We start from the raw sequence: 144,179 nt of genomic DNA, 5'->3' as shown, positions 1-144,179 counted from the left end.
CAGACGATGAGTAATATATGCGTTCTGCCCTTTCCCATTGGTTTATCGCGATTCCGCAGGGCTTCAGCGCCATTTTAAAAAGAAACAGTTCATGGTTTTCTTTTTCACGAGAAACGATTGCCTAATACTGATTGTTTCAAAACAAGGAGAGCTTATAATTAGTTTTTCATTTCTTTGCAGCTAATTTGATTGCAATTGTGATTCTTTCCCGCGGACGTTGCAAGCTCTCCAAGTGCATCACCCGATACCTGTTGGCCATGACAGCGGCCGATCTATCCGTGCTAATATTTGAAGCGGTGTTCTATGAGATTAAAGATGCGTGTTTCCAGTATTCATTTCTAAATTACACTCCAATATGCTGTCTTAACCTCGCCCTACTTTTTGCTTCCACCGACTGTTCTGTCTGGCTAACTGTTGCCTTCACCTTCGATCGATTTGTAGCCATTTGTTGCCAGACGCTATGGAAAGTATATTGCACCCCTAAAACTGCAAGCATTGTGATAGCGCTTGTGTGTGCTTTAAGCGTGTCAGAAAGTGTTCCAATCTACATTGTATATGAGCCGAGGGAAATAATTGACAGTTTGCCATGGTCCTGCTATGTAAAATCGAGCTTCTACACCTCACCTGCATGGATAACATTTTTGTGGTTGGAAAACTATTTTAACCCCATTTATTCCATTTATTTTAATTGTACTGTTTGATTTGTTGACGATTAACCACATTGTGCTGGCCAATAGAGTGAGGAAACAGCTGAGAGGAGGTAACAGTGCTGAGAACAACAATGATCCAGAGATGGAGAACAGAAGAAAATCCATGATTTTGTTGCTTGCCATATCTGGCAGTTTTATTCTTTTATGGATGGTGGCATTCATAACTAATGTGTATGTGCAATTTTCAGATACACAACTTTTAGCAGCAAATTATAACGACGCATTTGCCATTTTGGAACAATCTGGATACATACTTCTGACATTGAGTTGCTGCACAAATACGTTTATTTATGCAGTTTCACAGAGTAAGTTCAGAGAAGAATTGAAGAGTATGATTAAAAATGCCCTGACCAAAATAGCGCATGTATATAAAAAATGTAACAAACTTCGGACTATTAAATAATACTGATAACCCCAATTTTTGGAATCAATGCAAAGGGGCTGATGTTCAAATTAAACTCCATTATGCAGCCCAAAGGCCTGCCTCTTTCAATTATTCAAGTGGAACGGGAGATCAGAATGATATATGTAGCCTGGTTATTTAGAAATCATCAACTGAAATCCATCCAGGACCTTTGAATTTAGTCCAAATTACATGACTGTAAATTCAAGAGAAAGGAAACTGCATTTGACCCGTAAACAGTGAAATCTCCTGTGCAATTGCGAGGCAAGGTAGCAATATGGCCCACAGTTCTCTCTTTGTAGTATGGTTATTTTCTTCGTCAATTTCAGTGATGCACTGCGATCAAAGATCACGAACATTCAAAGTGCAAACACCAGCTATCTTACTTAATGTGTCAAGTAGGGGAGAGTGTGATCAAATCCTAAGGCAATACTGTCCATACTAGTTATTTTAAGATGGGATTAGGGTGTATTTGTACATTTAATTATGTGAGTTTTCTGTGACTTAACTATGGAGCCGAGCGACATAGAAGATCAGGGAAAGAATACTGCATTATCCGCGTCAATCTTTTCTACCAATTATTGAGATCATCGCTGACCTGCAACATGTCTTCGTATATAAGTCATCTGCATTCATGATTAGAGACATTGAAACATCGGAAATTGGAGCAGGAGGAGGCCATCCGACCGTTCGCGCCTGTTCCGCCATTCATTATGGTCATGGCTGATCGTCTCACTCAATGGCCAAATCCCCCATCTCCCTCCCCCCTCATATCCTTTGAGCCCTACATCGATTTGTAGCCATTTGTTGCCAGAAGCTACGGAAAGTATATTGCACTCCTAAAACTGCAAGTATTGTGATAGCACTTGTGTGTACTTTAAGCATGTAAGAAAGTGTTCCAATCTACTTTGTATAGGAGCCGAGGGAAATAATTGACAGTTTTCCATGGTCCTGTGATGTAAAATCGAGCTTCTACACCTCACTTGCATGGATAGCATTTTTGTGGTTGGAAACTATTTAACGCCATGTATTCCATTTCTTTTAATTGTACTGTTTAATTTGTTGACGATTAACTACATTCTGCTGGCCAATAGAGTGAGGAACGAACTGAGAGGAGATAACAGTGCTGAGAACAACAATGATCCAGAGATGGAGAAGAAAAGAAAATCCGTGATCTTGTCAGGAAATCCTTCTTGCATCTACCCTGCCTAGTCCTGTTTGAATTTTTTACGTTTCTATGAGATCCCCCTCATTCTTCTGGACTCTAGTGAATCAAACCCTAACCCACTCAAAATCTCCTCATGTGTCAGACCCGCTATCGCAGGAATATACCTTTGCTACACTCCTTCCATAGCAAGAATATCCTTCCTCACATAAGGAGACCAAAACTGCACACAGGATTCCAATTGTGACGTTACCAAGGCCCTGTATAACAAGACATGACTGTTCCTCTACTCGAGACCTCTAGCAATGAAGGCCAGCATATCGTATGCCTTCTTTTCTGCGTGGTGTACCTGCATGCTTGTCTTCAGTGACTGGTGTAGGATGACATTCAGGTCTTGTTGCGCATTACCTAACTTATGGCCATTCAGATAATAGTCTGCCTTCTCGTTTTTGCTACCAAAGTGGATAACCTCGCATTTGCCCGAATTAAGACGCATGGGCCATTCATTTTCCCACATTCAACTTGTCCAAATCACACCCAAGGATCTCTGCATCCTCGTTATAGCTCACCCTCCCAACCAACTTGATGCCATCTGCAAATTTAGAGATAATATTTATTCCCTCATTTAAATCATCGACATATATTGAGAATAGCTTTGATCTTAGCACCTAATGCTGTGGTACCCCACTAGTCACTGCCTGCCAATTTTAAAAAGACCAGATAATTCCTACTCTTTGTTTCCTATCTGCGAACGTGTTTTCTACCCATCGCTATGCCACACCTGGAGTATTGTGCACAGTAACGTTTTCCTTTCTTGTGAAAGGATGTATTGGCACTGGAGGGACTGTAGGGGAGATTCACTAAATTGATTCCGCAGTTGAGAGGATTGGCTTATGAGCAGACTGAGTAGACTGGGACTATACTCTTTGGAATTTAGAAGAATGAGGGCGATCTAAAATAAATATATACAATTATGAAGGAAATACATAAGATCGAAGTGGAGAGATTGGTTCCACTGGCGGGAGATCTAAAACTAAAGAGCATAGCCTCAAAATAAGGGGGTGCAGGTTCAGGACTGAGTTGAGGACGAAGTTCTTCACCAAAGGGGTTGTGAATCTGTGGAATTCCCATCCCAGTGAAATAGTTGAAGCGACATTGCTGAATGTTTTATGGTAAAGGTAGATAGATTTTTGAACAGTAAAGGAAGCCAGGGTTATGATGAGTGGGCGGGTAATTCAGGCTGAGTCCACAAAAAATATCAGCCACGATCTTATTGAATAGTGGAGCAGGTTTGAGGCGCCAGATGGGCTATTCCCGCTGACATGGGAGTGTCCGTTTAAGAAATATTTTGTCTTATTACATAGCTTCAGTGATGTCATTGTGTGGTGGAGCTGGGCTCTGGCTCTGTGAGTTTTTACATTCGGTTTGTGTTTTGGAGCTTGTTTATGGCTCTGTGAGTATTTAATTTAGTTTTTCACATTTGGCTGCTGCAGACTTAGACTGAAAAGTACTTTGGCCTGTCTCTCTAATTTCAATTTGAAAGAGTTATTCCAAGGAAGAAACCCAATGATTATACTTGCCTGCTGTTTTGGTAAAAAGGATTTTTTTGTTCATGGGATCTTTATATTGTCTGCAATTACGGCTCCACCTCCGACTCGATGATCCGTGACCAGATCATTTTCGGTGTGCAATCGGACCCCCTGCGGCAGGAGCTCCTCAAGGTTAAACAGCTCACCCTTGTGATAGCCATCGAGACCTACGTTCGGCATGAACACGCCACTAACCGATACTCGCACATTCAAGCGGCTGAAATGGCGCGACAAGGTCCCCACGAGGCAGAACGGGTGTAAGCCATTAAACTACTCCAGGGCCTAAACCTGGATGAGAGTGGCCATTTTGCGCACTTTTCACGGGCTCCAGCGCATGCGCGCACCGACCGAGGGGACGGAGAGGCCGAAGACCACACTGCGCAGGCGGGCACCACGTACGACCGCACCGTGCATGCGTGGTGGCGTACCAAACATTCTAACGTCACGACGTGCGGCAACTGTGGTTCCGCCCACTTAAAGCGGCAATGTCCTGCAAAATCCCTTCGCTGTCTCCAATGTGGCAAGCTTGGCCACTATGCAGCCCTAGGCAGGTCTGCTCAACCTACTACCTCTCGTCGCTCCAACCGGCCACGCAGGGATGTCCGAACCATCCAGCCACCGGTCACCGATTCCGACTCCGACTTGATTCTGGATCTTGACACCGAGGACCCGAAAGCACCATTTCGGGTAGGCATCATCACCAAACACAAGATGCTTCAGAAGACAAAAGCCAAGTCTCTCCCAATATTCAGCATTGATCCGGACAACGAGTGGTGTGCCACCCTCACGGTCAACCGATCCCGCATCCAATGCTGCCTGGACACCGGCACTTCAGCCAACCTCATTGCGCGGTCTGACCTCAAAAACCTCCATGTCAAGCCTACCATCCTGCCATCCGCCTGCCAACTTCTGGACTATAATGGTAATGCCATTGCTGCTAGTGGCTCTTCCCAGCTGGAAGTGTCACACCAGTCATTAAAGGCTAATATGCCATTCGAAATAGTGGGATCCACTAAAGCCACCCTGCTTGGTTCTCAGGCGTGCAAACTTCTAAAAGTTGTCCAAAGGGTTCACTCCCTGTCACCCGCTGACGCTTCCGCATCTCAGGACGCTGACTTTCGGACACAGCGGAACGCCATCATCACCCAATACCACGGTGTATTCGAGGGCATGGGCACACCCCCATACACTTAAAAAATCTTGTGAAAGCCAAATGCGATGCCTGTGGTGCACGCACCTCACAGGGTACCAGCACCCCTCAAGGACCGCCTCAAGCAGCAGCTGCAGGACTTCCAGGACCAGGGCGTAATTTCAAAAGTTACAGAACCGACTGACTGGGTCAACTTTATGGTGTGCGTGAAAAAACCATCCAGCGAATTACGCCTATGTATTGATCCCAAGGGCCTCAACCGCAATATTATGAGAGAACACTATCCCATTCCAAAGCGTCAAGAACTCACCTGCGAGATGGCTCGCTCCAAACTTTTCACCAAGCTAGACGCATCCAAGGGGTTCTGGCAGATCCAACTCGACGCATCCAGTTGGAAGCTCTGCACCTTTAACACCCCATTTGGCCGGTGTTGCTACAACCGGATGCCGTTTCACATCATCTCTGCATCGGAAGTATTCCACAGAATAATGAAGCAGATGATGGATGGTATCGAAGGGATTCGCATATATGTGGACGACATCATCGTCTGGCCTACCACCCCGCAGGAGCACATTGATCACCTCCGACGCATCTTCCGACGAATCTATGAGCATGTCCTCCGCCTCAACAGGGCCAAATGCTCCTTTGCTCAAACAGAACTTAAATTCCTGGGAGACCACATTTCACAGTTTGGCGTGCAGCCGGATGCTGACAAGGCCATGAAGACACCGGAGGACAAGAAGGCGGTCCTCCGCTTCCTGGGCATGGTCAATTTCCTGGGGAAATTTATCCCTAACCTCGCCTCCCACACCACAGCTCTCAGGAACCTGGTTAAGAAGACGACCGAGTTCCAATGGCTCCCCGCCAATGAACAAGAATGGCGGGAACTCAGGGCGAAGCTGACCAAGGCCCTGGTGTTGGCATTTTTCGATCCGGCCAAAGAAACCAAGATCTCCATGGATGCCAGTCAGTCCTCCTTCAATGTGACGACACCTCCTCATGGGCTCCTGTTGCATACGCGTCACATGCAATGACGCCCACCGAGCAACGCTATGCTCAAATTGAAAAAGGGTGCCTGGGCCTTCTTACCGGAGTCGTCAAATTCCATGACTATGCCTAAGGACTCTCAAAGTTCACAGTCGAGGCAGACCACAGGCTACTGGTCAATATCATTGAAAAAGACCTGAACAACATGACGCCACGCCTGCAGCGCATTCTCCTTAAACTCAGGCGGTACAACTTCGAACTCGCCTACACCCCGGGTAAGGAGCTCATCGTCGTCGATGCACTCTCCCAATCTGTCACCACATCCTGCGACCCAGCGTGCTTCGTGTGCCAAATTGATGCTCAGATGGCATTCGCCGCATCCAATCTGCCCGCCACGGATGAACGACTCATCCGGAATAGTCGTGAGATGGTCAACGATCCCCTGCTCCAATGATCCCATACGCCACCTGACAGACGGGTGGCTCAAGGGCCAATGACCTCAATTCTATAACATTAAAGATGACCTGCCAGTGGTAGATGGAGTTCTGCTAAAGCTTGACAGGATCGTCATTCCGCACAGCATGTGGAACCTCGTCCTTGTGCAGCTCCATGAGGGCCACCTGGGAGTGGAGAAATGCCGCTGATGGGCCCGTGAGGCAGTGTACTGGCCTGGAATCAACGAGGACATTGCCAACGCCGTTCTTAACTGCCCAACATGCCAGTATTTCCAGCCTGCTCAGCCAAGGGAAACCTTGCAACCCCATGAGTTGTTCACGTCCCCCTGGACCAAAGTGGGCATCGACCTGTTCCATGCTCTTGGCCGGGACTACGTCCTCATAGTGGAATATTTCTCAAACTACCCAGAGGTAGTTAGACTACACGACCTCAGGTCATCTGCTGTCACCCGTGCGTACAAGGAAACCTTCGCTTGCCATGGCATCCCGCTCATGGCCATGTCCGACAATGGTCCGTGTTTTGCCAGTCAGGACTGGTCCAATTTTGCCAAATTATACAAATTCACACATGTCACGTCCAGTTCCCATTACCCCCAATCCAATGGCAAGGCTGAGAAGGGGGTGCACTTTGTCAAATGACTCCTGTGCAAGACGGCCGATGCAGGTTCCGATTTTTACCTCGCTCGCCACCAAATCATCATGTCCTGCCTTGCCATCACGACGAACCCTTCATGGACTTTGCAGATCTCCCTTTCGCTCTGCCACCCTCTGATTGTGACACAGTCCCGCCCATTCCAGAACAGGCGGCCCCTGACCCACCCTTGAGGCGGTCAACCAGGATTCGTCGCCCACCTCAGAGACTGAATTTATGAACTGCCTGAAGAGTCATGGATTCTTTGAACTCATGAACTGATTGTTTCGTTACCCTGTTTGATTAACTCATTGGTTTGTACATTTTGTTATATTTTGTGTTACATCTGCACTAGACACCTTCCAAAGTAAATATCTTAGAGTTTCTGTACATGGTCCTGTAAATATGCTCGCATGTGCCACACATAGTTAGGAACATTCGCATACTACATTATTTATTGCCACGAACACATTTTTTTTAGAAAAGGGGGGATGTCATAATATGCACATCAGTATGTGATGGTGTAGAGACACTGACTGACACGCTGCAAGACCAATCAACACACACAACACAGCAGCCAATCACCAGTTAGGGCACGGTCACTATAAAGACAGAGGGCACTAGTTTTCCCGTTCATTTGGGATGCAGCCTCTGAGACAGACAGAGCCCGCAGTCAGTAGCACAAACATCCACCATGTGCTAGCAGTATAGGCTGGTCAGGTTAGGCATATGTCTTCAGTCAATCTAACATAGTGTCGACCCACAGTGCAAGTATGTTTAACAGCTCTTAGTTAAAGGGTTGTACTATTACAAGTGTTGGTAGCCTGTCTATCTTACTGCTAAGGTAAACGGAGTCTCCACAGATCCAGAGTACCCAACACATCAACTACCTGTAATCCCTTTTCTTTAATTTGACACGCTAATCTCTTATGCAAGGCTTTGTCAACGACCTTCTGAATGTCCAAAACCCCACACCTTCCCTCATCAAATCTACCAGTTACATCCTCGTAGAATTGCAATAGATGTGTCGAGCATGATTTACCTTAATAAATCCTTGCTGAGGCTTCCGATCCTGCCATTGTTTTCGAAATGTTTAGCTATGAAATCTTTGATAATGGATGATAGAATTTGCCCCACTACCGACGTCAGACTTACTGATCTATAATTTCCTGTTTTTCTCCCAACCTTCCGTCTTAAATCGTTGAGTTAATTAACTACCCTCTCCTCTGCAAGAAATGTTGCATATAGAATCCTGGAAGTTAACCGCCAATACATTCACAATTTCTAGACTCACTTCCTTAAGTATTCTAAGCCATGGGGATTATCAGTCTTCAATCCCAGCAATTACCCCAATTTCAGTACTAATATTGATTTCTTCAGTTCAACCCTCTCACTGAACATTGCGTTGCCCAACATTTCTGGATTCCAATTTGTGGCCTAATTTGTGGTGACGGAATCAAGTTATGAATTTAGTTGCTCAGTCATTTATTTGCCCCTTGTTATCCATTCCCCTGTTTCTGATTATGAGGGACATATATTTGTTTTCACCACTCTTTTTTCTCTTCACGTACCTATAGAAACTTTTACAGTCAGTTTTTATGTTCCCTGTAAAATTACTCTCGTACTCTATTTTCCAGTTCTTAAAAAAATCCTCTGTCCTTCTTTACTAAATCGTAAGCTGCTCCCAATTCTCAGACCTGTTGTATTTCTTGAATACCTTCTGAAATTTTCGTTGTAAGGAACATTTCCTGTTTTACTTCTGTGCCAGGCCTGAACAAACCATTTTTGCTACTTCCCCATGCGCTCCTTGAATGTTTACTATTGCCTACCCACTTTCATCCCGTTAGGTAACGTTCCTCAATCGATCAAAATCAACTCACGCTTCATAGGTTCCTTTATTCTAATTCAGGACCATAGTCTCAGAATCGATTACTTCTCTCTCCTCCTTGATGAAAAATTATATCATATTATTGTCGCTAGGGGTCCAGCACAACTAGATTGCCAAAGATTTGTTTTCATTACACATGACCCATTCTAAGATGGCCTGTTCTCTCGTTTGTACCTCCACATCTTGGTCCAGAAAACCTTCCCGTAAACACTCCAGGTATTCTTCCTCTACGGTCCTTTGGCTAATTTGATTTACCCAATCTATATGCACATTACATAATTACAGATGATCCTTTATTGCATGCGTCTCTAATTTACTGTTTAATACCATTCCCAGATTCATCAATGAAGCTTGGGGGTCTTATTCGATGCCTACAGACGAGTTTTGCCCCTTGGTGTTTCTCAGCTCTACCCATCTCGTTTCCACATTGTGGGAGCTAATGTCCTTCCTCACTATCATGTTAATTTCCTCTTCAACCAGCACTGAATCTCCAACACCTTTTTTTTTTTGGCTGTCCTTCCTAAATACTGAGTCCCCCTGGACATTCAGTTTCCAGTCCTGGTCACCCTGCAGCAGTGTCTCTGTAATCCCGATTATGTCCAAGCCGTTTACATCTATTGCATGAATAGTTCATCTGCTTTATTGAGAACGATCCATACGTTAAGGAAGACAGGCATTAATCTTGCCTTTTTAACATGACTTGTTCCACTCCCAATATTTTTCACCGTGGACCTGTTTGAATCTGGCCCTTGGTTTCTCAGCCAATCAGTATTCTTATTCCGCTTTCTGTCTTTTTTCCCTTGTTTCCTCTAATTGTTTCTGACTCCTTGTTTCAGTACATTTCCTCCTGCTTTTTCGTTTAAACCCACCCAATTAATCTCCGATTTAACAGTAATTACTGACCTAAGATTAATTGAAAATTCTGGACATGAGTTCTAAGCTTTTAGGAACCTTTGCTTGATTTCCAGAAACACTCCTGCAGAGATTGTGCCGATTTGAGGCTATTTTACTTAATCTACTACTGCCGAAGCAGCTCAAGGACTTTACCAGTTTCCTTTTACATTTTAAAATGTGTGATCAATTCAATTTGCATTAAAGGGAATGCAACCTTTGTTTAACTAATCTCCAATTGCAATGTAACGTTAGAAGCCGAGGTATCAATTCACTAAATCTGCACTGCTCACCTCATAAGGCCAATAGCCTTTTTGGAAGGTGCGATATCAATGATTCGTCATAAACCTTCAGCCAGTGTTTGTATCATCATATCCCAATATCTAACTACTTGGATGCTCTTCATCTAGATATAAATCCCAATCAACAATCCAATGATTGTGCGGTGTCCCGGTGCAAATTGAATTCGGGACTATAAGGATAAAATACATAGGCGATAAAGAAGACGACAAGACCTTCAACACTGCTCTTCTTCAATATGCTCTTGGCTGACACATAATGGAGTAATGCCAAAATCACAAAATGCGACTGGGTGGAGAATAGGTTCCGATGCCAATATTCCAGTGGGAGATTTGACGCCAAATTGCAATTATTGATCACTTTGACAGTTGCGCCAATGCGTTGCGGAATGCATGTACAGTAAACACTGTTTCATGTAATTAGTGGGTCAGACGCGGTATTCTGCAGGACGGCCGCGATGCTCTGCCTCCAATGGGCCGTATTCCTGATCAGGCGGTTCATTTGTGTTTCAAAAATCATGTAGCTGGCGTGAAGGGAGAGGGCGGAGATAGGACATGGACAGGAGCGACTGCAGGCTGCCATGCCGGACACCGGCCGGGCTGCTTTGGAATGGGGGAAATCTGCCAGGTCAGAGGGGAGGACGGAGGGAACTGGCCCAATGGCCAGGGTGTTCCCCTCACCGGACTGAAGCACTGTGCAGGCATGGACTGCGATTGCCATGGCCATCTTGTTGCACACCCACTGACCACCCACCGTGGCCCATAGCTCTGCAGAGTGACAGCAGCAATCTGGATGCGCCCATCTCCACACAGCACCCTCTGCCAACCCCCGACTCACCTCCTCCCCATTCGGATGCCACCCACCAGCAGCATACCCAGGGCAACACCCACAGTTGCCCTTATGGGGGGCACAGTGCATAATCCTGGCGAGGGCAGTGTCAGCCAATAGTATGCCTGGAATTGGGGACACGTGGCAGGGCCCAATGCCCTCATGGTGCAGGCCACCGAGGGGGCCAGGGGTGCGGGGTTGGGGGGTAGGGACATGCAGGGTCAGAGCTCACAGTGCTCACCATGTAGCCTGGTGGTCCTGGCTGGGCACAGGGAGTGTGCAGCATTCGAACATTTCGACCATTCACCCCTTGCTAATGATGGATATTGGAATTCATACAACAATGGTGGCCTTCCTCTTAGCCCTGGGGGATGCCTTGCAGCTGTATGAACTGGAGCTGCTTGAGGAGGGAGAAGTTGCAGCAGCAGAGCGTATAGCAGCGGAGCGGCCTGCAAAGGAGTGTGCCATAGAGGAACAGGTGGCAGCCACCTAGATTGGAGAGCTGGCTGCCCAACAGGGTGAGGAGGTGCCAAGGAGGTGCTACATGAGGCCTGGTATGTAGCGGCACCGCCTATTATTCGAGGACCTGCCAGACTAGGCATGCTGTTGAAGATTCTGGCTGAGCAGAGAGACAGTGCAACATATCTGCCAGCTGATGTCTCACCTGCCAGCGTAAGAGTATGGGGGAGGACACCCGCTCCCAGTGGCCGTCAAGGTGACAGTCGCTCTAAATCTTTATGTGACCATACCCTTCTGAGTGCTGAGTGGGGACTTGTCTCACAGACCTCGGTACACATGCACATTCTCGCCATCATAGAGGCCCAACTGCTCAGGTGGGTCAATAAATCCATTTCAATTTGGACTGAGCCCACCAAGATGCTCGGGCAGTGGGATTCGCTGCCATCGCCGGGAACCCCCGGGTGAGGGTGAAGTTGACTGGATACATAACCCCAACCAGCACCTGCAGATGACAGGCCGCTCTAAACCAATCAATATGGGTTCCACACGATGAAGGCGCGGCTGAAATGTAACCATCAGCTGGGCATAAATCAGGGCTTTTCTCGATACCCGGGCAGTGTGCATGATGCCTTCATCCTAGCGCACTCGATATTTCCCGACATGTTTGAGGCACCCCCGCCCCCAGCTGGGGGGTTGGCTCCTGGGTGACACGGTTTATCCACTGCGGTCTTGACTGATGACACCTATCTGGAGGCTACAGCCCAATGTGGAGTCCCACTACGATGATGCACATACAGCAACCAGGAGCGTCAATGATCGGTGCTCCGGTCTCCTGAAGGTATGAAGGAGGGGCACACAAGTATGATGGTGAGAGGGTCGCCCGCATCGTGGTGGCCTGCTGTGCACTCAACAAGGATCACACAGCAGAGTTTCGATGTGTTGCAGGGGGCGGAGGAATGCCGAGCCTTGTACAACGAGGAGGATGTGGGAGAGGATCAGGGTGGGCTGGATATAGGGCTTAGGAAGGCATGGAAGGCCGCACCATGTGCCAACGCATACGGGATGCTCCAATCGCCTCCAGGTTCACCAATAGGTGAGGAAGAGGATAGGGGTACCTGCCAGGGGATGGACAATGCACCCCAACGCCAACCCCACACTGCCCCCTCTGGCCATCACACCCTGTCTGCAACTCCCTCTGTGATACATTGCTGCTGCACTGTGGCATGGGAACCCCGGGTTGGCAGTAACTGCACATCTGGTCCATGGGATGGAGGGTGATGACAATCTGCTCTGCAATGAGTCCTCGTGCCCAACATCGTATGACAATGTCTGATTCCTGCGCATGGTAGCACATTCCACTGTCCACCTGGGTGATCCATGCATTCAAGCTGGCCATGTCATCACATGGTCCCATCAGATCTCTGGGGTGGCGGTGGTGGGGACAGTTGGAAGCCACCCACAGCGTCCACCATTTCCCCCATCCCCAACATCCGCCTATTTCCCCCCACCGACCAGCCCACCTTTCATAGCCATCAGACAGAACACTGAGACATGTTATAATGGTGTCAACGGGTGAGTAATGCGAAACAATACGTACATATTTGTGCCCTAGCCCCTATAACTAAACTGTGCCCTGCACCCATGCTAACTTATCTGTTGTCTAACGTCCTTGTCTTACGGGGCCTAACACAGCATCTAAGTGGTGCACCAGGCATAATAGCAGGAATTGAGGCAGCCATCTGTGATTCCTGCCATGTTACCTAGGTTCCCGTTGGCGCTCGTTTTCTGGGGCAACCGGGCCTGTAGGGGCCCGGCTGCTGCTCGAGTATCCTGGGTGTGTGGTGCCAGCCTTTTCGACAAGTTACCCACCAGAAGCATCCAGGACAGGAGGGGCGAGTCCAAAGCGCTGCAGTGTTCCAGAACCTCCCTGCGTGACTCACCGGCATGGGCCCCATCACGTCCTTCCCCCTCGGATGCCTGATGGCGCCCTGGCTACTCCATGGGATGGGGTGCGAGGAGAGCTATCACCTGAGTCTCCCCATCTATCTGGCGCTTTCAGTCCTGGAGGTCCACTCTGTTTTAGACCAGGGTGTGCATACTTGTCAACATGGAGTACAAGGAGTGGGGAGGGGGGACAGGTCAAGCAGCAGTGTTGCTCCCCCCACAGGACTGGGGCGGTGCCAAGGCAATGACCGTCATCCTGCTGCGCACTCACCAAGCAGCCACCTGGGCTCTGGCTCTACACGGATACACCGGCCATATGGGTGTGCCTACCCCGTCACGACATGCACCCTCCCAGGTCCCAAAACCTCACCCAACCGGCCGCCACTCACCGGCAAACCACCCAGGTACACGCATACGACAGAGCCCAGGAAAGACAATGCCAGCCAACAGTTCCCATGGCAGCAAGGGCGAGCGACAGGACCAGGGCGCCGATGCTGCCGGATACCGACAGGGGAGGGTTGCGGTGTGGGTGAGGGACCTGAGTGGGCAGAGCCCGCAGTGCCAACCGGGGCCACCATGCAGCGCAAGGAATCTGGCTGGGCACGGGTGTATGCTCCAAGCTAATATGTTGGCTTTCCAACCGCCTGCAGACAATAACGTTTGGCGTTAAATCAGCAATACTGGCCAACGTGGCGATAGGCACAGCTGAGATGCCCTGCAGCCGTGTTAGCGGTGGTCGCTCGGAGAGGTCTGGGAAGCTGCATCTGCAGAACAGGCAGCAGCAGAGTGGCCAGGAGCTGAATAGACAGCAGAGAAACGGGCTGCAAGGTAACGTGCTGCAGAGGGGTAGGTGGCAGCCACACAGGCTGGAGAGTGGGCCGCGTTACAGACTGAGGAGGAGGAGGTGCCAAGGAGACCTCGTGTGTACCGGCACAGCATGTGATTTGAGGACCTGCTGGATGGTGCATGCCATCAGAGACTTCGGCTGAGGAGAGAGACAGTGCGACATATCTGTCAGATTATGGCATACCTGGCACCACAGGGGTATGGGGGAGGACACCTGCTGCCGGTGACCATCAAGATGACGGTCGACTTGAACTCCTATCTGACGGGGTCCTTCCAGTTGCTGAGCGGGGACCTGTCCAGGATCTCACAGACCTCGGCGCACAGGTGCATCCACGCTTTCATGTTGGCCCATATGCCCAGGCGGATCAGTGCATCCATTTCCGTTTGGACCCAGTCCACCAGGATGCCTGGGCAGCAGGGTTCATCACCATCACCAGGATGCTCCAGGTCCAGTGGCGATAGATGGGATCCATGTCGCCCTATGGACAGCTGCGGATTACAGGCCACTCTACACTAATCGAAGTGGGGACCACTCGATGAACATCCAACTAGTCTGTGACCATCAGTTAACATCGTGCACCACTGCGCCTTGTACCGGATATCCTGGCACACTCGGTGATTCCTGACATGTTTGATGGACGTCCCACCCCTACTGAGGGGTTGGCTCCTAACGGCAGATGTAAGGGCTGTGACCATGGCTATCATCACCTATCAAGAGGCCACAGACTGATGTGCAGACCGGCTACAATGACACCCATACAATGACCAGGAGTGTGATCGAGCTGTGCTGTGGCATCCTGAAGATGGGCTTCAGATGCCTGCATCCCTCTGGAGGAGCCCTCCAGTATGATGCTGACAGGGTCACCTGCATCATGGTGGCCTCCTGCATCCTCCACAACATCGCGCAGCAAAGGGGCGATGTGCTGTGGAGGATGAGGAGGAAGGGCAGGCCTCGTCCGATGAGGAGGATGCGAGGGAGGGAAATGATGAGCAGGACATTGCACTCGGGCAGGCAGGGGAGGCTGTACAACACCATCACCCAGGCCAATGCGCATTGGACACTCTGATCGCCTCCAGGTTCACCGACTAGAGGGGGGTATGGAGGGGTTAGTGGGGTGAGGGGAGGCCTTGCTGGCAAGGGGCATGGACACAACATCCCGGACCCACGCCCCTTCCTTCCCCACACCGCCAGACTGCTAACTTGCACACCCCTTAGTTATACATACCTGTGATGCAACGAGCTGGGGGCTATGGGTTGGCAGTGGCAGCGGGTTTGGCCCATGGGATGGAGGATAATGACAACCCGTTCTATGATGAGCTCTGGTACTCCACATCGTATGACAACATTTGACTCATGCCCACATTAGCTCCTTCCACCTGGGAGATCCCTGCATGAGAGCTGGCCAGTCCATCAGACAGTCCCTTTGAATCCCTGGGGTGGGAATGCTAGGGACAGTCAGGGCACCGGAGGAGGGAGGGGGGGGGGCACGGTACCTCCACAGGGCCTGCACTTGTCCGCAGCAACCCCCCCCCTCAGAATCCAGCACACACCAGCGCACGACACCCATCAGACAAAGCGCCGAGGCAGGTTTTAACACTGTTAACAGGTGTTTATTGTGCACCTGTGTCAACTGAATTCTTGTCTTCTCACCTTATGGATCCTAACACTACACATAGGCGGTTCCCAGACGATACAGCAGGAGTGGAGACAGCCTGCTTGTGACTCGTGACCTGTGAGAACGGTCCCCATTGGCACGCCCCTCCTGGGGCGACCCAGTCCGGATGGGCACAGCCGCTGCGCGGATGACCCAGATGGCGTGGTGCTGCCCTGGTCTGCCCGCTGCCAACCGGATGCGCCAGGGACAGCAGGGGTGGAGTCCGAGGTGCTGCGTTGTTCGGCACAGGCCCCAGCACCTTCTCCTCCCTCGAGTGCCCAATGACCTCCATAGTACCCGTTGGGTTGGGGCTGCGAGCGGAGCCATCACCTGAGGGTCCCCCACCACCTGGTACTGCCATTCCAGGAGCCCCACTCTGGTCTCGACCAGGGTCTGCAGGCTCGTGGACATGCAGCACAGGGATTGGACCACCTCCGTCTGGGACTGCACCACATCAGCCAGTGACTGGGCCACCTCCCTCTGTGTCTGGGCCACCTCCTTTTGGGGCTGGGCCAACACTAGCCAGCACTATCTGGGAAATGCAGTCGCTGGTCCCAGCCATGGCCTGCTCCAACAGGGCCATGCTGAAGAGCGCCACTGAAATACCCAGGTGGCCCGGGCACATGGCCTGTGAGAGGACAGATCTTTCCTGGGCCACGGCCACCACATGCACAGTGCCCCAGGCCTTGACATCTTGACCATTGACTGAAACCATCACCACCAAGACTTCAACCGTGGACGTTACCCGTCTTCAGCACACGGTTGGATGGTTCCATCTGCACCTGCAGGTGGTGCATGCTCGTCAACAACCCTTCAGGTAGTCTCTGTTTCTGTGATTGCATCTCCACAATCGATGGGACCATCCGTTTCAGAAGCCCGAAACATATCTGGACAGTAGCTCATTCCTGAGGTTGCCCCGCCCTCCGGTCATCCAGCCTCTCTGGAGTTCCTACCTCCAACTGCTGTGCTGGAGAATGAGGGTGGTGCGCACCAGACAGTGTCTCAGAAGCCTCTACACGAAAGCGTCGAACAGAGGTGAGTGGCACTGGGAAGGTTGGATACAATGATGACCGGAAGTCAGTGTCATCCCCAGACTCGAGCACCGCGGTGGCACATGATGCCAGTCAATGGTTCCAGTCCATGTCGGTCTCGTACTCCTCGCTATTTGACACATTGTTCTGGCTGTGGCTGGGGGCGGAGGACACAGAAGGTCCCGCCCAATTACCAGCTGCTCTTACAAGACATAGGTGGGGGTGGTGTGGCAGTGGTGTTGGTGTGAGTGCGATGTGGATATGGGGAGGTGGTGGAATGTGGGGGGGGGGGCATACCATGGGGATGCACAACTCAGTAGTGTCTCACTTTCTCGCCCAATGCCAAACTCCGCCCCAGCGTCTGCCTTTCCTCAGGCCGTCCAACCATGTCCTGTGCCCTCTGCTCTGCTGTGGTGAGGGGCAGCAGATCCCCCCCCCCCCACCCCCAGTCTTCTATCCTGAATGCTTGTGTGTGGCATTCACCTGGGGGAGGGGAAGCTGAAAATGCACGGTGTTAGATATTCTGACACATGCACCCCGGGGGTGGGCAGCTGGTGACTTCGGTGGCCATGTTACCTGGCCATGATGGCCGGTATGGGTCCCAGCATGTGGTGCAGGATGAGTGTTCCGCCGTCCTGTAGATGGGAGGGTGTGAGCGTAAGTGGATATAAGATGGGTGTTGGTGTCAGGCGCACAGTGCTTCCGAATTATCCTAGTTGCCCGACGAGATCATGCAGTTCCTCCTGGCACAGATGGCATGTCCGGACGGGTGTTTCCCGTGGCACTGATGGCCTCTACCATCTCCTCCATGGTGTCCCGCACAATCTGCAGTTCAGTGGCAGCAAATCGTGATGCTGTGTTCCTTTCTTGTTGGCTGGGACGGTGTGTGTGGGGAGTGAAGTGTGTATACCCAGCTGCGATTGGAAGCGATTGTGTTCCACATGGCTCCAGTGCCAAGCTCCTTAACGGTCATTGATTGGACCAGCTGTGGCACCAGATTTACTGTTGTGGAAGTCTGCTAATCCCTTCCTGGCGTTAACACTAAAGGTGGAATTGTCCGTTAGCTGACCCCAAAATTGGGAAAGGCAATTGGGGAGATACTCGCTTCCCAAGCCGAAATTGCGACAGGTGCCGATTTGATGCCAAATTGCAATGCTCCAGCACCTCGACAGCGGTGTCAATACGTTCCAGAATGCAGATATCGTAAACTCCATTTGCATATCATTAGCGGGATCGACCAGGTCTTCTCGGTGGCCTCCGTGATTCTCTGCCTCCGATGGGCCGAGTTCCCAACGGCACAGTTCACTTCTACTTTTAAGAATCATGAAACCTGTGTGACAGCTCCTGAGGGAGGTAGAAGGGGTATGGAAGGTTTCCAACATCGCCATAGTTTGCTGACAGTTGTGCTGCTGGCTGGTGGGCTTCTGCCAGGAGCGGGGGGAATAGTGGGGGTTTCCAAAATGTGTGCTGTGGGGTCGATATGTACGAGCATGGAACACCATTGCTGCAGCCAGCAAGGCCGCGATGCAGCTGCATACACTGCTAACAGCCCACTTTAAATTTAGTGCCTCAGGCTGTTTAGCTGTCCCCCAGGGCACTGGGTGGCCTCTAGCCCCAGCTGACCAAGTGCAACCCATGCCATCTTATTGGCTGAGATGAGTGTTTGTGGGGTTTGTAATGTGTATATGCAGCTTCAGATTGTCTCCATCCCAAGTGTCGATCATGGACCCGGTGAATCCTGCATAATTTTTCATTGGAATCGATTGTTTGTCATGCGGCTCTGGTGCTAGCCCTCAATGGTCATAGAATCGGTCCAGCTGCAACGTCAGTTTTTCTGTCATAATTGTCCACAGATTCTGCATTGCCGTCAACACTTAGGGCTGGATTCATCAATTTTGAGATTAATTGCCGACCGTGGGAACCATTGCATTTTACAACAGAGAAAATGGCGCCAAAGCTGCAATGCCTTTCAATGGGCTAGCACCATTGTCACATGGAACACAATCAATTCCATGGAAAATAGTGCTGGATTCGTCAGATCCGTCATACCAGCTGCATGCTCATCGAGTGGAACAACTTTCAGTTTGTGAAGAATGGCCTGTCACCTGAAGGTGCTTGTAGTGTGACATGCATCCTCTTGATCACCCCCAGGACTGTGAGGCCGGGCATCTTGGCGATGGCAGCATCTCTGCTGCCTGGACATCTTGGTGGGCGCTGTCCACATCGAAATGGATGTATTGCGCTGACTGGGCATATAGAGCCTCTGTGATGGCACGGATGGCCTTGCGCACCAATCTGAATTGATAATGAAAATAGCTTATTGTCACAAGTAGGTGTCGAATGAAGTTACTGTGAAAAGCCCCTAGTCGCCACATTCTGGCGCCTGTTTGGGGAGGCTGATACGGGAATTGAACCATGCTGCTGGCCTGCCTTGGTCTGCTTTAAAAGTTAACTATTTAGCCCAGTGTGCTAAATCAGCCCCTAAACCGATATCTGTGAGATTCCGGTCAGGTCCCCACTCGGCACTTGAAAGGACCCTACTACTGAGACATCCAGGGCGACCATCACCTTGACGGCCACCGAGAACAGGTGTCCTTCCCTATTCATGGTGCAGTGTCAGGTGCACCATGATCCGGCAGATATGTCACTGTTCCCCTGCTCAGCCGGATTCTATGACAGTATGCCCAGTCTTGCAGGTCCTCTATTGACAGGCACTGTCTTACACATGAGGCCTCATGCGGCACGCTCTTTGTACCTCCTTCTCAGCTTGATAGGCAGCTGGATCTCCACCCTCACTGGCTGCCTCTTGTTCCTCTGAGGCATGCTCCTCGGCTGCCTGGTCCTCCTACTCGAGCATCTCCAGCTCGTCCATCCATAGGGTATCTCCAAGGCTGCGGCATCAAGCAGGAAGGTCCCATTGCTGGTTGTATTGCGATATCTATTGTCTGCCGGGAACGAAGGGCAAAAATGTTGCATAATGCATACTTTCATACCCATCCAGGTTACACAGTGAGCCCAGCTGACACTGCAGACGCTGCCCCTGCATGTCCCCCTCCCCCACCTCCATGCACCCTGGCACCTTCGGTGTCATGGCACCCGTCCCTGCTGCCAGGGGTACCATCAGCTAGCGCAGCGGTTGCCAGCGGTATGCTCCACTGCCCCCAAACAAAGACATTATAGGGTCTACTGTGGGCATTGCCCTGGGGCCACGTGATGCCCTGCCTGCAGGTGGCGGCCAGTTGGGGAGGTGGTTTGGCAGACTCTGTGGTGCTGGTTGGTGGTGGGGAGTGAGAGTGGCGGGTGGCAGCTGGTGTGTAGGCTGGTGGGGTGAAAGAGTAGGGTTTGGGGTCGCATGGGTGGATAAATCGGGCCACCCATATAGCCGGTGGCAATATGCAGAGCCTCAGGCCATGGTGGGTGGTCAGTGGGGTACGCAGCAAGATGGCTGACTTGCAGGCAGCGGCATGCCTGGACACCACCCCAGTCCCATGCGGGTAACCCCAGCCACAAGCCCCATCCCCTTATCACCCCCACTGCCTAAGCCCTGCCAGGGAGCAACCCCCCCACCCAGCCCAGCTAGTGTCAGGAACGGTAGCCCATGGACGAGCGTCTGCGTGTCCTCATTCCTCTCTTTCCCTCATCAGCCATGGCATCTGTTTCCCGATTTTTAAGAGCATAAGTGAACATTGAAAGCAGGAATTCCCCCAACTGATGGCGGAGGATTGTGGACTTTCTGGAGAATACCGGGTCAGGCCCTCTAAAAAACATGCAAACAATCTTTGCTTGAAATGCGGAGGGGAATGCATTGACTCCACTGTCGGGGCACCGGAGAATTGCGATTTAGTGTGAATCTGACGTCCACCATGAATTTGACGTCGAGAGCCATTCTCCACCCAATCGCCTTTCTCAATTTCGGCATCGCTCAACAGAGAATCCCGCCCTGCATGTTTTCAAGAAGCAGTTAGATAAAACACTTCAGGGAAAGGGGATCAAAGGATACGGGGGGGAAACTGGGTTTAGGCCCTTGAATTTGATGTTCACACATGATCAGAACGAATGATGAAGCAGTTTCAAATGGCTGAATTGTCTCTGCCTTCTCCTTTCTTCTATGTCTCTCTTTTTTTATAAGCCCAGGGTACTGCGACACTACTTGGCAGTTTCCTTGGACTGCCTGGTTGTCACCCTCTATACCTCCAAGCCCTAAAGCTGCAGTGTGACCACCTTACTTAATATGTTCTCCATGTAGCTCTCAACCTCACGGATGCACCAGAGTAACTCTAGTGGCTGCTCTGAACCCTGAATCTCAGGTTTCTACGCCTGGTGACAATTCCTATGCATGTGGTCATCTGTGACACTGGTAGCTTGGATCAATTCATACACGTTACGGGACACACACTCCACTGTTTCCATGCACTGCAGCTCCGTACGAAGACAACTTTTTACACAATTGCAGGTGATATCAGCCTACTGTGACGCTCATTTTTAAAAAATTGTTTTTTATTCAAATGTTCACAAAATATCAACAACAAAATACAGAAAGAAAAGAACACCTGCCCCCTATACATAAATAATAAATTAATGGCCATCATCAACACAAAAGCAAATATACACACCCACTCAAGAAAAACGAACCAAGCCCCCCCCTCCCCCCCCCCCCCCCCGGGTTGTTGCTGCTGCTGACCATCTTCTAACACTCTGCCAGGAAGTCTAGGAACGGTTGCCACTGCCTGAAGAACCCTTGCACCGATCCCCTTCAGGCAAATTTCACCCTCTCCAATTTAATAAACCCCGCCATATCATTGCTCCAGGATTCCATGCTTGGGGGCCTCGCATCCTTCCACTGAAGAAGAATCCTTCGCCGGGCTACCAGGGACTCAAAGGCCAGAATACCGGCCTCTTTCATGTCCTGCACTCCCGGCTCCTCTGCCACCCCCAATATTGTGAGCCCCCAGCCTGGTCTGACCCTGGAAACTACCACCATCGACACCATCCTCGCTACACCCTTCCAAAAGTCCTCCAGCGCTGGGCAACCCAGAACATGTGGGTGTGGTTTGCTGGGCTCCCCGAGCACCTAACACAACTGTCCTCGCACCCAAAGAACCGGCTTATCCTTGCCCCGGTCATGTGAGCCCTATGCAGCACCTTAAATTTTATGAGGCTGAGCCTCATGCAAGAGGAGGAAGGGTTCTTCCTCCCCAGGGCATCCGCTCACGACCCCTCGTCAATCTCCTCACCCAACCCCTCCTCCCACTTCCCCTTTAGCTCCTCAACTGAGGCCTCCTCCTCCTCCTGCATCACCTGATACATTGCCGAGATCCTCCCCAACCCACACCCCCGACAGCAGCCTGACCTGGCCCTTGCATGGCGGCGACAGTGGGAACTCCACCACCTGCCGCCGAACAAACGCCCTTACCTGCATATATCTGAAGGTATTCCCTGGGGGGAGCCTGAACTTCAGCTCCAGCTCACCCAGGCACGCGAACTTCCCGTCCACAAACAGGCCCCCCATCCTTCTAATACCTGCCCTCCGTCCATCCTCTACGGGACAAACCAGTGGTTCCCCCGTATCGGGGACCACACCGAGGCCCCCACTGCCCCCCTGTGACTTTTCCATTGCCCCCAAATTTTGAGTGTAGCCGCCACAACCGGGCTTGTGGTATACCTCATTGGAGGAAGCTGCAGCGGTGTCGTCACTAGCGCCTCCAGGCTCATGCCCACACAGGAAAGCTATCTCCAGCCTCTTCCATGCTGTCCCCTCCCCCTCCATCACCCACTTACGCACCATTGCCACGTTGGCGGCCCAATAATACCCACAGAGGTTAGGCAGTGCCAACCCCCTCCCTATCCCTGCACCGCTCCAGGAACACCCTTTTCACCCTCGGAGTCTTCTGCGCCCACACAAACCCCATAATGCTCCTATTAACCCGCCTGAAGAAGGCCTTAGGCATCAGGATGGGGAGGCACTGGAACAGGAACAACATTCTCGGGAGCACTGTCATTTTAATTGACTGCACCCTACCTGCCAGGGAGAGTGGTAGCACGTCCCACCTCTTAAACTCCTCCTCTATTTGCTCCACCAGTCTCATGAAGTTAAACTTATGCAGGCCCCCCCCCCAACTCCTAGCCACCTGGACACCCAGGTACCTGAAACCCCTCTCCGCCCTTTTTAGTGGGAGCTCACCAATCCACCTCTCTTGGTCCCCTGGGTGACCAACGAACAACTCGCTCTTCCCCATATCATGCTTATACACAGAAAAACCCCCAAACTCTCAGAATCCTCATCACCTCCGGCATTCCCCCCATCGGATCCGGCACATATAACAGCAAATCGTCTGCATAGAGTGACACCCGATGTTCCTCCCCACCCCGCACCAACCCCCTCCAATTCCTCGACTCCCTCAATGCCACGGCCAGGGGCTCAATCGCCAGCGCAAAGAGCTGGGGGGACGGGGGACACCCCTGCCTCATCCCCCGGTGTAACCAAAAATACTCAAATCGCCTTCTGTTCGTGGTCAAACCCACCACCGGGGCCTCATACAGCAACTTAACCCACCTGACAAACCCCTCCCCAAACCCAAACCTTTTCAGCACCTCCCACAGGTACCCCCACTCTACCCTATCAAAGGCCTTCTCCACATCCATCACCACCACTATCTCCGCCTCCCCTTTCCACCGCCGGCATCATTATAACATTCAAGAGCCTCCGTAAATTCGTATTGAGCTGTCTCCCTTTCACGAATCCCGTCTGATCCTCGTGAATGACCTGCGGCACACAGTCCTCTATCCTTGTGCCTCAAATCTTTGCCAACATCTTTGCATCTACATTTAGTAGCGAGATCGGCCTGTATGTCCCACATTGTAGGGGATCGTTGTCCCGCTTCAGGATCAAGGAGATCAGCGCCCGAGACATCGTCGGGGGCAAAGTCCCTCCTTCCCTTGCCTCGTTAAAGGTCCTTACCAACAGAGGGTCCAGCAGGTCTGCATACTTCTTATAAAATTCGACCGGGAACCCATCTGGCCCCAGTGCCTTCCCCGCCTGTATGCTTCCTATCCCTTTGACCAACTCCTCCAACCCAACCAATGACCCCAGCCCCGCCACCTGCCCCTCCTCCACCTTCAGGAATCTCAACCGGCCCAGAAAGCGACCCATCCCTCCCTCCTCCAGTGGGGGCTCGGACCGATACAGTTCCTCATAGAAGTCCCTGAAGACCCGATTGATATCCACATAACTTCGCACCATGCTCCCTCCCCCATCCTTAACTTCCCCGATCTCCCTAGATGCCTCTCGCTTCCAAAGCTGGTGCGCCAACATCCGGCTCGCCTTTTCTCCATATTCATATACCCCCCCCCCTGCGCCTTCCTCCACTGCGCCTCTGCCTTCCTGGTGGTCAACAGATTGAATTTGGCCTGGAAGCTGCACCGCTCCCTAAGCAATCCATCCTCTGGGACCTCCGCGTACCTCCTGTCCACCCTCACCATCTCCCTCACCAGCCTCTCTCTCTCTTTCTTCTCCCTCCTCTCCTTCTGGACCCTAATGGAGATCAGCTCTCCCCTGACCACCACCTTCAGCACCTCCCAGACCACCCCCACTTGGACCTCCCCATTGTCATTAGCATCCGGGTACCTCTCTATGCACCCTCGGACCCGCCCGCTCACCTCCGCCAGCAACCCCACCTCTAAGCCCCACAGCGGGCGCTGGTCCCTCTCCTCCCCCAGTTCGAGGGCTACCCAATGCAGAGCATGATCAGAAATGGCTGTCACCGAGTATTCAGTATCTTCCACTCTCGGAATCAGCGCCCTAATCATAACAATCCGGGAATAGACCTTGTGGACATGGGAGAAGAATAAGAATTCCCTGGCCCCTGGCCTCGCAAACCTCCATGGGTCCACCCCTCCCATCCAGTCCATGAACCCCCTCAGCATCTTGGCCACCGGCAGCCTCCAACCCATCCTAGACCTGGAGCGATCACGTGCCGGGTCCAGCACCGTATTGATATCCCCCCCCCCCCCCCCCATTATCAGGCCTCCAGGTCCGGAATCTGGCCCAACATACACCGCATGAAGCCTGCATCATCCCAATTCGGGGCATATACATTGACCAACACCACCAGCTCCCCCTGTAGCTTGCCACTTACCATCACATACCTACCGCCATTATCTGCCACGATGCTCGATGCCTCGAACAACACTCTCTTCCCCACCAAGATCGCCACCCCCCAATTTTTGCATCCAACCCCGAATGAAACACCTGGCCTACCCACCCATTTCTCAACATTACCTGATCCGTCACCCTCAGGTGCGCCTCCTGAAGCATGGCCACATCTACCTTCAGCCCCTTCAGGTGTGCGAACACCCCGGCCCGTTCTGTCCCCTTACGTTCCAGATTATCTGCAAGATCAGGGGGCTACCTGCCCCCCCCCCCCCCCGGCCAACGAGCCATATCCCCTCCTAGGCCAGCCATGTGCCCAAGCCCCCCGCACGGCCCGTTCCCCACAGCGGCAGACCACCGCCCCGACCTCCTCTACTGACTCCAGCCCCCCCCTCGCCATTCCAGCAGCAACCCGGTGCCCCCCCCCCCCAACTCTCCTCCCCAGCTAGGTCCCCCCTCGCTGCCTTGCTCTCCCACAAGTCAGCCAACTCCTGCTGACCCCGGCCACTCCCTCGACCCCTCCCAGTGTGGAACGTCCCCTCCCCTCACATTGCCCACCAGCAGGCTCTCCCCCTCCCCTTCCACTCCCAGCACGGGAAAAAGCCCGTGCTTCCCAGCTCCGGCCCCGCCTCCTTCTGCCCATAGCGTGGGAAAAAGGCCTCGCTTTCCACATGCCCGGCCCCGCCTCCTCTGGCGCAGCTCCCTTTTCAGGCCCGGTCCCCTTGCCCTCAACTCAGGCCTCAGCCCCCCCCGCCCCCACGGGGCCCATCCCCCCTGCCGGCCATCAACCCCCCAAGCTGTTTACATGCCCCCCTCCACAAGCCCACCCGGCGGACCCAACCGAAACAGTGCCCCAAAACTGTGACGCTCTTTCATATACACCCCCATTTCATAACAGTAAGTTATATGCCAACAAATGTCCTGTTGTTTTCCATCGCAGACAAAATACAGAGCAACATAATAATGCACTGGTACCGAGAGTCTTATCAACCTGCCTAGTTCTGCTGAAAGGTATTTCCTGAGTAGATTTAAATTCCAACCAATTTGTTGGCGTGATTATCAGGTTTGTTTTCCAGTTTAGTGATCCTGGACGACGTGTTACCAACACCTTCCCTCCATGCAAAAAAAACGAAGAGGCGCTCTGGAAGATATGGGAGCTGGGATGTTTCAATGGAAGTAACCGAAAGCATGAGATCTGAAACCAGCTAAAGTTAGAAAGGAGAAAATATTCAAATTGTGGCAGCCACTAACAAGACATCAGTGAAAAGCAGAATACTACGAATGCTGAACATCTGAAAGAAAAGCAAAACATTCTGGAAATGGACGGTTTGAGCAGCATATGTGAAGAAGAAACAGATTTAACGTTTCAAGGGACTTTGATCAGAATTAGTCATCTGCAACATCCAGTCCAGTGCCACCACCAAAAACATCTTTCCCTCTCCTCCGCTTTCAGCACATTGAGCAGAATTGAGTTGTGAGGAGGATGCATGGAAGCGTCAAGGTGACTTGGACAAGTTGAGTGAGTGGGAAAACATATGGCAGATACAGTACAACGTGCCAAAATGTTAACTTATGCACTCAGGTGTGAAAAACAGAAAGGAAAAATATTAATTAAATGGTGAAATATTGGGAATTGTGGATCTACAAATTAAAATCTGGGTGTCATGTACACCAGTCAATGAAAGTGGAGAGGTAGATGCAGCAAGCAATTAATTTTAATTTAAAAATCTTTATTGTCTCAAGTAGGCTTACATTAACACTGCAATGAAGTTACTATGAAAAGCCCCCAGTCACCACATTCCACCGCCTGTTCAGGTACACAGAGGGAGAATTCAGAATGTTAAAATTACCTAACAGCATGTCTTTCGGGACTTGTCAGAGGAAACCGGAGCATCCGGAAGAAACCTACGCAAACACAGGAAGAAGGTGCAAACTCCACAGACAGTGATCCAAGCCAGGAATCGAACCTGGGATCCTGGACCTGGGAAACAACAGTGCTACCCACTGTGCTACCCTGCTGCTCTTGGAAGTCAAATTGTCTATTGGCCTTCATTGGTCGAGGATTTGAGTTCGGAAGTAGAGATGTCTTACTGTAGTGATGCAGGGCCTTGGAGAGTCTAGCCGTGGAGTATTGAGTGCAGTTTTGATCTCACTACCTCACAAAGAATATACCTGCCATAGAGGGCGTGTAGCAAAAGTTCACTCAGCTGAAAGCAGGGTTGGCAGGACTGTTCTATGAAGAGAGATTGATTTGATTTGCCTGTATTCACTAAGGTTTAGATGGATGCAAGGAGATCTGATTCAAACGTATAAAATTCCAACTAGGCTGGACATGGGAATATAGAATCAGGGGTTACAGACACAGGATCCAGGGTAGACCATTTAGAACTGAGATGAGCACTACTTCTTTTTACTTAAAGGTCGTAAACCTATGGAATTCCCTGCCACAGAAAGTTGTGGAGGCCAAGTCACTGAATGTATTCAAGAAAGGGAAATACCATCTTTTAGATGTTAATTGCATCAAAGGGTATAGGGAGAAGGTGGGACTGCAGCAGTGAGATCGAGGATCAGGTGTGATCATACTGAATGTTGGAGCAGGCCCAAACAGTTGAATGGCCTATTCCAGCTCATATGTAGGTTTCTATTCCAATGGGCCAACATCTTAGACAGTTCTTCAAATGAAGCCTTATGGGTAAAACGTTATAACTAAAAAGGATCATCACATTGCTGGGAGTGTCCTATAGGCCCACTAACAGTCTGAGAGAAATAGAAGAGCAGATATTTCGGCAAATTTCAGAGAAGTGTAAAAATAATAAGGTAGTGATAGTGGGGATTTTAACTTCCCCAACATTAACTGGCATAGTTATAGTGTAAAAGGTATAGAGGGAGCAGAATCAAAGGAAATTTTGCAAATTGGCTCCAGAGTTGTCTGAGTGGCAAGAAGTAGAGGGTGATTGTCAAGGAGTGCTTTTCTGACTTCAAGCTTGTGGTCAATTGGGTCCCGCATGGAAGGTGTTGGGACTCTTGCTGTTTGTGCTTTATGTAAATGATTTTGACTTGAACGTAGGCGAGTTGGTCAGTAAGTTTGCAGATATACGAAAATTTGTGGAGTGGAAAATACCAAGGAGTACAGCTTGAGATTAAGGTAGAATATGGACGGGCTGGTCAGATGGGTTGGTCAGTATCAAATGTAATCAATTAGGATAAGTGTGAGGTGATGCACTTGGGCAGGACCAGCAAGGTAAGGGAATACATGATAAACAGCAGGGAAGCACCAAGGATCAGAGAGACCTTGGTGTACTTGTACACTGATCCCTTAAGATAGCAGGGCAGGCCAATGCAGTGATAAAGAAGACTGTGGTATATTTGCCTTTATGCGCGGAGGCACATGGACGCGATTTAACTAAATAGGAACAAAATTCCATAGCGAGAGCATTTACAGAATCACAGAATACCACAGCGCAGAAGAGGCCCTTCAGCCTATCGAGTTGGCACCAACGCATGAAAGGCCCTGACCTGCCCACCGAATCCTACTTGCCAGCACTTGGCCCATAGTCTTAAATGTTATGGCATGCCACGTACTATTTTTAAACAATGTGAGGCATCCCGCCTCTACCACCTTCCCAGGCAGTGCATTCCAGACCGTAACCACTCTCTGTGTAATAAAGCTTTTCCTCAAATCCCCTCTAAACCTCTCATCCCTTACTTTGAACTTGTGTCTCCTCATACCTGACCCTTCAACTATGGGGAACAGCTGCTCCCTATCCACCCAGTCCATGCCCCTAATAATCTTGTACATTTCAATCAGGTCACCCCTCAATCTTCTCTGCTCCAGGGAAAACAAACCAAGCCTATCCAAACTCTCTTTATAACTTAAATGCTCCATCCCAGGCAACATTCTGGTGAATCTTCTCTGCACCTGCTCCAGATCCTTCCTACATGGGGACCATAATTACACACTACTCCAGCTGTGACCTCACCAAAGTTCTATATAGCCCCATTATGACCCTCCTGCTTTGTAATCTATGCCCCGATTGATAAAAGCGAGTATCCTATATGCCTTTTCACCACCCTATTAACCTGCCGTTCTACCTTCAGAGATCTATGGAAAAACAGGCCAAGCTCCCCCTGTTCTTCGGGACTTCCCAGTGTCAGACCTTTCATTGTATACTTCCTTGTCAAATTACTTCTTTCAAAGTGTATCACCTCACACCTTTTCAAGGTTAAATTCCATCTGCCACATCCGCCCATTTGACCATCCCACCTTTTTCTTCCTGTCACCCAAGCCATCAAACTCACTGTTAACCACCCGGCCAATCTATGTGTCATCCAGAAACCTACTGATCCTACCCACATAATCAACTATTTAGCCGAGAAACACAATATTAGATAGGGGGCCACAGTGGGGAACACGCGGCCAAGCTTTTTTTTGTACTGAGGCTGTTCGCCAGAAATCCTGGGAGATCAGGATTCCATCTGTAGAGCCCCTGAAGCTAACACCAATACCACCCCCCCCCCCCCCCCCCAAGACCCAATGCACTATTGGAGTGGTGCTAGACACCCCCCATCTCCCCCAACGTCCACTCAATGCACCAGTGGCCCGATCACCAGCTTGGCACCACCAGCCTGGAAACCTGACAATCCCTATGCCAGTGCCACCTGGGTATCTTGGCAGTGCAGGATTCAAGTGGCACTGCCAAAGTGCCAGGTTGTACAAAGTGCATGTACCTGGGAGCTTCCGGTCCACTTGGGGATCGCCCTGCTTGTGGAGACCAGTACTGAATGGAACTCACCCAAGGTCTCCGAAGCAAAAGGTATAGATCCCACACCTCTGGTACCTTGCGAATCTGCACATTAAAGCGAGACTAGCTGTTGCACTCTTATTTGCAGATTTGCCAAAGTGGTCCTGCCCAAAATGAGCAGGATTAACATTGCAATATCTCGCGAGATCCCGTTAGACCTCGTGAGGCACGAGAAGCCGGGTAGATTCCAGGAGTGGGGCCTCCCGGCTGTTATTGGTCACAGTGCGTCGCAGCGAGTTGCTTTTTGAGTGTAACGTGGCTATTAAATCACGGCCATAGAGTTTAAGAGCAGGGGGATTATGCTGGAACAGGAAGCAACATTGGTTAGGCCACAGCTAGAGTATTGCGTGCAGTTCTGCAAACCCTATTATAGGAGGGATATGATATCACTGGAAATGGTGCAGTGAAGGTTTAACAGGGCTGGAGAGTTTTAGCTGTGAAGAGATTGGATAGACTAAGGTTGCATTCCTTTGCGCAGAGGAGACTGAGCGTGGGCATTATTTAGATGTATAATATGAGGGACATAGACAGGAAGAAACTTTTCCCCTTGGTGGAAGGATCAATGACTAGGGAGCATAGATTTATGCTAAGGCGCGGGAGGCTTAGAGGGAATGTGGGGAAAATGTTTTCAACTAGAGGGTCGTTAAAGAGTCTGGAACTCACTGCCTGAAAGGCTGGTGGAGTCCAAAACCCTCATAGCATTTTAGAAGTATTTAGGTGTGAACTTGCGATATGAATGCATAAAATGCATATGGGCCAAGTGGTGGAAAATTGAATTAGAATACTTAGGTGGTTGTTTTGACAGGCACAGATGTGATGGGCTGAAGGGTCTTTTCTGTGCTCTATGACAATTTACTCTACGTTCCATTTGATTCACCCCCGGCCGCCCCTTCCCTTTCCATGCCAGTTTCACATGCATATGTAGGCTATGTAAACTCTTACCTCTTTTCTCCTTACTGTCCAAGGACCTAAATACTTGTTCCAGGTGAAGCACATGTACTTCTTTGAAACTACTTTGCTATATTTACTGCGCACAACATGTTCTCCTTTGCACTGGGGGAGAGCGAGTATCGATTGGGTGACCACTTTGTCAAACATATCTGGTCAGTCCACAAACAAGATCTTGAGCTTCCTGTGGCATGTCATTTTAATTGCCCACTTTGCTTTCATGCAGATATTTGCTATTGGTCTCCTACACTTTTCCAGTGAATCTCAATGAACCATGCGGAACAGAACCTCCTTTTTCAATTAGGTACTTTACAGCCTCCCCGAATCAATAATTTAATCCAATAATTTTGATGTATATTTTGTTTTCTTTACTTGGTTTTTTTTGGGTTACTATCACACATGTAGGCATAAATTGTGTTTCTTTTGTTTCTTTTCTTGTCCCATCACCATTCCCGTGGCCCCAGAAGATTTCTCCTATCTGTCAATCTCTCCTATCTTTCACTCTGTCACAAACTTTCTTCTCAGCATTGCTAAAGATATCCCTTACTCAAAACTAATACACTTCTCATTTTTCTGAGTTCACATGAAAGGTCACAGACCTGAAATGTTTGCTCTGTTCCTATCTCCAAAGATGTGAAGAGCCGACTTAGCATTTTAAGTTTGAATTATTGATCAGCATCTGCTTACCTTGGAGAAATAAATAATGCAATATGTGCTGTTATTCCAGCAAAACAGATTTATTTTACAGATAACTCGAACATAAAACTCCAGCACAGTTATAGTGGGTGAAACAAACAAATAATGTTGCGAAGGGCACAATCCAAAACACTGAATCACGTGTGAATTTGCTGGTGTCTTAGCAGATGTTGTGATTGTGCAAATCCTTTTCCACATATGGAACATGTGAATGGTTTCTCCCCAGTGTGAGTACGCTGATGTATCAACAGGTTGGATGAACGTGTGAATCCCTTTCCACACACAGAACAGGTGAATGGCCTCTCCCCAGTGTGAACTAGCTGGTGTTTCAATAGAGTTGATGAATGACTGAACCCATTGCCACATACAGAGCAGGTGAATGGTCTCTCCCCAGTGTGGACGCGCTGGTGTCTCATGAGGGAGCACGACTGAGTGAATCCCTTCCCACACACTGAACACATGAATGGTCTCTCCCCAGAGTGAGTGCGCTGGTGTGTCAGCACTTCACTTGTGCTTTTGAAGCTCTTCTCACATTCACAGCATTTAAACGGCCGTTTATCAGTGTGAACACGCTGGTGTGCCAGGAGGGTGGATAACTGAGTGAATCCCTTCTGACACATGGAGCAGGTGAACGGCCTCTCTCCAGTGTGAACTCTCACATGCACATGAAGCTTGGATAACTCTGTGAATCCCTTCCCACACAGGGAGCAGGTGAATGGCCTCTCCCCAGTGTGGCTCCGTCGATGAGTTTCCAGCTTGGACGGATAATTGAAGCCCTTTCCACAGTCCCCACATTTCCACAGTTTCCCTCTGGTGCATGTGCCCTTGTATTCCTCCAGGTTGAACAATCAACAGAAGTCTTGTCCACACACAAAACACATATACTGGTTCTCCCCACTCTGAATTATGTAATATATTTTCTCATGCTTTGTAACTGATTAAAGCACATACGGTGCACAAGATCACTCCGACTCTGCGGTTTACGTCACTGTGCGTTTCCAGTCACACTGATGTTCGACATCCTTTTTCACAAACGAAACAGGCAAATATTTCTCCTTCCAAAGTCAATGGCTCATGCTATTCAGGACTGATGGATGGTATGGCTCTGCCAGATTCTGTTTGGAGGTGTCATTTCTTTCCTATCACCAAATCTCACCCTTCCAAAACCTGTAAAAGTAGTTTACAAAAGCTTACAAAAGTTTACAAAAGCTACATCAATTCAGAAGCGGCAATTCTCGTTTCTCTAAAACATGTTTCCCCAAACTCTCAAACCCCATACCTCACTTGTCTGAAATTCAAACATATATGATCATCCTTCACATTTTACAATTCAGTTAACTTTTCTCTATCCAGTGAGAGTGTTGACTTGGGTCAGGATCAGTTCTTTACCTCCAGTTTCATTCCTATAAGTAGCCCTCTGATGATCTCCATCTACCAGTGTGAAAACCGAAAGTGAGCGTCGAAACCTTATTCCACTGCTCTCAGCTGATGAGTGTAATAAGACACTCATGACAGGAAAAACAGGAAAACAAACAATCAACAAATAAAACTGTTTTGTTGACAAAATAGGTACTAATTAACATAAAAGGTGAAATGATTTAATAGGGGCTCATATTGGCTCAGCTGACTGACTGACTCAGGTTTCAACCCTGAAACACACAATGCTCCTTTGTTGCTTCAGCCTCTGGACTCTCTTCCTAATTTTTCTCAATCTGCACTCGTCAACAGTGCACCGCCAGGTGAAGCTCAGAGTGAGAACAAAAAGGAGGCTATCAATCGGAGTTGGAAAATACAACTGGAGAAACACGATTCTACTTGTAAGCCCAGAAATTTCAAAACAAAATAAATTAATGTATTATTTACCATTATTTATTAATGTCACCATTGTCCTTGACCCAGGTGTGGAGTAGGACTGAATAATGTTCACTGTTTAATACCATAGGGGCTGGTTTAGCACAGTGGGCTAAATAGCTGGCTTGTAAAGCAGACCAAGGCCAGCAGCCCGGGTTCAATTCCCGTACCAGCCTCCCCGAACAGGCGCCGCAATGTGGCGATTAGTGGCTTTTCACAGTAACTTCATTTGAAGCCTACTTGTAACAATAAGCGATTTTCATTTCATTCAAACAAGAACCTTGAAACAAGAACACACACATAGAAAATAGGAGGAGGCCATTCAGCTCTTCGAGCCTGCTCCACCATTCATTATAAACATGGCCAATCATGCAACTTAATAACCTGAACCCATCTTCCCCCCATATCCTTTGATCCCCTTTGCCCCAAGTGCCATATCTAACTGCTTCTTGAAAACATACAATGTTTTGGCCTCAACTGCTTCCTGTGGCAACAAATTCCACAGGCTGCCAACTTGCTGGTGAAGACTCTTCTCCATCTCATAAACGGTCTACCCTGTATCCTCATGTGGTCCCTGGTTTTGGACACCCCCACCATCGGAAACATACTTCTTGCATCTAGCCAGTCTCGTCCTGTTTGAATTTTATAGGTTTCTATGAGGTACCCCCTCATTCTTCTGACCTCCAGCAAAGGCAATCATAACTGACTCAATCTCTCCTCATATGTCAGTCCTGCCATCCCAGCAATTAGCAAACTTTCTCTGCACTCTGTCTCCAGCAAGAACATCCTTCCTCAGATAACTAGACCAAAACTGCACACAATATTCCAGGGGTGGCGCCACCTAGACCCTGTATAATTGCAGCAAGACACCTCTGCTCCGATACCCGAATCGTCAAGAAATGAAGGCCAACATACTATTTGCCTTCTTTACCGCCTGCTGCACCTGGATGCTTACCTTCAGCGACTGATGTATGAGGACACCCATGATGTGGAGATGCCGGCGTTGGACTGGGGTGAGCACAGTACGAAATCTTACAACACCAGGTTAAAGTCCAACAGGTTTGTTTCGATGTCACTAGCTTTCGGAGCTCCGAAAGCTAGTGACATCGAAACAAACCTGTTGGACTTTAACCTGGTGTTGTAAGATTTCGTACTGAGGACACCCAGGTCTCGGTTCACATTCCTCTCTCTATGGCCATTCAGATAATAATGTGTCTTCCCGTTTCTGCCATCAAAGCGGATAACCTTGCATTCATCCAGATTTTACTGCATCTGTCATACATTTTCCCACTCACTCAACTTGTCCAAATCACATCCTCCTTTCCTCCTGATAGTTCACCCTCCCACCCAGCTTTATGTCATCTGAAAATTGAGAGATATTACATTTAGTACTCTGATCTAAATCATTCATATATATTGTGAATAGCTGGGGTCCCAGTACCAATCTCTGCAGTATCCCACTAGTCACTCTCTGCCATTTGGAAAAAGATCTGTTTATTCCACCTCTTTATTTCTTGTCTGCCAACCAGTTTTCTATCCCTCTCAATACACTACCCCTAAACCCATGTGCTTTAATTTTACACGTTAGTCTCTTATGAATAAATTGTACCAGTTATATCCTTGAAGAATTCCTGTAGATTTGTCAAGCATGATTTCCCTCTCATAAATCCATGCTGACTCTGTCCGATCCTGCCACTGTCCTCCAAATGCTCTGCGATAGAATATTTGATAACAGATTCCAGAATTTTCCCGACAACTAATGTCAAGTTTAATGGTCTATAATTGGCTGTTTTCTCTCATCTCCTTTTTTAAATAGTGCGGTTACATTAGCTACCCTCCAAACTTCAAAAACTGTTTCAGAGGCTATAGAATATGAAAGATGGCCACGAATGCATGCATTATTTCTTGGGCCACTGTGTTAAGTACAATTGGATGTAGATTATTAGGTTCTGGGGTTTGTCGGCCTTCAATCCCATCAAGTTCCCCAACACCATTTCACTGCTAAAAGTGATCTCCTTCAGTTCTGACCTCTCAAAAAACTGTGTTCCTCAACATTTTGGGTATCTTATTTATGTCCTCCTTTCTGGAAACAGAACAAAAGGTGGTCAGCCATTTCTTTGTTCCCCATGAAAAAGTCCCCTGTTTCTGACTGCAAGGGACCTACATTTGTCTTTACCAATTTTTTTCTCTTCACATATCTATAGAAACAGTCAGTTTTTATGTTCCTGTGACACGGTGGCACAGTGGTTAGCACTGCTGCCTCACAGCTCCAGGGCCCCAGGTTCAATACCAGCTTCGGGTTACTGTCTGTTTGGAGTTTGCACTTTCTCCCAATGTCTGCGCGGGTTTCCCCTGGGTGCTCCGGTTTCCTCCCACAGTCCAAAAGGTTAGGTGGGGTTACTGGGTGAAGGGTGGAGGCATGGGCTTGAATAGGGTGCTCTTTCTAAGGGTCGGTACAGACTCAATAGCCTCCTTCTGCACTGTGAATTCTATGATCTATGATTACTCTCCTACTCTATTTCCCTTCTTAATCAATCCCTTGGTCCTCATTTGCCGAATTCTAAACTGCTCCCAATCCTCAGGTCTGTTGTTTTTCTTGGCCAATTTGTGTGCTTCTTCCTTTGATCTAATAATATCTCTAAATTCCCATGTATGCCATTGTTGGGCGACTATTGCCATTATATTTTCTGCCAGACAGGAATAAACAAAGAACAAAGAATAAAGAATAAAGAAATGTACAGCACAGGAACAGGGCCTTTTGCCCTCCAAGCCCGTGCCGACCATGCTGCCCGACTAAACTACAATCTTCTACACTTCCTGGGTCTGTATCCCTTTAGTCCCATCCTATTCATGTATTTGTCAAGATACCCCTTAAATGTCACTATCGTCCCTGCTTCCACCACCTCCGCCGGTAGCGAGTTCCAGGCACCCACCACCCTCTGTGTAACAAACTTGCCTCGTACATCTACTCTAAACCTTGCCCCTCTCACCTTAGACCTATGCCCCCTAGTAATTGACCTCTCTACCCTGGGGAAAAGCCTCTGACTATCCACTCTGTCTATGCCCCTCATAATTTTGTAGACCTCTAGCAGGTCGCCCCTCGACCTCCTTCGTTCCAGTGAGAACAAACCAAGTTTATTCAATCGCTCCTCATAGCTAATGCCCTCCATACCAGGCAACAGTCTGGTAAATCTCTTCTGCACCGTCTCTAAAGCCTCCGCATCCTTCTGGTAGTGTGGCGACCAGAATTGAACACTATACTCTAAGTGTGGCCTAACTAAGGTTCTATACAGCTGCAACATGACTTGCCAATTCTTATACTCAATGCCCCGGCCAATGAAGGCAAGCATGCCGTATGCCTTCTTGACTACCTTCTCCACCTGTGTTGCCCCTTTCAGTGACCTGTGGACCTGTACACATAGATCTCTCTGACTTTCAATACTCTTGAGGCTTCTACAATTCACGATATATTCCCCACCTGCATTAGACCTTCCAAAATGCATTACCTCACATTTATCCGGATTAAACTCCATCTGCCATCTCTCCGCCCAAGTCTCCAAACAATCTAAATCCTGCTGTATCCTCATCGCTATCCGCAATGCCACCAACCTTTGTGTCGTCTGTAAACTTACTAATCGGACCAGTTACATTTTCCTCCAAATCATTTATATATAGTACAAACAGCAAAGGTCCCAGCACTGGTCCCTGCGGAACACCACTGGTCACAGCCCTCCAATTAGAAAAGCATCCTTCCATTGCTACTCTCTGCCTTCTATGACCTGGCCAGTTCTGTATCCACCTTGCCAGCTCACCCCTGATCCTGTGTGACTTCACCTTTTGTACTAGTCTACCATGAGGGACCTTGTCAAAGGCCTTACTGAAGTCCATATAGACAACATCCACTGCCCTACCTGCATCAATCATCTTTGTGACCTCCTCGAAAAACTCTATCAAGTTAGTGAGACACGACCTCCCCTTCGCAAAACCATGCTGCCTCTCACTAATACGTCCATTTGCTTCCAAATGGGAGTAGATCCTGTCTCGAAGAATTCTCTCCAGTAATTTCCCTACCACTGAAGTAAGGCTCACCAGCCTGTAGTTCCTTGGATTATCCTTGCTACCCTTCTTAAACAGAGGAACAACATTGGCTATTCTCCAGTCCACCGGAACATCACCTGATGACAGTGAGGATCCAAAGATTTCTGTCAAGGCCTCAGCAATTTCCTCTCCAGCCTCTTTCAGTATTCTGGGGTAGATCCCATCAGGCCCTGGGGACTTATCTACCTTAATATTTTTTAGGACGCCCAACACCTCGTCTTATTGGATCTTAATGTGACCCAGGCTATCTGCACACCCTTCTCCAGACTCAACATCTACCAATTCCTTCTCTTTGGTGAATACTGATGCAAAGTATTCATTTAGTACCTCACCCATTTCCTCTGGCTCCACACATAGATTCCCTTGCCTATTCTTCAGTGGGCCAACCCTTTCCCTGGCTACCCTCTTGCTTTTTATGTATGTGTAAAAACTCTTGGGATTTTCCTTAACCCTATTTGCCAATGACATTTCGTGACCCCCCTTCTAGCCCTCCTGACTCCTTGCTTAAGTTCCTTCCTACTTTCCTTATATTCCACACAGGCTTTGTCTGTCCCCAGCCTTTTAGACCTGACAAATGCCTCCTTTTTCTTTTTGACGATGCCTACAATATCGCTCGTTATCCAAGGTTCCCAAAAATTGCCGTATTTATCCTTCTTCCTCACAGGAACATGCAGGTCCTCAATTCCTTTCAACTGACATTTGAAAGCCTCCCACATGTCAGATGTTGATTTGCCCTCAAACATCCGCCCCCAATCTAGGTTCTTCAGTTCTCGCCTAATATTGTTATAATTAGCCTTCCCCCAATTTAGCACATTCACCCGAGGACCACTCTTATCCTTGTCCACCAGCACTTTAACACTTACTGCATTGTGGCCACTGTTCCCCAAATGCTCCACTACTGAAACTTCTACCACCTGGCCGGGCTCATTCCCCAATACCAGGTCCAGTACCACCCCTTCCCTAGTTGGACTGCCTACATATTGTTTCTGATCTCTACCCATATAGCCTCACTGCCCTCTGAGGTGTCCTCCCGTAGTACAGCTGTGATATCCTCCCTAACCAGTAGCGCAACTCCGCCACCACTTTTACATCCCCCTCTATCCCGCCTGAAACATCTCAATCCTGGAACATTTTGCTGCCAATCCTGCCCTTCCCTCAGCCAGGTCTCTGTATTGGCAACAACATCATAGTTCCAAGTACTGATCCAAGCACTAAGTTCATCTGCCTTACCCGTAATACTTCTTGCATTAAAACATATGCACTTCAGGCCACCAGACCCGCTGTGTTCAGCAACTTCTACCTGTCTGCTCTGCCTCAGAGCCACACTGTCCCTATTCCCTAGTTCTCCCTCAATGCTCTCAGCTTCTGACCTATTGCTCCCGTGCCCATCCCCCTGCCATGCTAGTTTAAATCCTCCCGTGATACACTAGCAAACCTCGTGGCCAGGATATGTATGCCTCTCCAGTTTAGATGCAACCCGTCCTTCTTATATAGGTCACACCTGCCCCGGAAGAGTTCCCAGTGGTACAGATAACGGAAACCCTCCCTCCTACACCAGCTGTTTAGCCACGTGTTTAGCTGCTCTATCTTCCTATGTCTAGCCTCACTGGCACGTGGCACAGGGAGTAATCCCGAGATTACAACCCTAGAGGTCCTGTCTTTTAACTTTCTGCCTAGCTCCCTGAACTCCTGCTGCAGGACCTCATGCCCCTTCCTGCCTATGTTGTTAGTACCAATATGTACAACGACCTTTGCCTGTTTGCCCTCCCCTTTCAGGATGCCCTCTACCGGTTCGGAGACATCCTGGACCCTGGCACCAGGGAGGCAACATACCATCCTGGAGTCTCTTTCACGTCCACAGAAGCGCCTATCTGTGCCCCTGACTATAGAGTCCCCTATTACTACTGCTCTTCTGCGCTTTGACCCTCCCTTCTGAACATCAGAGCCAGCCGTGGTGCCACTGCTCTGGCTGCTGCTGTTTTCCCCTGATAGGCTATCCCCCCCGACAGTATCCAAAGGGGTATACCTGTTCGAGAGGGGGACAACCACAGGGGATTCCTGCACTGACTGCCTGCCCTTTCTGGTGGTCACCCATTTCTCTGCCTGCACCTTGGGTGACCACATTTATATAACTGCAATCTATGACGCTTTCCGCCACCTGCATGCTCCTAAGTGCATCCAATTGCTGCTCCAACCGAACCATCCGGTCTGTGAGGAGCTCCAGTTGGGTGCACTTTCTGCAGATGAAGCCATCCGGGACGCTGGAAGCCTCCCGGACCTGCCACATCTCACAGTCAGAGCACCGCACCCCTCTAACTGACATTGCGTCAATTAATTAGTAAATTAAAGTTAAAAGTTTTTTAAAATGTTTTAAAGTTACTGTTAACTATCTGTTTCCTAGCACTAGATTTCTACTATAAATGTGAAAGCTAAATATAGTACTCTCCGATCTCTGGCTTAGATACCCCTCTTAGATACCTGGCTTAGATACAGTTAGATAAAAGCAAATGACTGCAGATGCTGGAATCGGAAACAAAAACAGAAAATACGGGACAATCTCAGCAGGTAAAACAGCATCTGTGGAGAGAAGGGAGCTAACGTTTTGAGTCTGGAAGACTCTTTGTCAAAGCTGGAGAGAACTGGAGGTAGGGCAAGATTTTTACTGCTGTTGGGTGGGGAAGGGGAGTGTGAACAGTGGGACTGGATAGAGGGCTAGCGATAGGTGGAGATTGACAAAGATGCCAGGGACTGAAAGACAAAAGGAATTTAAATGGTGGTGATTAAGGCTAAAAAGGGTGCTGCTGGTGGCATGTAAATCGATTAGAATGCATAAATGGTTGAACAAAGGTAGCAGTGTGTCAAAAGGCAGCTGGGAACAGGGAACAAATGACGCAAGTGGGTGTGGTGAGAGGGTTGCGGGGGTGGGGGGGGGGGAAAACAACGATGTGGGAAATACAGAATGATGGAAGAAATAAAAATACATTGATAGAAATAAAAAGGGGTGAAGGTGGAGGACAGAGTTCACACTCTGAAGTTGTTCAATTCAATGTTAAGTTCGGGAGGCTGTAACATGCCTGATCAGAAGATGAGGTGCTGTTCCTCCAGTTTGTGTTGGGCTTCACTGGATCATTGCAACAGGCAAAGGCCAGATATGTGGACAAATGGTAAGTGGCAGGAAGGCCTGGGCCCTGCTTGTGGATGGACCGAAGGTGTTCTGCAAAGCGGTCACCTAGTCTGCATTTAGTTTCTGCAATGCATTGGGACCAGCAAAAGCAATAGATCAAGAGGGGAAGTGCTGCCTCACTTGAAAGTAATGTTTAGGCCCTTGGATGTTGAGCAGGGAGGAGGTAAAGGAGTAGGTATTATACATTCTGCGATTGCATGGGAAAGTGCTGTGGAAAGAAGGTGACGTGTTGGCTGTGATAGAGGAATGGGCCAAGGTATCCCGCAGCGAACAGTCCCTGAAAAATGTTGACGGGGAAGTAAGGGAAAGATGTGTTTGGTGATGGCGTCATGCTGGGGTTGGCGGAACTGGTGGAGGATGATTCTTTGAATGCAGAGGATGGTGGGGTGAAAAGTGAGGACAAGGGGCACCCTATCCTGGTTCTGGGTTGGAGGGGAACAGGTGAGAGCAGAGGTGTGGGAGATGGGTCAGAAATGTTTGACGGCCCAGTCGACCACAGTGGGTGGGAAATCACGATTAAAGAAGAACGAAGACATGTCAGCAGCATCGGAACATATACGACGAAGACAAGGGAACTGGGAGAATTGGATGGAGTCTTTACAGGAATAAACAGCTGTTGCAAATCACCCATGCGCTTCTTGAATGTTTACCATAGCCTATCCACAGACACCCCTTTCAGTAACATTTCTAAATGTATTGTAGCCAACCCATGCCTCATATCATCAAATTTTCTTTATTAAGATTCAGGACGCTACTCTCAGAATCAACTACGTCACTCTCCACCTTGATGAAAAATTCTATCCTGTTATGGTCACCTGTCCCCAAGGAATCTTGCACTAGACTGCCAATAACTCTTTTCTCATTGCACAATACCCAATCTAGGATGGCTTATTCTCTAGTTGGTTCCTCAACAGATATATCCAGAAAACCAACCTGCAAACACTCCAGGAATCCGTCCTCAATGGTATTGTGATTAATTTAATTTGCCAATGCATATGCAGATTAAAACTACCCATAATTAGATAAGTTCCTTTATCACATGTGTCTCTAATTTCCTGCTTAATGTCATTCCCAACATCACCACTACAGTTTTGGGGTCTATGAACAATCCCCATGAATAGTTTTTGTCCCTTGGTTTTCCTCAGCTCTGCCAAGACAGATTCACATTGTTGGAGCGAATATCCTTCCTGTTTACCCAGGATTACAACTCCACCGCCTTTTTCCTTTTTGTCTACACGTCCTAAATACTGAATACCACTGGACGTTCAGTACCATCCCTGGTCACCCTGCTGCCATGTCTCTGTAATCGTGACTATATCGTACCCTTTTACATCAATTTGTGCGATTAATTCATCCACTTTATTGTGAATGCTCCGCCCAGTAAGACAGAAAACCTTCAGGGTTGTCTTTTTAACATTACTTGTCTTGTTCCCACTATTTTACTTGTCTTGTTCCCACTATTTTTCGCTCTGGCCCTGTTTGAATCTGGCCCTTGGTTTCTCTGCCTATCACTTTTTTTATTCCCCTTTCTGTCTTTTGTTTTTGTCCTGATTCCCCCTCCTCCGACTCCATGCCAGGTGCCTATCTCCCGCTGCTTTATTTTTTACGATCCCCAGATACTCTCGCAAATACTCGCCCAGGACTTCACTCCTGCTCCTGCCCTGATGTTACCCATCCAGTTTGTACTGCTCCCACCACCAGCAGAATTGATCCTAATGCCCCAGGAATCTGAACCCTCCCGGTTACACCATCTCTTCAGCCATGTGTTCATCTGATATATCCTGCTATTTCTAATTTGACTTTGGCTCAGAATTGATGAGCTGGAGCCCAAGCTTAGGACTCCGTGGCATATCAGAGAGAGGGAGAGTTGCCTGGACACTATGTTTCAGGAGGGAATAACACCCTACAGATTAAGTATTTCAAATTTGGCCATTAGTCAGGGACAGCAGTGTGTGACTGCAAGTGAGGCAGGTAGAGCAATTCTGAATTTGGAAATGGCGGAGCCTCAGTTCTTGACCATGTCAAACAGGTATGAAGCACTTGTTTCCTGTGTGGATGAGGAAAAGGACAGTACAAGGAGAGGCTCACTGAACTTATAGTGCAGAAGGAGGCCATTCGGCCCATCGAGTCTGCACAGGCCCGTGGAAAGAGCACCCTACCCAAGCCCACACCTCCACTATCCCCGTAACCCCACCCAACCTCTTTTTTTGAACACTAAGGACAATTTAGCATGGCCAATCCACCTAACCTGCACATCTTTGGACTGTGGGAGGAAACCGGAGCACCCGGAGGAAACCCATGCTGACATGGGGAGAACGGGCAGACTACGCACAGACAGTGAGCCAGGCCGGGAATCGAACCTGGGACCCTGGAGCTGTGAAGCAACTGTGCTAATCACTATGCTACCATGCTACCCACATGAGCAAGCTGACCACTGCACCGTGGCACAGAAGGCCATTCAAGTGGGTAGAGTAAAAAGTCAACAGGTAGTGGAAGGGAAATCCATAATTATGGGAACGGATAACATCCATTGTGATCAGGAGTGACAGCTATTATGGAGACATGACTTCAGGATGGTCGGGACTAGGTACTAAACATACCTGGTTATAAAGTTTACAGGAGAGGCAGCGAAGATGCAGAGGGGGTGGAGTAGTCTTACTGATTAGAAATACTATCACGTCAACGGTGAGGGAGGATATAATGAGGGGAAAGCATCCAGTGGAGACCATGTGTGTGGAACTCAGGAACAGAAAATGATATAAAACTGTAATGGGTGTTGTGTATCGACTCTCTGGTAGCTGTTCTGAGGCATTAGATGATATAAATGCAGAAATTAGGCAATTGTGTAGCAAAGGCAGAGTAGTATTACTGGAGAATTTTGACTTACACATAGATTGGGAGATGCAGCCAAGCATCTGTCCGAAAGATAGTGAATTTCTGGAATGTGTTCGGGACAGTTTCCTGCAGCAATATGTTCTAGATGCAAGAAGGTGATAGGCAATACTATATTTACAGATAAATTTAATTACTAGCCTAACTATGTGCGAACATTTGTCAAATAATGATCACAGTGTGATTGAATTGAGTGAAGCATTTGAAAGTGAAAAGTACGGTTCAAATACTAGCATTTTAGACTTGGTGTAAGGGTGACTTTAATGAAATGAGACAGAGGCCTGAGAGCTGTTACAGGGTCAAACCACTGAAGATCATTGTAGAGTATTTAAAGAAACATACAAAGCGAGTATCTACCCCAAAGAAGAAAAGACTACTTCACAAAAAAAAAATCACCCATGGACAACATTAAACTAAAAGAATGAGCTGACAATAATGCAAGAAAGAGCACAGATGCGGACAGGTGGGATCGACATAAAAGACCAGCAAAGGGTCACAAAGCAGCATATAAGAAGTACTAAAAGAGATTATGAAAGGAAACTTGCAAGCGACATCAAAATCACTAAGACATTTTATACTTATATGAAGGGAAAGAGGGTAGTCAAGAACAATGCAGGTCCCCTAAAAACTAAAAATTGAGATATTGTCAGTGATAATGGGGAAATGGCAGACATGTTGAACAATTACTTTGCCTCAGTATTTACAGTTGAAAAGGAGGATAACTTGCCAGAAACCCCGAAGAAATTAATAGTCGACAGAGGGCAGGGACTTAAAACAATTACTATCAGTACAGCTGTCGTAATGTGGAGTTAAGCAGGTCATGGGGCACTAATAAAACCTGAAGCAGGTCATGGGACAGTTATCAGACTGGGGTATTGACATCCCCACCTATGGGAAATCCACACTCCTCATTTCTGCATAAAACCGGAGGGCCATAAACTGTGAGCTGACTCCTGCAGTAGTAGAGTAACTGATCTGTATTCTTGTTCTGTTGTATAACATTTTTTCTTTCACTCAATCTTTCGGCTCGGTGTAGGCTCCTTTCCGACCCTTATAACAACAGCATCAGTAACTGGAAAATTAATGGAACTAAAGAGTGACAAATCCCCAGAACCTGACGGTTTCCATCCGAGGATGCTGAAAGAAGTAGGGGAGCACATTGTAGATGCCCTAACTATACACTCGCAGAGTTCATTAGATTTCGAAGTAGTACATCTGGATTGGAAAATTGCACATGCCACTCCACTTTTTAAGAAGAATGAAAGGAGAAAACCAGGAAATTCGAGCCGATTAGCTTAACATCTGTGATGGGAAATTGCTGGAGTCTATAATCAGGGATGGGGTACCAGAACACCTTGAAAGCTTTTGGTTGACCAGGGAGTGCCAGCATGGATTTGTGAAGGGAAGGTCCTGCCTGAGTAACCTGATTGAATTTTTTAAAGAGGAGACAAAGATAGTGGACAGGGGAATGTCTATGAATGTTATTTATGTGAACTTCCATGGTCTTTGTAAAGTCTCACCTAAGAGACGGTTAACTAAGGTGGAAGCCCATAGAGTTGTGGGTAAATTATTGACATGGTTAGGAAATTGTTTGCGTGGCAGACGACAGAGATAATAAAAATCTTTATTGTCACCAGTAGGCTTACATGAACATTGCAATGAATTTACTGTGAAAAGACCCTTGTTCCATTGCCTGTACGGGTACACAGAGGAAGAACTCAGAATGTCCAAATTACCTAACAGTATGTATTTTGGGAATTATGGGAGGAAACCGGAGCACCCAGAGGAAACCCATGCAGACACGGGGAGAACGTTCTGACTCCGCACAGACAGTAACCCAAGCAGGAGTGGGGATAATGGGAAAGTACTCTAATTGGGAAGAGTTGACTAGTGTGTTGGGGCCTTAGTTATTCATATTAGTCATTGATGACTTGGATGATGGCATTGAAAGTCATATATCCAGATTTCAGTGAAGATACAAAGTTAGGCGGCATTGTAGACAGCCTAAATGATATGTCAGACTCGGTGAATTCAATGTAAGCAAGTGTGAGGTTATCCATTTTGGACTAAAAAAGGACAGAGCAGAGGAATTTCTAAATGGGGAGAGGTTAAGTACAGTGGATGTCCAAAGAGACTTGGGGTTCAGGTTCATAGATCCTGAAAATGCCACAGACAAGTGCGGAAAATAATCATCAAGGTTAATTTGTGCTAGTCTTTATATCTAGAGGATTGGAGTATAAAGACACAGAGGTTATGCTGCACCGATACAAAACCATGGTTAGACCCCACTTGGAGTACTGTGAGCAATTCTGAGCACCTCATTTTTGGAACTATATTTAGGCCATGAAAGGCAACTTGGGTTTACAAAAAGTGATAGCTGGATTACAGGATTAAATTATGAGGAGAGATTACACAGATTAGGCATGTTTTCACTAGAATTAACAAATTTAAGGAGTGATCTGATCGAAGTTTTCAAGATATTAACGGGGAAGACAGGGTAGATAAAGATGAACTACTTCCACTGGTTGGAGATTCATAAAGTAGGGGGCATAGTCTAAATATTAGGGCTGGACTGTTTAGGAGAGATGTTAGAAAGAACCTCCTGACTGAAAGGATGGTAGAGATTTGGAACACTCTCCCACAAGCAAAGGTTCAAGCAGAAACAGTTAATTTTAAATCTGACTCCATGCCAGGTGCCTATCTCCCGCCGCTTTATTTTTTTACGATCCCCAGATACTCTCGCAAATACTCTCCCAGGACTTCACTCCTGCTCCTGCCCTGATGTTACCCATCCAGTTTGTACTGCTCCCACCACCAGCAGAATTGATCCTAATGCCCCAGGAATCTGAACCCTCCCGGTTACACCATCTCTTCAGCCATGCATTCATCTGATATAGCCTGCTATTTCTTATTTGGCTTTGGCTCAGAATTGATGAGCTGGAGCTCAAGCTTAGGACTCTGTGGCATATCAGAGAGAGGGAGAGTTGCCTGGACACTATGTTTCAGGAGGGAATAACACCCTACAGATTAAGTATTTCAAATTTGGCCATTAGTCAGGGACAGCAGTGTGTGACTGCAAGTGAGGCAGGTAGAGCGATTCTGAATTTGGAAATGGCGGAGCCTCAGTTCTTGACCATGTCAAACAGGTATGAAGCACTTGTTTCCTGTGTGGGTGAGGAAAAGGACAGTACAAGGAGGCTCACTGAACTTATAGTGCAGAAGGAGGCCATTCGGCCCATCGGGTCTGCACAGGCCCGTGGAAAGAGCACCCTACCCAAGCCCACACCTCCACCATCCCCGTAACCCCACCCAACCTCTTTTTTTGAACACCAAGGACAATTTAGCATGGCCAATCCACCTAACCTGCACATCTTTGGACTCTGGGAGGAAACCGGAGCACCCGGAGGAAACCCATGCTGACATGGGGAGAACGGGCAGACTACGCACAGACAGTGACCCAAGCCGGGAATCGAACCTGGGACACTGGAGCTGTGAAGCATCTGTGCTAGCCACTATGCTACCCACATGAGCAAGCTGACCACTGCACCGTGGCACAGAAGGCCATTCATGTGGGTAGAGTAAAAAGTCAACAGGTAGTGGAAGGGAAATCCATAATTATGGGAACGGATAACATCCATTGTGAGCAGGAGCGACAGCTATTACGGAGACATGACTTCAGGATGGTCGGGACTAGGTACTAAATAAACCTGGTTATAAAGTTTACAGGAGAGGCAGCGAAGATGCAGAGGTAGTGGAGTAGTCTTACTGATTAGAAATACTATCACGTCAATGGTGAGGGAGGATGGAATGAAGGGAAAGCATCCAGTGGAGACCATGTGTGTGGAACGCAGGAACAGAAAATGATCTCAAACTGTAATGGGTGTTGTGTATCGACTCTCTGGTAGCTGTTCTGAGGCATTAGATGATATAAATGCAGAAATTAGGCAATTGTGTAGCAAAGGCAGAGTAGTATTACTGGAGAATTTTGACTTACACATAGATTGGGAGATGCAGCCAAGCATCTGTCCGAAAGATAGTGAATTTCTGGAATGTGTTCGGGACAGTTTCCTGCAGCAATATGTTCTAGATGCAAGAAGATGATAGGCAATACTATATTTACAGCTAAGTTTAATTACTAGCCTAACTATGTGCGAACATTTGTCAAATAAAGATCACAGTGTGATTGAATTGAGTGAAGCATTTGAAAGTGAAAAGTACGGTTCAAATACTAGCATTTAGACATAGTGTAAGGGTGACTTTAATGAAATGAGACAGAGGCCTGAGAGCTGTTACAGGGTCAAACCATTGAAGATCATTGTAGAGTATTTAAAGAAACATACAAAGCGAATATCTACCCCTAAGAAGAAAAGACTACTTCACAAAAAAAAAAAATCACCCATGGACAACATTAAACTAAAAGAATGAGCATACAATAATGAAAGAAAGAGCACAGATGTGGACAGGTGGGATCGACATAAAAGACGAGCAAAGGGTCACAAAGCAGCCTATAAGAAGTACTAAAAGAGATTATGAAAGGAAACTTGCAAGCGACATCAAAATCACTAAGACATTTTATACTTATATGCAGGGAAAGAGGGTAGTCTAGAACAATGCAGGTCCCCTAAAAACTAAAAATTGAGATATTGTCAGTGATAATGGGGAAATGGCAGACATGTTGAACAATTACTTTGCCTCAGTATTTACAGTTGAAAAGGAGGATAACTTGCCAGAAATCCCAAAGAAATTAATAGTCGACAGAGGGCAGGGACTTAAAACAATTACTATCAGTACAGCTGTCGTAATGTGGAGTTAAGTAGGTCATGGGACACTAATAAAACCTGAAGCAGGTCATGGGACAGTTATCAGACTGGGATATTGACATCCCCACCTATGGGAAATCCACACTCCACATTTCTGTATAAAACCGGAGGGCCATAAACTGTGAGCTGGCTCCTGTAGTAGGAGAGTAACTGCTCTGTATTCTTGTTCTGTTGTATAAAACTTTTTTCTTTCACTCAATCTCTCGGCTCGGTGTGGGCTCCTTTCCGACCCTTGTAACAACAGCATCAGTAACTAGAAAATTAATGGAACTAAAGATTGACAAATCCCCAGAACCTGACGGTTTCCATCCGAGGATGCTGAAAGAAAGCACATTGTAGATGCCCTAACTATACACTCGCAGAGTTCATTAGATTTCAAAGTAGTACATCTGGATTGGAAAATTGCACATGTCACTCCACTTTTTAAGAAGAATGAAAGGAGGAAACCAGGAAATTCGAGCAGATTAGCTTAACATCTGTGATGGGAAATTGCTGGAGTCTATAATCAGGGATGGGGTATCAGAACACCTTGAAAACTTTTGGTTGACCAGGGAGTGCCAGCATGGATTTGTGAAGGGAAGGTCCTGCCTGAGTAACCTGATTGAATTTTCTAAAGAGGTGACAAAGATAGTGGATAGGGGAATGTCTATGTATGTTATTTATGTGAACTTCCATGGTCTTTGTAAAGTCTCACATAAGAGACGGTTAACTAAGGTGGAAGCCCACAGAGTTGTGGGCAAATTATTGACATTGAAAACAGCGCAAGTGGAGAGTTAGCCGGGACATTGAAAACAGCGCAAGTGGAGAGAGAGCCGGGACATTGAAAACAGCGCAAGTGGAGAGAGAGCCGGGACATTGAAAACAGCGCGAGAGGAGAGAGAGCCGGGACATTGAAAACAGAGCGAGAGGAGAGAGAGCCGGGACATTGAAAACAGCGCGGGAGGATAGAGAGCCGGGACAATGAAAACAGCGTGAGAGGAGAGAGAGCCGTGACATTGAAAACAGCGCGAGTGGAGAGAGAGCCGGGACATTGAAAACAGCGTGAGAGGAGAGAGAGCCGGGACATTGAAAACAGCGCGGAAGGAGAGAGAGCCGGGACATTGAAAACAGCGCGGGAGGAGAGAGAGCCGGGACAGTAAAAACAGCGCGAGAGGAGAGTGAGCCGGGACATTGAAAACAGTGCGAGCGGAGAGTGAGCCGGGACATTGAAAACAGCGCGGGAGGAGAGAAAGCCAGGACATTGAAAACAGCGCGAGAGGAGAGTGAGCCGGGACATTGAAAACAGCGCGAGTGGAGAGTGAGCCGGAACAGTGCAAACAGCGCGAGAGGAGAGAAAGCCGGGACATTGAAAACAGCGCGAGAGGTGAGTGAGCCGGGACAGTGAAAACAGCGCGAGTGGAGAGAAAGCCGGAACAGTGAAAACAGCGCGAGAGGAGAGAAAGCCGTGACATTGAAAACAGCGCGAGTGGAGAGAGAGCTGGGACATTGAAAACAGCGCGGGAGGAGAGAAAGCCGGGACATTGAAAACAGCGCGAGTGGAGAGAAAGCCGGGACATTGAAAACAGCGCGAGTGGAGGGAGAGCCGGGACAGTGAAAACAGCGTGAGTGTAGAGTGAGCCGGGACATTGAAAACAGAGCAGGAGGAGAGAAAGCCGGGACATTGAAAACAGCGCGAGAGAAGAGAGAGCTGGGACATTGAAAACAGCGCGAGTGGAGGGAGAGCCGGGACAGTGAAAACAGTGCGAGAGGAGAGAGAGCCGGGACATTGAAAACAGCGGGAGAGGAGAGAAAGCCGGGACATTGAAAGCAGCGCGGGAGGAGAGAGAGCCTGGACATTGAAAAAAGCGCGAGAGAAGAGAGAGCCGGGACATTGAAAACAGCGCGAGTGGAGGGAGAGCGAGGACATTGAAAACAGCGTGGGAGGAGAGAGAGCCGGGACATTGAAAACAGCGTGGGAGGAGAGAGAGCCGGGACATTGAAAACAGCACGGGAGGAGAGTGAGCCGGGACATTGAAAACAGCATGAGTGGAGAGTGAGCCGGGACATTGAAAACAGCACGGGAGGAGAGAAAGCCGGGACATTGAAAACAGCGCGAGAGGAGAGAGAGCCGGGACATTGAAAACAGCGTGGGAGGAGAGAGAGCCGGGACATTGAAAACAGCGCGGAAGGAGAGAGAGCCGGTACAGTAAAAACAGCGCGAGAGGAGAGTGAGCCGGGACATTGAAAACAGCGCGAGTGGAGAGCGAGCCGGGACAATGAAAACAGCACGGGAGGAGAGAAAGCCGGGACATTGAAAACAGCGCGAGAGGAGAGTGAGCCGGGACATTGAAAACTGCGCGAGTGGAGAGTGAGCCGGGACAGTAAAAACAGCGCGGGAGAAGAGAAAGCCGGGACATTGAAAACAGTGCGAGAGGAGAGTGAGCCGGGACATTGAAAACAGCGCGAGTGGAGAGAGAGCCGGGACATTGAAAACAGCGCAGGAGGAGAGAATGCCGGGACAGTGAAAACAGCGCAAGTGGAGAGTGAGCCGGGACATTGAAAACAGCGCGAGTGGAGAGAGAGCCGGGACATTGAAAACAGCGCGAGAGGAGAGAGAGCCGGGACATTGAAAAAAACGCGGGAGGAGAGAGAGCCCGGACATTGAAAACAGCGTGAGAGGAGTGAGAGCCGGGACATTGAAAACAGCGCGAGTGGAGAGAGAGCCGGGACATTGAAAACATCGCGAGAGGAGAGAGAGCCGGGACATTGAAAACAGCGCGGGAGGAGAGAGAGCCGGGACACTGAAAACAGCGCGGGAGGAGAGAGAGCCGGGACAGTAAATCAGCGCGAGAGGAGAGTGAGACGGGACATTGAAAACAGCGCGAGCGGAGAGTGAGCCGGGACAGTGAAAACAGTGCGAGAGGAGAGTGAGCCGGGACATTGAAAACAGCGCGAGAGGAGAGTGAGCCGGGACATTGAAAACAGCGCGAGAGGAGAGTGAGCCGGGACATTGAAAACAGCGCGAGAGGAGAGTGAGCCGGGACATTGAAAACAGCGCGAGAGGAGAGTGAGCCGGGACATTGAAAACAGCGCGAGAGGAGAGTGAGCCGGGACATTGAAAACAGCGCGAGAGGAGAGAGAGCCGGGACAGTGAAAACAGCACGAGAGGAGAGAGAGCCGGGACATTGAAAACAGCGGGAGAGGAGAGAGAGCCGGGACATTGAAAACAGCGCGGGAGGAGAGAGAGCCGGTACAGTGAAAACAGCGCGAGAGGAGAGTGAGCCGGGACATTGAAAACAGCGCGAGTGTAGAGTGAGCCGGGACATTGAAAACAGCGCGAGAGGAGAAAGAGCCGGGACATTGTAAACAGCGCGAGCGGAGAGTGAGCCGGGACAGTGAAAACAGCGCAAGTGGAGAGTGAGCCGAGACATTGAAAACAGCGCGAGTGGAGAGAGAGCCGGGACATTGAAAACAGCGCGAGTGGAGAGAAAGACGGGACATTGAAAACAGCGGAAGAGGAGAGAGAGCCGGGACATTGAAAACAGCGGGAGAGAAGAGAGAGCCGGGACATTGAAAACAGCGCGGGAGGAGAGAGAGCCGGGACACTGAAAACAGCGCGGGAGGAGAGAGAGCCGGGACATTGAAAACAGCGCAGGAGGAGAGAACCGGGACATTGAAAACAGCACGAGAGGAAAGTGAGCCGGGACATTGAAAACAGCGCGAGAGGAGAGAGAGCCGGGACATTGAAAACAGCGCGAGTGGAGAGAGAGCCGGGACATTGAAAACAGCGCGAGAGGAGAGAGAGCCAGGACATTGAAAACAGCGTGGGAGGAGAGAGAGCCGGGACATTGAAAACAGCGCGGGAGGAGAGAGAGCCGGTACAGTAAAAACAGCGCGAGAGGAGAGTGAGCCGGGACATTGAAAACAGCGCGAGTGGAGAGAGAGCCGGGACATTGAAAACAGCGCGAGTGGAGAGAAAGACGGGACATTGAAAACAGCGCAAGAGGAGAGTGAGCCGGGACATTGAAAACAGCGTGAGTGGAGAGTGAGCCGGGACAGTGAAAACAGCGCGGGAGGAGAGAGAGCCGGGACATTGAAAACAGTGCGAGTGGAGAGAGAGCCGGGACATTGAAAACAGCACGGGAGGAGAGAATGAGGGACAGTGAAAACAGCGCAAGTGGAGAGTGAGCCGGGACATTGAAAACAGGGCGAGTGGAGAGAGAGCCGGGACATTGAAAACAGCGCGAGTGGAGAGAGAGCCGGGACATTGAAAACAGCGCGGGAGGAGAGAGAGCCAGGACATTGAAAACAGCGTGGGAGGAGAGAGAGCCGGGACATTGAAAACAGCGCGGGAGGAGAGAGAGCCGGTACAGTAAAAACAGCGCGAGAGGAGAGTGAGCCGGGACATTGAAAACAGCGCGAGTGGAGAGTGAGCCGGGATATTGAAAACAGCACGGGAGGAGAGAAAGCCGGGACATTGAAAACAGCGCAAGAGGAGAGTGAGCCGGGACATTGAAAACAGCGTGAGTGGAGAGTGAGCCGGGACAGTGAAAACAGCGCGGGAGAAGAGAAAGCCGGGACATTGAAAACAGTGCGAGTGGAGAGAGAGCCGGGACATTGAAAACAGCACGGGAGGAGAGAATGAGGGACAGTGAAAACAGCGCAAGTGGAGAGTGAGCCGGGACATTGAAAACAGGGCGAGTGGAGAGAGAGCCGGGACATTGAAAACAGCACGAGAGGAGATAGAGCCGGGACATTGAAAACAGCGCGGGAGGAGAGAAAGCCGGGACATTGAAAACAGCGCGAGTGGAGAGAGAGCTGGGACATTGAAAACAGCGCGAGTGGAGAGAGAGCCGGGACATTGAAAACAGCGCAGAAGGAGAGAAAGCCGGGACAGTGAAAACAGCGCGAGAGGAGAGTGAGCCGGGACATTGAAAACAGCGCGAGTGGAGAGTGAGCCGGGAAACTGAAAACTGCGCGAGTGGAGAGTGAGCCAGGACAGTGAAAACAGCGCGAGTGGAGAGAAAGCCGGGACAGTGAAAATAGCGCGGGAGAAGAGAAAGCCGGGACATTGAAAACAGCGCGAGTGGAGAGAGAGCCGGGACATTGAAAACAGCGCGGGAGGAGAGTGAGCTGGGACATGGAAAACAGCGCGAGTGGAGAGAGTGCCGGGACATTGAAAACAGCGCGAGTGGAGAGAGTGCCGGGACATTGAAAACAGCGCGAGTGGAGAGAGAGCCGGGACATTGAAAACAGCGCGAGAGGAGAGAGAGCCGGGACATTGAAAACAGCATGGCAGGAGAGAGAGCCGGGGCATTGAAAACAGCGCGGGACGAGAGAGAGCCGGTACAGTAAAAACAGCGCGAGAGGAGAATGAGCCGGGACATTGAAAACAGCGCGAGTGGAGAGTGAGCCGGGACATTGAAAACAGCATGGGAGGAGAGAAAGCCGGGACATTGAAAACAGCGCGAGTGGAGAGTGAGCCGGGACAGTGAAAACAGCGCGAGAGGAGAGTGAGCCGGGACATTGAAAACAGCGCGAGTGGAGAGAGAGCCGGGACATTGAAAACAGCGCGGGAGGAGAGTGAGCTGGGACATTGAAAACAGCGAGGGAGGAGAGAGAGCCGGGACATTGAAAACAGCGCGGGAGGAGAGTGAGCTGGGACATTGAAAACAGCGCGAGAGGAGAGTGAGCCGGGACAGTGAAAACAGCGCGAGTGGAGAGTGAGCCGGGACATTGAAAACAGCACGGGAGGAGAGAAAGCCGGGACATTGAAAACAGCGCGAGAGGAGAGAGAGCCGGGACATTGAAAACAGCGCGGGAGGAGAGAGAGCCGGGACACTGAAAACAGCGCGGGAGGAGAGAGAGCCGGGACAGTAAATCAGCGCGAGAGGAGAGTGAGCCGGGACATTGAAAACAGCGCGAGCGGAGAGTGAGCCGGGACAGTGAAAACAGCGCGAGTGGAGAGAAAGCCGGGACAGTGAAAACAGTGCGAGAGGAGAGTGAGCCGGGACATTGAAAACAGTGCGAGAGGAGAGTGAGCCGGGACATTGAAAACAGCGCGAGAGGAGAGTGAGCCGGGACATTGAAAACAGCGCGAGAGGAGAGAGAGCCGGGACAGTGAATACAGCGTGAGAGGAGAGAGAGCCGGGACATTGAAAACAGCGCGGGAGGAGAGAGAGCCGGGACATTGAAAAAAGCGCGAGTGGAAAGAGAGCTGGGACAGTGAAAACAGCACGAGAGGAGAGAGAGCCCGGACATTGAAAACAGCGGGAGAGGAGAGAGAGACGGGACATTGAAAACAGCGCGGGAGGAGAGAGAGCCGGGACATTGAAAAAAGCGTGAGAGGAGAGAGAGCCGGGACATTGAAAACAGCGCGAGTGGAGAGAGAGCCGGGACATTGAAAACAGCGCGAGAGGAGAGAGAGCCGGGACATTGAAAACAGCGTGGGAGGAGAGAGAGCCGGGACATTGAAAACAGCGCGGGAGGAGAGAGAGCCGGTACAGTGAAAACAGCGCGAGAGGAGAGTGAGCCGGGACATTGAAAACAGCGTGAGTGGAGAGTGAGCCGGGACATTGAAAACAGCGCGAGAGGAGAAAGAGCCGGGACATTGAAAACAGTGCGAGCGGAGAGTGAGCCGGGACAGTGAAAACAGCGCGAGTGGAGAGAAAGCCGGGACAGTGAAATCAGCCCGAGTGGAGAGAAAGCCGGGACAGTGAAAACAGCGCGGGAGGAGAGGGAGCCGGGACAGTGAAAACAGCGCAAGTGGAGAGTGAGCCGGGACATTGAAAACAGCGCGAGTGGAGAGAGAGCCGGGACATTGAAAACAGCGCGAGTGGAGAGAAAGACGGGACATTGAAAACAGCGGAAGAGGAGAGAGAGCCGGGACATTGAAAACAGCGGGAGAGAAGAGAGAGCCGGGACATTGAAAACAGCGCGGGAGGAGAGAGAGCCGGGACACTGAAAACAGCGCGGGAGGAGAGAGAGCCGGGACATTGAAAACAGCGCAGGAGGAGAGAGCCGGGACATTGAAAACAGCACGAGAGGAAAGTGAGCCGGGACATTGAAAACAGCGCGAGAGGAGAGAGAGCCGGGACATTGAAAACAGCGCGAGTGGAGAGAGAGCCGGGACATTGAAAACAGCGTGGGAGGAGAGAGAGCCGGGACATTGAAAACAGCGCGGGAGGAGAGAGAGCCGGTACAGTAAAAACAGCGCGAGAGGAGAGTGAGCCGGGACATTGAAAACAGCGCGAGTGGAGAGTGAGCCGGGATATTGAAAACAGCACGGGAGGAGAGAAAGCCGGGACATTGAAAACAGCGCGAGAGGAGAGTGAGCCGGGACATTGAAAACAGCGTGAGTGGAGAGTGAGCCGGGACAGTGAAAACAGCGCGGGAGAAGAGAAAGCCGGGACATTGAAAACAGCGCGAGTGGAGAGAGAGCCGGGACATTGAAAACAGCACGGGAGGAGAGAATGAGGGACAGTGAAAACAGCGCAAGTGGAGAGTGAGCCGGGACATTGAAAACAGGGCGAGTGGAGAGAGAGTCGGGACATTGAAAACAGCACGAGAGGAGATAGAGCCGGGACATTGAAAACAGCGCGGGAGTAGAGAAAGCCGGGACATTGAAAACAGCGCGAGTGGAGAGAGAGCCGGGACATTGAAAACAGCGCGAGTGGAGAGAGGGCCGGGACATTGAAAACAGCGCGAGAGGAGAGAGATCCGGGACATTGAAAACAGCGGGAGAGGAGAGAGAGCAGGGACATTGAAAACAGCGCGGGAGGAGAGAGAGCCGGGACATTGAAAATAGCGTGAGAGGAGAGAGAGCCGGGACATTTAAAACAGCGTGAGTGGAGAGAGAGCCGGGACATTGAAAACAGCGCGAGAGGAGAGAGAGCCGATACAGTAAAAACAGCGCGAGAGGAGAATGAGCCGGGACATTGAAAACAGCGCGAGTGGAGAGTGAGCCGGGACAGTGAAAACAGCGCGAGTGGAGAGAAAGCCGGGACAGTGAAAACAGCACGGGAGGAGAGAAAGCCGGGACATTGAAAACAGCGCGAGAGGAGAGTGAGCCGGGACATTGAAAACAGCGCGAGTGGAGAGTGAGCCGGGACAGTGAAAACAGCGCGAGTGGAGAGAAAGCCGGGACAGTGAAAATAGCGCGGGAGAAGAGAAAGCCGGGACATTGAAAACAGCGCGAGTGGAGAGAGAGCCGGGACATTGAAAACAGCGCAGAAGGAGAGAATGCCGGGACAGTGAAAACAGCGCAAGTGGAGAGTGAGCAGGGATATTGAAAACAGCACGGGAGGAGAGAAAGCCGGGACATTGAAAACAGCGCGAGTGGAGAGAGAGCCGGGACATTGAAAACAGCACGGGAGGAGAGAATGAGGGACAGTGAAAACAGCGCAAGTGGAGAGTGAGCCGGGACATTGAAAACAGGGCGAGTGGAGAGAGAGCCGGGACATTGAAAACAGCACGAGAGGAGATAGAGCCGGGACATTGAAAACAGCGCGGGAGGAGAGAAAGCCGGGACATTGAAAACAGCGCGAGTGGAGAGAGAGCCGGGACATTGAAAACAGCGCGAGTGGAGAGAGAGCCGGGACATTGAAAACAGCGCAGAAGGAGAGAAAGCCGGGACAGTGAAACAGCGCAAGTGGAGAGTGAGCCGGGACATTGAAAAGAGCGCGAGTGGAGAGAGGGCCGGGACATTGAAAACAGCGCGAGAGGAGAGAGATCCGGGACATTGAAAACAGCGGGAGAGGAGAGAGAGCCGGGACATTGAAAACAGCGCGGGAGGAGAGAGAGCCGGGACATTGAAAATAGCGTGAGAGGAGAGAGAGCCGGGACATTTAAAACAGCGTGAGTGGAGAGAGAGCCGGGACATTGAAAACAGCGCGAGAGGAGAGCGAGCCGGTACAGTAAAAACAGCGCGAGAGTAGAATGAGCCGGGACATTGAAAACAGCGCGAGTGGAGAGTGAGCCGGGACATTGAAAACAGCGCGAGTGGAGAGTGAGCCGGGAAACTGAAAACTGCGCGAGTGGAGAGTGAGCCAGGACAGTGAAAACAGCGAGAGTGGAGAGAAAGCCGGGACAGTGAAAATAGCGCGGGAGAAGAGAAAGCCGGGACATTGAAAACAGCGCGAGTGGAGAGAGAGCCGGGACATTGAAAAAGGCGAAGGAGGAGAGAATGCCGGGACAGTGAAAACAGCGCAAGTGGAGAGTGAGCAGGGACATTGAAAACAGCGCGAGTGGAGAGAGAGCCGGGACATTGAAAACAGCGCGGGAGGAGAGAGAGCCGGTACAGTGAAAACAGCGCGAGCGGAGAGTGAGCCGGGACAGTGAAAACAGCGCAAGTGGAGAGTGAGCCGGGACATTGAAAACAGCGCGAGTGGAGAGAGAGCCGGGACATTGAAAACAGCGCGAGTGGAGAGAAAGACGGGACATTGAAAACAGCGGAAGAGGAGAGAGAGCCGGGACATTGAAAACAGCGGGAGAGAAGAGAGAGCCGGGACATTGAAAACAGCGCGGGAGGAGAGAGAGCCGGGACACTGAAAACAGCGCGGGAGGAGAGAGAGCCGGGACATTGAAAACAGCGCAGGAGGAGAGAGCCGGGACATTGAAAACAGCACGAGAGGAAAGTGAGCCGGGACATTGAAAACAGCGCGAGAGGAGAGAGAGCCGGGACATTGAAAACAGCGCGAGTGGAGAGAGAGCCGGGACATTGAAAACAGCGCGGGAGGAGAGAGAGCCGGGACACTGAAAACAGCGCGGGAGGAGAGAGAGCCGGGACAGTAAATCAGCGCGAGAGGAGAGTGAGACGGGACATTGAAAACAGCGCGAGCGGAGAGTGAGCCGGGACAGTGAAAACAGCGCGAGTGGAGAGAAAGCCGGGACAGTGAAAACAGTGCGAGAGGAGAGTGAGCCGGGACATTGAAAACAGCGCGAGAGGAGAGTGAGCCGGGACATTGAAAACAGCGCGAGAGGAGAGTGAGCCGGGACATTGAAAACAGCGCGAGAGGAGAGTGAGCCGGGACATTGAAAACAGCGCGAGAGGAGAGAGAGCCGGGACAGTGAAAACAGCACGAGAGGAGAGAGAGCCGGGACATTGAAAACAGCGGGAGAGGAGAGAGAGCCGGGACATTGAAAACAGCGCGGGAGGAGAGAGAGCCGGTACAGTGAAAACAGCGCGAGAGGAGAGTGAGCCGGGACATTGAAAACAGCGTGAGTGTAGAGTGAGCCGGGACATTGAAAACAGCGCGAGAGGAGAAAGAGCCGGGACATTGTAAACAGCGCGAGCGGAGAGTGAGCCGGGACAGTGAAAACAGCGCAAGTGGAGAGTGAGCCGAGACATTGAAAACAGCGCGAGTGGAGAGAGAGCCGGGACATTGAAAACAGCGCGAGTGGAGAGAAAGACGGGACATTGAAAACAGCGGAAGAGGAGAGAGAGCCGGGACATTGAAAACAGCGGGAGAGAAGAGAGAGCCGGGACACTGAAAACAGCGCGGGAGGAGAGAGAGCCGGGACACTGAAAACAGCGCGGGAGGAGAGAGAGCCGGGACATTGAAAACAGCGCAGGAGGAGAGAGCCGGGACATTGAAAACAGCACGAGAGGAAAGTGAGCCGGGACATTGAAAACAGCGCGAGAGGAGAGAGAGCCGGGACATTGAAAACAGCGCGAGTGGAGAGAGAGCCGGGACATTGAAAAGAGCGCGAGAGGAGAGAGAGCCAGGACATTGAAAACAGCGTGGGAGGAGAGAGAGCCGGGACATTGAAAACAGCGCGGGAGGAGAGAGAGCCGGTACAGTAAAAACAGCGCGAGTGGAGAGTGAGCCGGGATATTGAAAACAGCACGGGAGGAGAGAAAGCCGGGACATTGAAAACAGCGCAAGAGGAGAGTGAGCCGGGACATTGAAAACAGCGTGAGTGGAGAGTGAGCCGGGACAGTGAAAACAGCGCGGGAGAAGAGAAAGCCGGGACATTGAAAACAGTGCGAGTGGAGAGAGAGCCGGGACATTGAAAACAGCACGGGAGGAGAGAATGAGGGACAGTGAAAACAGCGCAAGTGGAGAGTGAGCCGGGACATTGAAAACAGGGCGAGTGGAGAGAGAGCCGGGACATTGAAAACAGCACGAGAGGAGATAGAGCCGGGACATTGAAAACAGCGCGGGAGGAGAGAAAGCCGGGACATTGAAAACAGCGCGAGTGGAGAGAGAGCTGGGACATTGAAAACAGCGCGAGTGGAGAGAGAGCCGGGACATTGAAAACAGCGCAGAAGGAGAGAAAGCCGGGACAGTGAAAACAGCGCAAGTGGAGAGTGAGCCGGGACATTGAAAACAGCGCGAGTGGAGAGAGAGCCGCGACATTGAAAACAGCGTGAGAGGAGAGAGATCCGGGACATTGAAAACAGCGGGAGAGGAGAGAGAGCAGGGACATTGAAAACAGCGCGGGAGGAGAGAGAGCCGGGACATTGAAAATAGCGTGAGAGGAGAGAGAGCCGGGACATTTAAAACAGCGTGAGTGGAGAGAGAGCCGGGACATTGAAAACAGCGCGAGAGGAGAGAGAGCCGGTACAGTAAAAACAGCGCGAGAGGAGAATGAGACGGGACATTGAAAACAGCGCGAGTGGAGAGTGAGCCGGGACATTGAAAACAGCGCGAGTGGAGAGTGAGCCGGGAAACTGAAAACTGCGCGAGTGGAGAGTGAGCCGGGACAGTGAAAACAGCGCGAGTGGAGAGAAAGCCGGGACAGTGAAAACAGCACGGGAGGAGAGAAAGCCGGGACATTGAAAACAGCGCGAGAGGAGAGTGAGCCGGGACATTGAAAACAGCGCGAGTGGAGAGTGAGCCGGGAAACTGAAAACTGCGCGAGTGGAGAGTGAGCCAGGACAGTGAAAACAGCGCGAGTGGAGAGAAAGCCGGGACAGTGAAAATAGCGCGGGAGAAGAGAAAGCCGGGACATTGAAAACAGCGCGAGTGGAGAGAGAGCCGGGACATTGAAAACAGCGCGGGAGGAGAGTGAGCTGGGACATGGAAAACAGCGCGAGTGGAGAGAGTGCCGGGACATTGAAAACAGCGCGAGTGGAGAGAGTGCCGTGACATTGAAAACAGCGCGAGTGGAGAGAGAGCCGGGACATTGAAAACAGCGCGAGAGGAGAGAGAGCCGGGACATTGAAAACAGCATGGCAGGAGAGAGAGCCGGGACATTGAAAACAGCGCGGGACGAGAGAGAGCCGGTACAGTAAATCAGCGCGAGAGGAGAGTGAGACGGGACATTGAAAACAGCGCGAGCGGAGAGTGAGCCGGGACAGTGAAAACAGCGCGAGTGGAGAGAAAGCCGGGACAGTGAAAACAGTGCGAGAGGAGAGTGAGCCGGGACATTGAAAACAGCGCGAGAGGAGAGTGAGCCGGGACATTGAAAACAGCGCGAGAGGAGAGTGAGCCGGGACATTGAAAACAGCGCGAGAGGAGAGTGAGCCGGGACATTGAAAACAGCGCGAGAGGAGAGAGAGCCGGGACAGTGAAAACAGCACGAGAGGAGAGAGAGCCGGGACATTGAAAACAGCGGGAGAGGAGAGAGAACCGGGACATTGAAAACAGCGCGGGAGGAGAGAGAGCCGGTACAGTGAAAACAGCGCGAGAGGAGAGTGAGCCGGGACATTGAAAACAGCCTGAGTGTAGAGTGAGCCGGGACATTGAAAACAGCGCGAGAGGAGAAAGAGCCGGGACATTGTAAACAGCGCGAGCGGAGAGTGAGCCGGGACAGTGAAAACAGCGCAAGTGGAGAGTGAGCCGAGACATTGAAAACAGCGCGAGTGGAGAGAGAGCCGGGACATTGAAAACAGCGCGAGTGGAGAGAAAGACGGGACATTGAAAACAGCGGAAGAGGAGAGAGAGCCGGGACATTGAAAACAGCGGGAGAGAAGAGAGAGCCGGGACACTGAAAACAGCGCGGGAGGAGAGAGAGCCGGGACACTGAAAACAGCGCGGGAGGAGAGAGAGCCGGGACATTGAAAACAGCGCAGGAGGAGAGAGCCGGGACATTGAAAACAGCACGAGAGGAAAGTGAGCCGGGACATTGAAAACAGCGCGAGAGGAGAGAGAGCCGGGACATTGAAAACAGCGCGAGTGGAGAGAGAGCCGGGACATTGAAAACAGCGCGAGAGGAGAGAGAGCCAGGACATTGAAAACAGCGTGGGAGGAGAGAGAGCCGGGACATTGAAAACAGCGCGGGAGGAGAGAGAGCCGGTACAGTAAAAACAGCGCGAGAGGAGAGTGAGCCGGGACATTGAAAACAGCGCGAGTGGAGAGTGAGCCGGGATATTGAAAACAGCACGGGAGGAGAGAAAGCCGGGACATTGAAAACAGCGCAAGAGGAGAGTGAGCCGGGACATTGAAAACAGCGTGAGTGGAGAGTGAGCCGGGACAGTGAAAACAGCGCGGGAGAAGAGAAAGCCGGGACATTGAAAACAGTGCGAGTGGAGAGAGAGCCGGGACATTGAAAACAGCACGGGAGGAGAGAATGAGGGACAGTGAAAACAGCGCAAGTGGAGAGTGAGCCGGGACATTGAAAACAGGGCGAGTGGAGAGAGAGCCGGGACATTGAAAACAGCACGAGAGGAGATAGAGCCGGGACATTGAAAACAGCGCGGGAGGAGAGAAAGCCGGGACATTGAAAACAGCGCGAGTGGAGAGAGAGCTGGGACATTGAAAACAGCGCGAGTGGAGAGAGAGCCGGGACATTGAAAACAGCGCAGAAGGAGAGAAAGCCGGGACAGTGAAAACAGCGCAAGTGGAGAGTGAGCCGGGACATTGAAAACAGCGCGAGTGGAGAGAGAGCCGGGACATTGAAAACAGCGTGAGAGGAGAGAGATCCGGGACATTGAAAACAGCGGGAGAGGAGAGAGAGCAGGGACATTGAAAACAGCGCGGGAGGAGAGAGAGCCGGGACATTGAAAATAGCGTGAGAGGAGAGAGAGCCGGGACATTTAAAACAGCGTGAGTGGAGAGAGAGCCGGGACATTGAAAACAGCGCGAGAGGAGAGAGAGCCGGTACAGTAAAAACAGCGCGAGAGGAGAATGAGACGGGACATTGAAAACAGCGCGAGTGGAGAGTGAGCCGGGACATTGAAAACAGCTCGAGTGGAGAGTGAGCCGGGAAACTGAAAACTGCGCGAGTGGAGAGTGAGCCGGGACAGTGAAAACAGCGCGAGTGGAGAGAAAGCCGGGACAGTGAAAACAGCACGGGAGGAGAGAAAGCCGGGACATTGAAAACAGCGCGAGAGGAGAGTGAGCCGGGACATTGAAAACAGCGCGAGTGGAGAGTGAGCCGGGAAACTGAAAACTGCGCGAGTGGAGAGTGAGCCAGGACAGTGAAAACAGCGCGAGTGGAGAGAAAGCCGGGACAGTGAAAATAGCGCGGGAGAAGAGAAAGCCGGGACATTGAAAACAGCGCGAGTGGAGAGAGAGCCGGGACATTGAAAACAGCGCGGGAGGAGAGTGAGCTGGGACATGGAAAACAGCGCGAGTGGAGAGAGTGCCGGGACATTGAAAACAGCGCGAGTGGAGAGAGTGCCGGGACATTGAAAACAGCGCGAGTGGAGAGAGAGCCGGGACATTGAAAACAGCGCGAGAGGAGAGAGAGCCGGGACATTGAAAACAGCATGGCAGGAGAGAGAGCCGGGACATTGAAAACAGCGCGGGACGAGAGAGAGCCGGTACAGTAAAAACAGCGCGAGAGGAGAATGAGCCGGGACATTGAAAACAGCGCGAGTGGAGAGTGAGCCGGGACATTGAAAACAGCATGGGAGGAGAGAAAGCCGGGACATTGAAAACAGCGCGAGAGGAGAATGAGCCGGGACATTGAAAACAGCGCGAGTGGAGAGTGAGCCGGGACAGTGAAAACAGCGCGAGAGGAGAGTGAGCCGGGACATTGAAAACAGCGCGAGTGGAGAGAGAGCCGGGACATTGAAAACAGCGCGGGAGGAGAGTGAGCTGGGACATTGAAAACAGCGAGGGAGGAGAGAGAGCCGGGACATTGAAAACAGCGCGGGAGGAGAGTGAGCTGGGACATTGAAAACAGCGCGAGAGGAGAGTGAGCCGGGACAGTGAAAACAGCGCGAGTGGAGAGTGAGCCGGGACATTGAAAACAGCACGGGAGGAGAGAAAGCCGGGACATTGAAAACAGCGCGAGAGGAGAGAGGGCCGGGACATTGAAAACAGCGCGGGAGGAGAGAGAGCCGGGACACTGAAAACAGCGCGGGAGGAGAGAGAGCCGGGACAGTAAATCAGCGCGAGAGGAGAGTGAGCCGGGACATTGAAAACAGCGCGAGCGGAGAGTGAGCCGGGACAGTGAAAACAGCGCGAGTGGAGAGAAAGCCGGGACAGTGAAAATAGTGCGAGAGGAGAGTGAGCCGGGACATTGAAAACAGTGCGAGAGGAGAGTGAGCCGGGACATTGAAAACAGCGCGAGAGGAGAGTGAGCCGGGACATTGAAAACAGCGCGAGAGGAGAGAGAGCCGGGACAGTGAATACAGCGTGAGAGGAGAGAGAGCCGGGACATTGAAAACAGCGCGGGAGGAGAGAGAGCCGGGACATTGAAAAAAGCGCGAGTGGAGAGAGAGCTGGGACAGTGAAAACAGCACGAGAGGAGAGAGAGCCCGGACATTGAAAACAGCGGGAGAGGAGAGAGAGCCGGGACATTGAAAACAGCGCGGGAGGAGAGAGAGCCGGGACATTGAAAAAAGCGTGAGAGGAGAGAGAGCCGGGACATTGAAAACAGCGCGAGTGGAGAGAGAGCCGGGACATTGAAAACAGCGCGAGAGGAGAGAGAGCCGGGACATTGAAAACAGCGTGGGAGGAGAGAGAGCCGGGACATTGAAAACAGCGCGGGAGGAGAGAGAGCCGGTACAGTGAAAACAGCGCGAGAGGAGAGTGAGCCGGGACATTGAAAACAGCGTGAGTGTAGAGTGAGCCGGGACATTGAAAACAGCGCGAGAGGAGAAAGAGCCGGGACATTGAAAACAGCGCGAGCGGAGAGTGAGCCGGGACAGTGAAAACAGCGCGAGTGGAGAGAAAGCCGGGACAGTGAAATCAGCCCGAGTGGAGAGAAAGCCGGGACAGTGAAAACAGCGCGGGAGGAGAGAGAGCCGGGACAGTGAAAACAGCGCAAGTGGAGAGTGAGCCGGGACATTGAAAACAGCGCGAGTGGAGAGAGAGCCGGGACATTGAAAACAGCGCGAGTGGAGAGAAAGACGGGACATTGAAAACAGCGGAAGAGGAGAGAGAGCCGGGACATTGAAAACAGCGGGAGAGAAGAGAGAGCCGGGACATTGAAAACAGCGCGGGAGGAGAGAGAGCCGGGACACTGAAAACAGCGCGGGAGGAGAGAGAGCCGGGACATTGAAAACAGCGCAGGAGGAGAGAGCCGGGACATTGAAAACAGCACGAGAGGAAAGTGAGCCGGGACATTGAAAACAGCGCGAGAGGAGAGAGAGCCGGGACATTGAAAACAGCGCGAGTGGAGAGAGAGCCGGGACATTGAAAACAGCGTGGGAGGAGAGAGAGCCGGGACATTGAAAACAGCGCGGGAGGAGAGAGAGCCGGTACAGTAAAAACAGCGCGAGAGGAGAGTGAGCCGGGACATTGAAAACAGCGCGAGTGGAGAGTGAGCCGGGATATTGAAAACAGCACGGGAGGAGAGAAAGCCGGGACATTGAAAACAGCGCGAGAGGAGAGTGAGCCGGGACATTGAAAACAGCGTGAGTGGAGAGTGAGCCGGGACAGTGAAAACAGCGCGGGAGAAGAGAAAGCCGGGACATTGAAAACAGCGCGAGTGGAGAGAGAGCCGGGACATTGAAAACAGCACGGGAGGAGAGAATGAGGGACAGTGAAAACAGCGCAAGTGGAGAGTGAGCCGGGACATTGAAAACAGGGCGAGTGGAGAGAGAGTCGGGACATTGAAAACAGCGCGGGAGGAGAGAGAGCCAGGACATTGAAAATAGCGTGAGAGGAGAGAGAGCCGGGACATTTAAAACAGCGTGAGTGGAGAGAGAGCCGGGACATTGAAAACAGCGCGAGAGGAGAGAGAGCCGGTACAGTAAAAACAGCGCGAGAGGAGAATGAGCCGGGACATTGAAAACAGCGCGAGTGGAGAGTGAGCCGGGACATTGAAAACAGCGCGAGTGGAGAGTGAGCCGGGAAACTGAAAACTGCGCGAGTGGAGAGTGAGCCGGGACAGTGAAAACAGCGCGAGTGGAGAGAAAGCCGGGACAGTGAAAACAGCACGGGAGGAGAGAAAGCCGGGACATTGAAAACAGCGCGAGAGGAGAGTGAGCCGGGACATTGAAAACAGCGCGAGTGGAGAGTGAGCCGGGACAGTGAAAACAGCGCGAGTGGAGAGAAAGCCGGGACAGTGAAAATAGCGCGGGAGAAGAGAAAGCCGGGACATTGAAAACAGCGCGAGTGGAGAGAGAGCCGGGACATTGAAAACAGCGCAGAAGGAGAGAATGCCGGGACAGTGAAAACAGCGCAAGTGGAGAGTGAGCAGGGATATTGAAAACAGCACGGGAGGAGAGAAAGCCGGGACATTGAAAACAGCGCGAGTGGAGAGAGAGCCGGGACATTGAAAACAGCACGGGAGGAGAGAATGAGGGACAGTGAAAACAGCGCAAGTGGAGAGTGAGCCGGGACATTGAAAACAGGGCGAGTGGAGAGAGAGCCGGGACATTGAAAACAGCACGAGAGGAGATAGAGCCGGGACATTGAAAACAGCGCAGAAGGAGAGAAAGCCGGGACAGTGAAAACAGCGCAAGTGGAGAGTGAGCCGGGACATTGAAAACAGCGCGAGTGGAGAGAGGGCCGGGACATTGAAAACAGCGCGAGAGGAGAGAGATCCGGGACATTGAAAACAGCGGGAGAGGAGAGAGAGCCGGGACATTGAAAACAGCGCGGGAGGAGAGAGAGCCGGGACATTTAAAACAGCGTGAGTGGAGAGAGAGCCGGGACATTGAAAACAGCGCGAGAGGAGAGAGAGCCGGTACAGTAAAAACAGCGCGAGAGTAGAATGAGCCGGGACATTGAAAACAGCGCGAGTGGAGAGTGAGCCGGGACATTGAAAACAGCGCGAGTGGAGAGTGAGCCGGGAAACTGAAAACTGCGCGAGTGGAGAGTGAGCCAGGACAGTGAAAACAGCGCGAGTGGAGAGAAAGCCGGGACAGTGAAAATAGCGCGGGAGAAGAGAAAGCCGGGACATTGAAAACAGCGCGAGTGGAGAGAGAGCCGGGACATTGAAAACAGCGCAGGAGGAGAGAATGCCGGGACAGTGAAAACAGCGCAAGTGGAGAGTGAGCAGGGACATTGAAAACAGCGCGAGTGGAGAGAGAGCCGGGACATTGAAAACAGCGCGGGAGGAGAGAGAGCCGGTACAGTGAAAACAGCGCGAGAGGAGAGTGAGCCGGGACATTGAAAACAGCGTGAGTGTAGAGTGAGCCGGGACATTGAAAACAGCGCGAGAGGAGAAAGAGCCGGGACATTGTTAACAGCGCGAGCGGAGAGTGAGCCGGGACAGTGAAAACAGCGCAAGTGGAGAGTGAGCCGGGACACTGAAAACAGCGCGAGTGGAGAGAGAGCCGGGACATTGAAAACAGCGCGAGTGGAGAGAAAGACGGGACATTGAAAACAGCGGAAGAGGAGAGAGAGCCGGGACATTGAAAACAGCGGGAGAGAAGAGAGAGCCGGGACATTGAAAACAGCGCGGGAGGAGAGAGAGCCGGGACACTGAAAACAGCGCGGGAGGAGAGAGAGCCGGGACATTGAAAACAGCGCAGGAGGAGAGAGCCGGGACATTGAAAACAGCACGAGAGGAAAGTGAGCCGGGACATTGAAAACAGCGCGAGAGGAGAGAGAGCCGGGACATTGAAAACAGCGCGAGTGGAGAGAGAGCCGGGACATTGAAAACAGCGCGAGAGGAGAGAGAGCCAGGACATTGAAAACAGCGTGGGAGGAGAGAGAGCCGGGACATTGAAAACAGCGCGGGAGGAGAGAGAGCCGGTACAGTAAAAACAGCGCGAGAGGAGAGTGAGCCGGGACATTGAAAACAGCGCGAGTGGAGAGTGAGCCGGGATATTGAAAACAGCACGGGAGGAGAGAAAGCCGGGACATTGAAAACAGCGCAAGAGGAGAGTGAGCCGGGACATTGAAAACAGCGTGAGTGGAGAGTGAGCCGGGACAGTGAAAACAGCGCGGGAGAAGAGAAAGCCGGGACACTGAAAACAGTGCGAGTGGAGAGAGAGCCGGGACATTGAAAACAGCACGGGAGGAGAGAATGAGGGACAGTGAAAACAGCGCAAGTGGAGAGTGAGCCGGGACATTGAAAACAGGGCGAGTGGAGAGAGAGCCGGGACATTGAAAACAGCACGAGAGGAGATAGAGCCGGGACATTGAAAACAGCGCGGGAGGAGAGAAAGCCGGGACATTGAAAACAGCGCGAGTGGAGAGAGAGCTGGGACATTGAAAACAGCGCGAGTGGAGAGAGAGCCGGGACATTGAAAACAGCGCAGAAGGAGAGAAAGCCGGGACAGTGAAAACAGCGCAAGTGGAGAGTGAGCCGGGACATTGAAAACAGCGCGAGTGGAGAGAGAGCCGGGACATTGAAAACAGCGTGAGAGGAGAGAGATCCGGGACATTGAAAACAGCGGGAGAGGAGAGAGAGCAGGGACATTGAAAACAGCGCGGGAGGAGAGAGAGCCGGGACATTGAAAATAGCGTGAGAGGAGAGAGAGCCGGGACATTTAAAACAGCGTGAGTGGAGAGAGAGCCGGGACATTGAAAACAGCGCGAGAGGAGAGAGAGCCGGTACAGTAAAAACAGCGGGAGAGGAGAATGAGACGGGACATTGAAAACAGCGCGAGTGGAGAGTGAGCCGGGACATTGAAAACAGCGCGAGTGGAGAGTGAGCCGGGAAACTGAAAACTGCGCGAGTGGAGAGTGAGCCGGGACAGTAAAAACAGCGCGAGTGGAGAGAAAGCCGGGACAGTGAAAACAGCACGGGAGGAGAGAAAGCCGGGACATTGAAAACAGCGCGAGAGGAGAGTGAGCCGGGACATTGAAAACAGCGCGAGTGGAGAGTGAGCCGGGAAACTGAAAACTGCGCGAGTGGAGAGTGAGCCAGGACAGTGAAAACAGCGCGAGTGGAGAGAAAGCCGGGACAGTGAAAATAGCGCGGGAGAAGAGAAAGCCGGGACATTGAAAACAGCGCGAGTGGAGAGAGAGCCGGGACATTGAAAACAGCGCGGGAGGAGAGTGAGCTGGGACATGGAAAACAGCGCGAGTGGAGAGAGTGCCGGGACATTGAAAACAGCGCGAGTGGAGAGAGTGCCGGGACATTGAAAACAGCGCGAGTGGAGAGAGAGCCGGGACATTGAAAACAGCGCGAGAGGAGAGAGAGCCGGGACATTGAAAACAGCATGGCAGGAGAGAGAGCCGGGACATTGAAAACAGCGAGGGACGAGAGAGAGCCGGTACAGTAAAAACAGCGCGAGAGGAGAATGAGCCGGGACATTGAAAACAGCGCGAGTGGAGAGTGAGCCGGGACATTGAAAACAGCATGGGAGGAGAGAAAGCCGGGACATTGAAAACAGCGCGAGAGGAGAGTGAGCCGGGACATTGAAAACAGCGCGAGTGGAGAGTGAGCCGGGACAGTGAAAACAGCGCGAGAGGAGAGTGAGCCGGGACATTGAAAACAGCGCGAGTGGAGAGAGAGCCGGGACATTGAAAACAGCGCGGGAGGAGAGTGAGCTGGGACATTGAAAACAGCGAGGGAGGAGAGAGAGCCGGGACATTGAAAACAGCGCGGGAGGAGAGTGAGCTGGGACATTGAAAACAGCGCGAGAGGAGAGTGAGCCGGGACAGTGAAAACAGCGCGAGTGGAGAGTGAGCCGGGACATTGAAAACAGCACGGGAGGAGAGAAAGCCGGGACATTGAAAACAGCGCGAGAGGAGAGAGAGCCGGGACATTGAAAACAGCGCGGGAGGAGAGAGAGCCGGGACACTGAAAACAGCGCGGGAGGAGAGAGAGCCGGGACACTGAAAACAGCGCGGGAGGAGAGAGAGCCGGGACAGTAAATCAGCGCGAGAGGAGAGTGAGCCGGGACATTGAAAACAGCGCGAGCGGAGAGTGAGCCGGGACAGTGAAAACAGCGCGAGTGGAGAGAAAGCCGGGACAGTGAAAACAGTGCGAGATGAGAGTGAGCCGGGACATTGAAAACAGTGCGAGAGGAGATTGAGCCGGGACATTGAAAACAGCGCGAGAGGAGAGTGAGCCGGGACATTGAAAACAGCGCGAGAGGAGAGTGAGCCGGGACATTGAAAACAGCGCGAGAGGAGAGAGAGCCGGGACAGTGAATACAGCGCGAGAGGAGAGAGAGCCGGGACATTGAAAACAGCGCGGGAGGAGAGAGAGCCGGGACATTGAAAAAAGCGCGAGTGGAGAGAGAGCTGGGACAGTGAAAACAGCACGAGAGGAGAGAGAGCCGGGACATTGAAAACAGCGGGAGAGGAGAGAGAGCCGGGACATTGAAAACAGCGCGGGAGGAGAGAGAGCCGGGACATTGAAAAAAGCGTGAGAGGAGAGAGAGCCGGGACATTGAAAACAGCGCGAGTGGAGAGAGAGCCGGGACATTGAAAACAGCGCGAGAGGAGAGAGAGCCGGGACATTGAAAACAGCGCGGGAGGAGAGAGAGCCGGTACAGTGAAAACAGCGCGAGAGGAGAGTGAGCCGGGACATTGAAAACAGCGTGAGTGTAGAGTGAGCCGGGACATTGAAAACAGCGCGAGAGGAGAAAGAGCCGGGACATTGAAAACAGCACGAGTGGAGAGAAAGCCGGGAGAGTGAAATCAGCCCGAGTGGAGAGAAAGCCGGGACAGTGAAAACAGCGCGGGAGGAGAGAGAGCCGGGACAGTGAAAACAGCGCAAGTGGAGAGTGAGCCGGGACATTGAAAACAGCGCGAGTGGAGAGAGAGCCGGGACATTGAAAACAGCGCGAGTGGAGAGAAAGACGGGACATTGAAAACAGCGGAAGAGGAGAGAGAGCCGGGACATTGAAAACAGCGGGAGAGAAGAGAGAGCCGGGACATTGAAAACAGCGCGGGAGGAGAGAGAGCCGGGACACTGAAAACAGCGCGGGAGGAGAGAGAGCCGGGACATTGAAAACAGCGCAGGAGGAGAGAGCCGGGACATTGAAAACAGCACGAGAGGAAAGTGAGCCGGGACATTGAAAACAGCGCGAGAGGAGAGAGAGCCGGGACATTGAAAACAGCGCGAGTGGAGAGAGAGCCGGGACATTGAAAACAGCGCGAGAGGTGAGAGAGCCAGGACATTGAAAACAGCGTGGGAGGAGAGAGAGCCGGGACATTGAAAACAGCGCGGGAGGAGAGAGAGCCGGTACAGTAAAAACAGCGCGAGAGGAGAGTGAGCCGGAACATTGAAAACAGCGCGAGTGGAGAGTGAGCCGGGATATTGAAAACAGCACGGGAGGAGAGAAAGCCGGGACATTGAAAACAGCGCGAGGTGAGAGTGAGCCGGGACATTGAAAACAGCGTGAGTGGAGAGTGAGCCGGGACAGTGAAAACAGCGCGGGAGAAGAGAAAGCCGGGACATTGAAAACAGCGCGAGTGGAGAGAGAGCCGGGACATTGAAAACAGCACGGGAGGAGAGAATGAGGGACAGTGAAAACAGCGCAAGTGGAGAGTGAGCCGGGACATTGAAAACAGGGCGAGTGGAGAGAGAGTCGGGACATTGAAAACAGCACGAGAGCAGATAGAGCCGGGACATTGAAAACAGCGCGGGAGTAGAGAAAGCCGGGACATTGAAAACAGCGCGAGTGGAGAGAGAGCCGGGACATTGAAAACAGCGCGAGTGGAGAGAGGGCCGGGACATTGAAAACAGCGCGAGAGGAGAGAGATCCGGGACATTGAAAACAGCGGGAGAGGAGAGAGAGCCGGGACATTGAAAACAGCGCGGGAGGAGAGAGAGCCGGGACATTGAAAATAGCGTGAGAGGAGAGAGAGCCGGGACATTTAAAACAGCGTGAGTGGAGAGAGAGCCGGGACATTGAAAACAGCGCGAGAGGAGAGAGAGCCGGTACAGTAAAAACAGCGCGAGAGGAGAATGAGCCGGGACATTGAAAACAGCGCGAGTGGAGAGTGAGCCGGGACATTGAAAACAGCGCGAGTGGAGAGTGAGCCGGGAAACTGAAAACTGCGCGAGTGGCGAGTGAGCCGGGACAGTGAAAACAGCGCGAGTGGAGAGAAAGCCGGGACAGTGAAAACAGCACGGGAGGAGAGAAAGCCGGGACATTGAAAACAGCGCGAGAGGAGAGTGAGCCGGGACATTGAAAACAGCGCGAGTGGAGAGTGAGCCGGGAAAATGAAAACTGCGCGAGTGGAGAGTGAGCCAGGACAGTGAAAACAGCGCGAGTGGAGAGAAAGCCGGGACAGTGAAAATAGCGCGGGAGAAGAGAAAGCCGGGACATTGAAAACAGCGCGAGTGGAGAGAGAGCCGGGACATTGAAAACAGCGCAGGAGGAGAGTGAGCTGGGACATGGAAAACAGCGCGAGTGGAGAGTGAGCAGGGATATTGAAAACAGCACGGGAGGAGAGAAAGCCGGGACATTGAAAACAGCGCGAGTGGAGAGAGAGCCGGGACATTGAAAACAGCACGGGAGGAGAGAATGAGGGACAGTGAAAACAGCGCAAGTGGAGAGTGAGCCGGGACATTGTAAACAGGGCGAGTGGAGAGAGAGCCGGGACATTGAATACAGCACGAGAGGAGATAGAGCCGGGACATTGAAAACAGCGCGGGAGGAGAGAAAGCCGGGACATTGAAAACAGCGCGAGTGGAGAGAGAGCCGGGACATTGAAAACAGCGCGAGTGGAGAGAGAGCCGGGACATTGAAAACAGCGCAGAAGGAGAGAAAGCCGGGACAGTGAAAACAGCGCAAGTGGAGAGTGAGCCGGGACATTGAAAACAGCGCGAGTGGAGAGAGGGCCGGGACATTGAAAACAGCGCGAGAGGAGAGAGATCCGGGACATTGAAAACAGCGGGAGAGGAGAGAGAGCCGGGACATTGAAAACAGCGCGGGAGGAGAGAGAGCCGGGACATTGAAAATAGCGTGAGAGGAGAGAGAGCCGGGACATTTAAAACAGCGTGAGTGGAGAGAGAGCCGGGACATTGAAAACAGCGCGAGAGGAGAGAGAGCCGGTACAGTAAAAACAGCGCGAGAGGAGAATGAGCCGGGACATTGAAAACAGCGCGAGTGGAGAGTGAGCCGGGACATTGAAAACAGCGCGAGTGGAGAGTGAGCCGGGAAACTGAAAACTGCGCGAGTGGAGAGTGAGCCAGGACAGTGAAAACAGCGCGAGTGGAGAGAAAGCCGGGACAGTGAAAATAGCGCGGGAGAAGAGAAAGCCGGGACATTGAAAACAGCGCGAGTGGAGAGAGAGCCGGGACATTGAAAACAGCGCAGGAGGAGAGAATGCCGGGACAGTGAAAACAGCGCAAGTGGAGAGTGAGCAGGGACATTGAAAACAGCGCGAGTGGAGAGAGTGCCGGGACATTGAAAACAGCGCGAGTGGAGAGAGTGCCGGGAAATTGAAAACAGCGCGAGTGGAGAGAGAGCCGGGACATTGAAAACAGCGCGAGAGGAGAGAGAGCCAGGACATTGAAAACAGCATGGCAGGAGAGAGAGCCGGGACATTGAAAACAGCGCGGGACGAGAGAGAGCCGGTACAGTAAAAACAGCGCGAGAGGAAAATTAGCCAGGACATTGAAAACAGCGCGAGTGGAGAGTGAGCCGGGACATTGAAAACAGCACGGGAGGAGAGAAAGCCGGGACATTGAAAACAGCGCGAGAGGAGAGTGAGCCGGGACATTGAAAACAGCGCGAGTGGAGAGTGAGCCGGGACAGTGAAAACAGCGCGAGAGGAGAGTGAGCCGGGACATTGAAAACAGCGCGAGTGGAGAGAGAGCCGGGACATTGAAAACAGCGCGGGAGGAGAGTGAGCTGGGACATTGAAAACAGCGAGGGAGGAGAGAGAGCCGGGACATTGAAAACAGCGCGGGAGGAGAGTGAGCTGGGACATTGAAAACAGCGCGAGAGGAGAGTGAGCCGGGACAGTGAAAACAGCGCGAGTGGAGAGTGAGCCGGGAAACTGAAAACTGCGCAAGTGGAGAGTGAGCCGGGACAGTGAAAACAGCGTGAGAGGAGAGAAAGCCGGGACATTGAAAACAGCGCGAGTGGAGAGAGAGCCGTGACATTGAAAACAGCGCGAGAGGAGAGAATGCCGGGACATTGAAAACAGCGCGAGTGGAGAGAGAGCCGGGACATGGAAAACAGCGTGGGAGGAGAGAATGCCGGGACAGTGAAAACAGCACAAGTGGAGAGTGAGCAGGGACATTGAAAACAGCGCGATAGGAGAGTGAGCCGGGACATTGAAAACAGCGCGAGTGGAGGGCGTCCGGTTGCGGCAGGGATGAGCTAGCCGCACGTTTCGGCGGCTCCAGCTCCGACGTGACTTCGGGCTCTTTTAAGAGCCCCAACAGGGACTTTGACGGCCGAAAAACCCAGTGCGAGGCGCGAGGGAAGGGAGTCCCCCCCGAACGACGGAGGGGAAAACCGGCGGCGGCGGCTGCAGCCCGAAGAATCTGCAACCAGAAGGTCATAGGGAGTGGAACAAAATGGCGGCGGAGAAACCACAGGTGACATGGGGGCCTGAGCAGGACGAGGTGGTGAGACGGTGCGTGGACCTGCTGAAGAAGGAGGTAATGACCCCGTTGTTACAGGCAATTGAGGGGCTTAAGGAGACTTTAAAGACCCAGGAGACTGAACTTCGCGTGGTGGAGCAGAAGGTGTCAGGTATTGAGGACGAGGTCCTGGGCCTGGCGGTCAAGACTCAGATGCACGAGGCACTTCATAAAAAGTGTGCTGACAGGATTGAGGCCCTTGAAAATGGAGCGCGAAGGAAGAACCTTAGGATACTAGGTCTCCCGGAGGGTGTGGAAGGAGTGGACTGTGGAGCATATGCAAGTAAGATGCTGAGCTCACTGATGGGTGCTGAGGCCCCTGCGGGCCCCATGGAGGTGGAGTGGGCAAATCGGATCCCGGCGAGAAGACCAAAAGCGGGAGAACCACCGAGGGCGATAATTGTGCGATTCTACCGCCTTAAGGACAGAGAAGAGGTCCTGAGATGGGCTAAAAAGGTGCGGAGTAGCAGATGGGAGAATGCGGTGGTAAGGATCTACCAGGATTGGAGTGCGGAGGTGGCGAGAAGGAGGGCGAGCTTCAACCGAGCCAAAGAGGTTTTGCACAAAAGGATGTGAAGTTTGGGATGCTGCAGCCGGCAAGACTATGGGTCATGCATCAGGAGAGACACTATTATTTCGAGACGGTGGAGGAAGCATGGTCCTTCATCAATGAAGAGAAACTGGACCGGAACTGAGGGACTGATGCTGCAGGGAACTGTTATTGTTGTTATTATTGTTTTTGTTAATGGGATGGTGAAAGTTAATCGAGAAGTAAACAGGGAAGGGGGGGGACACTGGGGAAATGTGGGCGCCGGTGAGGGGGGAGAGGCGGGACATAGTCGGAGAATGGGGAAGGGGAGGGGGAGGGGAAAGGGAGCTGCGCCATAAGAGGCGGGTCAGGTAAAGGGATGTTCCCGCGCCAGAAAGAATAAGGCGGGAAAACAGGCGCAAGGCGGATGGGAGTTCCCTCACACCGGGGGGGTCGAGGAGCGAGCAGGAGTAGCCGGGGTCAGTTGAAGTCAGCTGACTTACGGAAGTGATATGGGGGGAGCAATCAAGCTAGATAGGGATCTAGCGGGAGGGGGGGGGGGGGAGAAGGGGACAACTGGGTTGCTGCTGCGGAAATCCAAAAGGAAATGGCTAAAGAGAGGGTGGTCGGGGGCGGAATGCAACGCTGGGGGTGCGAGCGGGAGCGTGGAGGCGGGATATGGGACTGGCCTAGAGAAGGTAATGGCTAGTCGACACGGGAGGGGGGCAGGTAGCCCCCCCAATGAGGCTGATCACTTGGAACGTGAGAGGCCTGAATGGACCGATAAAAAGGGCCCGAGCGCTCGCGCATTTGAAAGGACTAAGGGCAGACGTGGTTATGGTCCAAGAGACGCACCTAAAGGTGGCGGACCAAGTTAGGCTAAGGAAAGGATGGGTGGGACAGGTGTTCCACTCAGGACTGGACGCAAAGAACAGAGGGGTGGCCATTTTGGTGGGGAAACAGGTAGCATTTGAAGCAAAGACCATCGTAGCAGATAGTGGAGGTAGATATGTAATGGTGAGTGGTAGGCTGGAGGGAATGGAGGTCGTGTTTGCTAATGTGTATGCCCCAAATTGGGACGATGCGGGGTTCATGAGACGGACGCTGGGGCGTATTCCGGACCTGGAGGCAGGAAATTTGATTTTAGGAGGGGACTTCAATACGGTGCTGGACCCGGGGCTAGATAGATCCAGCTCAAGGACTGGAAGAAGGCCGGCAGCGGCCAAGGTACTTAAGGGGTTTATGGACCAAATGGGGGGAGTGGATCCATGGCGATTTCTTAGACCCAGGGCTAGGGAGTATTCCTTCTTCTCCCACGTCCATAAAGTGTACTCCCGGATAGATTTTTTTGTTTTAGGAAGGTCGTTGATCTCTAGGGTGGAAGAAGCTGAATACTCAGCCATAGCGGTTTCGGATCATGCCCCACATTGGGTGGACCTGGAAGAAGGAGAGGACAGGGAGCAGAGAACACTCTGGCGATTAGATGTGGGACTGATGGCGGATGAGGGAGTGTGTGCAAGAGTGAGGGGGTGTACCGAGAGATACCTGGAGGTCAATGACGATGGCGAGGTCCCTGTGGGAGTGGTCTGGGAAGCACTAATAGCGGTGGTCAGAGGAGAGCTGATTTCTATTGGGGCCCACAAAAGGAAAACAGAGGCCAAGGAAAGGGATAGATTACTGGGGGGATATTTTAAGGGTGGACAGGGAATTTGCAGAGACCCCGGAGGAGGAGCTGTACAGGGAGAGGAGACGGCTCCAGACCGAGTTTGACCTTCTGACCACCAGAAAGGCGGAGGTACTGTGGAGGAAGGCACAGGGGAGGAGGTATGAATATGGGGAAAAGGCTAGTCGCCTGTTGGCGCACCAACTGCGAAAGAGGGCAGCAGCGAGCGAGATAGGAGGAATTAGGGATGAAAGGGGAGACACTGTGCGAAGGGCAGGAAAGATAAATGAGGTGTTTAAGACCTTTAATGAAGAACTGTATAGGTCTCAGCCCCCAGAGGGAGAGGAGGGGATGCGGCAGTTCCTGGACCAGTTGAGGTTCCCGAAAGTGGAGGAGCAGGCGGTGGCAGGCCTGGGGCGCCGATTGAGGTGGACGAGGTTATTAAGGGACTGGGAAGCATGCAAGCAGGGAAGGCCCCGGGGCCGGACGGGTTCCCGGTGGAATTCTACAGAAAATATGTGGACTTGTTGGCCCCGTTGTTGGCGAGGACGTTCAATGAGGCCAGGGAAGGGGGGACACTACCCCCGACAATGTCGGAGGCGACGATATCGCTAATTTTGAAGAGGGACAAAGATCCGATGCAGTGTGGGTCCTATAGACCTATTTCACTATTGAACGTGGACGCCAAACTGCTAGCAAAGGTGCTGGCATCGAGGATAGAGGACTGTGTCCCAGGGGTGGTGCACGAAGACCAGACAGGGTTCGTAAAAGGGAGACAATTGAATGTTAACGTGCGACGGCTATTAGGGGTGATAATGATGCCCTCAGTGGAGGGGGAGGCAGAGATAGTGGCGGCAATGGACGCAGAGAAGGCATTTGATAGGGTGGAGTGGGTGTATTTATGGGAAGTGTTAAGGAGGTTTGGGTTTGGGAACGGATTTATTCGCTGGGTTAGACTACTTTATGGGGCACCAACGGCAAGCGTAGTTACAGGTCGACATAGATCGGAGTATTTCCGATTATATAGGGGAACAAGACAGGGATGCCCGCTGTCTCCATTGTTGTTTGCGCTGGCAATTGAACCTCTGGCCATGGCACTGAGAGACTCCAGGAAATGGAGAGGGGTGACTAGAGGGGGAGAAGAACACCGAGTCTCGTTATACGCGGATGACCTATTGCTATACGTGTCGGACCCAGTGGGGGGGGGGGGGGGGGGGATGATAGAGGTTATGCGAATCTTGAGGAGGTTCGGGGAATTTTCGGGGTATAGGTTAAACATGGGGAAGAGTGAATTATATGTGATACATCCAGGGGACCAGAGTAGAGAGATAGAAGGTTTACCGCTAAGGAAAGTGGAAAGAAACTTCCGATACTTGGGGATTCAGATCGCTAGGAGCTGGGGAACCTTGCACAGACTTAATCTGACACGGCTGGTAGAACAAATGGAGGAGGACTTTAAGAGGTGGGACATGCAGTCTTTATCGCTGGCGGGCAGGGAGCAAGCAATTAAGATGATGGTCCTCCCGAGGTTCTTATTTGTATTTCAATGTCTCCCTATTTTAATCACCAGGACCTTTTTTAATAAAATAGATAGGAGCATTACGAGCTTTGTGTGGGCAGGGAAAGTTCCGAGAGTAAGGAGGGGGTTCCTTCAGCGCAGTAGGGACAGAGGAGGACTGGCACTACCGAACTTGGGAGGCTTATTGGGCCGCCAATGTGGCAATGATACGTAGATGGATGATGGAGGGTGAGGGAGCGGCGTGGAAAAGGCTGGAGAGAAGGTCCTGTAAAGGGACGAGTCTAGAGGTGCTGGTGACGGCGCCGCTACCGTTCTCACCGAAAAAGTACACCACGAACCCGGTGGTAGCGGCAACACTGAACATATGGGGACAGTGGAGGCGACAGAGAGGGGTGCGGGGAGCCCTGGTGGGGTCCCCTATCAGGAACAACCATAGGTTCGCCCCAGGAAGAATGGATGGAGGATTTCAGAGCTGGTACCAGTCGGGAATTAGGAAGGTGGGAGATTTATTCATAGATGGGACTTTTGCGAGCTTGGGAGCACTGGAGGAAAAGTATAAGTTACCCCGGGGGAATTTTTTGAGATATATGCAGGTGAGGGCGTTTACTAGACAACAGGTGAGGGAATTTCCGCGGCTCCCGACACAGGGGATACAGGACAGGGTGCTTTCAGGGGTGTGGGTCGGAGAGGGCAAGGTGTCAGAGATATACCGAGAGATGAGGGAAGAGGGGGAGGAGTCGGTGGGCGAATTAAAAAGAAAGTGGGAAGAAGAATTAGGGGAGGAGATAGAGGAGGGTATGTGGGCTGATGCCCTAAGCAGGGTAAATTCCTCTTCCTCATGCGCCAGGCTTAGCCTGATTCAATTTAAGGTGCTACATAGAGCACACATAACGGGGGCAAGATTGAGCAGGTTCTTTGGAGTGGAGGACAAATGTGTGGCGGGAGCCCGGCAAACCACGCACATATGTTTTGGGCGTGCCCGGCACTGGAAGGTATTGGAAGGGAGTGACGGGAGTGATTTCGCAGGTGGTGAAGGCCCGGGTCAAACCAGGCTGGGGGTTAGCTCTATTTGGAGTTGCGGAAGAGCCGGGAGTGCAGGAGGCGAAAGAGGCCGATGTCGTGGCCTTTGCGTCCCTCGTAGCCCGGCGCAGGATCCTACTCATGTGGAAGGAGGCGAAACCCCCCGGACTGGAGGCCTGGGTAAACGATATGGCGGGGTTTATTAAACTGGAGTAGATAAAGTTTGCCCTGAGAGGATCGGCTCAAGGGTTCACCAGGCGGTGGCAGCCATTTCTCGACTACCTAGGGGAACGTGAGAGCGAAGACAGATGACCAGCAGCAGCAACCCAGGGGGAGGGGGGTGGGGGAGGGGGGGAGGAGGCTTCATAGAATTTACAGAGCAGAAGGAGGCCATTCGGCCCATCGAGTCTGCACCGGCTCTTGGAAAGAGCACCATACCCAAGGTCAACACCGCCACCCTATCCCCATAACCCACTAACCCCACCCAACACTAAGGGCAATTTTGGACACTAAGGGCAATTTATCAAGGCCAATCCACCTAACCCGCACATCTTTGGACTGTGGGAGGAAACCGGAGCACCCGGAGGAAACCCACGCACACACGGGGAGGATGTGCAGACTCCGCACAGACAGTGACCCAAGCCAGAATCGAACCTGGGACCCTGGAGCTGTGAAGCAATTGTGCTATCCACAAGGCTACCGTGCTGCCCAACTTAGTTGAGTATAGGTCAATAGAGTACGAGGTTTTGTTACTTGTATATTATTATTATTATTGTTAAACAGTTAAAAAATTTCTGTTTTGTTATTATCGTTTCGCTTGTTTTGTAAGCGGGAAAAATGTTGCTCAGGGAAAAAAAATTTCAATAAAATATATATATTTTTTTTTTTTTTAAAGAAAACAGCGCGAGTGGAGAGTGAGCCGGGACAGTGAAAACAGCGCGAGTGGAGAGAAAGCCGGGACAGTGAAAACAGCGTGGGAGACGAGAAAGCCGGGACATTGAAAACAGCGCAAGTGGAGAGAGAGCCGGGACAGTGAAAACAGCGCGAGTGGAGAGTGAGCCGGGACAGTGAAAACAGCGCGAGTGGAGAGTGAGCCGGGAAACTGAAAACAGCGCGAGTGGAGAGTGAGCCGGGAAACTGAAAACTGCGCGAGTGGAGAGAGAGCCGGGAAACTGAAAACTGCGCGAGTGGAGAGAGAGCCGGGACATTGAAAACAGCGAGGGAGGAGAGAAAGCCGGGACAGTGAAAACAGCGCGAGTGGAGAGTGAGCCGGGAAACTGAAAACAGCGCGAGTGGAGAGTGAGCCGGGAAACTGAAAACTGCGCGAGTGGAGAGAGAGCCGGGACATTGAAAACAGCGAGGGAGGAGAGAAAGCCGGGACATTGAAAACAGCGCGAGTGGAGAGTGAGCCGGGAGATTTAAAAAGCGCGGGAGGAGAGAGCCGGGAGATTTTAAAAGCGCAGGAGATTTTAAAAGCGCGGGAGGAAAGAGAGCCGGGACATTGAAAACAGCGCGAGAGAGAGAGCCGGGAGATTTAAAAAGCGCGGGAGGAGAGAGCCGGGAGATTTTAAAAGCGCAGGAGATTTTAAAAGCGCGGGAGGAAAGAGAGCCGGGACATTGAAAACAGCGCGAGAGAGAGAGCCGGGAGATTTAAAAAGCGCGGGAGGAGAGAGAGCTGGGAGATTTAAAAAGGGCGGGAGGAGAGAGAGCCGGGAGATTTAAAAAGCGCGGGAGATTTAAAAAGCGCGGGAGGAAAGAGAGCCGGGACATTGAAAACAACGCGAGAGGAGTGAGAGCCTGGAAACTGAAAACAGATTTTAAAAGCGCGGGTGATTTTAAAAGCGCAGGTGATTTTAAAAGCGCAGGAGCTGCGAGTCAGAGCGGAGATTTTAAAAGATCGCGGCCTAGTTTTGGGAGCCGTTCGGAGGAGGAGGAGCAGTCTCTGTCAGGGAGAGAACCTGAGAACATCTAAGACACTCAGAAGGTAAGAAGGTAAGTAAGTGATTTTTACTCATTTTTACTTTCATACCTTTTTCAAATTGTGTGTGTCGGGGGGAAACTGAAGTGACATCACAGAAAAGGTGTGACCCGAGTGGCTGGTTGGGAATCTACACTAAATTAAAAAAATTAAGCATCGGTAACTAATTAAACATAATTACTTATTTACAATTTAGAGGGGTATCTAAGTCAGAGATCGGAGAGTACTATATTTAGCTTTCGCATTTATATTAGAAATCTAGTGCTAGGAAGGCCCACTGAAGGATAGGCAAGGGAATCTATGTGTGGAGCCAGAGGAAATGGGTGAGGTACTAAATGAATACTTTGCATCAGTATTCACCAAAGAGAAGAAATTGGTAGATGTTGAGTCTGGAGAAGGGTGTGTAGATAGCCTGGGTCACATTGAGATCCAAAAAGATGAGGTGTTGGGTGTCTTAAAAAATATTAAGGTAGATAAGTCCCCAGGGCCTGATGGGATCTACCCTAGAATACTGAAGGAGGCTGGAGAGGAAATTGCTGAGGCCTTGACAGAAATCTTTGTATCCTCACTGTCTTCAGGGGATGTCCCGGAGGACTGGAGAATAGCCAATGTTGTTCCTCTGTTTAAGAAGGGTAGCAAGGATAATCCAGGGAACTACAGGCCGGTGAGCCTTACGTCAGTGGTAGGGAAATTACTGGAGAGAATTCTTCGAGAGAGGATCTACTCCCATTTGGAAGCAAATGGACGTATTAGTGAGAGGCAGCATGGTTTTGTGAAGGGGAGGTCGTGTCTCACTAACTTGATCGAGTTTTTCGAGGAGGTCACTAAGATGATTGATGCAGGTAGGGCAGTGGATGTTGTCTATATGGACTTCAGTAAGGCCTTTGACAAGGTCCCTCATGGTAGACTAGTACAAAAGGTGAAGTCACACGGGATCAGGGGTGAGCTGGCAAGGTGGATACAGAACTGGCTAGGTCTCAGAAGGCAGAGAGTAGCAATGGAAGGATGCTTTTCTAATTGAAGGGCTGTGACCAGTGGTGTTCCACAGGGATCAGTGCTGGGACCTTTGCTCTTTGTAGTATACATAAATGATTTGGAGGAAAATGTAACTGGTCTGATTAGTAAGTTTGCAGACGACACAAAGGTTGGTGGAATTGCGGATAGCGATGAGGACTGTCAGAGGATACAGCAGGATTTAGATTGTTTGGAGACTTGGGCAGAGAGATGGCAGATGGAGTTTAATCCGGACAAATGTGAGGTAATGCATTTTGGAAGGTCTAATGCAGGTAGGGAATATACAGTGAATGGTACAACCCTCAAGAGTATTGAAAGTCAAAGAGATATAGGAGTACAGGTCCACAGGTCATTGAAAGGGGCAACACAGGTGGAGAAGGTAGTCAAGAAGGCATATGGCATGCTTGCCTTCATTGGCCGGGGCATTGAGTATAAGAATTGGCAAGTCATGTTGCAGCTGTATAGAACCTTAGTTAGGCCGCACTTGGAGTATAGTGTTCAATTCTGGTCGCCACACTACCAGAAGGATGTGGAGGCTTTAGAGAGGGTGCAGAAGAGATTTACCAGAATGTTGCCTGGTATGGAGGGCATTAGCTATGAGGAGCGGTTGAATATACTCGGTTTGTTCTCACTGGAACGAAGGAGGTTGAGGGGAGACCTGATAGAGGTCTACAAAATTATGAGGGGCATAGACAGAGTGGATAGTCAGAGGCTCTTCCCCAGGGTAGAGGGGTCAATTACTAGGGGGCATAGGTTTAAGGTGAGAGGGGCAAGGTTTAGAGTAGATGTACGAGGCAAGTTTTTTACGCAGAGGTTAGTGGGTGCCTGGAACACGCTACCGGAGGAGGTGGTGGAAGCAGGGACGATAGTGACATTTAAGTGGCATCTTGACAAATACATGAATAGGATGGGAATCGAGAGATACGGACCCAGGAAATGTAGAAGATTGTAGTTTAGTCGGGCAGCATGGTCGGCACGGGCTCAGAGGGCCTAAGGGCCTGTTCCTGTGCTGTACATTTCTTTGTTCTTTGAAACAGATAGTTAACAGTAATTAAAAAAAAATTATATATAAATATTTTTTAAAAACTTTTAATTTTAATTAATTGACGCAATGTCAGTTAGAGGGGTGCAGTGCTCTGACTGTGAGATGTGGCAGGTCCGGGAAGCTTCCAGTGTCCCGGATGGCTTCATCTGCATAAAGTGCACCCAACTGGAGCTCCTCACAGATCACATGGTTCGGTTGGAGCAGCAATTGGATGCACTTAGGAGCATGCAGGTGGCGGAAAGCATCATAGATCGCAGTTATATAAATGTGGTCACACCCAAGGTGCAGGCAGAGAAATGGGTGACCACCAGAAAGGGCGGGCAGTCAGTGCAGAAATCCCCTGTGGTTGTCCCCCTCTCGAACAGGTATACCCCTTTGGATACTGTCGGGGGGGATAGCCTATCAGGGGAAAACAGCAGCAGCCAGAGCAGTGGCACCACGGCTGGCTCTGATGTTCAGAAGGGAGGGTCAAAGCGCAGAAGAGCAATAGTAATAGGGGACTCTATAGTCAGGGGCACAGATAGGCGCTTCTGTGGACGTGAAAGAGACTCCAGGATAGTATGTTGCCTCCCTGGTGCCAGGGTCCAGGATGTCTCCGAATGGGTAGAGGGCATCCTGAAGGGGGAGGGCAAACAGGCAGAGGTCGCTGTACATATTGGTACTAACGACATAGGCAGGAAGGGGCATGAGGTCCTGCAGCATGAGTTCAGGGAGCTAGGCAGAAAGTTAAAAGACAGGACATCTGGGGTTGTAATCTCGGGATTACTCCCTGTGCCACGTGCCAGTGAGGCTAGAAATAGGAAGATGGAGCAGCTAAACACATGGCTAAACAGCTGGTGGAGGAGGGAGGGTTTCCATTATCTGGACCACTGCGAGCTCTTCCGGGGCAGGTGTGACCTATATAAGAAGGACGGGTTGCATCTAAACTGGAGAGGCATAAATACCCTGGCCACGAGGTTTGCTAGTGTCACATGGGAGGGTTTAAACAAGTATGGCAGGGGGGTGGGCACGGGAGCAATAGGTCAGAAGGTGAGAGCATTGAGGGAGAACTAGGGAATAGGGACAGTGTGGCTCTGAGGCAGAGCAGACAGGGAGAAGTTGCTGAACACAGCGGGTCTGGTGGCCTGAAGTGCTTATGTTTTAATGCAAGAAGTATTACGGGTAAGGCAGATGAACTTAGAGCTTGGATTAGTACTTGGAACTATGATGTTGTTGCCATTACAGAGACCTGGTTGAGGGAAGGGCAGGATTGGCAGCTAAACGTTCCAGGATTTAGATGTTTCAGGTGGGATAGAGGGGGATGTAAAAGGGGTGGTAGAGTTGCGCTACTGGTTAGGGAGAATATCACAGCTGTACTGCGGGAGCACACCTCAGAGGGCAGTGAGGCTATATGGGTAGAGATTAGGAATAAGAAGGGTGCAGTCACAATGTTGGGGGTTTACTACAGGCCTCCCAACAGCCAGCGGGAGATAGAGGAGCAGATAGGTAGACAGATTTTGGAAAAGAGTAAAAACAACAGGGTTGTGGTGATGGGAGACTTCAACTTCCCCAATATTGACTGGGACTCACTTAGTGCCAGGGGCTTAGATGGGGCGGAGTTCGGAAGGAGCATCCAGGAGGGCTTCTTAAAACAATATGTAGACAGTCCAACGAGGGAAGGTGCGGTACTGGACCTGGTATTGGGGAATGAGCCTGGCCAGGTGGTAGATGTTTCAGTAGGCGAGCATTTCGGGAACAGTGACCACAATTCAGTAAGTTTTAAAGTGCTGGTGGACAAGGATAAGAGTGGTCCTAGGATGAATGTGCTAAACTGGGGGAAGGCTAATTATAACAATATTAGGCGGGAACTGAAGAACATAGATTGGGGGCGGATGTTTGAGGGCAAATCAACATCTGACATGTGGGAGGCTTTCAAGTGTTAGTTGAAAGGAATTCAGGACCGGCATGTTCCTGTGAGGAAGAAGGATAAATACGGCAATTTTCCGGAACCTTGGATAACGAGAGATAATTGTAGGCCTCGTCAAAAGGAAAAAGGAGGCATTTGTCAGGGCTAAAAGGCTGGGAACAGATGAAGCCTGTGTGGAATATAAGGAAAGTAGGAACGAACTTAAGCAAGGAGTCAGGAGGGCTAGAAGGGGTCACGAAAAGTCATTGGCAAATAGGGTTAAGGAAAATCCCAAGGCTTTTTACATGTCCATAAAAAGCAAGAGGATCGCCAGGGAAATGGTTGGCCCACTGAAGGATAGGCAAGGGAACCTATGTGTGGAGCCAGAGGAAATGGGTGAGGTACTAAATGAATACTATGCATCAGTATTCACCAAAGAGGAGAAATTGGTAGATGTTGAGTCTGGAGAAGGGTGTGTAGATAGCCTGGGTCACATTGAGATCCAAAAAGACGAGGTGTTGGGTGTCTTATAAAATATTAAGGTAGATAAGTCCCCAGGGCCTGATGGGATCTACCCCAGAATACTGAAGGAGGCTGGAGAGGAAATTGCTGAGGCCTTGACAGAAATCTTTGGATCCTCACTGTCTTCAGGTGATGTCCCGGAGGACTGGAGAATAGCCAAGGTTGTTCCTCTGTTTCAGAAGGGTAGCAAGGATAATCCAGGGAACTACAGGCCGGTGAGCCTTACTTCAGTGGTAGGGAAATTACTGGAGAGAATTCTTTGAGAGAGGATCTACTCCCATTTGGAAGCAAATGGACGTATTAGTGAGAGGCAGCATGGTTTTGTGAAGGGGAGGTAGTGTCTCACTAACTTGCTAGAGTTTTTCGAGGAGGTCACTAAGATGATTGATGCAGGTAGGGCAGTGGATGTTGTCTATATGGACTTCAGTAAGGCCTTTGACAAGGTCCCTCATGGTAGACTAGTGCAAAAGGTGAAGTCACACGGAATCAGGGGTGAGCTGGCAAGGTGGATACAGAACTGGCTAGGTCATAGAAGGCAGAGAGTAGCAATGGAAGGATGTTTTCTAATTGGAGGGCTGTGACCAGTGGTGTTCCACAGGGATCAGTGCTGGGACCTTCGCTGTTTGTAGTGTATATAAATGATTTGGAGGAAAATGTAACTGGTCTGATTAGTAAGTTTGCAGACGACACAAAGGTTGGTGGAATTGCAGATAGCGATGAGGACTGTCAGAGGATACAGCAGGATTTAGATTGTTTGGAGACCTGGGCGGAGAGATGGCAGATGGAGTTTAATCCGGACAAATGTGAGGTAATGCATTTTGGAAGGTCTAATGCAGGTAGGGAATAGACAGTGAATGGCAGAACCGTCGTGTATTGAAAGACAGAGAGATCTAGGTGTCAGGTCCACAGGTCACTGAAAGGGGCAACACAGGTGGAGAAGGTAGTCAAGAAGGCATACGGCATGCTTGCCTTAATTGGCCGGGGCATTGAGTATAGGAATTGGCAAGTCATGTTGCAGCTGTATAGAACCTTAGTTAGGCCACACTTGGAGTATAGTGTTCAATTCTAGTCGCCACACTACCAGAAGGATGTGGAGGCTTTAGAGAGGGTGCAGAAGAGATTTACCAGAATGTTGCCTGGTATGGAGGGCATTAGCTAGGAGGAGCGGTTGAATAAACTCGGTTTGTTCTCACTGGAACGAAGGAGGTTGAGGGGCGACCTGATAGAGGTCTACAAAATTATGAGGGGCATAGACAGAGTGGATAGTCAGAGGCTTTTCCCCGGGGTAGAGGGGTCAATTCCTAGGGGGCATAGGTTTAAGGTGAGAGGGGCAAGGTTTAGAGTAGATGTACACGGCAAGTTTTTTTAAACAGAGGGTAGTGGGTGCCTGGAATTCGCTACCGGAGGAGGTGGTGGAAGCAGGGACGATAGTGACATTTAAGTGGCATCTTGACAAATACTTGAATAGGATGGGAATAGAGGGATACAGACCCAGGAAGTGTAGAAGATTGTAGTTTAATCAGGCAGCATGGTCAGCACGGGCTTGGAGGGCCGAAGGGCCTGTTCCTGTGCTGTACATTTCTTTGTTCTTTGTTATGGTTCGGAAATTGGTTGCGTGGCAGACGACAGAGTTAATAATAATCTTTATTGTCACCAGTAGGCTTACATTAACATTGCAATAAAGTTACTGTGAAAAGACCCTTGTTCCATTGCCTGTATGGGTACACAGAGAAAGAACTCAGAATGTCCAAATTACCTAACAGTCTGTATTTTGGGAATTATGGGAGGAAACCGGAGCACCCGGAGGAAACCCATGCAGACACGGGGAGAACGTTCTGACTCCGCACAGACAGTAACCCGAGCCAGAGTGGGGATAATGGGAAAGTACTCTAATTGGCAAGAGTTGACTAGTGTGTTGGGGCCTTAGTTAGTCATTGATGACTTGGGTGATGGCATTGAAAGTCATATATCCAGATTTCAGTGAAGATACAAAGTTAGGTGGCATTGTAGACAGCCTAAATGATATGTCAGACTCGGTGAATTCAATGTAAGCAAGTGTGAGGTTATCCATTTTGGACTAAAAAAGGACAGAGCAGAGGAATGTCTAAATGGGGAGAGGTTAAGTACAGTGGATGTCCAAAGAGACTTGGGGTTCAGGTTCAAAGATCCTGAAAATGCCACAGACAAGTAGGGAAAATAATCATCAAGGTTAATTTGTGCTAGTCTTTATATCTAGAGGATTGGAGTATAAAGACACAGAGGTTATGCTGCACCGAGAAAAAACCCTGGTTAGACCCCACTTGGAGTACTGTGAGCAATTCTGAGCACCTCACTTTTGGAAAGATATTTTGGCCATGAAAGGCAACTTGGGTTTACAAAAAGTGATAGCTGGATTACAGGCATTAAATTATGAGGAGAGATTACACAGATTAGGCATGTTTTCACTAGAATTAACAAATTTAAGGAGTGATCTGATCGAAGTTTTCAAGATATTAATGGGGAAGACAGGGTAGATAAAGATGAACTACTTCCACTGGTTGGAGATTCATAAAGTAGGGGGCATAGTCTAAATATTAGGGCTGGACTGTTTAGGAGAGATGTTAGAAAGAACCTCCTCACTGAAAGGATGGTAGAGATTTGGAACACTCTCCCACAAGCAAAGGTTCAAGCAGGAACAGTTAATTTTAAATCTGAGATAGATAGATTTTTGTTAAGCAAAGATATTAAGGAATATGGGCCAAAGACAGGTGTTTGGAGTAAGGCCACGGATCAGCCATGCTTTCATTAAATGGTTGGGCAGGCTGAGGTGCTGAATGGCCTAATCCTGTTCCTATGATCAGCATATGGCACTGGTAGTAATCTTGAGATCACTAGCTTTGAGGCCTGACTTCTCAACTTTCTTCCGAACTCCCTATATCTGTTTTCAGGAACACTTCCATTTTTTCTACTTATGCCACTTGTACAATGTGTACCACGACCACTGGTTGTTCACCCGCCCCCTCCATAATGTCCTATAACCGGTCTGAGACATCCTTGACCCTAGCACCAGGGAGGCAATATAACATCCTGGAGTCACAGTTGCGGCCACAGAAATGCCCATCAATTCCCCTTACAATCAAATCCCTTGGAACTATTTCACACCTATACTTTTTACTCCACTTCTGTGCAGCAGAACCAACCGTAATGGAACAAATTTGGCTGCTGTTTCGTTCCCGAGTGGCCATTCCCCTCCACACTATCAAATGCGGTATATCTGTTTTGCAGGGAAATGGCCACAAAAGATTTCTGCACTACCTGCCTTGCCTGGTGGTCACCCATTTCCTTCCTGCGGAGTCTGAACCTGCGGTATGACCACCTCTCTATACGTACTTTCCACGATATTCTCCACATTGTGAATGCTCCACAGTATCCCCAGTCACCATTCCGGCTCCAATATCAAGGCTTCCAGAAGGTATATCTGAAGACAATTCCTGCATAAATGCCGGCCTGAGCACTGTTAATGCTCAGGCCTTTGGGGCAACACTGTGGTTAGCACTGCTGCCTCAATGCACAAGTGACCAGGATGCAATTCTACCTTGGGTGACTATTTGGAGTTTGCATTTTCTCCCTGTGTCTGCCCAGGTTTTCTTGGGGTATTCTGGTTTCCTCCATCAGTTCAAAAAAGTGCAGGTTAGGTGATTGGCCATGATAAATTGCCCCTTAGCGTCCAAGGATGTGCAGTTTAGATGTGGTTATGCTGTTACGGGTGGGTGGGCGAATGCCTGGGGGGGGGGGGGGGGTTCTTTTGGAGGTTCAGGGCAGACTCAATGTGCCGAAGGGCCTCATTCTGCACTGTAGGAATTACATGCTTCTACTCTATGATTCCCGCAAGAAGCACGAGGAACAGAGCTAAGCTCCGTGACTTAGAATCATAGAATTTACAGTGCAGAAGGAGGCCATTCGGCCCATCGAGTCTGCACCAGCTCTTGGAAAGAGCACCCTACACAAGCCCACACCTCCACCCTATCCCCACAACTAACCCAACCCCAACACTAATGGCAATTTTGGACACTAAGGGCAATTTCGCATGTCCAATCCACCTAACCTGCAGATCTTTGGACTCGCCGCTTTAAATTCAACCTCTGGAAGATGCTTGATATTATGAACTGTCATTCGATACACTAACTGAAATGGCAGGTAACAGTACCCAAAAAGCGCCGCGCCGTTAGAATACGGCCCATCTCGAATAAAAGGGTGGTAGCGCGCAGGCGCAGAAAGGTCCCGCCCTTGAAGAAGCAATGTCTGCGCGGAGCATGCGCGCTGTGACGCCAGGAAGCTGAGTGGGGGCGAGTGCATCTTAAGCAATAACGAGTGCGGCTTTCAGGTCCCGAATCAGTGTCACCGAGCCCAGCGGACGTATGAACAGGTGCCTGAGGTGGGTAGGAGCACGATTAACCCGATGGTACAGTCCCTTCCCCGTCCTACCCGCTACGTCCCGGTTTCTTCTCCGGTTTCCACCAAGTCCGTCTCGAAACAAAGGAGCCGTCCAGAATGCCTCGCGTCTGGCCCTGAGGAGCATGCGCATTAAGCGCCCAGGGAAATGAGCGCATTGGATAGAACGGTTTCTGCCGCGCGGGGGATTGTGGGATCTTCAACCGCCATTACTACTTGTCAGAAAGTGTTGTACTACACGACCCAAGGTCGCAGGCTTGAAATGTTTAGTATATTTCTCTCTCCACAGATGTTTAATCTGTTCCGTGTATTCTGTATTTTCTATTGTACTTTAGATTTCGACAATCCATAGGGTATTGCATTTGTTTTATTGCTAGCGTTGCTCATGGAACCCTGCCCAGAATGAGACAAGCCAATTAAGAGCCCCTTTTAGTTCTGATGCAGTTGGCTATGGAAGATGGTCCCTGTCTCCAGAATTGATTTGCAACTGTTTCAGCTGGAGTGGCCATGGAGGAACAATGGCAGATTAGAAATAATCAAAAGAGGTCATCTGTAGTGGAGATGTGATTGTAAAACAGACAATGCACAAACAATGTAAAACCCTAACTTTTATTCGGAACAGGGATTTTTTTAAGCAGCTTTAAATCCATTTTAGCACATGCATTTACTTGTAATTTATTACATGAATGTGGTTATCGCTAGGAAGACCAACAACATATTGCCAGTTCCTAGTCTTATTTGATGCTGGACCTCTTGAATCCATGCAGTCAAAGTTACTAAATTTTAATCCAGCGACGATATTGGAATGATAATCTATATTCAAGTCGGGATGATGTTTGTCTTCCAGGGGTATTTGGATGTGAAGGCTTTCCCATGCACCTGCTGTCCTTGTTCTTTGTGCTGGTGGAGGACCCAGGTTGGAAAGTTTAGCAAAGTCTGCTCAGGCTGCAACTGCATAAAGTCCTTCTCCTTCACCTTGTCTCACTCTGCCATCTTTTTCTCTGCCACTGTTTCTCCTCCACTGTAGTTCAATCTTCTGCATGGCCAGACCGCATGGTGGCTCCCTTTCCTGAATGACAAATCTGAATCCGTTGGGTTTTTATAACAATCCAGCAGCTTTTATGGTAACTTCTTTTCATGGTGCTGGCCCTCAATATTGCCATATTGTAGATGAGTTGTGTTTTGGTAACCCTCCTTTGTGTTTTTGTTTGTTCTCTCTCATGACCCCTTCTTCTTCTTCTTTTAAATTCATGTTAGAGGAGGAGGATTTTCACCCGGGAAAGTCACAATCTGACTGAATCATCACACAACTCATCAGGGCCTGAATTTCTTCAGCCTTTGAACATGGAAACAAAAAGCATAATTCACAGCGGAGAGAAACCATATGCATGTACTATCTGTGGTCGATGCTTCTGCCGATCATCTGGCCTGTCGAGACACAAGCACAGTCATACCAGTGAAAAACCCTGTAAGTGTGGAGATTGTGGAAAGGGGTTCAGTTACCCATTTGAGCTGGAGATTCATCAGCGCATGCACACCGGGGAGAGACTGTTCACCTGCTCCATGTGTGGTAAGGGATGCACTCATTTCTCTGCCTTGCGGAAACACTGGCGAGTTCACACTGACAAGAGACCTTTCAAGTGTTCAGACTGTGGAAAGAGCTACAAAAGCTCCTGGGAACTGACATGCCATCAACGTGTTCACACTGATGAAAGACCATTCAGGTGCTCCCACTGCGGGACTGGATTCAGACGATCATCTGACCTCACTGTGCACCAACGTAGTCACACTGGGGAGAAGCCATTCATCTGCCCCATGTGTGGGAAGGGATTCACGCAGTCATCCCAGCTCAGTACGCATCAACTGGTACACACTGATAAGAGACCATTTAAATGTTCTGATTGTGAGAAAAGCTTTAAAAGCAAAAAACATCTGGTGACGCACCAGCGAGTTCACACAGGAGAGAGACCATTCACCTGCTCTGTGTGTGGCAAGGGCTTTGGCCGCTCGTCCTACCTGCTGAAACACCAACTGGTTCATACTGGGGAGAGGCCATTCACTTGCTCCGAGTGTGGGAAGGGATTTGCTTGTTCATCCTACCTGCTGAAACACCAACGGGTTCACAGCGGTGAGAAGCCATTCACCTGTTCCGTGTGTGGGAAAAGGTTCACCTGTTCATCTAACCTGCTGAAACATCAACGGGTTCACACTGGCGAGAGGCCATTCACTTGCTCTACATGTGGCAAAGGATTTACTGTTTCATCCAACCTGCTGAAACATCAGCGAGTTCACAAGTGATTGCAAACTCTCTATTCTGCCATTTGTGCTGCTGTTAATGACATCAGGATTGAACCAGCTTCATTCTGACATTTGGGTTTTGCTTTTACTGATGTACATAATCCCAGTGAGGGACTGGTATTTGAGATTCTGGATCAATGTGAACTAAATCAGCTTTGTTTTGAACATGTTGCTTCGGGTTTTTGCCTTTCCCACCAGTGTTCAGCATTACCTGGCTGGAGCTCAGAAAGGACAATCGGGAGGAATGGAACTCGATTGGTGACCGCCCTTCAGAGCCACACATAGAAGGACAAATGGCACTTTGGTCTTTCTTGTCTCCCTTCTCTGACCGCTAAATACCCATCCTGGTTAATTTTGAGGCACATAAAAAATGTAACTGCTCTTTCGTGTTTCACTGCACCTAAGCACCGAACAAAAGGATACTTTGCAATTGTGTTTAGAATCAGAACGAACAATGAATGCTGGAAGCGTGCTATCAAATCAAAGACTGTGCAATACTACGATTTGTATTGACTGTAAGTGAAATGGTAAGTTTAGTTTTCCAGCTTAATAATGAATGAAAATCCTGTAAAGAAATAATGTGCTTTTCTGAGAGTTCTCAGTACCATTTTAATACCTGTTAAAATAGTTGGTTAAAGTTTGCATTAAAATAACAGATGTAGGAATTTGCAGGAGCCTGTAAGCTGCTGGTATAACTATAGAGCAGATATTTGATGCCCAGGTACAGAGGAATCATCAACATGCTTCAACAGTACCCTTGTTCAAATGAATGGACTTCCCACATACAGCCCCTTTAAATATCTACTTCAATCACACAGGCAAAGAGTATCACCATGAAATGAAATGAAAATGGCTTATTGTCACAAGTAGGCTTCAAATGCAGTTACTGTGAAAAGCCCCTTGTCGCCACATTCCGGCGCCTGTTCGGGGAGGCTGGTATGGGAATTGAACCGTGCTGCTGGCCTGCTTTAAAAGCCAGCGATTTAGCCCCTGTGCTAAACCAGCCCATGAGTTTAAATACTAAATTAAACATGGAGGGTGAAACTGCCCTGCACCTTTATTTGTATTCATCCCATTCCTCTACTGTCCCTTTATGAAGGAGTGACATGTTCAGCTCTGCATTATGTTGATAGTTTTATGGGCAGTCTCTTTATTCTGCTCATTTAATGGCATGTGTTGTGACCCAAGAAGACTTGGCCAATTGAATCTGCTCTTATGTAGAGGAATGAAGAGAGATGGTGGCATGGTAGAGATGGGTGTTATTAGCTCTGGATGGTGGCATCAATGGGCATCTTATAGCTGAAGGCTAGCAGGGATCCACCGATAGAACCATGGGGGGACTTCAAACGTAATGGGTGAGCCGTTGCTCGAGATTCTTTGCCTCAGATTGGATAGCTTTCCAAGTGCAGACAAGTGAGGTCAGTCTTACTTAAAGTGACAGTGGAGGAGAGGCAGTGGAGAATGCTGCGGCTGACTGGGAAATTAAGATGTATGAGGAGGGAAAGTGTCTCAGACTCACAGATAATGTACTTTGTGACATAGATTTACGTTGTTCATTGCTGTGGCAGGGATGGAAACATGTTGAAAGGATTAGATGAATTTGGAACACTTTTCAACATTGCTGTGCCACATCAGCTTGCCATCCCTTGCACTTAAACAGCTAAGGGAAAAACACCAACTGTCATTCGAACAAATCCTTTTCCTCAGCTAGTGTTAACTGCATCACTGGATTCCCAAGAAAATGTCACAAACAATCAGATTGTTGCTCTTCCTAAGCACAACCCTGCTTTGTCCACACCTCTCTGGAGGTCACACACGTGATGTATTGATTGGTTGTAAAGCACAGAAGGACATTTGTGTGAATGGAACCTGTAGTCCACCCCCCAAAAAAATGACGTTAGCATACCTACATAAAGATGTAAGTATTGCAAGTGAATATTAGCTTGGATATTGCTGCAGTAAAGTGACAACAAAATTAGAGGAGGGTTTTTGAATGTGGAAGGAAGCAAGATCTGGGAGAAGAGGCGGGTTTGAATTTTGCGGCCTCCAGCACGGACAAGTGAGAGCACTAGATTTAGAAGGAATAAATAGGTTTTCGTCACCAGGATTTTTTTTTCATGGAATGGAGATTGGTTGCCAACTGTTGTTTTAACAGGCTTCGCATTGAGAAAACTATTGAAAATAACATGAGCTGTGAGTTGAACGCACGTCGCTGTACCTACAGTGCACAGTACTGAGTATTACACTATCACGGTACCACACAAAAGCTGTTGCATCACTATTTCCCTGCAGTATATTTAGAAGGACATTGCTGCATAAAGATGAATATCTGGTGAAGAGGCAAAAACACGAGCCCTCAACAATTACCTTGGTGCAATCACAGCTCGACACATAAGCTGGAACTCTGCTCCGGACGGGGAAATGTCATTTAGGACTCTGCTTCTCCAATTTCTTTACATTGATGTAGTTCCTCATTGTTGGAACTATTTTTGTGAATATTTCTTGCTTTCTCGCCAAGGCCTTCATATCCTTCCAAATGTATGGGTGTGTAGAACTGGACACATTACTCCAGCTAAGTTTGACTCATTGTTCCTTGCAGGTTTATCATAACCTCCTTCATTTTGTACTCGCTGTCCCAATTTCTAAAGCTCAGGATCCCTAATGTGTTTTAACTCCTCTCTGCCTGGGCTACCACCTTCAATGATGTCTGCACAAAAGCCCCCAGGCCCCACTTCCGACAGAATTGTAGTTTTAATTTATTTTGCTTCTCTCCCTTTTTTATAGGAACAGGAGTAGGCCATTCTACCCTACAAACCCGTCCTGCCATTTAATGGTACCATGGCTGATCTGTGCACGAACGCCATATACCTGTCTTTGGCCCCTATCCCTTTTCTTGCTTAACAAAAATCAATCTATCTCAGATTTAAAATCAATAACTTCCAGCTTAAACTGCTGTTTGTGGGAGAGTTCCAAACCTGTACCCCTCGTTGCATGAAGAGCTTCTTACTGATGTCTCTCCTGAACAGTCTAGCCCTAATTTTTAAACTCTGCCCCCTGTTTTTTGAATCTCAACCAGTGCGACCCTTTACCTTTATCTACCCAGTCTTTCACTATTAATATCTTGAACACTTTGATCAGATAATCCCTTAACCTTCTAAATGCGAGCAAAAACAGACCTAATCTGGGTAATCTCGCTTTGGAACACAACCCCTGTAATCCATGTATCACTTTTGTAAACCTACTTTGCACTCCCAAGGCTAAAATATCCTTAACACCCTCGGATGGAAATTGTCAGGTCCTGGGGATTTGTCACTCTTTTGTTCCATTATTTCTTGGTTACTGATGCTTACATTAATTGTATTAAAGTCCCTGTCCTCTGTTGACTATTAATTTTTCGGGACTTCTGGCAAGTTGTCCTCCTTTTCAACTGTAAGTACTGAGGCAGAGTAATTGTTCAACATGACTGCCATTTGCCTGGGGAAATATCCTTCCAGAGCTGCTCACAGTACTCCAAGTGGGGTTGAACCAGGGTTTGTTCAGCTGCAGAATAACCTCTGTGTCTTTATATTCCAATCCTCTCGATATAAAGACTACAATTCCTCTAGCCGTTGTGATTATGTTCTGCACTTGTTCGGGGCATTTTAAGGATCTATGCACCTGAATCCCTACTTGATTCCAACTTGAACTGTACATAACCTCTTTCCATATAGAAAACACTCTGTTCTATCCTTTTTTGATTCAAATTGGATGACCTCCCACTTTGAATTACATCTACCACAATTTTGCCCATTCATTCAGTCTGTCAGTATATCCATGTTTGTGCTACCATCTAGGCTGTCGATAAAACCACCTAACTTTGTATCATCAACAAATTTGGACATATGACTTTCTATGCCATTATCCAAATCATTAATGATTAATTGAGGCCCCAACACACATCTTGTGGTACAGCACTGGTTACCTCCTGCAATTGGAGTAATTACCCATTATCCTTGAGGCAGAGTAATTGTTCAACATGACTGCCATTTGCCTGGGGAAATATCCTTCCAGAGCTGCTCACAGTACTCCAAGTGGGGTTGGACCAGGGTTTGTTCAGCTGCAGAATAACCTCTGTGTCTTTATATTCCAATCTTCTAGATATAAAGACTACAATTCCTCTAGCCGTTGTGATTATGTTCGGCACTTGTTCGGGGCATTTTAAGGATCTATGCACCCGAATCCCTACTTGATTCCAACTTGAACTGTACATAACCTCTTTCCATATAGAAAACACTCTGTTCTATCCTTTTTTGATTCAAATTGGATGACCTCCCACTTTGAATTACATCTACCACAATTTTGCCCATGCATTCAGTCTGTCAGTATATCTATGTTTGTGCTACCATCTAGGCTGTCGATAAAGCCACCTAACTTTGTATCATCAACAAATGTGGACATATGACTTTCTATGCCATTATCCAAATCATTAATGATTAATTGAGGCCCCAACACACATCCTTGTGGTACAGCACTGGTTACCTCCTGCAATTGGAGTAATTACCCATTATCCCCACTCTCTCTCACCTGCTACTCAACCAGCTTCCGAACAGTGTCAATAATTTGCCCTCAACCTTCCACGTTCGTTAACAGTCTCTTCTGGGGTCCATATACGTCTTCAAAAAATTCAATAAGATTAGTCAGGCATGACCTTCATGAATCTATGCTGGCTCTCCCTGACTGCCCAAAATTTTTTGAAGTTTTCTGATTCTTCTTCCCTGATTGTAGACTCCAGCTATTTGCCCACCACAGATGTTAGGCTAACCGGTCTGTAATTTCCTGGTTTCACTCTTCTTAAAATTGGAGTGACGTGTGCAATTTTGCAATCCATTACTACTGAATCTGGGGAACTCTGAAAGATTATGGTTCGGGAATCTACAATTTGCTCCCCGACGTCCTTTAACACCCTCGGATGGAAACTGTCAGGTCCTGGGGATTTGTCACTCTTTTGTTCCATTATTTCTTGGTTACTGATGCTTACATTAATTGTATTAAAGTCTCTGTCCTCTGTTGACTATTAATTTTTCAGGGACTTCTGGCAAGTTATCCTCCTTTTCAACTGTAAGTACTGAGGCAGAGTAATTGTTCAACATGACTGCCATTTGCCTGGGGGGCTGGTTTAGCTCAATGGGTTGGACAGCTGTTTTTTGATGTAGATTCAATTCCCGTACCAGCTGAGGTTATTTATGAAGGCCACCTTCTCAACCATGCCATCACGTAAGGTGCGGTGTTTCTCAGGTTAAATCACCACCAGTCAACTCTCCTCCTCAAACGGTAAAGCAGCCTGTGGTCGTCTTGGACTTTGGCGACTTTACCTTGCCTATCACTGACAATATCTCCATTTTCAGCCTTGAGTGGGCCTGTTTTGCTGTTGACCACCTGCTTTCTCTTTATGTATCTATAAAATTTCTTCTTATTGATTTTAATGTCCCTTGTAAGCTTCATTTCATAATCCCTTTTTGTAGCTCTTATAAACTGCTATGTGACTTTTTTCTGGTCTTGTATCTATCCCATTTGTCCGGATCTCTGCTACATATTGCATTTTTGTATGCCATTTATTTTAGTTTTATGTTGTCCCTGACCTCTTGTGTTATCCATGGCTGTTTATTTTGTGAAGTTTAGCCTTTTCCTCTCAGGGGTATATGCTCACCCTGTATCTCATTAATTGTTTCTTTAAATATTCTCCACTGATCGTCAGTCATTTGACCCATTAATAGGTCTTCCCAGTTCACCGTGAACATTCTCTGTTTCATCCCGTTAAAGTCAGCCTTACCCAAATCTAAAATTCAGGTATCTGAATCGTGATTTTTACTTTCAAACACTACACTGAATTTAATCATCTTGTGATCACTATTTGATAAATGTTCGTGCACAGTTAGGCTGTGAATTACATTTGGTTCATTACTCATAACTAAATCTAATATTGCCTGTCCCCTTGCATAATCTGGAACATATTGCTGCAGGAAACTATCCGGACTAATCCCATGAAAAGTAATAATTTCACACTTCTCTACATTAAATGTCATCGACAACTTGTCCACTCATTCTGCAGCCTACCTATGACCTTTCCAAGTTTACTATCATTCTCCTCACAGTTCACCATACTTCTAAGTTTCATGTTGTCTGCAAATTTTGAATTTGTGTCCGACGCAAATCAGTCCAGGTCATTAATTTCACCAACAAAATCAGGTATCCTCTAACAGCGACCCCTGGGAAACCCCGTTATAAATCATCCACATCGGATATCGTCAAAGATATCGCCCAGTTTTGCATAAAAGGAAAACTGTTGCACATGAAAGAAAAGGAAAAGGTGCTGCAAATCCAAATAAAAACTGAAATTGCAGGAAATATTTAGCAGGTCTGACAGCATCTGTGGAGAGAGATTGTGACAATTCATCAGAGCTGACGTTCTTGCTGAATATTTACAGAATTTTCTGTTTTTCTTTCCCGTGCCCCAGGTTCATTAGGGTGATAAGCCACCACAGGAGTGAGTTTACGATTAACATAACAGGCTGTATGTAGAGAGGTAAATGCAAGAAGGTCTCTTGACAGTTTGAGATGGGTTGAAGAATGTCTATATTACAAGCCAAGAGCTCACAAAAGTGTGTCTGATGCTGAGATGTGTACATGCAGGTTTGGTAAACTCGGTTAACTACTGTTTGATGCTAATAATGCAAGGGGTTCAAGCATTGTGTTTGGAAGATTTGCATAAAGAAGATTCTGCATAAACATTGTTTGAAGGCGAGTGTGACAACTTGAAATGATAATATTGTGGTCTCAACCCAGAGTGCAGCCAGCACCTTCTGAGTAATTATGTATTTTTAAATTCATTTATGGCATGTGGGCGTCGCTGGTTAGGCCAGCATTTATTGCTCATCCCTAGTTGTCCTTCAGAAGGTGGTGGTGAGTTGCCTTCTTGAACCGCTGCAGTCCTTCAGCTATTAGGGAAGGAGTTCCAGGATTTTGACCCAGCAAAAGTGAACAAACGGCAATATATTTCCAAGTCCGGGTGGTAAGTGAGTTGGAGGGAAACCTCCAGGTGGTGGGGCTCCCAGGTATCTTCTGCTCTTGTCCTTCTAGATGGTAATGGGCATGGGTTGGGAAGGTGCTGATAAAGGAACCTTGGTGAGTTGCTGCAGTGCATCTTGTAATGGTACACAGCTGCTACTGTTCGTCGTTGGTGGAACCTTTGACTGTTTGTGGAAGGGGGAGCAATTGAGCGGACTGCTTTGTCCTGGATGGTGTCGAGCTTCTTGAGTGTTGTTGGAGCTGCACTCATCCAGGCAAGTGTAGAGTATTCCAAGATACTTCTGACTTGTGCCTTGTAGATGGTGGACAGGCATTGGGGGGAAGGGGGGGGGGGGGTCATGAGGTCAGGAAGTAAGTTACTCACCGTAGGATTTCTAGCCTTTGACCTGCCCTGGTAGCCACAGTGTTAATGTGGATTGTCCAGTTCAGTTTCTGATCAATGGTAACCCGTAGGATGTTGATTGTGGGGGGTTCAGAGATGGTAATGCCATTAAATGTCAAGGGGCGATGGATGGATCCTCTCTTTTAGGAGATGGTCATTGCCTGCCACTTGAGTGGCGCAACTGTAACTTGCCACTTGTCAGCCCAAGCCTGGATATTGTCCAGGTCTTGCTACATTTCGAAATGGACTGCTTCATTATTTGAGGAGTCGTGAACGGTGCTGAACATTGTGCAGTCACCCGCAAACATCTCTCTTCTGACCTCATGATGGAAGGTCAGAAATAGGGATGTTTGCGGCTGACTGCACAATATCATCCAATATCCTCAATGATTTACTGCAACATAACTCCTTATAATAAATAACAAATTCGAAATGTATTTACAGAATCTTGAATATTTAGATTAACAAAGGTTGTTCAGGGATGGAGAGAGTAAACTGAATACCCTAACCCTGAAAATGTAATTGCAATCTAAGCTTTAAATGTGGATTGTGCATTAAATTATACAGTTCAATGAAGACCCTTTTAGTTTCTAACATGGTAGGACAAGACATTTAGAATCATAGAAAAGTTACAGCACAGAAGGAGGCCATCGGGGTCATCTTGTCCATGCCAGCCTGAGGACACCTAGGAGCTCTTTCTAATCCCATCTTCCAGCACTCGGTTTTCAGGTGGTAAATTCAAACATATGGAATTACTTTAGTCAAAATGTATAATGATCATGTATTCATACAAATAAGCACTCTTGGTTTTAACACACAGAGCATGTGTCTTAATTCAAACCATTCACTATCTTCTTTTGGTAAGTAATATCATTTTGGTACTAGACTGATACTAAAGAATCAAAAATAAGAAAGTATATTTATCAAGTCCGATAGACTTTACGACTTTCAATGTGTGATAAAGCCATGAACCTGTATCCTTCTTATTATCTCTTCTTCAGTTGAACAGGTCTTCAATCAGTGAATGGCGAGTAAAATGCCCCCCCCCCCCCCCCCCCCCCCAAGGTCTATTATTGTTCTCTTCAGTGGTCATCATGTCATGCCAGGCCATGGAACTTTAACCAATTGATTGTTCCTGGCAATTGTGAGGGTAATTTTATTGCCTTTTAATTGTGTAATTGAAGAAAATGCCTTGGTTCATGGGGACAGTCTATGGAAGACAATGGTTCCTCATTCACTATCTTGATCAGATTATGAACAATAAGCTTTATTGCTGAGCTAGAACTTGGCAGTCTAAATGTTCTGTCACTTATCAAAGGATTTGAAATATTTCCCTTATCTGAAATAACTTCTGAAGACATCTTAGGCTTTTGAATATATGTGTATATATATATATATGTGCATATAAATATTGTCACGAATGTGTTAATTCCAGAAAGTAGTTCAGTTCATCTTCAAGGACTAAAATGACTCTGGGATAAATGTGTTTGGTTTTAAATACACTGTCTGTTAAATAATTAATGCATGGACGTTGGTTGCTGTGGTTCCTGGAAAAGACAATATTTCACCACAAAAGATGTTTTGAAGGCGTTAGAAACCTCTTCACCCTGGTGGACTATTTACAAATGGGTCACATGGTGGTGCTGAAAAAGAAAAACATGCCTGCAAAACTTTAACAGCTGGTTTTGGTTTTGCTTTGGTAAAGTAGGAAGGTCATCTACTTGGGTAAACAATACATCAGCTTCTGAAGCTGCAGACGGAGTTCAAACCAAAGAACAAATGGAAGTTGCTCCGAGGTTGCTCTTGTGTTCTGAAATTGACTGACTGCAGGTTTTCTGCAAAGTACAGCTGAAATGTGGTGCATAAGACATCAAATGTTTTGCAGATCAGTGACGAGAGAACTACCATATAACCTGAACACATTATCAAGGACTCCATCATCTATCTTGTCCCTTGAACCATTGACCTTTCATCCTTTGTCAAAAATGGCTCTTTTCTTCTTGGTATGTGTGTGTGAATTCGAGTATTCAGAAAGAGTAATTATGCTTTCATATTTAATGGTGTATATGAATAAGCTTTGCCTTCTAATTGACAAGTCTGGTTCTATAATAAACAAATAATTTTATTGTTTACTGAAGAAACCTGGGCTATGAGTGGTCATTCTGAGATTCATAGGTTAAGCACATACTTGGTCAAAGAGCTAGCTGAAGGTATCATTTCAATATGTGTGTGTGATTGGATTACCTTTATAAAACTTGGTGCATACGGAATAAGAAGAACTATTTTTCTTTCATAATTCATAGCATGTCAGCATTGCTGGCTGGATCAGCATGTATTATTCATTCCTAATTCAGAAGGTCGTGCGAACTGCCTTCTTCAATCGTTACAATACATGTAGTGTATGTACATCCATCGTGCTGTTAGGGAGGGTTCCATGATTTTTAATCAGTAACAGTGAAGGATTGGCAATATATTTCCAAGTCAGGATGGTGAGTGACTTTGATGCGAACCTGCAGGTCTGCTGCCCTTGTACTTCTCAATGGTAGTGGTCGTGGGTTTGGAAGGTGCTGCCTAAAGAGCTTTGGTAACTTCTTGCAGTACATCTTGTAGATGGTACATGTGGCTGCCACTGTTCATTGGGGAGGGATTATGGAAGGGGTAGCAACCAAGCAGGGGCTGCTTTGTTCTGGATATTGTTGAACTTCTTCAATGTTGGAGCAACACTCAGCCATGCAATTGGAGAGCATTCTATTCAACTCCAGACTTGTGCTGAGTAGATTATGGGTGGGCTTTGGGGAGTCACAAGGTGAATTTTTGCCACGGGATCCATAGCCTTTGACCTGCTCTGGTAGGCATGTTATTGATATGGCTAGTTCTGGTCAATGGTAACCCCAGGATGTTGACAATGGGGGCTCAGTGAAGGTAATGCCATTAAATGTCAAGGGACGGTGGTTCGATCCTCTCTTATTGGAGATGTTCATGGCCTGGCACTTGTGTAGCATGATTATTTCCTGCCACTTGAGTAAGCTTTGCACAGGTCAAAGAGACACAGCCTGAGTGAGACACGTCCAGAGTGGGATTTGGAACTTGGTAATTTGGTGCAGTGAGGTAATTCGGTGCAGAGTGGGAGAAGGTGCTTTTTCCCTCCTGTTTTGTTCTCTCTCTTTCTTCTGACCTGTAACTTTCCATCTGCAGAGAGAGAACCAGAGAGCATCTGAGACCCTCAGAAGGTAAGTAAGTGATTTTTATTCATTTTTACTTTTATTACCTTTTCAAATTCTGTTGTGTGTATGTGGGGGGTGAGGGGGAACTGAAGGGACATCACAGAAAAGCTGTGACCTGATTGGCTGGTTGGGAATCTACACTAAATTTAAAAAAATAAGCAAAATTAAACTAATTAAACATAATTACTTAATAAAAATCTAGAGGGGTATCTAAACCAGAGATCGGAGAGTAATGTATTTAGCTTTCACGTTTATAGTAGAAATCTAGTGCTAGGAAACACATAGATAACACTAACTTTTTAAAACTTTTAAATGTAATTTACGAATTAATTGACGCAATCTCAATTAGATGGGTGCGTGCTCTGACTGTGAGATGTGGCAGGTCCGGGAGGTTTCCAGCGTCCCGGGTGGCTTCATCTGCAGAAAGTGCACCCAGCTGGAGCTTCTCACAGACCGCATGGTTCGGTTGGAGCAGCAGTTGGATGCACTTAGGAGCATGCAGGTGGCGGAAAGCGTCATAGATAGCAGTTATATAAATGTGGTCACACCCAAGGTGCAGGCAGAGAAATCGGTGACCACCAGAAAGGGCAGGCAGTCAGTGCAGGAATCCCCTGTGGTTGTCCCCCTCTCGAACAGGTATATCCCTTTGGATACTGTCGGGGGGGATAGCCTATCAGGGGAAAACAGCAGCAGTCAGAGCAGTGGCACCGCGGCTGGCTCTGATGTTCAGAAGGGAAGGTCAAAGCGCAGAAGAGCAATAGTAATAGGGGACTCTATAGTCAGGGGCACAGATAGGCGCTTCTGTGGACGTGAAAGGGACTCCAGGATGGTATATTGCCTCCCTGGTGCCAGGTTCCAGGATGTCTCTGAATGGGTAGAGGGCATCCTGAAGGAGGAGAGCAAACAGGCAAGAGGTCGTTGTACATATTGGTACTAACGACATAGGCAGGAAGGGGAATGAGGTCCTGCAGCAGGAGTTCAGGGAGCTAGGCAGAAAGTTAAAAGACTTGACCTCCAGGGTTGTAATCTTGGGATTACTCCCTGTGCCACGTGCCAGTGAGGCTAGAAATAGGAAGATAGAGCAGTTAAACACGTGGCTATACAGCTGGTGTAGGAGGGAGGGTTTCCGTTATCTGGACCACTGGGAGCTCTTCCGGGGCAGGTGTGACCTATATAAGGACGGGTTGCATCTAAACTGGAGAGGCATAAATATCCTGACCATGAGGTTTGCTAGTGTCACACGGGAGGGTTTAAACCAGTACGGCTGGGGGGAGGGCACGGGAGCAATAGGTCAGAAGGTGGGAGCATTGAGGGAGAGCTAGGGAATAGGGCCAGTATGGCTCTGAGGCAGAGTAGACAGGGAGAAGTTGCTGAACACAGCGGGTCTGGTGGCCTGAAGTGCATATGTTTTAATGCAAGAAGTATTACGGGTAAGGCAGATGAACTTAGAGCTTGGATTAGTACTTGGAACTATTATGTTGTTGCCATTACAGAGACCTGGTTGAGGGAAGGGCAGGATTGGCAGCTAAATGTTCCAGGATTTAGATGTTTCAGGCGGGATAGAGGGGGATGTAAAAGTGGTGGCGGAGTTGCGCTACTGGTTAGGGAGAATATCACAGCTGTACTATGGGGGGACACCTCAGAGGGCAGTGAGGCTATATGGGTAGAGATCAGGAATAAGAAGGGTGCAGTCACAATGTTGGGGGTTTACTACAGGCCTCCCAACAGCCAGCAGGAGATAGAGGAGCAGATCGGTTGACAGATTTTGGAAAAGAGTAAAAACAGCAGGGTTGTTGTGATGGGAGACTTCAACTTCCCCAATATTGACTGGGACTCACTTAGTACCAGGGGCTTAGACGGGGCAGAGTTTGTAAGGAGCATCCAGCAGGGCTTCTTAAAACAATTTGTAGACAGTCCAACTAGGGAAGGGGCTGTACTGGACCTGGTATTGGGGAATGAGCCCGGCAAGGTGTTAGACGTTTCAGTCGGGGAGCATTTGGGGAACAGTGGCCACAATTCAGTAAGTTTTAAAGTGCTGGTGGACAAGGATAAGAGTGGTCCTAGGGTGAATGTGCTATATTGGGGGAAGGCTAATTATAACAATATTAGGCGGAACTGAAGAACCTAGATTGGGGGCAGATGTTTGAGGGTAATCAACATCTGACATGTGGGAGGCTCAGGACCGGCATGTTCCTGTGAGGAAGAAGGATAAATACGGCATTTATCGGGAACCTTGGATAACGAGAGATATTGTAGGCCTCGCCAAAAAGATGGAGGCATTTGTCAGGGTTACAAGGCTGGGAACAAACGAAGCCTGTGTGGCATATAAGGAAAGTAGGAAGGAACTTAAGCAAGGAGTCAGGAGGGCTCGAAGGAGTCACGAAAAGTCATTGGCAAATAGGGTTAAGGAAAATCCCAAGGCTTTTTACACGTACATAAAAAGCAAGAGGGTAGCCAGGGAAAGGGTTGGCCCACTGAAGAATAGGCAAGGGAATCTATGTGTGGAGCCAGAGGAAATGGGTGAGGTACTAAATGAATACTTTACATCAGTATTCACCAAAGAGAAGGAATTGGTGGATGGTGAGTCTGGAGAAGGGTGTGTAGATAGCCTGGGTCACCATTGAGATCCAAAAAGACGAGGTGTTGGGCGGCTTGAAAAATATTAAGGTAGATAAGTCCCCAGGGCCTGATGGGATCTACCCCAGAATACTGAAGGAGGCTAGAGAGGAAATTGCTGAGGCCTTGACAGAAATCTTTGGATCCTCACTGTCTTCAGGTGATATCCCGGAGGACTGGAGTATAGCCATTGTTGTTCATTTGTTTAAGAAGGGAAGCAAGGATAATCCAGGGAACTACTGACCGGTGAGCCTTACGTCAGTGGTAGGGAAATTACTGGAGAGAATTCTTCGAGACAGGATCTACTCCCATTTGGAAGCAAATGGACGTATTAGTGAGAGGCAGCATGGTTTTGTGAAGGGGAGGTCGTGTCTCACTAACTTGACAGTTTTTCGAAGAGGTCACAAAGATGATTGATGCAGGTAGGGCAGTGGATGTTGTCTATATGGACTTCAGTAAGGCCTTTGATAAGGTCCCTCATGGACTGGTACAAAAGGTGAAGTCACACAAGATCAGGCATGAGCTGGCAAGGTGGATACAGAACTGGCAAGGTCATAGAAGGCAGAGAGTAGCAATGGAAGAATGCTTTTCTAATTGGAGGGTTGTGACTTGTGTTTTACAGGGATCAGTGCCAGATTCGGCAGTGCCTCAGCAAGGTGACAATGAAATTAATGGAGGAGGGGGGTAAGGAGAGGAGGGTTGATGATTACAGAAGGGAGAATCATCTAAAAGCAGGCTTTTAGTGGATCAAGAATGCACGCGTGACGGCATTAGCTGAAGCAATAAAGAGACGTTTATTTTCAAACTAATATTGCTTGGTGCCAAGAAATTTGATTTCCCATTTTGTTCCTTCATGCACTGTAACAGAGAGCGAAGTGTTTAAAAAAACCTTGCCGTGACTCAGATTCGAACCGAGGTTGCTGCAACCACAACGCAGAGTACTAACCATTATACGATCAGGCCGCCCCAGAACGGCCCCAGCTCTCTGATTACAACAAGGTGGACATCACACTGCTCGGTCAGCAGGTTCATTTAGTGCCTGCACCAGACCAAAGTAGGTCTTTTGCCGTCTGCAGCCTGTTCCTCCATTCCATTTACATGATGGCGGATCTGATGGTGGCCTCAGCTGGAATTTCCTGACAACCCATAGCTCTCGAGTCCGTTTCCGATTAAACGTCTGTCTCACTCAGCCTTGAATATGTTCAATGAGTCAGTCGGGGAGAGGAATGCAAAGGTTAACAACCCGTGACGAGAAGAAAGCCTTCCTCATCCCCTTAAAAGGAAGACCCCCATCTTACCACTGTCCATTTATGTGAGCGGAGGCAACACTTTATCGTCGGTTTGTTTGTCTTATCTGTCAGCAGTCTATATCAAAAGCTAATGGACAGAATTCCACATAAGTTAATGCAGAGATATCTTATGACCCAGTGATTAGTTTTTGACGAATAGACAAATCTGGATCCTGCACATTTTAAAAGGATTTGTTAACAGAGGGACATGGTTGAATTTGCTTTTTTCAATGGTATCAATTGCCTCAGCAGTTATGATGGAATTTTTAAAAATTCATTCTTTATGGGATTGGGCATCGCTGGCTCTGCCAGCATTTGTTGCCCATCCTTAATTGCCCTGAGAAGGTGGTGGTGAGCTGCCTTCTTGAACCACTGCAGTCCCTGTGGTGTCAGTACACCTACTATGCTATTAGGGAGGGAGCACTAGGATTTTAATCCAGCGACAGTGAAGCAACGGCAATATATTTCCAAGTCAGGGTTGTGAGTGACTTGGAGGGGGCCCACCAAGTGGTGGTGTTCCCAGGTACCTGCTGCCTTTTGTCTTTCTAGAGTAGTCGTGGGTTAAGAAGGTACTGCCGAAGGAGCAATGGTGAGTTCCTGCAGTGCATCTTGTAGCTGCTATGCCCGCCTGCTACTGTGCATCAGTGCTGGAGGGAGTGAATGCTTGTGGGAGGTGTGGCAATCAAGTGGGCTGCTTTGACCTGCATGTTGTCGGGCTTCTTGAGTGTTGTTACAGCTGCACTCATCGAGGCAAGTGGGGATTATTCCATTACACTCCATACTTGTGCCTTGTAGATGGTGGATTGGCATTGGGGAGTCAGGAGGTCAGTTAATCACCACAGGATTCCTAGTCTGACCTGCTCTTGTTGCCACAGGAATGATATGGCTAGTTTGATTCCCTCTTATTGGACATGGCCATTGCCTAGCACTTGTGTGGTGTGAATTTTACTTGCTGCTTGATAGCCCAAGCCTGAATATTGTTCAGGTCTTGCTCCATTTGTACGTGGACTGCCATCAGTGTCGGAGAAGTTGTAAATGGTGCTAAAAATTGTGGAGTCATCAGCAAACATCCCCACATCGAAGTACAGTCACCACAGAAACGAAAGGGAAAATGCTGGAAAACTGCAGCAGGTCTGGCTTCAACAAAGAGTCATCGGACTCGAAACATTAGCTCTTTTCTCTCCCTACAGGTGCTGCCAGACCTGCTGAGATTTTCCAGCATTTTCTCTTTTCATTTCCGATTCCAGCATCTGCAGTAATTTGCTTTTATAAAGTCACCACAGTCCTAGATGACCATAGGGTGCTTTCCCCTTGAGGAGTAGAGCTGACTGGTGGTACTTTAACCTGAGGATCACCACACCTCAGGCAAGGGGCATGATTGAGAAGGCAGGGTGGTCTTCAGCCTCAGCCGGTACGGGAATTAAACCTGTGCTGTTGGCCTCACTCTGCATCATGAAGCAGGTGTCCAGCCAACTGAGCTAAGCCAACACCCACATCTGACCTGATGTTGGAAGGAAGCTCATTGATGAAGCAGCTGGAGATTGTTGGGTCTAGGACACTAGCCTGAGGAACTCCTGTAGTGATGTCTCCGGACAGAGATGACTGACCTCCAACCACCACAATCATCTTCCTTTGTGCCAGGACTCCAACCAGTAGAGAGTTTTCCCCGATTCCCATTGATTCCAGTTTTACTCGGTCTCCTTGATGTCAAGGGCAGTTACTCACACCTCATGTCTGGAGCACAGCTCTTTCGTCCATGTTTGAATCAAGGCTGTAATATGCTAAGTGACCCTGGCGAAACCAAAACTGAGCATCAGTGAGTAGATTATTTCCAAGTAAGTGATGCTTGATAGCACTGTTGATGACTCCTTCTATCAGTCCACTAATGATTAAGAGTAGACTGATAGGACGGTAATTGGGTGGTTTGGATTTGTCCTGCCTGTTATGTACAGGACATAGCTGCCAATTTTCCACATTGCTGGGTCGATGCCAGTGTTGTAGCTGTACTGGAACAGCTTGGCTAGGAGCATGACAAGTTCTAGAGCACAGGTCTTCAGTACTATTGGCGGAATATTGTTTGGGACCATTGCCGTTGCAGCATCCAGTGCCTTCAACCATTTCTTGATATCACGTGGGTTGAATCAAATTGGCTGAAGACTGATATCTATGATGCTGGGGACCTCTGGAGGAGACGGAGATCATCCACTCAACACTTCTGGCTGAAGATTATTATGAATGCTTCAGCCTTGTCTTTTGCACACGTGCTGAGCAGCTCTATTTTTGTTGTTCACAGTATTCCAGGTGTGCTGTAACTAGAGCCTTTATATAATGTTAGCAGTACTTCCCTATATTGATACTCTATTCCCTTTGAAATAAAGTTAAACATTCAATTTGCCTGAAATTATCTGCTTAACTTGCATGCAATCTTTATGATTTATGCACGAGGACACCCCAAATCCACCTGTGCTGCAGTATTCTGCAGTCTTTATCATATTGAATAATATTCAATTCCTTTATTCTTCCTACTAAGGTATATAATTTAATATTTTCTACACTATATTCAAACTGAAGTTTTTTTCACCACTCACCTAAACTGTCTATATCCCTCTGGACACTCTGTCATCCTGACCACTTGCCTTCCTGGTTATCTCTGTGTCACCCGCAGTCTTGACAATAGTGCATTCACTTCCTTCATCCAAGTCAAGATTACTACCAGCACATCCATTATCTTTGTAAATACTTCCTTAATATCCCTGGATGTAACCCATCATGTCCAGGGGACTTATCTGCCTTGGCCCCATTAGATTCCCTCGTACTTGTCCCATGATTTTCTCCCCCCATTGATTATTGAGTATTTTAGCATTATTAGTGTCTTCCACCATGAAGACTGATACAAAGTTTTTGTTTAACTCCTCTGCCATTTCCTGGTTCACCATTGCTTCCCCAGTCTCATTCTCTAAGGGGCCCATGTTCACCTTGACCTCACTCTTCCTTTCTATATATTTAAATAAGCTCTTGCTATCTGTTTCTATATTACTTGCTAATTTACCCCAATAGTTCACCTTGTCCCTCTTTTTTGGACATTTTAATTAGTTTTTAAAACTTTCCCAATCCTCTGGCTTGCCACTAATCTTTGCCACACTTTTTCTTTCAATTTAATACTATGCTTCACTTCCTTGGTTCACTATGGTTGATGTATCGCCTTGTGAGAATCCTTCTTCCTCACTGGCATATCTTTGTTCTGAGTCAGAAACATCTGCCCTTGCTGATCAACCGTCTTTTCTGCTAAACTCCTTTCCTAGCCCACTCCAGCCAACTCTGTTCTCATTCCTTCATAATTACCCTCATTTAAGTGTAGCACAGTTGTTTCTGACACAAGTTTCTTGCTCTCAAAATTGTGGTGGAGGAATGTGTACCACTGAGTGCCCTTCACTCATTATTTGCTTTACCAACATGCTAATGCTTTGTGGCACATTTCCCAGGACACCCAGTACCCTCTGTTCCACCACATGCTTTAGTACTCAATCATCTGAACAGTATTCTACTTTTCTATTCTTCACACCAAAGTAGACGATGTCACATTTCCCACGTTAGTCCACTCACTTATTTCGCCACAATTTGCTTTTTTGCCTATCTTTGTCAAAAATATTGCTCACATAAAAGCCTAAAAAATACTGACTGCAATAAAACTCAACAGCCACCTGAACACCAATCAGAGATTTAAACCAGTGCTTTAAACACTTATTAAAAGCATAAAATGTTCGAAAGACTCAGCGGGTCTGGCAGCATCTGTGGAAAGGGGAACAGAGTTAACATTTTGAATTTGTATGACTTCTTCATAGTTGAACCCTGCAGCTAAGTTACCAGAGATAGCTGACGCAAATTTCAAAGCTGATATCTGTGAACGGAAAGCTAGTTTTCCACCTGACTGCCCACCAAGTCCGCGGATTTGCATTGGAGAGAGAATTAGAAGTCTGTTTGTTTAAAACCTTTGTCTTTGTGCTGCAATGCAGAATTCATTGGGTGGGCACTTTGCTTTTGGTTTGTGCCCATGTTGAGCTTTGTCAACAGACAGTGTCAAATAATACCTGGCTTCACACTAAGCTAAATAACCCATATACAGTAAGTATGAAGTGAAGACTGAACAAAAATGCTGGAAATATTCAGCTGGTCTGGCAACACCTTTTGACAAGAAAGCAGCAGTAAACTTTCAGGCTTCCTACATTTCATCAGAGGTGAAATGCTGCCAGTACGTAAGTGGATTGACCGTGCTAAATTGCCCCCGAGTGTCCAAAAACGTTAAGATGAGACGATTGGCCGTGATCAATGCGTGGCGTTATATGGACAGGCCGTGGGAATGGGCCGACATAGATTGCTCTTTCGAAGGGTTGTGAAAACCCGATGGGCTGAATGGCCTCCTTCTCCACTCTAGAGAGTCTAGATTCAACTGTCGAGTATTTCCAAACCTTTCCAGTATTACTCCCTTACTTTATTGGGATGATGTGGAATTACCTTTTAAGAGTAGGATGTATGATTAACAATGCAGCCTATATGTAGAGAAGCCAGTGCGTGATGTTCTTTGACAGTTTGAGGGGTTAAACACATGCCTGGAATACAAATCAAGAGCTCACCTTAAATTGCATACGAGGGCAAGACTTGGATATTCAGGTTTTAGCTGAGTTATTGAACTAGCATGTGGCAGTAACACTGCCAAGGTTAAATAGGTCGAGAAGTTACTTGTGGAAATTTATTACATAGAAACAATTTTACTTAAAAGTGACATACAACAGTAACCACTTGTTTCCTTCATACACCGATGCTCCCAGGCCTGTGGTATGCTCCCAGCATTTTTTTGCTCAATTCAATTTCCAAATTTTTCAGGACTTAGTGCTGTGGTTTACTGCAAAGGACAATCAGAGGAATAAATAAGCAGAGTCTGGAAAGTTGAGCTCAGGAAAATATATTTGACTGGAATCCTCTTAAAAAATCGGAACGTATGATTTGACGGATATAAAGATCATAGACCTCTGGAATCCTCGTTTAAAAAATGGGAATGTATGATTTGAAGGACATAAAGTTCATAGACCTGAAACGTAAACTCTTTCTCTCTCCACAAATGCTTTCCAGCCTGATGAGGTTTTTAAAAAATAATTTTGTTTTTATTTCAGATTTCCAGCAACTGCAGTATTTTTTTTTTTTTTTTTTTTACACTTTGCCGTTAACAAAAGCATGTGTACCACATACCTGCACATTTGTGGGACAGACTGCTGCGGCCAAACAGTAACCCAAGTATATGATCGATTCCCACAGTCTGCCAAAACCTCCCCACCTGCAACTTTCTGGACAGTTGGCTGAATGCTTTGATATTTGGACAAGCTTTGCAGCATTATTAAGAGTTCTTCATACTTTTAACCAAACTTGTGTCCATTATCAGGAAATTAATCTGGATGTCCCGATTTCAATACTCAAGAATCCTTCCAGAGGAAGTGGATGAAATAAATTGAGCTGTTTGAAACATTGTTACATATTATGCATTCTAATCCCCGTTGGATTTCAAGTCCAACACTTCAGCCACTCGACCATCACAGTTACATAAACATCATCCTTAACAAGTTCTCATACAAAAAGGTCAAACACTCTTAGTCCTGTGTCTCTAAACCATTAAAATTAGCACTTTAAAAACACAGCAGATTAACTTTATTTCACCCTCCACTGATGTTGAAGTTTCAGGCCAATAACCTTCACCTTTCACAGAAGCAGGAATAGGCCATATGGGCCTGCGAGACTGCTCTGCTATTCATTATGATCATGGTTGATCATCAAGTTCAATACCCTGATCCCGCCTTCTTCCCATATCTCTTGACCCCTTTAGCCCCAAGAGCCATATTGAATTAGTTCTTGAAATTAATAAAAACCTGATATTGAACCTGCAAAACCCCACCATAATCCTTCCATCAGTTCTAGAAACAACCACTCATCACTGCTCTTTATCCTCTCAAATAATCTTATTTTCCCTTTTCTTCCATTAGTTCTAACTTAGCTCACAGGTGCAGCACTTAATGCCTTTTAAAAGGTCTACGTACACAGTGTTTCATCAAGAGAATCAAGCTGGTTAAATACAATTTGTTCTTAAGAAATTGGTGCTGGCTTTCCTTAATTAACCTGTATTTGCCCAAGTGACTTCTGTCCCAAATTGTTTCTACAAATTTCCCCAATAGGTTAAACAGACTGGTCTGTAGTTGCTGTGCTTATCCAAATGCCATTTTTTGAACAATCATGCAAATCTCTAATGCTATGGCACCAGTCCTGGGTCTACGGTGGATTGGAAAATTATGGCCACTGCTTCTGCAAGCTAAAATACAGGTACAGCAAACAATTAGGAAGGTGAGTGGTATGCTAGCCTTTACCACAAGAGATTTGAGTAGTGGCAAAACTTTGCTTCCATTGTTCAGAACCTTAGTTAGACCTCACCTGAAGAACGGTATGAAGTTTTGGCCCCCTTACCTTCGAAGGGATGTTATAGCCATTGAGGATGTGCAAAGGTTCACCAAACTTGTTCCCAGGATGGCAGGACTGTCCTATGAAAAAAGATTGGGGAAATAGTGCTGGTATTCTCTGGAACTTCGATGAGAGGTGATCCCATTGAAACCTACAATATAATTAAACGGACAGACAGGGTAGATGTTTGCAAGGTATTTCCCCTGTTTGGGAAGTCGAGAGCGAGGGGATACAATTTCAAAGTAAGGACAGCGATTAAGAGGTTATTGTTTTTACTCAGAGGGTTGTGAATATTTGGAATTCTTTATCCCAGTGGACTGTGGACGTTTAGATATTGAGTATGTTTAAATCACAGATTTGTAGATTTCTAAACACTAATGGTATAAATGGATAGGATATGGGGATTGTGGAAAATGCATTGAAGTGGATGCCATGATAATATTTAACGGGGGAGCAGGTTCAATGGGCTGAATGGCCTACTCCAACCCGTGCTCCAATCTTACTTGCCTCAGTATCCTTGGATACTCTCATCCGATCCAATCAACATTCAGTACAGACAGCCCTTCTCACGCCTCCTCCTTTTCACCAAACACTTCTCAACAAACTTTCATCTTCGCCATAACATTGGTAGTTTCATGGTCACCTATACGGAGACTAGTTTTCAATCCCTGTTAAAGCTCTTCTCACAGGCAGGACATTTAAAAGGTCTCTGATCAGTGTGCACAAGGTGGTGCTCAGTGAGGTGGGATGACTGAGTGAATCTCTTTTTGCACACTGAGCAGATGAACCCGCTGGTCCCTCAGCAAGTGAGATGACCGACTGAATCCCTTTCTGCACATGGAGCAGATAAATGGCTTCTCCCAGTGTGCGTGCGCACGTGCGTTAGCAGATCAAGCTTACTTTTAAAACTCTTCTCACAGAACATTTAAAAAGGTCTCTTATCCATGTGAACTCACTTGTGCGTTAGAAGGTTGGAGAGAACATTAAATCCCTTCCCATACATGGCAAGGGAATAGCCTCTCCCCAGTGTGCACCCGCTGGTACGTATGGAGGCTGGATGACGGAGTGAATCCCTTCCCACAAACAGAGCAGATAAAGGGCCTCTCCCCAGTGTGGCTCCATCGATGAGTTTCCAGCTCCGACGGGTAATTGAATCCCTTTCCACAATTCCCACATTTCCACAGTCTCTCCAGAATGTGGTTTTCCTTGCATCTCTCCAGGTTGATTGTCCAGTTGAAACGCGACTAGACTCAGAACGTGTGTATGGTTTTCTCCACACTCTGAATGGGAGCAGTGTAACTGATTAAGGCTCTTTGCGCAGTCAGCTCAAGGGAATACTTTCATTCGGCTGTACGTCAGTACCTTCCAGTCACATGGACCGTTGAAATCTTCCTGCAGACAGAACAGACAAACATTTCTCGTTCCACGTTCAAAAGCTGTTGATAATCAGATCCTTATGAATTGAGTGCATTATATTTGGTTTCGGCTTTTGTTGTACAAATCTTCCTCTTCTCATGTCCTGTAAAAGGATTTTACACAAAATATACACAGAATTACACAAAATATAGAGTAGAAAGAGATTGTTCATGCCAGGGAATGTTTATTGTTTTCTTTATAATCCATCTTACCGCCGGCCATTTCATGCACCTCATCTTAACCTTTCAGCCTATCCTTCTACTCCCCTTCATCTCATGCAGTCTGCCAGTTTCCTTTGAAAACACACCAAAACCACTTACTGAGGGAGTGAGTTCCACATTCTCACTGGCCTCTCAATAGGTAAAACTCTTCTTCTTTCCCTCCTGGATTCATCCATACGCAGCGTCTCTTGCCAGCGTAAGATAACTGTGCAAAATGGCCACTAACATATCTGCAGTTATCCACGTATACACGGAAAGCCAATGATGTCATTGGCTGGAGACATCAGCAGCAAACACAGCTTGTGTTTAAAACGTTGGAAAATAGCACCACACATTTCTATGGCCATTGTGAATAAAACTGTGTTACAGATTGTGCAAGAAAAAAAAGTGGATGACGTATAGGAACAGGAGTAAGCCATTCAGTCCTTTGAGCCTGCCCCGATCATGGCTGATCTGTAGCCTAACTTCTTGTACCTGCCTTTGGCCCATATCCCTTAATATCTTTGCTGTACAAAAATCTATCTATCTCAGATTTAAAGTGAACAACTGCTCTACCTTCAACTGCTATTTGTGGGAGTGAGTTTCAAGTCTCTACTACCCTTTGTACAAAGAAGTGCTTCCCAACCACACTCCTGAATGGTCTGGCCATAAATGTTAGACTATTCCCCCTAGTTTTAGAATCTCCCACCAGTGGAAATAATTTATCTTTATCTACCCTGCCTGTCCTTGTGAATATCTTGAATAATTCGATCAGATCACTTCTTAACCTTCTAAATTTTAGCAAAAACAGGTCTAATTTGTGTAATCTCTCCTTGCAACTTAACCCTGTAGTCCAGGTATTAATTTTGCAAGCATCCGTTGCAAGCTCTACAAACCCAATATATCCTTCCTAAGGTCAGGTGCCCAGAAATGCTCACAGTACTCCAAGTCGGGTCTAACCAGGGTTTTGTATAGCTGCAGCATAACCTCAGTGTCTTTGTACTCCAACCCTCAAGACATAAATGGTAGCATTTTGTTCGCCTTTTTGGTTATTTTCTGCACATGTTCGTGGCTATTTAAGGATCTGTGCACCAGAACCCCCAGGTCTCTTTGTACATCCGCTGTACTTAACCCTTCCCAATTTAGAAATTACTCTGCTCTTGTCCATTTTTGGTCCAAAATGGATAACCTCATACTTGCTTACATTGAATTCCATCTGACACAAATCTGCCCAGTCACCTAGACTGATCTCCTTGCAATTTTATGCTATCATCTAGACTGTCTACAGTGCCGCCTAATTTGGACACATGACTTTTCATGCCATCATCCAAGTCATTCATGTGAATAACTGAGGCCCCAATACAGATCCCTATGGTACACCAAGAGTCACATCCTGCCAATTAGAGTACTTACCCATTATCCCCACTCTCTATCGCCTGCCACTGAACCAATTGCCTATCCCGGTCAATAACTTGCCCTCCAATCATATTTAACAGTCTCTTATGTGGGACTTCTGGAAGTTCACATAAATAACATTTATTGACATTCCCCTATCACTTTAGTCACCTCTTCAAAAAATTCAATGTAATTAATCAGGCATGACCTTCCCCTCACAAATCCATGTTGGCTCTCCTTGATCGACCAAAGTTTTGAAGATGTTCAGTTACCCCATCCCTGATTATAAACTCCAGCAAATTCCCCACCGTAGATATTAGGCTAACCAGTCTAGAATTCCCTACTTTCCGCCTTTCACCCTTCTTAAAAAGTGGAGTGACGTGTGCAATTTTCCAATCCAGAGGGACATCTCCTGATCTAAGGAACTCAGAAAGATTATAATTCGGGCATCTACAATGTGCTTCCCTACTTCTTTTCAGACTCTCGGATGGAAACCATCAGGTCCTGGGGATTTGTAACTGTTTAATTCCATCAATTTCCCAGTGGCTTTTTCAGGGAGTTTCCTGCTGGCTTTGTCGGGGAGCTCCCCACCACTTTTCAAAGACATGCAAGTCACTTTTTTGAGCCATGTGGAGTTTCTTACCAGTTTTGCCCGCACTTAGAATTGAAGAGATCGGGCTGAGGTTGCCCCGATCTCTGTGAGCTTGTGGGGCCCCCACCCATGGGCAACGTCAACCTCCACATAAATGGACACCCCACAAGTGAGGACACCCCAATATGGGGTCCCTGGTGCACCCGAACACCCTTACAGCACCCCTTTCCTTCCAAGACCCCAACCCATTATCCCCCAAACCACCCGGAGGTCCTACTTATCTGCCCTGCACCCCCCCACTCTTCAGCCCACCCACCCCCATCCTCCTTTCATGGCCATGCCCCCCCCCCCCCCCCCCCCGGGTCTGACCCTTGACACTGCAACTGTGGCACTCAAGCACCTTGTCTCCTGGACAGTGCTCCAGCCAGCTTGGCAGGGCCACTGGGCACATTGACAGTGTCCGGGTGCCCGCGTTCCTGGGGAAGAGCCGGAGGCCACCCTGCACTTAACCTAACCACCCAGGTCATCTCCAATAGCCCAGGAGACTCTCTGGGTGCTGTTCTGCCTGGCCCACATTTGTGTGGACCAGTGCTGAATGGCACCTAGCTACAGCCTCCCTGGGAAGACTAGAGAATCGAGGGAGGCCGGTGTATCCTGTGTGAGTAAGTCTTAAGTTGGTTTGAGACCTACTACCGGGAGCGCATTTTCATCACGTCCATTTATGGTGGAGTTCCGACTCAGACTTCTCGCAGGACTTTGGTGAATCCCGTGAGGGGCGGAGGTAGCAGGGAGGCCGGCTGAAGGCTCTCACAAGATTCTCTCACTTGAGCACAACACGGTCAGCCAATTGCGCCCCTGTATCATCTCAGTAAAGTCAGCCTTGCCCAAATATAAAATTATCGTATCTGAAACATGCTTTTCATTTTTAAATGCTACACTGAGTTCAATCATGTTGTGATCACTGTTTAATAAATGTTCTTGCAGTTCGGCTAGTAATTAAATTTTATTATTACATAATTAAATTTAATATTGTCTGTCCACTTGTTACACCTGGAACATATTGCTGAAATTCACTACCTTTCTGACAGGCGCTTGTCTGCATTTTCAAATTTATGTGTAAGTTAAAATCCCCCATTAATACTACTATATCTTTACACTTGCCTAATTTCTGCATTTATACAATCTCATGCCTCAGGACTGCTACCATGGGATCTATACATAAGATCCATTAGTTTTTGATCATTTTCTGTTCCTTGGTTCTAACCATATAGTCTCCACTAGTTGCTTTCCCCTCATTATATCCCCCCTCACCATTGAGGTGATAGTATTTTTAATTAGCAAGGCTACTCCACCCCCTCGGCCATCTTCCCTCTCCCTCCTGTAAGCTTTATAACCAGGTATATTTTGTTCCCAGTCCCAGCCATCCTACAGCCATGTCTCCATAATAGCTACCATATCTTAAGCTTTAATTTTAATTTGCGTCTACAACTCATCTAGTTGATTCCTTACACTCAGTGCATCAGTATATAGAATTCTTAATTGGGTTATACCCATAACCATGAGCACTGATGCTTTATTCGCTTGTTCATAATTTCTCGCTTCTGGTTTTACCAGTATACTTTTTGTCGTTTTGTCATTAGCTGCAGTTCCTAAAGTTGCATTCCTGACTATTTCTTTACTCTCTGCCCTGCTACTTGGTTTTTGACATGTATCGGCTTCCTCTCCCGTTCTTTATATTAAAAAGTAGAAGTACAGCAAAATGCTTCAGGTATTGATGGGTGAGCTGCCAGTGTTCGTATACAACAGAACTGAAAATGTGCCAAGAAAAAGATAAAGCTGAAAGAAGTTATAGAGGTGAAAATGGGTTTGAATATTGGTCTGAATATAATAATTGTTCGTTCTAAAATGTACTCTCCAGGACAGGTAATTTGACTTTGCACTGCAGTTTCAGCCCTCATTAGGATAGCTGCAAGTTTTAATTTTGCTTTCAGCAAAACCGATATACTAACTGGAGAGGATGAATATCACATGGAGGGAATGAGGAAAGTTCACAACCTCATCACTCGCACTGACGTCATGGAGTGAAGCTTTTCAGCAAATGTTGCCATGTTGATAACAAATGAGGCCTTGTTCATAACTATATTTACGGCCTCCAGTTCTGCATTATCTCACAAGTGAACACATTCTCTCCATATCCAACCAGTCCAATCCATTCAGATTTGCAAAAAATACTTATCAAATCATCTCTATCTTCTCTTGTCTGAGGAAAAGAAAAATGCCCAACCTTACCTCATAGCTGTAATTTCAGTTGACAAAAACCCTCAGTGTCTTGGTTAGAATTTCAGAACAAATATTTCTCTTGGTTTAAGGTTTGCTGTGTGTAAATCCTCCCTTTCTAAGCCCCTGTAAAAGACGTTTACAAAATCCATTCCTGTCAGATCAGAAGTTGACAATATTCTCTCCTCCAGTTTGCTGACCCAGGAAGATCCTGTTACTTATTCCTTCCTGTAAGGATGGTGGTCATTGACCTATAATGATGGGTGTTCGTTAAAGTGGGCCTGATGCCAGGAAAAGCCCTACAGCTGCTGCCCCACTCAGTGCAAATGCAGGTCTAGGAGGATCTTAATCTGGACTTCAGCCCTAAACAAGTTATTTGTGAATCCTCCCTGCTCAGCCACTGGCTCAAAACCGTCCTAAGCTTGTCAATTTCCCTACCCCGGCTTCAACACAATCATCGCTGTACAGCCCCAGCATTATGACATTGCTCCAGCTGCAGCTGAGCACCATGCCCGCATGGAGAGGGGCAGAAGGTGGGTCTCCTGTAATAAAGATAAGTCGCATTCTACCTCATGGAGGAGGCTGCATAATTGTGCTATCCATTGAAAAGACATGTTTCTGGCGAGAGAATTATAGCCCGTGTCTTCCGGTCATTGACCGCCACCATGTTTCCTGTATCACAAATGAACTGCCTATTTTCAGCCAGGACCTCAGTCCCCAGCTAAGCAGAAACAGCTGAGCGCAGACTCTCCAGGGCGAGGCCAGAAATTGCAGCAAAGACAAAGTAAAGAGAAGACACAGATCATGTTCATTGCACTGGCTGCCATGTTCAGGCAACTTTATTAAAAGCCCAGATAAGTGAGTTGGTGAATGTATATGAGTAGTTAGGTTGGATGAATTGGGCAAGGGGATGGATCATAGGGTTGACAGCGAGAGTAGTCCAGTGGTTAGCTGGTTAGGGGTAGTTGGGAGGGTGAGGAGTGAGGGGCGAAGTCAGCTCATCATGGGAGGGTAGGTAAGTGGTTGGGGGGGGGGGGGGGTGCAGTCTGTACTCTAGTAGGGTTCCATAGTTAGGTGATCTAGATGGGAGGCAGGTGGTAGTGAGTAGTAGTCAGACGGTCAGGGAGTGAGCAGGGTGAGGGCTAGTCGAATTGTCAGCCGGTCCAAAATTGGCTGAGCTGAGCAGCAGGAGGCAGAAAGTGTTGGTCAAAGTTTATTTTTGTGACTGGAAGCTTGCGTCCAGTGGTGTACCGCAGGGATTGGTGCTGGGTCCCATGCTGTTTGTTATGTATGTTAAAGATCTGAACAGAAATGTGGGTGTTATGATCAGGAAATTCACACAAGACACATAAATTGGTGGTGTGGTAAATAGTGGGGAGGAATGCCTTAGATTACAGAGTGATAAAGGAGGACTGGTCAGATGATCAGAACACTGGTAAATGGAATTTAAACCGGAAAAGCGTGGGGTAGTGGGAGAAATATCAATGCAAGGGAATGCAATGCAATGACCAACAGGACACTAGATGTAGAGGATTAGAAGGATATTGGGGCGCATACTCATAAGTCGCTGGAGGCAGGAGAGGTAGGAGTATGGTTAAGATGGCATGTGGGAAACTTGCCTTTATTCATGTGACATTAAATATAAATAGCATGGTGGCACAGTGGTTAGCATTGCTGCCTCACAGTACCGAGGTTCCAGGTTCAACCCTGGCCCAGGGTCACTGTCCGTGTGGAGTTTGCACATTCTCCCAATGTCTATGTGGGTCTCACCCCCACAACCCAAAAGAGGTGGATTGGCCATGCTAATATCGGCCCTAAAATGGAAAAACAAAAATTGGATACTTCAAATTTAGTTAAAATATATAAGAGCATAGAGGTCATGGTGGAGCTGTATAAAACACTTGTTAGGCCACAGCTAGAGCAGTGTGTGCAGTTCAGCTCATCACGCTATAGGAATGAATGGTGCAGAGTAGATTTACCAGGATGTTGCCCGAGCTGGATCATTTCAGTTATGATGGGAGGCTCATTAGATTGGGGTTGTTTTCCTTAGAGAAGAGAAGGCTGAAGGGGGAGGGGAACCTGATGATTGAGGGTCCAATATTATGAAGGATGTAGTTGGGTAGAAAGGCTGACCTTCACATTTTAAGTAGAATTTAGATGAGCACTTGAATAGCATACAAGGCTATAGACAAAGTGGTGGAAAATGGGATTAAAATAGAAGGTGCTTGATGGTCGGTACAGCCACATAGGTAGTGGGTAGCTGCGAGGTCATCAGTGTTAAGTAATGGGTTAAGAGTTAAGTAATGCATTAAGAGACATTGCAATTAGTTGTCTCATTTATGTTAAGTATCCAATGATTGACACGGATATGTAAAGGGGCTTCAGGTGGCCCTTGTGTCAGGTGATGTGATGTTAGAGTTCTGTGCAGAGGCTGTGGAAGTGAAATAAATGGTGTTTGGTGAAAAGGAACAGGACTTTTGACTCTTCATACAACGGTAACTAAAACGTATAACAGTCAGTCGTCTGGTGGTCAATGGTCAAGGTTTAGTTTGGTGGTCAGTAGATGAGTGGTCAGGGTAGTAGTCAGGTCGGGAACTAGTCCGGCAGTTGGGGGATGGCGGGCACTCAATTTGTACTCGGGTTGGGGAGGGTGTGGTTAGCTGGCCGGGAAGGTAGTCCGGAAGTTGTTGGGGTAGTCAGATAGTCTGAGGCCTAGTAGTGGTCAGCTGGTCATCGGGGTAGTTGGGTGACCATAGGGTAGTCTGTTGTCAGCTGGTGTAGTTGGATGGTTAGCTGTTCAAGGGGTAGTCAGGAGCCAGAGATTTAGTTGTTAGGGTAGGTGAGCAGTTGGCTGATGAGGGGGGTAGTCCGGTAGGTTGTGTGGGGCCAGGTTCAATGCTTTGTTCAGTCTTGCTGTCTGATCCTCGCATTGGACTAACTATTAGCCAGCAGAATATTTTGATGGCCAATATCCAGTTAGGTCCCACATAGGGGCAGCACAGTAGCACCAGTGAATAGCACTGCTGCTTCACAGCTCTTGGGTCCCATGTTTGATTCCAAGATTGGGTCATTGTATGTCTGGAGTCTGCAAGTTCTCCCCGTGTCTGCGTGGGTTTCATCTGGGTGCTCCGGTTTCCTCCCACAAGTCCCGAAAGACATGCTGTTAGGTAATGTGGACATTCTGAATTCTCCCTATGTGACCCGAACAGGCGACGGAATGTGGTGACGAGGGGCTTTTCACAGTAACTTCATTGTAGTGTTAATGTAAGCTTATTTGGTGACAATAAAGATTATTAATTAATTAACACAATGTTGGAAGGCATTGGGATGGTGGTAATGTCACTGCACTAATATTCCAGAGCCTCATGCTAATATTCTGAGAACCCAGGTTTGAATCCTACCATGGCAACAGCAAAATTTGAACTGAATAAAAATCTGGAATTAAATGTTTAATGATGACCATGAAACCATTATCGTAAAAAAACAATCTGGTCCACGAATGGCCTTGAGGGAAGGGAATCTGCCATCTTTACCTGGTCTGTTCTACATGTGACTGCAGATCGTCCGCAATATGGGTGACTCTTAAATGCTCCCTCTTGCGCAATTAAAGATGGGCAACAGCCAGCGATGCCCACAGCCCAGACTAAAAAAGATTCTGGCACAGATCTCTGACAATGAGTTCAGTGTCAGACACACTCATTAACAAACACATATGCAAGTTAGGTTGGGTTACAGGTATAGTGCTGGGGAGTGGGTCTAGGTATGGTGTTCTTTTGGAGGGTGGGTGCAGAATTGATGGGCCAAAAGTGGCCTCCTTCTGCACTGCAGGAATTCTATGATTAAGGGTCCCTGGGCAGCACTAATCAGGCCATTTGGAAGTTTCACCTTCCTGGACAAATTCAGCGCATGAGTGAGTGACTTCCATGGAGTCCTGATGCACATTTCCCAATTTACGTCAAATGTCCATGAAACCGTATGGTTATCATAAGATTTAGGCTGAGGTTCAGTGATCCAATTACTCTTGGAGCCAAGGGGTCAAGATACAAAAGGAATAATCAATTTCATACAGAAAGCCAAATGCTTGGGCCCTCCACCATTGTGCTGGCCTGGAAATAGTTAATATCAGTAATGATCGCAGAACCCAACCCTGCATTCAAAGATGCGCCTACCTTTTGGCTCATCGACCGACCCTCAAGAAAGCACTCTGCCTAGGCCGATACCACCAACCTATCCCTGTAAACCCACCCATTGAGCAAGGCCAATCCACTTAACCTGCACATATTTACACAGTAAGGGACAATTTAGCATAGCTAGCCCACCCAACCTACATATCTTTGGTCTGTGGAAGAAAACTGGAGCACCCGGAGAAAACCCAAACACAGGGAGAACGTGCAACTCCATGCAGTTACTCAAGGTTGGAATTAGACCCGGGTCCCTAATCCTTTGAGGCAGAAGTGCTAACCACTGTGACACAGTGCCGCCCTAGTAGGTGAGGTGTACAGGAAAGAATAATTTCCCATGCACGCAATATTTAAACAGATTCTCTCGAGTACGAATGGACTGGCTGCACATCAGATCCAGCAAACATTTAAAGTTAGAGAGCGAACAGGTCCACCCTGTACACCATATAATTAGTAGTGTCCTTACTCCATAATTCTTTTCAAGGAAAAATTTAGACAAGACATCATAGTCCCGGACAAGGCGTGTACAGAATCTTCCTCTGTTCTATTAGCATATCCTTCTAATTTCCAGTTAGTCATTTTGGCATGAACGGAAACAGAATTAATACCTGGGTGTGATGGCCGACAGTCCAGTTCTAAGCCTGCGGGATACATCTGCAACATACTGCCCTAAAGAAAACATAATTGGGTGGCATGGTGGCACAGTGGTTAGCACTGCTGCCTCACAGCACCAGGTACTCTGGTTCAATTCCGACCTTGTTGAATATGCAGATTAGTGTCTGCGTGGGTTTTTCAGGGTGCTCTGGTTTCCTCCCTCAGTCCAAATGTTAGATGGATTGGCCATGCTAAATTGCCCTTCGTGTCCAAAGATGTTCAGGTTAGGTGGGGTTATGTAGATAGAGTGGGCTATGTGAGCCTGGGTGGGGTGCTGTTGGGCGTGGTGCACAATTGGTGGGCTGTTCATCCGGCTTCTGCACTGTCAGGATTCTCTAGATTCTAGGCAACTGTGGTCACTGACCTGCGTCCACCCATTTCAGCCGATTTCCAATTACAGACCTCCAGTTCCTGTGGAAGGCCAAACTGCTGCACACCTATTGATATCCAGCGTCCTGAAACGATCAGAAAAAGCACAAAGAAAATGACAAGTGCGAGTTTTTAGTTTTTGCAAAATTTTCAGTGTTAAATTTTGATTATTTTTAGCATTCATCTTGGCCCTTTTGGGGCCAATTCAAATCTGTGATGCAAATATTTCAGCTTCACTTAAAAAATACACAGGAAAACTGGTGAATTGCAGAAAGCTCCCAGGTATAACCTCAACATTGACATTATCTCATCAGAGGTAATGGCATTCCCTTGCATTTACCACCACTCCTGTTCTCCTTCCAACCTGGAAAGATCTCTTCCCAAGAAGATTACAACTCCTCTTTCAAACTTCCGACCGTAACACCATTTGACCATGCATTTGTCATGACACTTCTTCAACTGGTCATCTGTTCAAGCATTCCCACAACTCGTGATTTCTTTCTCCTGCGTAGAACACTGAATCTTCCCCTTAACTCCCATTACCCCCTTTGCAGCTTATGTCTAAGGAACGCAGACCGGAACATATGTCACACAAAAGGTTTAGCCAATTATTGGCCGAGCAAGCTGCCCCACACACTAAATACTACCTGGTCCTGTATCCACTTTCCCTGCAGCCATTTCTTAAAAGACCCTAGGATACAGAGCAGTAAGTCCACACGATGTGCCCGTCTCTGTCAGTCCAATTAGTTGTTCTAGTCATTGTTTATGTTTCTCAATCCCTGCTGCATCTCGGTTTTCTACTATCCTTGGAATGGTGTTTGGGTTTTTACTTTGGAGACAGAGACTAAATACTTAAGTTTCTGCTATTTCCTGGTGTCCTATACTAATTTCCCTGCCCTACCATCTAAAGAAGCAATGCTTTGATTTTTTTAATGTTTTCTTAGTTTTCTCTCAAATTCCAATTTCTTCCTCTTTTTTTTTAAAATAAAAGTCACCCTTTACTGCACTGAGCTTTTTAAGCACAAAGCACTTTAGAATCTAAATGCAGCACATGCTGCAATCCTTACCTGGTCTGGCCTACATGTGATTCCAGCTGCTGACTGTTAACTGCCCTCAGTCCACTCAGTTCAAGCAGAGTGAAGGCTGGGCATTAAATGCTGGCCTCAGCCTACAATGTCCACATCCCATTTAAAAAAAAAAAAATCTTTCTTCCTTAATAGCATGCATCTCTACTGATAGTTATGAAATATCCCCCTCAATGTCTGACGCTCCACTGTCCTAACTTTTAATTTATTTTCTCTGTTTGCTCCAGCTAACTCTCTATTCATACTTTTTAATTGCCTTTATTTAAGTTCAAGACACTCGTCTTACACCTACCGATCGCATCCTGTAAGTGAATGAAATTCCATTATGCTGTGACAATTATTCCCAATTGGATCCTTTACAAGATGATCATTAATCAATGCTACCTCTTTGAACACTATCAAGTCTAAAGACTTTTCCCTCGTTTCCCAACTAAATTGTTCCAAGGAACTGCTCGAAATACATCAATTCAAGATGCAGGCTACCTTTTCTAATTTGATTCAACAAATCTATATAAAAGGTGAAAATCACCCACGATTGTGGTACCTGCCTTAGAAGGTTCCATTTCTTCATGTATAGCATATATTTAGCACTACTGACTCATAGCGCCAGGGACCCGTGTTCAATTCTGGCCTTGGATGACTATCTGTGTGGAGTTTGCACTCAAATTCCTTTCTGTATTGCATTCCTCTGGGTGCTCCGGTGTCCTCCCACAGTCCAAATATGTGCAGGTTAGGTGGATTGGCCATGCTACATTGCTCCTTCGTGGCCAGTGATGCACAGGTTAAGTTACAAGGATAGGGCAGGGACTGTGCCTCGGCAGGGTTCTCTTTCAGAGGGTCTGTGCAGACTCGATGAGCCAAATGGCCTCATTCTGCACAGAATTCTATGATTCTATACTCTGTCCTGCAAAGCAGCTACTGGCTGAACCATGGTGGTGGTGGAGTGATGGCTATAAACTATTCCCAGCAGTAACTTTCCTTGACAATTGCTCATTTAAATCCAAACTGATTCTATATCTTGATCCTTCAAACCAAGATCATTTCTCACTATTGTACTGATCTTCAACACCTTTTTTTTTTCTTGTACCTCCCAAATGTCCAAATCCCTTGAATCTTCAGGTCCCATGCACGGTCCTTTATAACCAGGTCTTTCTAAGGCTTTCATATCGTAGTCATTTATTTCAAGTTGTTCTACCAATAAATAAATTGATCATAATTCTTCAGATCTGCTTTTTTACTATTTTACCCTCTGCAGATCTTTTTGCTGGTGCACTTGTATATTTGTATGCCCTGTCCATTCCTGTCACTCTTTATTATCATTAACCATACAATAACCTGCACTATTCCCTTGTCTTTTTTCATTGATTTTAGAAATATTCCCTCATATGAAACTTTCTCCCTACTATTTAGTTGAAAGCACTTTTTACAGCAATAGATGTACAATTTTCCAGAACACTGGTCCCAGAAAGGTTCAGTTAAAGGCGTCCCAATGTTATAGCTCCCAGTGCCGAAAGAACGGAAACCCAAGTATCCCCCACCAACATTTGAATTACACATTCAACTTTCTGATTCACATTACCCAATGCAAATTTCCTTCTAGTTTGGATTGTAATCCAGAAATGATAATCTTTGCGGTTCTGTTTTTAATTTAACCCCTCACTGTTCATACTCCTTATGTTGTTGGATCCCTTCCCACCCACTCAAGATTCCTCTCCAATCCCTACGAAATGTCCGTAATCACATGCACTGGAAAGACATTACAGCCTTCAATGCTCACCCTCTTTGTTGCAGATAACAGTATCTATTCCCCTATACAGTCCCCTACTACAAATGTAACTCCAAAGTCAGTCTGCAAAACAGAAGAGAACTGGATATAACAACTTGAAGTGGGGGAGGAAACAGAAACATCTTTTTATTTGCTTTGCGTTCTTGAATTAAAGGGATCAAAAGATTATTCGGTAGGCAGAATATGGAGTTGAGGCCACAGTCAGATCACCCATGATCTTGCTGAAAGGTAGAACAGGCTCAAGGGGCCTAATGACCTAAGTCTGCTCATATCATTGATCATACCACCATATTGTTCTGTGAAAATGCAAAAATTATTTGAGCTTCTAGTTTTGGAATTGGTAGATTCAGTCTCAACTTTTGCAAAGTCCAATCTTGCCCTTTACCAAATGTACTAGATGCAGCTGGGATATTGCAGCTGCTGCTAAACAAAATCCAAACAAAAGTCACAGTGATAGATGGGCAAGTGTCTTCACAATGAAGATTTTCAAGTGTCGCTAAAAACTGACAAACACAAATATTTGTGAATTAAGACAGGAAATATAGAGATATGTTTTCTTGCTCTCTGAAACAAATGCCACACGAGTACCTGGGTCAATTTAAATTGGGTGTATAAGTGGCAGAAAACTTTATAAAAAGTTCTCTGGTTATCAATACATAAAACATGAAGGAGGGGGTTCTGTAAAAGGACAAGTGCTCCACTCTGCCAGATTACTCGCCAGGAATTGAAGACAGTAATCCACTTCCTTAGAGAGGGATTTAAACCTGAGGTTGAGAATGTTAACATCAAGACTTTGCCATAATTGGAAGCTAATACAGTGCCACACACTCTCAGCCACTTACGGTTTGTTGCTGGGTGATGATGGCACAGTGGTTATCACTGCTGCCACACAGCACCGTGGGCCCAGGTTCAATTCCAACCTTGGGTGACTGTGTGGAATTTGCACATTCTTCCCGTGTCTGCGTGGGTTTCCTCTGGGTGCTCTGGTTTCCTCCCACATCGAAAGATGTGCCGGTTAGGTAGATTGACTTTGTTAAATTTCTCCGAGGTGGGATTATGGGGATAGGGTGGGGCTTTGGACTGGGCCTAGACTGTGTGTTCTTTCAGAGGGTCGGCACAGACTCGATGGGCCAAATGGCCTCCTTTTGCACTATAGTGATTCTATGATTCTAAACATTGATGTCGGTGGAGGGACAAACAGGGCCAGGGGACAAACAAGGCCACAGCAGGACTGTGTCTGCAGACTCTGCCTGTCAGGTCAGATACAAACAGGATCAGCTTGAACAAGACACACAAGAGTGATGGATCTTACTGCAGTGTCACAGCCAACGTCACTCCTTCGCCCGAGTCCACAGTCACCTCGGTCTCCATCTCCCAATGTAAAGCTGCAAAACAAAAGAAAAGTGGATAAGACAACCTGAAATAGAAGATGAAATGAGGATTTATTTTTAAAGCAGCGAGTTGGTATGCTCTGGGATGCATGGCTGAAAGGAGGCAGCAGAATCATCTGTAACTTTGCAAATGGGATCAGATAAAGACTTGAAAAGGAAGAATATTCACAGAGCTGCGGGTACAGGCAAAGAGGGGACTGACTCCCTGCTATTCCTGTGCTCCTGCTGACGGCGCACGTGTCACCGACCTCAGCCATTGAGACCACATTAATCAAGCCTGACACCCCGACGCCCTACCCTTCTCCCCCGACGCCCTACCCTTCTCCCCCGACGCCCTACCCTTCTCCCTTCCCCCACCCCGCCCCCGCCCCGACGCCCTACCCTTCTCCTCCCCCCCCGCCCCCCCCCCCATCACACGCCGAAAGGTCCTGGACTCCGTGCGAGCTCACTCGCTCGCCCTTCCGCGGCAGCACCCTCTCGGGCCCAGTATTACTGCCCCGAACTGAGATCACCGCTATCGACCCGAAATCCAGGCCCGGCCCCTGACCGCAGCAAATCTACACACTGAGGAGCGCAGCGCATGCGCGACTTTTTCAGCACCGGACAAACCATGACGCAATCTCGTAATCACGAGAGACGAAATGATGCGTGACGTGCAGGGTGGCCCAACCTTGGAGAGAGAGGGAGCTGTCAATCTAAGGATCTGCAGTCATTGTGCACCGGGTTGTTAGAAACTACTGCTGTGAGAAACACCGCTCACTTAATAAAAGATTTACACTTAGTCAAATTATCGATCTTGCAAGAGCGGGTGCCTCCAGTAAGCAATAGCAGACACAAAGAATTCACACAGCATAACTTTGTTATATACAATCCATGAAAATACAATCCGTGAGAAACACATCCCACAAACTATAAAAAGGGCAGTTCCCTTATCAGTGATCCCTTATTTGGTCTCCCCCTTGCATAGTGATTTCTGTCCGCTCCTGGTACATCCTTGGACCGGCAGTTAAAGATGAGAATGAGGCCCCCTGCTTGCACCTGCTATCTCCCCTTGCTTAGCAAGTTCTGTTATTGTACATCCCGTTCTTCCCCGAAGGTCATCCTGGTACATCGTTATAATAATTCGCTCACTATAGCTTACTCAGAACTCAACATGTTAATTTTCCCATCATGCTTCATTGTTGACATCTTAATTGTGAACCAGAGTATATACATGTGAAAACAACACAAAAACAACACAGAATGTTCATTTCTCACACTGCAAATGCAAAATATTCGGAAATATATATGAGGAAAATTCTGTAAATACAATAATTCCAAATGGGGATCGTCTGGAACGGTGGAGCAAGACCCATCGGTCTTAAGTTCCTATTTCTTGCTTCACTGTCACATGGCAGGTGAGGCTTTGGGACCTGATTGCATTCTCTCATTCGAGAGAGTTGATTAAGTCACTAATAGAAAGAATAAGTAGTACCTCGGTTATGATTGGCGGGAAATTTAGATGTTATCTTTTATATTATATGTATTATGTAAAACATATAAATACCCATGTTCACCAGCGTTTAGCATCTTTAGTACCAGGGTAGCCAAATCTGTTTGCTCATCTACAGTCTCCAGTTTATCACCTCAAAGAACATCCTCCTATTTTCATCCAGTGCATACAATTTACGCTTTTTCTGTAACTCCTCACATTTTTATCTATTGCTTTGATCGAATCCTCTTTTTTGTCCTTTAGTTCATAAAAGTTTTTTGGAAGAAGGGACTAACTGAGAAACACCAGAAATACATGAAAGTCAGGTGTTACGTTCTGGTACTAGGCTGGTAGGAATCAATGTACTGGAGAACGTCTCGTTCATGGCTGGTTAAGTTTTATTGTTAAATATTAACATGGGTTAGATAACAAACATGATACGATGAAAAACTATTACTATCAAAATATCCAAGCCATGGGACATCTGCGACTATCTACTTCAACAGCTATCCCCAGACTCCCTGAGTTTGTAATGCCACATGGTTCTCTTCTGCCACCTGCTGGTTGGAGGTCGTATCCGTTAATATTTACATAACTGCTTATGCAGATCATCACACCCTCTTTCCTTTGGAAATGAGTACTATTTACAATCATCATTTTAAAACAATACATTTACATCTGATGCACTTCATCCTTTACTTATGTACATATTTCAAGGCTTACAAATCAATCTGTCTGGTTTTCTGCTGTGTCTTATCGACCTTCTCAGTGCCCATTGAAGCGGCGAATTCGACTGGCATTCAGATGTTTCTGGACATAACATAAGAACTAGCAACAGGATTAGGCCATCTGGCCCCTCGAGCCTGCTCCGCCATTCAATGAGATCATGGCTGATCTTTGTGGACTCAGCTCCACTCTCCGGCCCGTACACCATATCCCCGAATCCCTTTATTCTTTAGAAAGGTATCTATCTTTTTCTTAAAAACGTTTAAAGAAGGAGCCTCAACTGCTTCACTGGACAAGGAATTCCAGAGATTCATAACCCTTTGGGTGAAGAAGTTCCTCCTAAACTCGGTCCTAAATCTACTTCCCCTTATTTTGAGGTTATGCCCCCTAGTTCTGCTTTCCCCGACCAGTGGAAACAACCTGCCCGCATCTATCCTATCTATTCCCTTCATAATTTTATATGTTTCAATAAGATCCCCCCGCATCCTTCTAAACTCCAATGAGTACAGTCCCAGTCTACTCAACCTCTCGTCATAATCTAATCCCCTCAACTCTGGGATCAACCGAGTGAATCTCCTCTGCACTCCCTCCAGTGTCAATATGTCCTTCCTCAGGTAAGGAGACCAAAACTGAACACAATACTCCAGATGTGGCCTCACCAACACCTTATACAATTGCAGCATAACCTCCCTAGTCTTGAACTCCATCCCTCTAGCAATGAAAGACAAAACTCGATTAGTCTTCTTAATCACCTGTTGCTCCTGCACACCAACTTTTTGCTACTCGTGCACCAGCGCAACCAGGTCCCTCTGCACAGCAGCATGTGTTAACATCTTACCGTTTAAATAATAATCCATTCTGCTGTTATTCCTCCCAAAATGGATAGCCTCGCATTTGGCAACATTGAATTCCATCTGCCAGACCCTAGCCCATTCACCTAACCTATCCAAATCCTTCTGCAGACTTCCGGTATCCTCTGCACTTTTTGCTTTACAACTCATCTTAGTGCCGTCTGCAAACTTTGCCACATTGCACTTGGTCCCCAACTCCAAATCATCTATGTAAATTGTGAACAACTGCGGGCCCAACACTGATCCTTGAGGGACCCCACTAGTTACAGGTTGCCAACCAGAGAAACACCCATTTATCCCCACTCTCTGCTTTCTGTTAGTTAACCAATCCTCTACACATGCTACCACTTTACCCTCAATGCCATGCATCTTTAGTTTATGCAGCAACCTTTTGTGTGGCACCTTGTCAAAAGCTTTCTGGAAATCCAAATATACCACATCCATTGGCTCCCCATTATCTACTGCACTGGTAACATCCTCAAAAAAATCTACCAAATTAGTCAGACACGACCTACCCTTTATGAACCCATGCTGTGACTGCCCAATGGGACAATTTCCCTCCAGGTGCCCCGCTATTTCCTCCTTAATGATAGATTCCAGCATTTTCCCTACAACCTAAGTTAAGCTTACCGGCCTATAATTACCCGCTTTCTGCCGACCTCCTTTTTTAAACAGTGGTGTCACGTTTGCTACTTTCCAATCCTCTGGGACCACCCCAGAGTCTAGTGAATTTTGATAAATTATCACTAGTGCGTTTAGAATTTCCCTAGCCATCTCTTTTAACACTCTGGGATGCATCCCATCAGGGCCAGGAGACCTGTCAACCTTTAGCCCCATTAGCTTGCCCAATACTGCCTCCTTAGTGATTACAATCATCTCAAGGTCCTCACCTATCACATCTTTATTTCCATCAGTCACTGGCATGTTATTTGTGTCTTCCACTGTGAAGACTGACCCAAAAAACCTGTTCAGCTCCTCAGCCATTTCCCAGTCTCCTATTATTAAATCTCCCTTCTCATCTTCCAAAGGACCAATATTTACCTTAGCCACTCTTTTTTGTCTTATATATTTGTAGAAGCTTTTACTATCTGCTTTTATGTTCTGAGCAAGTTTACTTTCATAGCCTACCTTAATCTTCTTTATAGCCTTTTTAGTAGCTTTCTGTTGTCCCCTAAAGACTTCCCAGTCCTCTAGTCTCCCACTAATATTTGCCACTTTATATGTTTTTTCGTGTCTCTGTGCTTTGCACTGCGTGACTTTGTACGGCCTGTGTGTGCTCAGGCAGCATGAGATCACTCACGTCAATATCCATTGGATCAGGATAAACGGATTGGATAGGATTGGATTTGTTTATTGTCACGTGTACCAAGGTACAGTGAAAAGGATTTTTCTGCCAGCAGCTCAACAGATCATTCAGTACATTGGAAGGAAAGGGAATAAAAGAAAATACATAACAGGGCAACACAACATATACAATGTAATTACATAAGCACTGGCATCGGATGAAGCATACAGGGTGTAGTGTTAATGAGGTCAGTCCATAAGAGGGTCATTTAGGAGTCTGGTAACAGCGAGGAAAAAGCTGTTTTTGAGTCTGTTTGTGCGTGTTCTCAGACTTCTGTATCTCCTGCCTGATGGAAGAAGATGGAAGAGTGAGTAAACCGGGTGGGAGGGATCTTTGATTATGCTGCCCACTTTCCCCAGGCAGCGGGAGGTGTAGATGGAGCCAATGGATGGGAGGCAGGTTTGTGTGATGGACTGGGCAGTGTTCACGACTCTCTGAAGTTTCTTGCGGTCCTGGGCCGAGCAGTTGCCATACGAGGCCCAATAGGATGCTTTCTATGGTGCATCTGTAAAAGTTGGTAAGGGTTAATGTGGACATGCCGAATTTATTTAGTTTCCTGAGGAAGTATAGGCGCTGTTGTACTTTCTTGGTGGTAGCGTCGACGTGGGTGGACCAGGACCGATTTTTGGAGATGTGCACCCCTAGGAATTTGAAACTGCTAACCATCTCCTCCTCTGCTCCATTGACCCTACATAGAACATAGAACATAGAACAATACAGCGCAGTACAGGCCCTTCGGCCCACGATGTTGCACCGAAACAAAAGCCATCTAACCTACACTATGCCATTATCATCCATATGTTTATCCAATAAACTTTTAAATGCCCTCACAGGGGGGTGTACAGTACTTTGCTTCCTGAAGTCAATGACCAGCTCTTTAGTTTTGCTGGCTTTGAGGAAGAGATTGTTGTCGCTACACCACTCCACTAGGTTCTTTATCTCCCGCCTGTATTCTGACTCGTCGTTATTCGAGATCCAGCCCACTATGGTCGTATTGTCAGCAAAAATGTAGATGGAGTTGGAACCAAATTTTGCCACGCAGTCCTGTGTGTACAGGGAGTAGAGTAGGGGGCTAAGTATGCAGCCTTGTGGGGCCTCGGTGTTGAGGACTATTGTGGAGGAGGTGTTGATACTCATTCTTGCTGCTTGTGGTCTATTGGTCAGAAAATCGAGGATCCTGTTGCAGAGTGGGGAGCTAAGTCCTAGGTTTTGGAGCTTTGATATGAGCTTGGCTGGGATTATGGTGTTGTAGGCAGAGCTGTAGTTAATAAATAGGTGTCTGATGTAGGAGTCCTTGTTTTTGAGATGCTCTAGGGATGAGTGTAGGGCCAGGAAAATGGCGTCTAATGTGGACCGTTTGCAGCGGTATGCGAATTGCAGTGGTTCACGGCGCTCTGGGAGTATGGAGGTGATGCGCTTCATGATCAACCTCTTGAAGCACTTCATTACGACTGAAGTCAGGGCCACTGGATGGTAGTCATTGAGACACGTTGCCTGGTTCTTCTTTGGGACCGGTATGATGGTGGTCTTCTTGAAGCAGGTGGGGACCTCAGAGTGGAGTAGGGATTACCCATGCCAGCTGGTTCACGCAGGATCTGAGTACATGACCAGGGATCCCATCCGGGCCCGTCGCTTTCCAAGGGTTCACTTTCAGGAAGGGTTGCTGATCCTTCATCAAGGTTCTCCTGTTTCTTCTCAGGTTATGTCCTTGATCCGTTACAACAATGTATGATTGTGGACCTGATGTTGTATTACCTTTGCACACGTTAACCAATCATTAGAACCTTCAATCCTCACTGTGTCATCTCTGATTACAGGTTGCAGATGCTTTGCAGATCGGTCATAATATTTCTTCTACCTCCTTTTTTGAAATTCAAGTTTCTTGACTAGTTCTTCATTAATTGGCTCCTGGGAAATATGTGGAATGGTGGTTCTAAGCATTCTATTCAGAAGCATTTGTGAAGATGCCAATCCGTTTATCAATGGTGCTGCTCGAAACCTAAGTAACACAATAAACGGATCTTCTTTGGGCAGCACGGTAGCACAAATGATTAGCACTGTGGCTTCACAGTGCCAGGGTCCCAGTTTCGATTCCCCGCTGGGTCACTGTCTATGTGGAGCCTGCACGTTCTCCCCATGTCTGCGTGGGTTTCCTCCGGGTGCTCCGGTTTCCTCCCACAGTCCAAAGACGTGCAGGTTAGGTGGATTGGCCATGCTAAATTGCTCTTAGTGTCCAAAAAGGCGAGGTGGCATTATTGAGTTATGGGGATAGTGTGGAAGTGAGGGCTTAAGTGGGTCGGTGCAGACTCGATGGGCCGAATGGCCTTCTTCTGCACTGTATGTTCTATCTATGTTCTCTGATATCCATTTTTTTTTGAGTGGCTGTTTTAAATGTGAGCACCATTTTCAGTCCTTCCGTTAGATTGTAAATAAAGAGGACTAGAAGTGACGTGCTGAAAATCATGTCTTTGTGCAAACGCTGCCCATTCAGAACTGCTAAAAGATGGGCAATTGTTACTCATGACAACCTGGAGTATTCCATGACAAGCAAAAATGTCCTTGGTATGTTTGATGACACATGCGGCTGACGAGCTGGCTTGTTGTACTTCCTCTGGAATGTTAGAAAAATAATCAATTATCAACAGGTATTCTTTTCCTGCCATTTAAAAATGTTCTATGCCAACTTTCTGCCATGGAACTTTCATAATTTCGCCCATTTGCATCGGTTCTTTTCGCTGTTGTTGCTGAAATTTCTGAAACGCTGCACAATTTCAATAATTTGGTGGATATCTAGATAGATACTTGGCCAATACACTGTCTCTCTAGCTCTTTGTTTGCATTTTCAATACCTAAGTGTCCTTCATGAATCTTTTGCAAAATCATTGGTCTCAGGACTGTTCCAAAGCTCCCCTAAAAATCAGAGAAACAAATGATAAGCAGGCATTTTACATTTCAGAGAAGTGTAAAAGTAACAGGGCAGTGATAGCGGGGGATTTAAACTTCTGCAATATTAATTGGGGTAGTCATAGCATAATCGTTTCAGACATAGTGGCAGTCTTAAAATGAGAGAACTTTGTGAGATAGTACGTAGAAGGTCCTACAAGAGACTTACATTTAGGTAATGAAGCCGGGCAAGTGGTTGAAGTTTCACAGGTGGAGCATTTTGCAGACAGAGGTCATAACTCCATTACGTTCGATTGTTCTGGAAAAGGATAAAGATGCGCCTGAAATCAAAATTGTAAACTGGAGGAAGGCCGATTTTAATAAGATCAGATAGGACTTTGCCAGAGTGGACTGGGAGCAGATACCTTTAGTTAATCTGTTACCGAACAGTGGGATGCATTCAAGAAGGAAATAGTGAGAGTACAGGACCAGTATGTTTCAATCAAGAAAAAGGATGGGACCAACAAATTCGGTGAAGCCAGCATATCGAGCGATATACAGCATTGGATAAGGAGAAAATGGGAGATTATGGCAGGCATTGAGGCCTCGTCTATCATGCTGTCTCCAGGGCAAGCTGAAGTGTGTCCCAGGCTCTTGTCCGAGGCACGGGAGGAAATCGCAGGGGCTCTGGCAATAATTTTGAATTGCTCTCAGGCATCAGGAGAAGTGATGGAGGACAAATAGTCAGGAGTCTATCGTCAGGAACTGCACCTAATGGCAAAACTACAAGAAGGCTAAACCAGAAAAGAAATGTAATAAACAAGCAAACAAATAATTAGTGCTGGGCAACAGGTTAGGGAGAATAGCCCAAAAAATATTTATACATACGAATGCTTGGAATGTAAGGAATAAACTAGATGAGATGCAGGCGCAAATGCAAATTGAAGATTATGATGTAGCAGCTATTAGAAAGACATGCCTGCAGGATGGTCAGAACTGGGAACTAAAGTTTACATGCAGGACAGGAAAAATGGCAGAGGAGGTGTAGTAGCCTTACTGATGAGAAATACTATCACCACAATGGTGAGGGAGGATATAATGTGGGAAATGCATCCAATGGAGACCATATGGGTGTACCTGAAGAACAAAAAAGGATCTAAAACTAAATGGCTGCTGTGTATCGGATCCCTGGTAGCAATTCTAAGGTATTATATTGTATAAAAACAGAAATTAGGCAAGTTCGCAGCAAAGGCAGAGTAGTATTTTTTTTAAATAATTTATATTAAGGTCTTCATAAAATATCAATAGCAATTTGAAAAAGGAACACAACAGGGTTAAGTACAATACACGGTCTAGAAAAGCAACCTTCCCTACCCCCCTACCCCTGTACAAAAATAATAAATTAACATTAACACCCCGACTTAACACAACTGGTATATATACCCCCCTGGACCCTCCAGTGTAAATAACAGAAACAGAAATAAAGTGAACCCCCCCCCCTTCCGAGTTGCTGCTGCCATTGACCAATGTCTACCGTTCTGCCAGGAAGTCTAAGAACGGTTGCCACCGCCTAAAGAACCCTTGTACCAACCCTCTCAAGGCGAATTTCACCCTCTCCAATTTAATGAACCCCGCCATATCGTTGATCCAGGATTCCATGCTTGGGGGCCTCGCATCCTTCCGCTGAAGAAGAATCCTTCGCCGGGCTACCAGGGACGCAAAGGCCAGGATACCGGCCTCTTTCGCCTCCTGCACTCCTGGCTCCTCCGCCACCCCAAATATTGCGAGCCCCCAGCCTGGTTCGAGCCTGGATCCTACCACCCTCGACACCATCCTCACTACGCCCTTCCAAAACTCCTCCAGCGCTGGGCATGCCCAGAACATATGGGTGTGATTTGCTGGGCTCCCTGAGCACCTAACACACCTGTCCTCACCCCCAAAAAATCCGGCTCATCCTTGTCCCGGTCATGTGTGCCCTGTGCAACACCTTAAACTGTATGCAGCTGAGCCTCATGCATGATGAGGAAGAGTTCACCCTCCGTAGGGCATCTGCCCACGTCCCTTCCTCAATCACCTCTACCAACTCCTCCTCCCACCTACCTTTCACCGCCACCACCGAGGCCTCCTCCTCCTCCTGCATCACCTGGTAAGTTTCCGAGATCTTCCCAACTCCCACCCACCCCCCGGAGAGCACCCTGTCCAGTACTGTGTGTGGCAGTAGCCGCGGGAATTCCACCACCTGCCGTCTGGCAAACGCCCTTACCTGTAAGTACCTGAAGGTGTTCCCCGGGGCGAGCCCGTGCTTCTCCTCCAGCTCACCCAGGCTCACGATCTTCTCGTCCACAAACAGGTCCCCCAACTTTCGTATCCCTGCCCTATGCCACCCCGAGAACCCTCCACCTGTTCTCCCCGGGGCGAACCGGTGGTTCCCCCGTATGGGGGTCCACGCCAAGGCCCCAACTCCCCCCCCAATGCCACCTCCACTGCCCCCAGATTTTGAGGGCAGCCGCCACCACTGGGCTCGTGGTATACCTCCTTGGAGGGAGCGGCAGCGGCGCCGTTGCCAGCGCCCCTAGACTTGTACCCACAGAAGACGCCAACTCCAGCCTCTTCCATGCAGCCCCCTCCCCCTCCATCACCCACTTGCACACCATCGTCGCATTGGCGGCCCAGTAGTACCCACAGAGGTTCGGCAGCGCCAGTCCCCCCTTATCTCTACTCCGCTCCAGGAACACCCTTCTCACCCTCGGAGTCCCTCGCGCCCACACAAACCCCATTATATTCCTGTTTACCCGCCTAAAGAAAGTCTTCGGGATAAACACGAGGAGGCACTGGAACAGGAACAAAAACCTTGGGAGCACCGTCATTTTGATTGACTGCACCCTACTCACCAAGGACAGTGGCAACGCGTCATACCTCTTGAATTCCTCCTCCATTTGCTCCACCAGCTTTATAAAATTAAGCCTATGCAGGGCCCCCAGCTCCTGGCCACCTGGACCCCCAAATACCTGAAGCTCCTCTCCGCCCTTTTTAGTGCGAGCTCGCCAATCTCCCTCTCCTGGTCCCCTGGGTGAACTACGAACAGCTCGCATGCTGAGCTTGTACCCCGAAAAGTCCCCAAATTCCCTAAGAATCCTCATTAACTCTGGCATTCCCCCCACCAGGTCCGCCACATATAGCAGCAGGTCGTCCGCATAGAGCGGCACCCTATGCTCCTCCCCACCCCGCACCAACCTCCTCCAGTTCCTTGACTCCCTCAGTGCCATAGCCAGGGGTTCAATCGCCAGTGCGAAGAGCAGGGGGAACAGGGGACACCCCTGCCTCGTCCCTCGGTGCAACCGAAAGCACTCGGACCTCCTCCTGTTTGTGGCCACACTCGCCATCGGGACCTCATACAACAGCCTAACCCACCTGACAAACCCCTCCCCAAATCCAAACCTCTTCAGCACCTCCCACAGGCCTTCATGGATGATCTGCGGCACACAATCCTCAATCCTCGTGGCTAAGACCTTCGGCAGCACCTTGGCATCTACATTTAGCAACGAAATTGGTCTGTAAGACCCACACTGCAGGGGATCCTTGTCCAGCTTCAGGATCAAGGAGATCAGTGCCCGTGACATCGTCAGGGGCAAGCCCCCCCCCCCCCCCTCCCTTGCCTCGTTGAAGGTCCTGACTAGCAAAGGGCCCAACAGGTCCATATATTTTTAATAAAATTCGACCGGGAATCCGACCGGCCCCGGTGCCTTCCCCCGCATGCTTCCTATCACTTTGATGAGCTCCTTCAGCCCAATCGGGGCCCCCAATCCCACCACCAGTCCCTCTTCCACCTTTGGAAACCTCAATTGTTCCAGGAAGCGGCCCATCCCTCCCCCCTCCTGTGGGGGCTCAGATCGGTACAATTCCTCGTAAAAGTCCCTGAAGACCCCATTGATGCCAACCACACTCCCTCCCCTGGCCTTAATGCCCCCGATCTCCTTAGCTGCTTCCCGCTTCCGAAGCTGATGCGCCAGCATCCGGTTTGCCTTTTCGCCATACTCATAAATCGCCCCTTGGGCGTACCGCCACTGCACCTCCACCTTCCTGGTGGTCACCAGGTCGAATTCGGCCTGGAGGCTGCGCGTCTTCCTCAACAATCCTTCCTTGGGCACCTACGCATGTTAAATCCTCAGTTTCTTTACCCGCCAGTCTGGCCTCAATAAAAGTCGAGATGGATTTGCAGGTACAGCATTAGTTATTTTATTCAGCTTGCAAGCTTTCTCAGTTCACAGCAGTACAGAATGCCTCTCGCTCTCTGTACCTCCAGAATCAAGTGAAGTTATCAAACAAAGAGCTCTGTACTGATACATTCAAATGGCATCAAGTTTCACATACTCGACGCCCATAGGTCATCCTATGTCCCTCCTGACCTGTTTGATCTATTCTGATTGGCTCACTTCCAATCCCTTTCTCCGGCCCCTATCAATCCAGCATCACTCTCATAGACTCACCTCTTCCTGCTTTTTCCATGCGTTCTAAAATCCTTTGTCTCTACTTGCCAGAATCAAAGTGGCTTATTTCTACATTACATTAACTAATATCTCTAAAGTAACTATTTTATATCACATTCGTCATTCCCTCCTTTTATCATTCCATGATAACCGGACTATCCAATCCATAGCTACGGTTCCCCATCTAAAAAGATCCGTCGCTGCATTTCCAATTCCTGTCTTAGCCCCCCCCTCATCTGCTTCACCCTCATGGATTTTAACAGTTAAATTTTTTGTGGCGTTGATCTGATCCAGTGCACTCCGCATTCTACCCATCACACATTTAAGGATGGCCAGGCCCACAAAGATGCAGCCGATAGCTACCACTAAATACATGGCCATATTTATTATCCAGTCCTTCCAACCTCCAAATCCCCAGTTACCCCAAGAGCCAGGATCCTGCATCCCGTCCAAGTGATCCTGTATGCGATCCATAAATTTAGTGATGTTAGCGGTCAAGTCTTGAACTCCCATGATACACTTGCCCTGCACTATGGCGCATACCCCACCCTCACGGGCCAGAAGATAGTCAAGAGCATACCGGTTCTGCATTGCAAACAACCGTAGCTGAGACAACTCCTTGGTTATTGCCCCGAGGTCTCCCAAGGTTTCATTTCCCAAGATGATAAGGCCGCAAATAAAATAATTCCTATCACTGACAGCCAAGGAACCCCCCACACCTCCCAGTGTCAATACGCTCAGAATCCCCCACCCGGCTGAGTGGCCCCGGTTGGGTGCAAGAACCTGAGGTTTTTTCCAGTTCTCGCAAAATTCAGCAGAGACTGCCCGGCGTGCTAACTGATTATGCAGCTTCCACGCCGAAGGGCAGGGGACTGTGGTAGGGACTAGAGTCCCTATAGCAATTCGGCGGGGAAATGGGGGTGACAAAACGTTGGTCGCTGTACCATTAAATAAAAAGTAGTATCCTTGCTCCGTGTGCAGGCTAGCATCACAATCAGCATATCGGTTGCGTAAGGACCCCCCAGTAGCCCAGTTTATCCAGCTTTGAAACGCCCATTCGGGCCGCCTAGCAATGCGGAAAGCCCTAGTCCCAACAGTGATATGAGAGACATTCGCCCAGCCACAAAGGAGCTGGAGGCCGGCGTTCAATGGAACGCAAGTGGTGTTGTAACAAATGCATTGGCCAGACGCCTGGGTGATATGGCACCTCCTGTCCGTACAGGTGGGAAACAGACATGTTATATTCGTGTCCACCTCTACCAGCAAACAGCCGTATCCTTCACTGCTGAGACAAATCTCGTACGACCGGGAATCCCTATTGGGAGTGAAGTGGCTAGGTATGTATGCCCTCCACCGTTGCAGCCTATCGTACTGTGAATGGGAATTATCCCGAGGAAGGGGAAGGCAAATAGCCGGTGGTGCTGAACCCGGATCGTAAGGAAGAGTGACTTGCTCGGGCAGTGGCTCGGAATGCTGACAATGAACCACCGTTTGGGGAGTGCCCCAAAGCGGTGAAACAGAAAATAACCTAGACACCGCTGCGGGGTTCGGGTAGCAGACAACCCGTCCCTGGCCATACAAGCGCTGGTAAATCTGGTAGAAGAGATTCATACTACCCGGGTTTTCCTCAGTTCCGCCTTTAACTAACTTAAGTGTATCTCCCGGTAACCTACGTTCTAGCTGTACTTCCGTTCTCATATGCCCCGTCCTCTCTCTAGTCCCTTTCACTTTCTCATAGCCTCTTCCTACGCTCTTCTGACGGCCTGATGTTACCTTTATTGCACCACTCTTAACACATCCAAAATCGAATTTACATGTATTCCAAAAACAAGGCAATGTCCATATAATGTTCCCTTCCCATCGCCGGGACCGGTGCAATTGCTTCAGGAGTCCTGCATTCTCCTTAACTTTGACGACCTTCCATGAGTCGATACCATGTCCTCGTATATGGGGGCAGTGAAGAACATCACCTTTGCATAGGTGATGTATCCTTGTAGATTGATTGGGGTTACAAAAATATATAATATTCCCCTTTTCCATGTCCATCGCCAATAACACTCCAAGCGAAGTGAGGCCAAATATCACATAGACGGTGCGTAGCCACTCCATCATGCTCCACACCTGTAAAATAGCACTGGAGAAGGGAGGCAGGTTAGTATCCGACCTTTTACAGTAGTGGAGATGGACTCAATTTACAGTGATGTATGTGGACCCAAGCACTTCGGCCCTCCACTTTAACTGCTGTGGGGGTGGTAAGGAGAACTTGGAAGGGCCCGTCCCATCGCGGCTCCGACCCCTTCCTAGTCCAATTTTTGACCATGACATTACTGCCGGGCTGGACTGAAAGTGAGCTAGGTACTGGGGGCGATGGCTGGTGAGCCGCGCAGACCTGGCCATGGAGTTCCTTGAGCACTTGCGTGAGGGCTAGAACATAGGTGGTTATCTCTTCAGTCATCTGGTGAAACTGAACCAGTCTGGGAACCTGCAGGCTCCAGGGAGTTCTAAGAGGCCTGCTATAAAGAATCTCGGCAGGAGAGAGCCGGGCCGGTCCCGCAGGTGTAACCCGCAGCTGGAAGAGGGCAACGGGGAGCAACTTAAGCCATGTCAGTCCCGTGTCTGCTCTTAATTTAGCCAATTTAGTTTTGAGGGTCTGATTGTGTCTCTCAACCAACCCGGCCGCCTGCGGTCTATAAGCACAGTGTAACTGCTGGCGTATGCCCAACTGGGAGCAAAACTCCTTGTTAATTTGTCCAATAAAATGAGGCCCATTATCAGAACTTAACTGAGCTGGTATACCGTACCGGGGAATGATTTCCCGCATCAAGACTTTAACCACAGTAGCAGCTTTATTATCGATAGTCGGATACGCCTCGACCCATCTGCTGAACACATCCACAATGACCAAAACATATTTATAACATTGACACCTTTCCAACTCAATGTAATCCATTTGGAGCGTCTCAAAGGGACCACTGGGCAACGGGGTTTGCCCCATCCCACAAGGGATACCTTTTCCGGTGTTGTATTGCTGACAAATCAAACACCGATTACTGATACTTTGGGCCAACCCCTGCATTTTAGGGTGCCACCAAGTGTCCAGCAACAAATCACTAGTCCCTCGAGCCCCACAATGAGTTGCCAAGTGTACACATTCAATTACCCATAAAGCCAGTACATCAGACATACAAGTCTGATGTGCTGGCGTGGTCCATAAAGAGGAAACACAATCATATGTACAACCTAACCATTTCCACATTTGTTTATCACTCTCAGGAGTGTCCTCCTGTAACCTTATGACGTCTTGGATGGTTGGCATTGACTTGTCAGAACCAGACATATTTATAGTAGATCGTTTAGTCTGACTTAACATCTTAGGCACCATCACTTGCTGAATTTGCGCGGCTGTTCGCGCTGCACAATCTGCTCGTTCATTACCAACGTCAACTGGGGTCCTACCATTCGTGTGGGCAGCGCATTTAATAACGGAAATCTGCGCGGGCATAAGGAGGGCCTGCAGTAAGTCATTAACTAAACCCCGGTTGGATATTTCTGTGCCTGCCGAGGTAAGGAATCCCCTATTCTTCCAGAGTTGTCCGAAGTCATGAACTACCCCGAAAGCATATCGGGAGTCAGTGTAGATATTTACCCGACGATCTCCCCCAAGTATACATGCACGGGTGAGGGCAAAAGGTTTGGCTTGTTGAGCTGAATAAGGGGTCTGGAAAGCTGCCGCTTCTAGAATCAGACCATCCTGATCTACGATTGCATAACCGGACAGTCTCCGGCCAGTGGGGCTTAGTAATGCACTGCCATCAACATACATAATCATGTCAGGTTGTTCTAACGGAATATCACTCAGATCATCCCTTATTGTTGTAGTTTCCTGAATCAAGGCAAAACAGTCGTGACCAGGCGCGTCCTCATGGACAGGGGGACCGCTAAGAAAA

The 144,179-nt window shown here is 48.4% G+C and overlaps 1 protein-coding gene and 2 long non-coding RNA genes across 5 annotated transcripts; 1 reads left to right on the top strand and 2 right to left on the bottom strand.

Annotated features, from left to right (window-relative positions):
* Positions 1-31,549: 31,549 nt before the first annotated feature.
* Positions 31,550-89,869, bottom strand: LOC140390238 (uncharacterized). The gene is made up of 2 exons (XR_011934599.1): positions 89,785-89,869; positions 31,550-32,694 (listed from the first exon to the last, which is right to left on the bottom strand). It is a non-coding gene; the product is annotated as an uncharacterized lncRNA (long non-coding RNA).
* Positions 89,530-101,637, top strand: LOC140390237 (uncharacterized). Its single transcript, XM_072475211.1, has 2 exons — positions 89,530-89,734; positions 91,011-101,637. Exons 1-2 carry the CDS (start codon positions 89,718-89,720, stop codon positions 92,047-92,049), a joined length of 1,056 nt encoding a protein of 351 aa, XP_072331312.1. The 5' UTR covers positions 89,530-89,717; the 3' UTR covers positions 92,050-101,637.
* Positions 101,638-111,569: 9,932 nt separating this feature from the next.
* LOC140390236 (uncharacterized) lies at positions 111,570-129,027 on the bottom strand. Of its 3 annotated transcripts, XR_011934598.1 has the most exons (5): positions 128,919-129,027; positions 128,391-128,463; positions 124,203-124,293; positions 119,016-119,129; positions 111,570-114,642 (listed from the first exon to the last, which is right to left on the bottom strand). It is a non-coding gene; the product is annotated as an uncharacterized lncRNA (long non-coding RNA). The 3 variants fall into 3 exon arrangements; XR_011934596.1 differs by lacking the exon at positions 128,919-129,027 and having other exon boundaries at positions 128,391-128,758; XR_011934597.1 differs by lacking the exons at positions 119,016-119,129; positions 128,919-129,027 and having other exon boundaries at positions 128,391-128,758.
* Positions 129,028-144,179: the final 15,152 nt, after the last annotated feature.

The sequence above is a fragment of the Scyliorhinus torazame genome, chromosome 14 (genome assembly GCF_047496885.1).
Source record: "Scyliorhinus torazame isolate Kashiwa2021f chromosome 14, sScyTor2.1, whole genome shotgun sequence".
In the NCBI taxonomy this organism is placed as follows: Eukaryota; Metazoa; Chordata; class Chondrichthyes; order Carcharhiniformes; family Scyliorhinidae; genus Scyliorhinus; species Scyliorhinus torazame.
This window is presented reverse-complemented; position numbering and strand designations above follow the sequence as displayed.